At 39.3% G+C, this 121,896-nt stretch overlaps 6 protein-coding genes and 8 non-coding genes across 18 annotated transcripts; 7 read left to right on the top strand and 7 right to left on the bottom strand.

The window, feature by feature from the left end:
* The first annotated feature begins 7,640 nt into the window (after positions 1 to 7,640).
* Positions 7,641 to 15,745, top strand: LOC134328743 (serine/threonine-protein kinase pim-1-like). 4 transcript variants are annotated; one of them, XR_010014749.1, is made up of 14 exons: positions 7,641 to 7,684; positions 10,871 to 10,983; positions 12,152 to 12,203; positions 12,408 to 12,505; positions 12,732 to 12,967; positions 13,048 to 13,146; positions 13,315 to 13,377; positions 13,500 to 13,594; positions 13,783 to 13,833; positions 14,003 to 14,375; positions 14,475 to 14,651; positions 14,761 to 14,873; positions 15,315 to 15,412; positions 15,512 to 15,745. XR_010014749.1 is itself a non-coding variant. In XM_063009938.1 (12 exons), the coding sequence occupies exons 1-11, from the start codon at positions 11,629 to 11,631 to the stop codon at positions 14,865 to 14,867; spliced, it is 1,581 nt and encodes a 526-aa protein (XP_062866008.1). In that variant the 5' UTR covers positions 11,499 to 11,628; the 3' UTR covers positions 14,868 to 14,873; positions 15,150 to 15,308. The 4 variants fall into 4 exon arrangements, 1 of the variants encoding a protein (XP_062866008.1); XR_010014750.1 differs by having other exon boundaries at positions 10,871 to 11,001; XR_010014748.1 differs by lacking the exons at positions 7,641 to 7,684; positions 10,871 to 10,983 and adding an exon at positions 11,499 to 11,858.
* A 2,323-nt stretch (positions 15,746 to 18,068) lies between these two features.
* LOC134329747 (5S ribosomal RNA) lies at positions 18,069 to 18,187 on the top strand. Its single transcript, XR_010014965.1, has one exon. It is a non-coding gene; the product is annotated as a 5S ribosomal RNA (ribosomal RNA).
* Positions 18,188 to 19,458: 1,271 nt separating this feature from the next.
* On the top strand, positions 19,459 to 19,531 carry trnam-cau (transfer RNA methionine (anticodon CAU)). The gene has a single exon. It is a non-coding gene; the product is annotated as a tRNA-Met (tRNA).
* Positions 19,532 to 20,345: 814 nt separating this feature from the next.
* trnam-cau (transfer RNA methionine (anticodon CAU)) lies at positions 20,346 to 20,419 on the bottom strand. The gene has a single exon. It is a non-coding gene; the product is annotated as a tRNA-Met (tRNA).
* A 4,231-nt stretch (positions 20,420 to 24,650) lies between these two features.
* On the top strand, positions 24,651 to 24,769 carry LOC134329734 (5S ribosomal RNA). The gene has a single exon (XR_010014955.1). It is a non-coding gene; the product is annotated as a 5S ribosomal RNA (ribosomal RNA).
* Positions 24,770 to 25,662: 893 nt separating this feature from the next.
* trnan-guu (transfer RNA asparagine (anticodon GUU)) lies at positions 25,663 to 25,736 on the top strand. Its single transcript has one exon. It is a non-coding gene; the product is annotated as a tRNA-Asn (tRNA).
* Positions 25,737 to 25,931: 195 nt separating this feature from the next.
* On the bottom strand, positions 25,932 to 26,004 carry trnak-cuu (transfer RNA lysine (anticodon CUU)). The gene has a single exon. It is a non-coding gene; the product is annotated as a tRNA-Lys (tRNA).
* Positions 26,005 to 26,691: 687 nt separating this feature from the next.
* trnai-aau (transfer RNA isoleucine (anticodon AAU)) lies at positions 26,692 to 26,765 on the top strand. The gene has a single exon. It is a non-coding gene; the product is annotated as a tRNA-Ile (tRNA).
* A 4,880-nt stretch (positions 26,766 to 31,645) lies between these two features.
* Positions 31,646 to 31,719, bottom strand: trnan-guu (transfer RNA asparagine (anticodon GUU)). Its single transcript has one exon. It is a non-coding gene; the product is annotated as a tRNA-Asn (tRNA).
* A 3,734-nt stretch (positions 31,720 to 35,453) lies between these two features.
* Positions 35,454 to 35,850, bottom strand: LOC134329007 (histone H2B-like). Its single transcript, XM_063010248.1, has one exon. It carries the CDS (start codon positions 35,848 to 35,850, stop codon positions 35,476 to 35,478), a length of 375 nt encoding a protein of 124 aa, XP_062866318.1. The 3' UTR covers positions 35,454 to 35,475.
* Positions 35,851 to 36,579: 729 nt separating this feature from the next.
* LOC134329098 (histone H4) lies at positions 36,580 to 37,542 on the bottom strand. The gene is made up of 2 exons (XM_063010344.1): positions 37,533 to 37,542; positions 36,580 to 36,896 (listed from the first exon to the last, which is right to left on the bottom strand). The coding sequence occupies exon 2, from the start codon at positions 36,889 to 36,891 to the stop codon at positions 36,580 to 36,582; it is 312 nt and encodes a 103-aa protein (XP_062866414.1). The 5' UTR covers positions 36,892 to 36,896; positions 37,533 to 37,542.
* Positions 37,543 to 41,066: 3,524 nt separating this feature from the next.
* On the bottom strand, positions 41,067 to 41,483 carry LOC134329081 (histone H3). Its single transcript, XM_063010327.1, has one exon. It carries the CDS (start codon positions 41,475 to 41,477, stop codon positions 41,067 to 41,069), a length of 411 nt encoding a protein of 136 aa, XP_062866397.1. The 5' UTR covers positions 41,478 to 41,483.
* Positions 41,484 to 42,162: 679 nt separating this feature from the next.
* Positions 42,163 to 64,303, bottom strand: LOC134328356 (histone H2A-like). Its single transcript, XM_063009460.1, has 3 exons — positions 64,237 to 64,303; positions 43,402 to 43,633; positions 42,163 to 42,535 (listed from the first exon to the last, which is right to left on the bottom strand). Exons 1-3 carry the CDS (start codon positions 64,301 to 64,303, stop codon positions 42,163 to 42,165), a joined length of 672 nt encoding a protein of 223 aa, XP_062865530.1.
* A 44,078-nt stretch (positions 64,304 to 108,381) lies between these two features.
* LOC134328772 (serine/threonine-protein kinase pim-1-like) lies at positions 108,382 to 111,534 on the top strand. 2 transcript variants are annotated; one of them, XM_063009992.1, is made up of 12 exons: positions 108,382 to 108,584; positions 108,663 to 108,761; positions 108,920 to 108,982; positions 109,105 to 109,199; positions 109,386 to 109,436; positions 109,589 to 109,952; positions 110,052 to 110,228; positions 110,336 to 110,448; positions 110,686 to 110,719; positions 111,012 to 111,109; positions 111,209 to 111,328; positions 111,436 to 111,534. In XM_063009992.1, exons 1-8 carry the CDS (start codon positions 108,413 to 108,415, stop codon positions 110,440 to 110,442), a joined length of 1,128 nt encoding a protein of 375 aa, XP_062866062.1. In that variant the 5' UTR covers positions 108,382 to 108,412; the 3' UTR covers positions 110,443 to 110,448; positions 110,686 to 110,719; positions 111,012 to 111,109; positions 111,209 to 111,328; positions 111,436 to 111,534. The 2 variants fall into 2 exon arrangements, with proteins under 2 accessions (XP_062866062.1, XP_062866061.1); XM_063009991.1 differs by having other exon boundaries at positions 110,800 to 111,109.
* The last annotated feature ends 10,362 nt before the right edge of the window (positions 111,535 to 121,896 follow it).

Below are 121,896 nucleotides of genomic sequence, written 5' to 3'. Positions count from 1 at the left end.
TTAATAGTGAAGTGAATGACCAGTTACTGTGTGTAAGCTGAGTATTTATGTTTGATCGCAAGTTGTGGAAAACTATATTATTATATATATATATTATTATTTTATATATATATTAATGTACAGTATATAAGCTGAGTTTATGTTATTTGATCTCAAGTTATGGATAAATGTATTATTATATATGATATTTTATATATATATATTATTTTTATATATTAAATATATTATTAGTGTGTTTAATATAAACTGTGTTTAGTGTTGTAATGTGTTTAGATAACTGAATGTAATTAATCTTGGTTCTGTGCATAGATCATTATAAAGTGATGCGGCTGTGAACAGTACAGAAAGTGTCCTGTGTCTTTTCCTTTTTATAAATTTCTATAATCCCCTCTCTCAGGGGCGTAACATTTTGGAGGCACCGCTGGGATGAGTGCGACGGAGATCAGCCATCTAAGGAGAATTGTTGAACTCAGCCGTCATTCAGCCCCTCAACTTACCTAGGACCGTGTGTGCAAGCAGTAAGAGAACGAACAGTGGAGTTCTGAGTCAGAGACAGGACGCTGGTCATCTGAGTTAACTGGAGGTAACAGGAGAGCCATAGCTACTGCTCTTTCAAAACGGGCTACCACTATACTTCATTACTGTGTACATTGCAACTAGTGAAATGGATTCCTCAGAGCTAGAGAGATTACAGCTGGAGATATTAGAACATTTATGTCAGCTATCCAGAGAGAATCTGGTGGAATTGTGTGACATTTTAACAATTGCAGGACCAAATTTCGAACATGTGGCAGGCAAAAGCAGGATGTTTATTGTTACACTAATTAATAACTATTTGCACAGACAGGAGCTAGAGGAGCTAGAGGACCAAGGAATGTCAACTTTGCTTAGTCTAAAGGACAAAATTCTAGAACTGAACGCAGAGGGTGAGGTGCAAGCAGTGAAGCCTGTTGACCAGCCTGACATGCTTTCTCCTGGTGAGCCACAAAGTGTAGAACAAAAAGAGCAGACTTTAGAGCACAAGCTCATAAAACAGATTGAAGAAATGCAGTTTCAGCTTTCATCTATTCAGAAACAGACTAAGAATGTAAGGGAAATCAAAGGGCTTCAGAAAACCGCTACCTCTAGCATGCCACTTCAAAACACTGTCCAGCATCAAACACTCCCACTCTGGCCCAAGGAGTTCAAAATATCAGGTCAAATTGGAGAACCAGGACAGAAAGACCGGCTAACTTTTTCAAGCTTAGCTCGCCAAATCGAACATGGTTTAAACAAGGGTTTTCCTGAAATGGAGATTGTGGATGCAGTGATCAGGGCCATTGCTCCCGGCATGCAATTACGCAGTTACTTAGAAGGAGAAGCTAATCTAACCCTACCTACACTCCGTAGAATCCTCCGTTCTCACTACCAAGAAAGAAGTGCAACAGAGTTATATAAGCAGTTAACATCGGAGGCCCAAGGCATTAAAGAGACCCCACAAGCTTTCCTAATCCGTGCTTTAGACCTGAGACAAAAGATTTTGTTTGCTTCACAGGAGTCTGAGTCAGGCCTAAAATATGACCCAGGGTTAGTGCAGAACCTGTTTCTCCATACTGTTTTGACTGGTCTTCAAAATGACAATATTAAGCATGATCTTCAGCCCTACTTAGAACAGAGTGATATTTCTGATGAGTTACTGCTGGAAAAATTAAACACAGCATGTTCCTATGAAACAGAAAGGAATAATAAAAGAAAGATGATAGTGCCACAGCGACCTGTTGCTGTCCATTCTACACACTCAGAAGTCACACCTGCGGAAAATAAAGAAAAAGTGAGTCAAACAAAACAGTGTAAGATGCATCCAGATGTACTTTCTGATCTGAAGGAAGTAAAATCAGGTATGGCTTTGCTAAAAGAGCTTAGAGCAGAGGTGTCTCAAATTAAGGAGTCTATGCAACAACCCTTTTACTCTCCCCAGCTGCACTCGACTCAGATTGAAGGACCAAGTCAAAAACCACAAAGTCCACCACAACCATATTACCCAACCACGTTCCCAGGGCGGCAAGGAGAAATGGCTCAGCACCACATGAAAGCAATAAGGCCGTATCCGTTCGCTCCACAGTACTTTGTCCCACCACCACGACGCAGGAGAGGGTGTTTTCAATGTCAGCAACAAGGGACTGAAGCAAATTGCATGCACTGTTTCAGGTGTGGTAGCGATGAACATTTTATGGCTGGCTGCAGAGCTAAAGGGCAAAGACAAGTAAAGCAGGGATCTTTAAACGAGGAGCGGTCGCTTCCACGGGGTGGGGAGTGGCCAACCACATCGTAATGCCCCAAAGGTGCATCTCCTGTGGAAGAAAAAGAGAAGCAAAGGAGCTGAGACAATGTGCGCAGTGCAAACAAGTGCTATACTGCTCCAAAGCATGCCAAGCAAACCACTGGGGTATTCATAAGCAACAATGTGCTTTATCTTCCTGCATGACGACCCACACAAAGTTTCAAAAGAAAAAGAAAGTAGTTGAAATGGCTCCATTAATAGGCACTAAATGTCTGGTAGACTGCTATATTCAAGATCAGATGGTAAGGGCACTGTGGGATTCAGGATCTCAAGTAACCATCATGGATGAGCAATGGAAAATCACACACTTACCAGATGTCAAATTAAAGGCTCTGTCTGAAATTTTGGATGCAGAAGACACTCTGAATGTAGTGGCCGCGAATGGAGAGAGTATGCCTTACACCGGTTGGGTAGAAGTGACTTTTAAGTTGGCCTCTGAGACAACATGCACCACAGAGGTAGTTGTTCCTGCCCTTGTGATGAAAGGTGGCACACTAGCTCAACCGATTATAGGTTCCAATGTGATAGCACTTATTGTGGGCATTGAAATGGAACAGACTGGCCAGAAAGATAAAGAACAGATAGTTCAAAGTATTAGAGCAGCTTTTCCAGACCTCCCTATGAACAATGCACAAGCCCTGGTGGAACAGGTGAGCGCTAAACAAATAATGGAGTATGATGTCAAGACAACAAAAGAAGTTGTCAGAATACCAAAACGCACATCCCTTCAGGTTGAGTGTCGTGTACAAATGAAACCAGTACAGGAAGACACTACATTACTGTTCGAACCCACTGTCAATACAGGATGGCCTGATGGACTTGAATTTTCAGAGACACTAGTGGACCTAGGAAAGAATACAAAGCCATTCATCACTGTAAGTGTGTGTAATTGCACTGATCATGACATCATGTTGGCTGGAAGGATGGTTGTTGGAACTGTGCAACCAATTCAAACAGTTTATTCAGCCACTGTGATAGAGGGTTGTCGTCCATCAGTCCAGGCCACAGTAAGCCATGTAGGAGTGGAGGAAGACCAAGCTGCCGGTGAGGGGTGGGATCCCCCAGTCGACCTAAGTCATCTTGATGTGCCAGAGAGAAAAGTGGTGCAGAAAATGCTGAGAGAAGAGTCCAGTTCGTTTGCAAAATCCGACAACGACATTGGCTGCATTAATAAACTACAGCTTGGCATAACACTAAAAGACACTGAACCTGTCGCAAAGGCTTACCTCAGTGTGCCAAAGTCCTTGTATAAGGAAATGAAAGACTATTTGCATGACCTTATTGCACAGGGCTGGGTGACGAAATCAAATTCCCCTTATGCATCCCCTGTGGTCTGTGTACGAAAAAAAGATGGAACACTTCGCTTGTGTATCGACTACCGACAATTAAACAAAAAGACCATTCCTGACCGACAGCCCATTCCTAGGGTGCAAGATGTTATGGACGGCCTTGGAGGCAACTCATGGTTTTCTTTATTGGATCAGGGGAAGGCCTACCACCAGGGGTTCATGACCAGAGAAAGTCAGCCAATGACTGCTTTTGTTACCCCTTGGGGCCTATATGAATGGATCAGGATCCCATTTGGCCTCATGAATGCACCAGCTGCCTTCCAGAGGTGCATGGAGGAATGTCTGGAGGGGCTGAGAGATGAGATATGTATCCCATATTTGGATGATACAATTGTGTTCAGTAAGTCTTTTGAGGATCACGTTAACAATGTGAGGGTAGTGCTGCGGCGACTGAGACAGTACGGTATTAAGTTGAAGCCAAGTAAATGTGAACTCTTCAAACAAGAGGTCCGTTATTTAGGACGTATTGTGTCAGCTGAGGGCAGTAGAATAGATCCAGTGGATACTGTGGCAGTGAGAGCACTGAAGGAGAGAAAACCTAAAACTGTGGGAGAATTGAGAGCAATAATGGGCTTGTTAGGTTATTACCGGCAGTACATTAAGGACTTTTCTCGCATTGCTGGACCCCTGTACAACCTTCTGAAAGTCACCTCTGAAGTAAAAGAAGAGGAGCGTCATTGTGGGAGGACTAAACGGCAACACGGGAAAAGCAAGGGAGCAAATTCTCATCGGCCAATAACATGGACTACTGCACATCAAAACGTACTGGAGAAGCTGATTGATTGTTTAACCAAGCCACCTGTCCTAGGATTTCCAGATTTCAGTAAATCATTCATTCTACACACTGACGCATCAAATCAGGGTCTGGGTGCAGTGTTGTACCAGGAGCAGGAGGGAAAACTCCGTGTGATCGCTTATGCTTCTCGGACACTCACAGAGCCGGAAAATAATTATTACCTTCATTCAGGGAAGCTAGAGTTTCTTGCTCTGAAGTGGGCAGTGTGTGAAAGGTTCCGGGATTATCTGATTGGCTCATCCTGCACTGTGTACACGGACAACAACCCGCTTACCTATGTGTTGTCGACAGCAAAGTTAAATGCAGCAGGACACCGGTGGGTGGCGGAATTAGCAGATTTTCATTTGGTCATCAAGTATCGTCCGGGTCGAGAAAACATTGATGCAGATAGCTTATCTCGGATGCCTGTGGATGTGGAGGATATGATGAGAGAGTGTACAGAGGAACTTTCCCCTAATGCAGTGCAAGCAGCGATTGCATCAGTAGAAGCTCTGGATTCCAATGCCGCCTGGTCCATGGCTATATCTGTCCAGTGTGCCGACATGTGTGAACCAGCACGAGAGCCCCTGTCAAACGGAGAAATATACAGAGCTCAAAGAGATGATGTCTGTATTCGGCCAGTTCTGGAGTACAAGGACTCAAACACTCGTCCTACTGGTCACAAGTTAGGAAAGCTGGGAATCCAAAGCAAACGCCTGCTTCGCGAATGGGAACGACTTGTTTTCGACGAAAAGGGCATTTTATACCGTAAGACAGCTACGAGAAAACAGTTGGTCCTGCCACAAAAATATAAGGAGATGGTTCTGAAAGAATTGCACGATGGAATGGGTCATCAAGGAGTGGACCGCACAGTGTCACTAATTAGAGACAGGTTCTTCTGGCCTAATTTGAAAAGGGATGTTGAGCACTATGTTTCCTATTCATGTGTGTGTTTGAAACAGAAGAAGCCAAGTAGGGAAACTAGAGCCCCTCTCACAAACATCATTACTTCGCAACCCTTTGAACTGGTGTCAATTGACTTCCTTCACTTGGATAGATGCTCAGGTGGTTACGAGTATATTTTGGTAGTAGTTGACCATTTCACACGTTTCGCACAGGCATACGCTACAACGTCAAAATCGGCCAAGACTGTAGCTGATAAGATATTTGGTGACTACGCATTGAAGTTTGGATTTCCTATGCGGATCCACCATGATCAGGGAGGTGAATTTGAAAATCAACTTTTTGCTCAACTGAAAAGAAATTGCGGTGTGATTGGCTCTAGGACGACCCCGTACCACCCTCAAGGGAACGGTCAGGTGGAGCGTTTTAATAGAACCCTGCTCCAGATGTTGAAGACGCTGACGGAAAGAGAGAAATCGAATTGGAAGGATTCGTTGAATAAACTTGTTTATGCTTACAACTGTACTCGCAGTGAGGTCACTGGGTTTTCTCCTTTTTACCTTCTCTATGGTCGGCCCCCAAGACTGCCCATTGACCTTTTATTTCGTCTGACCCCTGAAAATGGGACAAGTGATCATCAAGAATATGTAAAGAGATGGAAATCTGGAATGCAGGAGGCTTATAAGATTGCAAGTGAGAACGCCAAGAAGTCTGCCGAGAGAGGAAAAAGAAATTACGATAAGAAAATTCGGAGTTCTTTGTTGCAAGAAGGTGATCGCGTTCTTGTAAGAAATATGACACCAAGAGGCGGGACAGGCAAACTTCGAAATCATTGGGAGGAAAATATCCACAAAGTTGTACGACAGGTGAATAAAGACATTCCGATCTATGAGGTTGTTCCAGAGCAAGGAAAAGGGAGAGGAAGCAGAATCCTCCATCGTAATCTCTTGTTACCATGTGACTACTTACCCTTGGAGATCCAACTCAAGACAGCAAACACAAAGGGCAAAAGTCAAGCACGAAGGACTACTACGGAAAGAGAGGAAATCGAATCAGATGCTGACAGTGATAAGGATGACTATGGATATTGCTATGTACCTGTAACACAGCCTCATTATAGTCACAACACTGGATGTGATAGTCAGCCTACAACCCATGAGTCAACAGTGAGTGCTGATAATCAAGTTACTGGGTTGGGAAATGTGCCCCAGTCAAGTGAGGTTCGGGATAGAGACTGTGCTTTGGGTCAGGACATTGAGTCAGAGATGGCTGCTGACGAGGAACAACCAGTTCAGCAGGAAAGTACCTCGGAAGAAGACACCTCACTGCCTCTGTGCACTACCACAAATAAAGATGATGAGGAAGCGGAGTTGGAGCATGGGCATCAGCGACCGCAGAGAGAAAGGCGAGCACCAAAGGTATTCACCTATGACCAACTCGGTAATCCAGCTTGCTATTATGCATCTTTTTCAGAAAGTGATACTCGACCACACCCACACCACTGGCCTCAGAATGGGGCGTATACGATGAGACCCTGTATGGACCCTACTCAGTGTTACTTTCCCCCATGGCATTATCAGTCAGTACCCCTGTATAGTTTCTAAGGCAAGGACATCTAAAGTGATAATAACAGAGGAAAAAAATATTGGGACGATGTTGAACAAACAGTACTTTCGGACTCATACCCACATACGATTGCAAAACACTTTTGACTGTTGGATTAACAGAAATTTTGTGCAAACGTGCATCACCAAAATATTTAAGGACTGTTGAACTTGTAGACTGTTGTCACGTACAAAACACTGCAACATTCATGGACTGTGGACAAACAGAATGTTATGCTCACATACCTGTAGGATATGGACATAAAAGAGAAAAACAAAAGACGCTTCATACTAGTGGACTCTAATGAATGCTGATGGAAATATATATATATATATATTTTTTTTTTTGTTATTTGCAGTAGGGATTTATCTAACAGAGAAAAAAAGGGACAATTTATTTAAAAGGACTTTAACATTGAATATGTATGTACCTAACGGTTGGTCTAGACATTAATGTTCAAACATATTGTTTGAGATGTCGGGACGACATCTATGTTGATGGGGAGTGTGTGGTGCACTTAAGGGAACAACATAAAAGAAAAATAGAATGCCATCTGTTTACTCTGTAATTGATTGGTGAGCCTGTGCATCGATCAGTGCGAGGGCTGAGGGGAGGGAAAATTAGAGGGCACCCGTTGCACCTGTATCATTATAAAGTGATGCGGCTGTGAACAGTACAGAAAGTGTCCTGTGTCTTTTCCTTTTTATAAATTTCTATAATCCCCTCTCTCAGGTATGAATAAATTGCATAAGCAATAAGTATAATATTTAAAGAGATAACCGCTTGTGAAGTTTAGTATAATTTGTTTGATGATAAATTGTTTTAGTCAGTGTTTATAAACGGCAGGTAGCCGGCTATGCTAATTAGCACCGCGCTCCGGTTTAAGTTTATGCTAAGCTAGCGACTTCGGTTACAAGAAGTTGTGTGTTCAGTTGAAAGAGATATATTTGTTATATTTACAATTCTATTTGTTGTTGTTTTATATTTTTATGAAACAAATTAATAGTGAAGTGAATGACCAGTTACTGTGTGTAAGCTGAGTATTTATGTTTGATCGCAAGTTGTGGAAAACTATATTATTATATATATATATTATTATTTTATATATATATTAATGTACAGTATATAAGCTGAGTTTATGTTATTTGATCTCAAGTTATGGATAAATGTATTATTATATATGATATTTTATATATATATATTATTTTTATATATTAAATATATTATTAGTGTGTTTAATATAAACTGTGTTTAGTGTTGTAATGTGTTTAGATAACTGAATGTAATTAATCTTGGTTCTGTGCATAGATCATTATAAAGTGATGCGGCTGTGAACAGTACAGAAAGTGTCCTGTGTCTTTTCCTTTTTATAAATTTCTATAATCCCCTCTCTCAGGGGCGTAACATTAGCAATCTTCTTATAGCCCAGGCCATCTTTGTGGAGAGCAACAATTCTATTTCTCACATCCTCAGAGAGTTCTTTGCCATGAGGTGCCATGTTGAATATCCAGTGGCCAGTATGAGAGAATTGTACCCAAAACACCAAATTTAACAGCCCTGCTCCCCATTTACACCTGGGACCTTGACACATGACACCAGGGAGGGACAACGACACATTTGGGCACAATTTGGACATGTTCACTGTGGGGTGTACTCACTTATGTTGCCAGCTATTTAGACATTAATGGCTGTGTGTTGAGTTATTTTCAGAAGACAGTAAATCTACACTGCTATACAAGCTGTACACTGACTACTCTAAGTTATATCCAAGTTTCATGTCTATAGTGTTGTCCCATGAAAAGATATAATAAAATATTTGCAGAAATGTGAGGGGTGTACTCACTTTTGTGATACACTGTAACTCAACACACAGCCATTAATGTCTAAATAGCTGGCAACATAAGTGAGTACACCCCACAGTGAACATGTCCAAATTGTGCCCAAAGTGTCAATATTTTGTGTGACCACCATTATTATCCAGCACTGCCTTAACCCTCCTGGGCATGGAATTCACCAAAGCTGCACAGGTTGCTCCTGGAATCCTCTTCCACTCCTCCATGATGACATCACGGAGCTGGTGGATGTTAGACACATTGAACTCCTCCACCTTCCACTTGAGGATGCGCCACAGGTGCTCAATTGGGTTTAGTCCATCACCTTTACCTTCAGCTTCCTCAGCAAGGCAGTTGTCATCTTGGAGGTTGTGTTTGGGGTCGTTATCCTGTTGGAAAACTGCCATGAGGCCCAGTTTTCGAAGGAAGGGGATCATGCTCTGTTTCAGAATGTCACAGTACATGTTGGAATTTATGTTTCCCTCAATGAACCGCAGCTCCCCAGTGCCAGCAACACTCATGCAGCCCAAGACCATGATGCTACCACCACCATGCTTGACTGTAGGCAAGATACAGTTGTCTTGGTACTTCTCACCAGGGCACCGCCACACATGCTGGACACCATCTGAGCCAAACATTTACATTTACATTTTCAGCATTTAGCAGACGCTTTTATCCAAAGCGACTTACAGTACTGTGACACTATACAATCTAAGCAATTGAGGGTTAAGGGCCTTGCTCAAGGGCCCAACAGCAACCTGGCAGTGGTGAGGTTTGAACCGGCAACCTTCGGATTACTGGACCAGCACCTTAACCACTAGGCTACTGCTGCCCAAACAAGTTTATCTTGGTCTCGTCAGACCACAGGGCATTCCAGTAATCCATGTTCTTGGACTGCTTGTTTTCAGCAAACTTTTTGCTGGCTTTCTTGTGCATCAGCTTCCTTCTGGGATGACGACCATGCAGACCGAGTAGATGCAGTGTGCGGTGTATGGTCTGAGCACTGACAGGCTGACCTCCCACGTCTTCAACCTCTGCAGCAATGCTGGCAGCACTCATGTGTCTATTTTTTAAAGCCAACCTCTGGATATGACGCCGAACCCGTGGACTCAACTTCTTTGGTCGACCCTGGTGAAACCTGTCCTGGAAAACCGCTGTATGACCTTGGCCACCATGCTGTAGCTCAGTTTCAGGGTGTTAGCAATCTTCTTATAGCCCAGGCCATCTTTGGGGAGAGCAACAATTCTATTTCTCACATCCTCAGAGAGTTCTTTGCCATGAGGTGCCATGTTGAATATCCAGTGGCCAGTATGAGAGAATTGTATCCAAAACACCAAATTTAACAGCCCTGCTCCCCATTTATTTTGTAAAGTTGCTTTGAGACAATGTCTATTGTAAAAAGCGCTGTATAAATAAAGTTGACTTGACTTGAATTTACACCTGGGACCTTGACACATGACACCAGGGAGGGACAATGACACATTTGGGCACAATTTGGACATGTTCACTGTGGGGTGTACTCACTTATGTTGCCAGCTATTTAGACATTAATGGCTGTGTGTTGAGTTATTTTCAGAAGACAGTAAATCTACACTGCTATACAAGCTGTACACTGACTACTCTAAGTTATATCCAAGTTTCATGTCTATAGTGTTGTCCCATGAAAAGATATAATGAAATATTTGCAGAAATGTGAGGGGTGTACTCACTTTTGTGATACACTGTATATATACACACACACACATGCACACAGAATACACACTCTTGTACACATGCACAGACACTCGCTCACACACGCACATGCACAACACGACCAACACAGTTGTTCGCTGGACAACTTAAATACATATAACTACTGTATTGTACTACTGTGACTGTATTACTTGCATCTTTGCACAATATTGCAATTTGCACAAGTTTGTGCATTTTTGCATCTTACTCCTGTTATAGCTCTGCTGCTACAACAAACCCTATACTGCTAACTGCATATAAGAAATGTCATCTTCCTGACCTACCACTTACTTACTTAGTACCATGTAGTGACCAATACTTATGTCTAGTCTCGTCTCCCTTAATTACTTTTTAGTACAACCTCTGGCAAACAAAATGGATGAGCGGAGACGTGGTTGAACTGTAACAGCGCGGTGGAGCTGGATGTTCGAAGCATGTTCAGAGCGGACAGAGTGGCAGTAAACTCCGGTAGGAATCGAGGAGGAGGTCTGTGCATTCATGTAAATAAATCAAGGTTTACAGACTCAACTGTAACTAAAAGTCATTGATCTGCCAATCTAGAGGATCTGATGATTAGGTCTGATCACCTTTCTTTGTTCCAGGTGTGTGTGTGTGTGTGTGTGTGTGCCGCTCAGCAAACGTGTGAAAACAAAGAGTTAAAGTGTGGCCAGATGGAGCCATCTCCTCTCTGCCGCCTTCATAACACTGATTGGAGCATTTGAAAAAGTTAAAAAGTGTTTCTTCAGCAGCTGTTTCTAATCATTCATTATTTATTCTTTGACTAAAAATAATTGGTGTAAATGTATTTGATACACATGTTGTGCAAGGTTACAGTAATTATCACTAACAGCACAAATAAAAGAAATAATAAACACTGTAAAATCAAAGAGGGACATTTTTTAATAAATTAGGTGTGTGTGGGCGGGGGGGGGGTAAAATCATTTGAGTAAAATATTGAAAAATAAACAAATGGTGAAATTTAAATGTACACCATCACCTGCAGCGCTGCAGCACTGAGACCTTCTGCCTTTGTGACATCATTGTGATGACACTGAGTGTTCTATGAGAGCTCAGTTTAGTTGAACCTTCAGTGTTTGTACATCATTTCTCACGATGGCTGCTGAACAGGAGAGACATGCTACCGACCGTCCTTCTCTAATGCGACGCTTTTTGACCAGTCTACGTCTGTGCTGGCCGTTCGGTCGAGTTCGTCCTCAGATGTCTTTTCAGGACGTCTGTGGTGGCGAGATCGAACCGGAGGGCAGCGTGGATGCAGAGAACCAGATAGTTATGGAGGGATACTTGTTGAAGAGGGCCAGTAATGTATTTAAAACATGGAACAGGTGTGTAGAGAGCTAGAACACATGATGAGCAATCATTTAGGTAGAAATGAATGGCTAATTAAACACCTCTAACCATCATAGCAATCGTTTCCTAAACATTGTACATGTTACTGACTCAGACTGATCAATGGCTTGTTAAATCAGAATACACGACGATTCAACTCTGAATGATTTAATGTGAAGCTCATTTATATCATTGTATTAGTTACAGGTGAAACCCTGCAGAACCATTTCAGTACTATGCAGTTGTTTTCTTTCTGTGATTTCTTTTTGTTTCTGTTTCTTTCCTTCAGGCGCTGGTTCCTGATTCAGGACAACCACCTTATGTACAAGAAGAAATCCAGGGTTAGTCACGTGTCCTTTGTCTAAAGTAAAATCAGTAGCAATGGTGGCCTTCATCAAAATCAACATGAAAAGGAGAAACTGCTCCTGAACAGTCAGTTTTAAGCACTCGTTTACTAAAGTTTGAGTTGTTTTGCTTGTGCTTTGATTTAAAACTGGAATATTAGAGGTAACGAAATGTTTGAGAAACCTTTTGTGCCCCAGCAGAATAGCATGGTGGTCATAGCCGATTTACGCCAGTGCACGGCCAAACACTACAGGAGCATCGGACGCCGTTGCTGCTTCCAGGTGGTTTCACCTACAAAGTAAGTCCAGTGTACCATCAGGCATGAAAATTCATTTTCTTTCTTTTATTACGACACGCTGAAGGGCGTGGCTGTGCAACAGTTCTGCCAAAGAAAGATGAATTGAAAAAGGAACATTTTACTCTCTTTATAATAGAAATGACATGAAAACCAGAGCACTCTGTTGTGCTGTAGATTCGTGCCATGTTCAGGGTGTGTATGTGTGTGTGTGTGTGTGTGTGTGTAGGATCTGGGTATTGCAGGCTGATTCAGAGGAAAATAGAGAGGCTTGGATCAGAACCATTCAGAACATGGTTGCTAACACCGATGGTGACAGAACAGACGACTCCATCACTTCCCGATCAGATGAGGTGGTGGATTTGAGCCCAAAACAGGAAGGATCCAGTAGCTCCTCTAAATCACGTGGATCACAACACACACAGAGAGACTCGCTACGTCCACGATCCGCTTCTGGAACTTCAGGTGGGTTTGAAAGATTCACTCTGTGACTGTTTGAAAGTCAATGTAAAACGCTGATTTTAACACAAAACACGTCTTTTAAGTTGAGAGTGTTGAAGCTACAGTTGGAGGGACCTCACACATTGAAGAGAGCCCGGAGGAACTGAGCACCAGCACTTCCTCCAGCGACTCCATCCACACAGGTCAGCCAGAGCTTTACTGAACCATTCAATGATATCGTGAACTGGTAGGATTTAATGATAAAACATTTGTAACGTATGACTCTGTAAAGCTGTAGACACGTGTTGTACATCTGATGTGTTAGAGATCATTGACTAACAGCGATTAAATAACATTTGTGTGAACAACAGCTGGTGATGAGAGTACGACTACAGGAAAGCACTCGGTCCAGAGAGGCAGAGCTCCATCTGAAGGTCTGTCCAGCCTCACAACTTTCATAGAACAAATATTTTCTAGAGCTTAAATCATACTGCTCACGAGTTTTACTGAGAACACTGCAGTTTCTATCAGATTAACAACACGCCCCGCTTTACAGAGTGCTTCAATAGTCGGTACAGAGTGGGAAAGCTTCTGGGGAAAGGAGGCTGCGGTTCTGTGTTTGCAGGACTTCGTGAGGCCGATGGAAAACAGGTGAGATATTTACTCAGCTCTGCTCAGAGTGACACGAGAATTGTCGATCATTACAATGACTACACATGTCATCAAACTTGCAGTTAAAAAGCCAACGGCCCTTTTGGTTATTGTTGGCCGAGCTGTAAAGTACGTTCCCGTAATATTCGTTCCTGATTTGAATCGTTTTGTTTTGCATGTTTTAATAGGTTGCTATTAAGGTTGTGCTGAAGAGTGGCTGTGACAGATTCATCACCATTGTAAGTGACATTTGTTTCACTTGTGAAATATTGCAAAGATGCATCAACCATATAAAAAAACCTTATCTTATAAACGACATGATGCATTAAAATGCAAAATAGCATCTAATGTAACCGTCACTCTGCCTATTCCAACCCCATGCTAACCATGGGTCTGCTCAAATATTAGCTTGGCGAGAAGAACGCTCTCCCTGTAGAGGTGGCGTTGATGGTGATGGTGTCCGAGCCACCTCGCTGTAAGTACGTCCTGGAGCTCCTGGAATGGTTCGACATGCCCGAGTGCTACGTCTTGATCCTGGAGCGACCCGCCCGCTGCATGGACCTCTACGAATACCGAAGGAACGGCTCACTTCCCGAATGTCTGACTCAGATGATCATGTGGCAGGTGGTTCTCGCCGCCTGTCACTGCCGTAATCGCGGGGTTCTCCATCGGGATATCAAGGAGCAGAACCTTCTGGTCAGTTTCCACACCTTAGAGGTCAAGCTCATAGACTTTGGCTGTGGGGACTTGCTGAAGTCGACCCCCTACAGACGTTTTGCAGGTAATTGTACATTGGCGTTCTGTAGCTATGACACACAGATGACAGCGATCGCATAGGAAAGCCGTGTGTGTGAGACCCGTTTCTCTCACTTTTATTCAGGCACCATGCTATACGCCCCACCTGAATGGATCGAGGAAGGTAAGTATCACGGTTGCGCTGCAACGGTGTGGAGCCTGGGTGTCCTTTTGTTTGTTCTAGTGTGTGGAGAGCTGCCATTCTGGAATGAGAGGGAGATCGCTGCTGGACACCTGATCTTCAAAGCTGGTGTGTCTAAGGGTAAGAGAAATCAGAAACATAAGAAACACGTCTCTTTTCATTTTTTTTTTAAATGATGTTAAATAGTTTCTATTACAATGTTGTAACGACCCCATCACTGCACGCACAGCCTGCCGTCATCTGATCAGACGCTGCCTGGCGAAGGATCCAAATAAGAGACCCAGCCTCGAGATGATCCTGGAGCACCACTGGTTTCCAGAGATCCTTAGAAACTAAGTCCAGGTCAGTCAGAACACATAAGGATAGACCTAAATGGATATAGCTAAGAGTCTTTGTAAGCATATAGGCCAGATCACATGTTGCAATGAATCATCGTTACATTTTGCTAATAACATTAAAGACACCAGTTTAGTAATTGGTGTGTAAAGAACTTCTAACCAAATAAAATCATACATTTTTATAGCTATAACAACAATTCCTCATCCTATCGGAGACTAAGCAACGACTAAATGTGTATGAACAAAACCGTCCACTGTTTGCTTTCATGTTATGTCAAAGTAATCTGAGAGGATGATCACCCGAAAAACACAACAGGAGTGATCTGGAGATCAGCAACATTTTGTGGATCAGCTTGATGAGTCAGTCGACTCAGATAATTATTAGCTTAACATCCCCTTAACACATGATGGAAATCAATCTCACATTATGTTTTCACCACCACAGCACAGGTCTGCTACAAGAACACATCCAGAGGTTTCTGGCTGAGGTTCAGATCACCTCTATTCCTCAGCACTGTGTACATACCACGCTGGATCAGAAAGGTGAGTGCTGGAGAAAGTGGCTTTGGCAGTTAGGAGTTTAACATCATTTAACATCAATGATTGATATGGGTGTGTGTGTTCTGGGTAATTGTCTTGTAGAAAGCCCCATCAATGAACAAGTCTAACCTACAACCAACCAGAAGCAACCAGATCAGATTTGGGCCCAAGCACCCTGATACCCAGCAGAAGATGAAACGTCCTTGAGTGACCACAACCATCTACGGTTGGTGTCTGGGAATGGATCCTGCAGACGTTTAACACATGTGTATTGTGCCTTGATTGCAGTTGATGGTCATTTAACGGTCAGTATATTGAATAAAACTGTTTGATAAAAACGTGTGTATTGTCTTTACCCACTTTATGACTTGCACAACACAGGAGAGCACATTTTATAAAGAGTTGATGCAGAAATGTAGATGAATCCTGAACAAGTTTGGAATGACCTTTTCTTGCAGTTGTAGTTTTGTACAGCTGAGAATGTATGGATATAAACAAATGATCAAAATGACCCTTGACACATCAAAATGACAATTAGACACATTTTGTCCAGCAACATTCGAGGGAACAAGACTTCACCTAAATCACTAAAGTAAACCTGACCCTAACCTGGTCTAATGTCATGTAACAAAAAACTTTTCACTAAACTGATTTTGTTCATTAAAACATGATACATATGACATGTTCTGACATTCCAACAACAAATATTTAAAACACAACATAAAGGCACTGATCTCCTAAACTCTAGTCCAGTGGTCATCAACAGGAACACTTTTCGTGTGTTTAATCCAAGACTGTGCAACTCCCCAGCACATCACTGTTGTTTAGAACTCTTCCACTGGCACTACTTATGTCTGTCCAAAGACCTCTCATTGTTCTGTACAGGCTAAACAACAGAAACAGAAATGAACACCCAACTGTTCACATAAGTGATTAAACAACGTGAACAGAAATGAACACCCAACTGTTCACATAAGTGATTAAACAACGTGAACAGAAATAAACACCCAACTGTTCACATAAGTGATTAAACAACGTGAACAGAAATGAACACCCAACTGTTCACATAAGTGATTAAACAACGTGAACAGAAATGAACAGGCAACTGTTCACATAAGTGATTAAACAACGTGAACAGAAATGAACACCCAACTGTTCACATAAGTGATTAAACAACGTGAACAGAAATAAACACCCAACTGTTCACATAAGTGATTAAACAACGTGAACAGAAATGAACACCCAACTGTTCACATCAGTGATAAAATAGGGCAGTGATAGCTCAGTGTTTAAGGTACTGGATTAGTAAACAGAAGGTTGCCGGTTCAAGCCCCGCCTCCACCAAGTGGCCCCTGCTGGATCCCTGAGCAAGACCCTTAACCCTTAACCCTCAATTGCTCATCGTGTTCAGATCATTGTGTAAGTCGCTTTGGATAAAAGCGTCTGTTAAATGCTGAAAATGTAAATAAAATATTACAGACGGAAATCTTCATCAATGACTAACTAATAAGAAATGATTCACGTTCCACCAAGCAAAGCACTGCATATGCTAACTTTTAGCCATAGTTTGAATATTTCATACTGAGAATTTCTTTTAAATATTCTTCTGTTGGACCTCTTTGGCTTCTTGGCTCACAAGAGCCAAGGTGTTACTCATTTGAGAGTCGTTGCCCCACCCTGCCAGGTGTGAACTGGGGTTAAACTGACTAGGAGGGCTTTATGGGTGCTTTATGGGTGGCTGACCAATTGGTGTGAAGTCTCTTTGTTTCAGGGATGAAGCAGTGTTTGTCTAAAGGTGACTAAAGGTGTTGCTGGGTCTGAAATGCACCAGGGTCAGGGATGGACTGGTCATCGGGAGGGTCGGGATCGAGTTTCCCGGTGGGTCGAAAAAGCGTAAAGGAGGTGCAGAATAAAGCCCGTGATGAAAAATAAAAAACAGAAAAAGCTGCAAGCAGATGCAGGAAAGTGCAGGAAACTGGACAACCTGTTTGGCAGTGAGGAACTACAGCACAGGCAAAGAGCAAAGAAGGTGAGTTAGAGTTCAGAGCCTCTGCTTCGTTAGTAACGCCGTTTAGGAAGAGACTGTGGGCCCATCTCAAATGTCGCCTATGCCCTACTTAGGGTACTTCCTAACAGTACAAACCATTTCTTTCAGCAGTCACTGAATGATTAATAAGTAGTTATCTAAGCTACTGTTGGATATCAGGGACTTTAAACCAGCTGTTTTAAGGACGATTTTTGCAAAAGTTCTATGATGTCATGTCCAACATAGTGCACTACATAGGGCGGTGGATAAAATTTGAGATGGTACCATTAGTCTCTGCTCTTCAGAGAAAGTAAACACTATCTTGTCCTAGGTTGAAGTGCAAAAGCATGAACACCACCGTCTATAAATACATGAACTGCGAGCTTGATTAGTTTATAAAGGCTCCCCCGTCCCAAGTGTTCTCGTAAGATGTTGCAGGCATGAAATGAGCAGTTGAGGTGAAAAGGGGTTCAGCAGCTGTGTGGTGTGTGTTGTTCTTGTTGTGTTTTGCCACTATCGAATGCATTTTAAAACGGGGCGTTTTGAATAAAAGAAAAATAAAGACTAAACCTCGCGAAGTGAAAGGCTGAACGATGGACGACTAGAAAAGTGAAGCTATTTGTAGGGTCTCTTGCTTACAACCATACCACCCTGAGAACGCCCGATCTCGTCCGATCTCGGAAGCTAAGCAGGGTCAGGACTGGTTAGTACTTGGATGGGAGACCGCCTGGGAATACCAGGTGCTGGAAGCTTCTCCTCACACATCTTTACTTCAACCTCCTGCCAAAGGAGCCGAACATTTTCTTTTTTCTTCATCATCATCAAAGCAATACGTGAAGAAAAAGGCCAGCTGACACTTTCATTCTGAGTAAAACACTTATCCATCCTGCCTGTATGATATTGGAAAAAACTGACATTGTGATTTTTCTTTTCCCTGCGATATACAGTATATTGCAATATAAAAAGAAAGTGCAAAAATTTTCACCACATTATTAATAATATCTTACTCTAAATAAAGGGCTCATCTGTGAAAAAGGGTGGTGCCTACAAGGGATACAAAAGATTATGACAAGCTACATCTTTGTACTGGGTTGAAACTGAGCGTTAAACTAAGAAAGCTTCAATATCACATAAGGGAATTAACAGGATTGACAAAATTGGTCATTTATTATTTTATATCAAAACCTCTTCAAGTAGTACACCTAATACACCTGTTCAAAATCCGAGATGCCTTAGTTACTAAGCTCACTACTGAGGCATCTTAATATTTCAATGTTATTTTTACTTAAGAACGAGTGAGAATCGGAAGCGTCCCTAGTGATGAAGGCAATCCCAGAATTCATTGCGGCATATCTTCTCTCACAGAAAAATAAACATGGCTGACGGTGCGGACAGGAAGTTATTTTTTAAACGTAAATAAATAATTATTGATTTTTAACGAGTGTTTTTATTTGCAAGTTTGGGCTTGTCAGCAAATGAAACAGTTTTCTGTACATGAATCGAGATGTTATATTGACATGTTAGTGCCGTCCCACCTCATTCCATTGTTTTTAATGGCAAGATGCTAAATGCTAAACGTGAAACCTGATGGAATCGCTAACTAGCTCACTAGGTTTTTGAACACACTTGTAGATATGTCATGGAAAATGAGAAGGTGTGAATTTTAGTTCAAGCAGCAAAAAAGTTGTAGCATGATATATCGTGCACCCCTATTTGATTCTCATCCAGTTGATGCTTACATTTAGGTCATGAGTTCGATCCTCACATGGGGCAAGGACCTTGATGTACCAGTTTAGTTACTGTGCCTGATCTAAGCCCAGTTAGCAGACTGGTTTCATGTCATTTAGTGACTTTCATCAGCACTGTAAATAGAACAGGTAGTGACCATACACTTACAGTCAGAAGGGTGTAAGTTTGATTCTCAACCAGTTTTTGATGCTTACATTTAGATTCTGCTTTTCAATATTGTGCCTAAACTACAACTACAAAAACTGCCAGATTCAGTCTAGCCCTGTTGCTGTCAGCCTCGTTAGCGCAGTAGGTAGCGCGTCAGTCTCATAATCTGAAGGTCGTGAGTTCGATCCTCACACGGGGCAAGGCCTCATTTAGTCACTGTGCCTAATCCAAGCCCAGTTAGCAGACTGGTTTTATGTCATTTAGTGACTTTCATCATAAATAGAACAGGTAGTAAACATTCATTTACAGTCAGAAGGGTGTGAGTTTGATTCTCATCCAGTTTTTGATGCTTAGATTTAGATTCTGATCTAAGCCCAGTTTGCAGATGGGTTTCATGTTAAAGATAACTTTCCCCGTGATAAAATCATAGCAGTAGTGCACGGTCTCTGGTGCCTTATTGCTTTACTATCTAATTTGTTTATGGTTACAGCACCTTTTCATGTAGAGTTGTAGAAATTTAGTTTTTACAGGATCCAGTGAAATTTTCTATATTAGTAATTTAAGTGGCTTGTCTTATCTAAGTGCAGCGTTTCATAAGAATGTCAGATTTTGGGGTTAAAATGTCTCCGTCAGCAAACTGGCTAAATGAAAACTTTCTAGATTAGCAGTGATTAGACGTGCTGAGGCATAGTTATGGTAACAAACCGCAAATTAAAGAAACAGTGGCCACATTTCATGTCAGTCACGCTGACCTGTTTGAATGAGGAATGATGTACCAGCGTGTACTGTGTGATCGACGTAGTGTGCACCCCTGATCTAGACTCTCTATCAGAATGAATACTGCCAACCTGAAAGCAGTTTGCTTATTATTCACCGTAAAAAAAAGATTCTGATGTTAAAGCATTGGTTTTGTACTTCATTTCTCCGCCCGTCAGACTTGGCTCTCCTGTCATGCCCCTCACTTTGAAAAACACTGGATTAGGCACAGTAACTAAACTGATCCCTCAACTGCCTTGGCCCGTGTGAGGATCAAACTCACAACCTTCAGATTATGAGACTGATGCGCTTACCTACTGCGCTAACGAGGCTGACAGCAACACGTCTAGACTGAATCTGACAGTTTTTGTAGTTGTAGTTTGGGCACAATGTTGAAGAGCAGAATCTGAATGTGAGCATCACGAACTGGATGAGAATCAAACTCACACCCTTCTGACTGTAAGTGTATGGTCACTACCTGTTCTATTTACAGTGAGACATCTGATGATAATATTGAAAAGCAGAATCTAAATGTAAGCATCAAGAACTGGATGATAATCAAACTAGGGCTGGGCGATTTTCACGATTAATTTGGTTCATTTGCATGAACGTTTTCACACGATGTTAGAAATGAGACAATCACGATTGTTTACATACTTTATATTTTAATTAAAATACCAACATGTCACGAGGCAGAAAGTGACCAGACGCTCATGGAATTTAAATCAGGGAAAGTTTAATATTAAAAGGGCAAAACAGTGTACAAAATCAGGTTTAATCTAAAACCAGATAGACTAAAACAGTTAAAAGAAGTCAACAAGTGTCGGTAACGGTTAGATTAAGAAAAAAAAGAGCACAAACAGAAGAGTTTAATTAAGATTCACTGAATCAAACACAGCCGAACTGAATCAAAATTCCGGAGCTGATGAGCGTGATCAAGATTGGCTGACCGGGACATGTGATAGTCACGTGACAGCCCGTGGGAGCATGGGAATTGTAGTCCATATTGTTAGAAGCAGAACGTGCCCCCTCCATCCACCCCCCAGTCACAAGAGGACGAAACCAAAGCTGAGCTGAGTGATTACTTGATGCTAGTGTTGTGCAATACTGCAAAATTTGGTATCGATCCGATACCAAGTAAATACAGGGCCAGTATCGCCGATATCAATCCGATACTGATACTTTTTAATAATTAAGGTAGATGCATCATTAAATTGCTAGATCTGAATGAATTTTCATGACCTTTATGTGTATATTCGTAATACATTTTTTTCTAAGTAGCTGCTCTCAGAAGGGTTGTAAATAAATTCAGTTGTTTAAAGCGTTCCAATTTCTTGTTTCTGGTGCTTTACTCTCTCACAACGTTACCATCATGGAGTATCACCACTCATAGTTGTGTTGTGTGTAGTGACCGAATATACGTATGTTTCCTTGTTGATTTAAAATAAAAAAATGATGCTATTCTTTTTACATTTATAAGCACAAAGTCAAAAGAAAAGAGCTCTCATTCACCAAAACACGGAATAAGAGCCTCACTACATGCTCTGATTCATTTGCCTAGGGTGCGCAAAGTGCATAAGGTGCATCTATACTTATAGTTTACACTATTATTTCCATAAAATCTAAAAACTAAAATAAAAAGAAAAACTAAAGTATTGATCCCATCACACTAGTATCGATCCGATACCAATACCAACGTTGGTATCGATAATATCGAGAAATAAGGAGCACAAACACGATCGGCAAAACGAGACACAAACAGAAGAGTTTAATAGGCTCTATGCACGCAAGCTCTGTGATGCGTTTCCGTTTAGTGTTAGTCGGGCAGTCTAGCTTCCGGTTTGTTCTAAACACCGGCAAGTTTCTAAACACAACGTGTCGTATAGCGGCGAATATATAGAGTTTGAGTTCTAAAATTAGTAAGAAGGTTTTGCCTTTTCAAAAACAAGATCGGGGTGGATCGGAACATTCTCAGGGTTCATGTTGAACGCTGCATCCTGCGGGTAAAAGAGCATAAGTTGTACGACACAGTGATCGCTATGTCCATTTCTGGGAGCATAAATCAGCTGTTTACTGTATCGTGAGGTTGGACCAGTTGTCAATGGATGGAGCTAAACATTCGTTTTTGTCTGCAATTTTTTTAAAGAACGTGCACATTTAAATATTGTAAATATATATTATAGTTTATACTCTTTCTGTTTTTAAACAAAAGCATAAAAAGCCAACAAAAGCCTCTTCATTATGTAAACATACCTTTTATATGTAAACTTTCTATCTACATTATTTTATCAGTTCTACAATTACAGACTGTAGTTCATTTGTTTCTTTCTATACTGTGTTAGACTCCTTTCTGTTCTTGATGACCAGCACCACCACAGAGCAGGTATTATTTAGGTGGTGGATGATTCTCAGCACTGCAGTGACGCTGACATAGTGGTGGTGTGTTAGTGTGTGTTGTGCTGGTATGAGTGGATCAGACACAGCAGTGCTGCTGGAGTTTTTAAATACCATGTCCTATACTCACTGTCCACTCTATTAGACACTCCTACCTAGTTGTTCCACCTTGTAGATGTAAAGTCAGAGACGATCGCTCATCTATTGCTGCTTTTTTTAGTTGGTCATCTTCTAGACCTTCATCAGTGGTCACAGGACACTGCCCACGGGGCGCTGTTGGTTGGATATTTTTGGTTGGTGGACGATTCTCAGTCCAGCACTGACTGAGGTGTTTAAAAACTCCAGCAGCACTGCTGTATCTGATCCACTCAAACCAGCACAACACACACTAACATACCACCACCATGTCAGTGTCACTGCAGTGCTGAGAATGATCCACCACCTAAGTAATACCTGCTTTGTGGAAGTCCTGACCATTAAAGAACAGAGTGAAAGGGGCTAACAAAGCATGTAGAGAACCAGATAGACTACAGTCAGTAATTGTTGAACTACAAAGTGCTTCTACATTGAGTGTGTAAAACAGTTTTTGCTGTTTCTCACGTTTTGTGAATCTGGCAGTTGTTTAGCATTCATTTCATGATGAATAGACCACTTGAATGGTGTTAAAAAGACTTGAAATAAAATCTTTTTACATTTAACTTAAAATGGATTTTTTTTTTATATGGATTTGCTACCCCATTGCTGCCAGCTTGACACTGATAAATTCTGTAATGACTTTAAGTCTTGATAACCTGCTATAATAAACATACGAATAAAAAAATATTAAAGTTCCTCCTCGCATTTACAACAAATATGTTTTTTTGGAGAAAGACATGTTAATACTGTAACATCTAATTAATCAATTGACAGGAAAATGTATGATGGTCTGACATAACATTTGATAATGAATAAAAGATAACTTATTGATATATTGGCAAACAAAACTTTTTTACACTTTATCAAAAGATTGAGGGTAAATTGCTAATATATTCATTCAGATATGTTAAGTTTGTTTTATGTTTTATTAGGATTTTAACATCATGTTTTACACTTTGGTTACATTCACGACAGAAACGCTATTTACTCATTACACAAGATTCATCAGTTCAAGTTTTAATATCAAACAGTCATGGACAATTTAGTATCTCCAATTTACCTCACTTGCACATCTATGGACTGTGGGAGGAAACCGAAGCATCCGGAGGAAATCCACACAGATACAGGGAGAACATGCAAACTCCACATAGAAAGAACCCCGACCGCTCCACCTGGGAATTGAACACACACACATACATTACATATATATATACTGGTCGGTTAGCTCAGTTGGTTAGAGTGTGATGCTAATGACGCCAATGTCGTGGGTTTGATCCCCGTATGGGCCACACACCCCTTAATGATTAATGGTAGCATGGCTGAGAGAGAGTCAGGTGAGCATGTTCTGTGTTTCAGGACTTTCTAACCTGAGTAATTTGATCTCTGAAAGTGAGAATATCACCCTGTTTTTCTGGCTTCATTTCACCTAATGAACGTGGCATGACCTTTATAAATGCTTACAATCAATTTTGAAAATGGCAAAAATAAATAAATAAAAACAGAACTGCTGTGTAATTTAGTGAATTCTTGCACTGCACATGGCAGAAGACTAAAAGAAATGTAGACCGTGTAGAATAAAAGTATTAGGAAAGTATGAGGTTAAAAGCATCAGCTTTTATTTATTCTTAAATCATAACAGTTGACCAGATAAAACCTGAAATATCAGTGGAATAAGAATCAGTGTAAATGTAAGAAACTCTGCGTCTGTTTTATTGGCATTTTATTGAGCAAAACTCATGAGAGTTTAACAAGACGTGGCGCTTTTAAAGATGTGAATCTTTCCTTCTGACATTATTATTTCATTATTATTTATTATTTTTTTAATTAATATTAACATAAAGAGTAAAACCCTAACAAGACCACTATTTATCAATAAACACAATTCATTAGCTGTCCTTTTAAGATGTGTGTTTACATAAACAACACCTGACATATAATGAACCTAAACAATGTTAAGGTTTTAATCACTTACCTATTTTTAGAAAGGCTAAACGAAGGACGTCTATAAGAAGGATCTTGTTTACAGCGTCTCTCTCTTACAGCCACACCACCCTGAGAACATCCGATCTCGTCCGATCTCGGAAGCTAAACAGGGTCGGGCCTGGTTAGTACTTGGATGGGAGACCGCCTGGGAATACCAGGTGCTGGAAGCTTTTATCCACACACACCCACCTTCACTCCAAACCTCCTGTTACACACTGACCCAGCGGCTTTTTCTTCATCAAAGCTACACAATGACACAAAGATCAGCTCAAACTTTCATTCTTACTACAGTAAAACACATTCAACTGACTTTTAAAGTGAAGTTCAACATGTTGTACAGACATCGTCTCCATCTAGTGCTGCTAGAAATAAATTACAGCTTGTTGCTTGGGTACAGATTTTATAATATATAAAAATTAAAGAGTGTTTATGGCTCTTTTGTCCAAAGTGTTTTTGTAACGTGTTGTAGACCTGCAATGGCGACTGTTTTTGGTATACAGGAAAGAAAAGGCCGAATGCAGGTGAAAAAGTGCTATATGGCAACCCAGCACTGTATAAATATTGGACAGAACACATGATGGGTTATTTTACCTTGTTGGGTTGTGCAGTTTAACCATTGTGCTGAGCTGTGAGGTTCTTTTTACCATGGGTCAACTATGTAACTTTACTTTATTTAAATGAAAGGTTTACATTGCTGTGTTCAGGATTTCCTCTTTAGTGATATTTAATGTTAATATCTGTTCTGATCTAAATGCTGCTGCCTTTGACCTTTAAAACTGAGTAATTTCTGAGATCATTAAAATAAGTGAAATGTTTATTTTGTAATTTGGTTTTATATTATTTGTACAAACATTTGTTTTATGCAACTTTAAACCTGTAATAATAGATGAAAAATTTAAATGTGTCTTTATTTGCTTTAATTAAGCTAAAGTTTTTAACAGGGACAAAAATGACAGTTTGTGTAGCAGGTCTGGACACGTAAGTAAAATGTTATACTGTTTATTAGCATGAAGTAAACATTAGCAAGTCATGTGACACCGTCATGTGTAAGAGCTATGCGCGTGTCTCTGTGGCGCAATCGGTTAGCGCGTTCGGCTGTTAACCGAAAGGTTGGTGGTTCGAGTCCACCCAGGGACGAGTGTCTTTTATTGCACAACCTGCCTGTTGATCAAACGGATATGAGACACAACAACAATGTGTAGTCCAACAGAATAGTGGAAATAAGTAACTGAAAACATCCAGTAAACAACAGTCCTACAAGCACAAATATCCACCTGATAAGTCACTGGAGACCGGCTGTTTTGGTTTCTGTAGATGTTAAATGAAGATACTCGCCCAACGTGGGGCTCGAACCCACGACCCTGAGATTAAGAGTCTCATGCTCTACCGACTGAGCTAGCCGGGCTTATGCAGCAGGTCAGAACAGACAGCTCATCGGTCAGACCATCAGAGAGATGTAGGTTTAATTCACTAACATCACGACCAGATTAAGAACTAATTTACAGTTTACAAACAAACACAATTCAGAATAAACAACAGAAACAGACACAGACTTACTGTCACTTTTAAACTACTGTACTACACAATTACTGAACCCGCTCCATTATGCTTTACACCTCAGTGTATATTATCTGGAAACAGATGCTCTTCATATAGAAATATACTTTACATTTGCTTGTAAATTAAAATATCAATTCAGGTTGTTTTTAGTTCAATTGAAAAAATATTAACAGTAGCTCAACGTCCTAAAACCCAGAATCTACATGTATAAATCCTACATTCATTCCACAAAGTTCACAAACTACATGATTTAATGAGTGAAAACTTGATGTTTGGAGCCTCTCTGGTGTGCAGGCTGGTACTGTGTATCAGCACTACTTACTGTGTGCAGGACCTGAGTCGTATCTGCTCCACTCACTGGTTGGTGACATTAAACTCAGTCAAGAACTTTAAGAAATATATAGTTTAGATAATTCACACATATAAGAACCCACAAAACCTGTTAGATGTGTATTAAGAAAGTCTGTTTCAGCTGTTGAATTGGGTCAGTGTAGAATTATGTACAAGGATCTAAAGAGAGAATAGATGTACTGGCCGGTTAGCTCAGTTGGTTAGAGCGTGGTGCTAATAACGCCAAGGTCGCGGGTTCGATCCCCGTACGGGCCACACCCACCTTTGGACTTAAACTAATAAACAAGTAATCCTTCTCTAACTAGCAGGTCCTATTAACCTGGACTTCAAACATTGTCTCTGACAGTGTGAGATTTTTTTTTACTGCCCCTCTCATTCAGGTCAGAAACATGCCATTATCTCAATTTACCAAACTTAATGACTCTTCTGTAAATGGTTTAATGTGCACACTGCTGCTACTGGCTTGTTTTTCTTTTCTACAATGTAAGTTCAGACCTTCAGGTTCATGTTATTTGAGATCTCTACATAGATTTCTTCCTCACGTACAGAAAGACGCAGTTCAGTTTGAGAAGCACAGCGTGAGAGCGAGTGAGTCTGCGCGTTCAAATGAATCAAACGAGTCGATTCCTTAATCCGGTTCTTTAAGTTAAACGACAGGAATAGACTCGAAAGAGTCGACTCACTAATTTGATTGTACTCAGCAATGAGCAGTTGGAAGCTAAGGGAGTCGATTCTTTTTGATAAAGTCAACATTTCATGTTATACACACTACTTAAAAGAGTCGGATCACTATCGTTAGCTGTCCTTTAAAAATACAAAAACAAACCATCTCATCTAACAAAATAGAATAAAATAATGTATAACAGTTTAATGATGCACCATACATACAGTGAAGCAAAAATAACATTCAAAGCTCAACAACATAAAAATACATCAAATCACCTAAATATTACCTACATAACACATACAGCAAAAACATGTGAACGTGAAAGCATGTGTATGTGTGTGTGTGTGTATGTGTGTGTGTGTGTGTGTGCATGCTTATGAATATTAATAGAATAGATACGTATAGATACAAGAAGTGATATAAACACACATTAACTCCTCGGCAATAGAGAGATACAGATGTGCTAGTGGAGATTTATTAATGCTTAAGCTGCTAAGCATTAACCATCATAAGAAGAACAAGAAGCTGCTGTGTTTGTACTGTAGATCCTCATCTGTAAGTAAAATATGTATTTAATTATAACCCTTATATTTCATTATAACTACATTCTAATTCATAATAAAACTAGAGTTCATAATAAAACATCACTGTGAGGATTTGAGGAGCTTTAACTCCACTTTTATTTAAACACACAAACTATTAGCTGCTCCGCTAACTGTTAGCATCACACATGATTCAGTACTGATGAACCGATTCATTTGAACCGATTTACCAAAATGAATCGATTGATTAGAACCGAGTTTCTTCATGATTAAATCTCACATTTTTATATAAACACGTGATATTTTTAAACTTTGTTTATAGTTGAACTTTGTTTACAGTTGAACTTTGTTTACAGTTGAACTTTGTTTATAGTTGAACTTTGTTTACAGTTGAACTTTGTTTACAGTTGAACTTTGTTTACAGGTGAACTTTGTTTATACTGGAACTTTGTTTATAGTAGAACTTAGTTTAACTTTGTTTACAGGTGGTTTTGTAGACTTTTGTAGTCACAGTCAGCTGAAAAGTGTAAGCGAGCGTCTTTAATTGTGTACTTAATTATCACTGCGCCATCTACACTAAATGTTTTACTGTGTGTCTAAACCATGTATTACGGTACCTGGGGGGTATTCCAGAAAGCGGGTTTAACAAACTTCTAACTTAAACCTGAACTCCGAGTTGACTTATCTCACCGTGTCATAGCCGGAGTTTTCTGTTCCAGTAAAGCGGTTCAGGGTTAGATTACTCAATTCTGAGTAGATTAAACCCGGCAGAAGCGCGTTCACGGTTAACTATAAACAGGCATTCTCAATGGAGTGGTGATAAATGGTTGCATGTGCAGATCATGAAAATGTTTTAATGTTATATACACTGTATATATATATATAACATTCCATCCATAATGTTATAATTAATGTTATAACAAGCCTTTTTATTAATATTGTGATTATTGTGATTAATAATGTTGCAGCTGCCCCTTGTGGCAACTGTCCCCACTCTCCCCGAATTGACTGACTGTGACAAAAACGGAAAGGTTTGCGAATAAATCCATCCGGAAATGACTAAACTAAGTTTAGTGACTCGTTCCTGACTAAGATCTCTTCGAATAATTAGCGCGTCGGGATCCACTGGATCCTGGAGTAAAGAACACGCCGGGTTTACATGAGGAAAGTGCGAGTAACCCCGGGTTAGGTTTAAGTTAACCTGCCAGCGAGCAGGTTAGCTTCAGAGCGTAAGTTGCTATAGTAACTGACACAGGCTCTCTTTAATCTCGGTTTCTGGAACGGAAAACCCCGAGTTTTCCTTAATTCTGAGTTAACTTACCCGGTTTAATCACTTAACCTGCTTTCTGGAATACCCCCCAGGTACCGTAATACATGGTTTAGACGCGTAGTAAAACATTTAGTGTAGATGGCGCAGTGATAATTAAGTACACAATTAAAGACGCTCGCTTACACTTTTCAGCTGACTGTGACTACAAAAGTCTACAAAACCACCTGTAAACAAAGTTCAACTGTAAACAAAGTTCACCTGTAAACAAAGTTCAACTGTAAACAAGGTTCAACTGTAAACAAAGTTCAACAGTAAACAAAGTTCACCTGTAAACAAAGTTCACCTGTAAACAAAGTTCAACTGTAAACAAAGTTCAACTGTAAACAAAGTTCAACTGTAAACAAGGTTCAACTGTAAACAAAGTTCAACAGTAAACAAAGTTCACCTGTAAACAAAGTTCACCTGTAAACACAGTTCCAGTATAAACAAAGTTCAACTATAAACAAAGTTTAAAAATATCACGTGTTTATATAAAAATGTGAGATTTAATCATGAAGAAACTCAATCAGTTCCTCTCAATTCATTCATTTAGATGGATCGGTTCAAATGAATCGGTTCATCAGTACTGAATCATGTGTGATGCTAACAGGTAGCGGAGCAGCTAATAGTTTGTGTGTTTAAATGAAAGTGGAGTTAAATCTCAAATCCTCACAGTGATGTTTTATTATGAACTCTAGTTTCATCAGGAATTAGAATGTAGTTATAATGAAATATAAGGGTTATAATTAAATACATATTTTACTTACAGATGAGGATCTACAGTACAAACACAGCAGCTTCTTGTTCTTATGATGATTAATGGCGGATGGCAGAATAACTTAGGACGCACCAGCGTCACCAACTGGACTGGAGTTGAACAGCAGCTCAGCAATAATAAATCTCCACTAGCACATCTGTATCTCTCCATTGCCGAGGAGTTAATGTGTGTTTATATCACTTCATGTATCTATACGTATCTATTCTATTAATATTCATAATAGAACTGTACTCAACTGTATTCATAAGCATGCACACACACACACATGCTTCCACGTTCACATGTTTTTGCTGTATGTGTTATTTAGGTAATATTTAGGTGATTTGATGTATTTTTATGTTGTTGAGCTTTGAATGTTATTTTTGCTTCACTGTATGTATGGTGCATCATTAAACTGTTATACATTATTTTATTCTATTTTGTTAGATGAGATGGTTTCTCTCTGTATTTTTAAATGACAGCTAACGATAGTGATCCGACTATTTTAAGTATTGTGTATAACATATAAAACGTTGACTTCATCAAAAAGAATTGTGCTCATTGCTGAGTACAATCAAATTAGTGAATCGACTCTTTCGAATTTGTTCCTGTCGTTTGACTTAAAGAACCGGATTAAGGAATCGACTCGTTTGATTCATTTGAACGCGCAGACTCACTCGCTCTCCCGCTGTGCGCTTCTCAAACTGAACTGCGTCTTTCTGTTCATGAGGAAGAAATCTATGTAGAGATCTCAAATAACATGAACCTGAAGGTCTGAACTTACATTGTAGAAAAGAAAAACAAGCCAGTAGCAGCAGTGTGCACATTAAACCATTTACAGAAGGGTCATTAAGTTTGGTAAATTGTAATAATGGCATGTTTCTGACCTGAATGAGAGGGGCAGTAAAAATATCTCACAGTGTCAGAGACAATGTTTGAAGTCCAGGTTAATAGGACCTGCTAGTTAGAGAAGGATCACTTGTTTATTAGTTTAAGTCCAAAAGTGGGTGTGGCCCGTACGGGGATCGAACCCACGACCTTGGAGTTATTAGCACCACGCTCTAATCAACTGAGCTAACCGGCCAGTACATCTATACTCTCTTTAGATCCTTGTACATAATTCTACACTGACCCAATTCAACAGCTGAAACAGACTTTCTTAATACACATCTAAGAGGTTTTGTGGGTTCTTATATGTGTGAACCATCTAAACTATATATTTCTTAAAGTTCTTGACTGAGTTTAATGTCACCAACCAGTGAGTGGAGCAGATACGACTCAGGTCCTGCACACAGTAAGTAGTGCTGATACACAGTACCAGCCTGCACACCAGAGGGGCTCCAAACATCAAGTTTTCACTCATTAAATCATGTTGAGCTACTGTTAATATTTTTACTAAAAACAACCTGAATTGATGTTTTAATTTACAAGCAAATGTAAAACATATTTATATATGAAGAGCATCTGTTTCCAGATAATATACACTGAGGTGTAAAGCATAATGGAGCGGGTTCAGTAATTGTGTAGTAGTTTAAAGGCGACAGTAAGTCTGTGTCTGTTTCTGTTACTTATTCTGAATTGTGTTTGTTTGTAAACTGTGAATTAGTTCTTAATCTGGTCATGATGTTCTTAATCTCAGGGTCGTGGGTTCGAGCCCCACGTTGGGCGAGTATCTTCATTTAACATCTACAGAAACCAGAACAGCCGGTCTCTGGTGACATATCAGGTGGATATTTGTGCTTGTAGGACTGTTGTTTACTGGATGTTTTCAGTTACTTATTTGCACTATTCTGTGGGACTACACATTGTTGTGTCTCATATCCGTTTGATCAACAGGCAGGTTGTGCAATAAAAGACACTCGTCCCTGGGTGGACTCGAACCACCAACCTTTCGGTTAACAGCCGAACGCGCTAACCGATTGCGCCACAGAGACACGCGCATAGCTCTTACACATGAGTGAACACACGAGTCACATGACTTGCTAATGTTTACTTCATGCTTATAAACAGTATAACATTTTATTTATACAGTGCTGGGTTGCCATATAGCACTTTTTCACCTACTTTCGGCCTTTTCTTTCCTGTATACCAAAAACAGTCGCCATTGCAGGTCTTCAACACGTTACAAAAACACTTGGGACAGAAGAGCCATAAACACTCTTTAATTTTTATATATTATAAAATCTGTACCCAAGCAACAAGCTGTAATTTATTTCTAGCAGCACTAGATGGAGACGATGTACAACATTTTGAACTTCACTTTAAAAGTCAGTTGAATGTGTTTTACTGTAGTAAGAATGAAAGTTTGAGCTGATCTTTGTGTCATTGTGTAGCTTTGATGAAGAAAAAGTCGCTGGGTCAGTGTGTAACAGGAGGTTTGGAGTGACGGTGTGTGTGTGTGTAGATAAAAGCTTCCAGCACCTGGTATTCCCAGGCGGTCTCCCATCCAAGTACTAACCAGGCCCGACTCCTATATTAAAAATAGTTTGACTTTATTATATTAAATTACATCTGAGTTTAATTGATTTATCCCTTATATGCACTTGTTATGGATTAATTGATCTTAACTATAAATAATATAAATAATACAAAAATAAAAGCAGTAACTATAAAACAAGGTTTGTAGGTTGTGAGGAACATTAATATGTGTTTATAAAAAATAGTTTGACATGATTCCTCAATATATTAAAAGACGTTAATGGATTTATTTCTCTGTAATAAGTGCAGATGAAATGTTTTCTACGTTTTTCTGTTTTATGACGCTCCATAACGCGTTAGCTGAAGTTGGCGCTTGATCAGAGGTTTCATTTTAATCTTTCTTTAAATAAATACATTTAATCTTAAAATTATTATAAAATAGTTTTTGTAGTATGTAGCCTACTTTCATCTGTGTAAGCATTCGTTAAATAAGTAGGTGTTAGGACAGTGGTAAAGTTAGTTTTATATTGGACATTCGACTTTCTTTCGGCTCATTCTCGGCTAATAAACATCCAAAATTTAATATACATTCATATTCTGTCTTTTCAATGCTTTAGCAATACTGTAAGTACTACAACAGTCACACTAATTAAGCTCTTTGAATAAAATAGAAAGAGAAAAAACAGATATAGAGATAAAGATTTTTTTTTATTGTTGTATGGTTATTCATAATTTATATATATACAGTGTATCACAAAAGTGAGTACACCCCTCACATTTCTGCAAATATTTCATTATATCTTTTCATGGGACAACACTATAGAAATAAAACTTGGATATAACTTAGAGTAGTCAGTGTACAACTTGTATAGCCGTGTAGATTTACTGTCTTCTGAAAATAACTCAACACACAGCCATTAATGTCTAAATAGCTGGCAACATAAGTGAGTACACCCCACAGTAAACATGTCCAAATTGTGCCCAAATGTGTCGTTGTCCCTCCCTGGTGTCATGTGTCAAGGTCCCAGGTGTAAATGGGGAGCAGGGCTGTTAAATTTGGTGTTTTGGGTACAATTTTCTCAACATGGCACCTCATGGCAAAGAACTCTCTGAGGATGTGAGAAATAGAATTGTTGCTCTCCACAAAGATGGCCTGGGCTATAAGAAGATTGCTAACACCCTGAAACTGAGCTACAGCATGGTGGCCAAGGTCATACAGCGGTTTTCCAGGACATGTTCCACTCGGAACAGGCTTCGCCAAGGTCGACCAAAGAAGTTGAGTCCACGTGTTCGGCGTCATATCCAGAGGTTGGCTTTAAAAAATAGACACATGAGTGCTGCCAGCATTGCTGCAGAGGTTGAAGACGTGGGAGGTCAGCCTGTCAGTGCTCAGACCATACGCCGCACACTGCATCAACTCGGTCTGCATGGTCGTCATCCCAGAAGGAAGCTGACGCACAAGAAAGCCAGAAAACAGTCCAAGAACATGGATTACTGGAATGCCCTGTGGTCTGACAAGACCAATATGAACTTGTTTGGCTCAGATGGTGTCCAGCATGTGTGGCGGCGCCCTGGTGAGAAGTACCAAGACAACCGTATCTTGACTGTAGGCAAGATACGGTTGTCTTGGTACTTCTCAACAAGAAGCCTGAAACATATATATATATATATTACATACATATAGTAGTACTTTATATTAGTAGTAGTGGGGTTTTTTTTCTCTGCTGTTGTATTTGTTCTTGTTTTAGGCCAGCAATCCTGTGATTATTTTATTCTTGCTCTTCTTCTTCTCTTATTATGACATTATCAGCATCATCACTAAACATGGACATATAGTCCAATGACAATTTGTTACACATGAGGCACAACAAAACAGATAGTTTAATATCTGCAAATGATACGTAAAGACTAAAAGCCATCAGTATAAGCTGCGCGGCATTGTGTCTAAATAAAACAATTGAACAACGCTTGCTCTATGTCAGAATGCATATAAATGGAGCCACTTAATGTTGTTTAATGATAATAGTTGACCATTACACTGTCAGCTTAATCAAAACTTAAATCCTAACAATAATAACGGGACGATGTTTTAAGTGAATCCAGAGCGGTAGAGAGAACAGAGTGGCGACACTCCCATAGGGAACCGTTGTACATTTTCATCCCATAGAGCCACATTCATTTCCACTACTTAGCAAACATTTTCAGTGATTTCATAACAAATCTTTAGTTATTTAATCCGCAGCAGATCATAAAATTAAATAAGAAATATTTAAGCACCACTTTTCAGTTTAAGCACCACAAACATGACATGAGGTAATATTTGTGATGGTCATCCTGATGACCTGTATGAATCTCATGAATAACTGATGACACTTGTACCTTAATTACTAAAATAATTAATATATTGCTCCTGCATTAAGGCATACATTAGCAGTGGTGGACAGTAACTAAGTAAATGTAACTAGTTGGGTGAGTTTTTACTTTAACTCCACCACATTTGGTGGTGAAATGTTTTACTTTTTTCTCCACTACATTCTGAACAATCTTTGATTCCTTTTGGTTTATGTGTGAATAAAAATATAACATTGTCAAAATAAAGGAAACGTGAAGCGATCGCACCAATCAGTGTTTTGTTCTTATGATAATTTTAATAAACATTAGTGTCAGATTAATGAATGACACTCGAGTCTTTTCACCTAAAAGTTGATTAATTAAGAGTCTTGTTACAGAAATGATCATGAAACATTAGAGCCATAATAAATCATGCTACTTTTACTTTCATACTTAAGTACATTTGAAGGTAAATACTTTAGTACTTTTACTCAAGTGGAGGTAAAGAGTATTTTTACTATTACTGGAGTAATATTTTACCTTGGATATCTCTACTTTAACTACATGGTTTGTGTACCTTGTCCACCACTTACATTAGACAAAATGAACTTGTGCATATTCATAATGAATTCATTCATGTATTACATTTAGGAATCAATTATTAATCACTCATGAAATAAGAGATGAATGAAGCTCTCATGTACCTGCACTATAATGTTTCTGGCTAACGCTCGCTCCGTGGCAGTCAGGGCCCAAAAACAGTAATATATTAATTAAAAAATAAAAGACAAAGAGTCAAGTATTACAAACATGGGAAACTATCTAGATAAAGGTGGTATAACATATTCAGATCTAATATTTAAAAAAAGAAAATTCTCTTAACTAGATAAGATGGGTGGCTCTTAAAAGAACCGTTGGTTTGCCAGAGCGACTAAGGCGCTTTACTTGGAGCTGGTGTACTTGGTGACGGCCTTGGTACCCTCGGACACGGCGTGCTTGGCCAGCTCACCGGGAAGCAGCAGGCGCACGGCGGTCTGGATCTCCCTGGAGGTAATGGTGGAGCGCTTGTTGTAGTGAGCCAGACGAGAGGACTCACCAGCGATACGCTCGAAAATGTCGTTGACGAAGGAGTTCATGATGCCCATAGCCTTGGAGGAGATCCCGGTATCAGGGTGGACCTGTTTCAGGACCTTGTACACGTAGATAGCGTAGCTCTCCTTCCTGGACTTTCTGCGCTTCTTACCTCCTTTGCCGGCGGTCTTGGGGACGGTTTTCTTGGAGCCCTTCTTGGGCGCGGCCTTCGCTGGTTCAGGCATGATGCTGCTGTTTCCTCTAGAGCAAACTGCAAGTGTATGTAGATGCTTTACACGCCCGCTTTATTAACCCTGCATGCTGAGTAAGCCAAGATGGAACACGTAACTCTGATTGGTCCAAGGTCCTGGGTTTCTATTGGACAGACAACATACCGTTCCACGCCCCCTTCTGCCCCATTCACTAGAATCTGTTCTTTGTTGTCTGTTCCCGCTTAATCTGAGGTCGATACATGTTTTAAAACCGAATTTAAAAGATTCAATAGCAATATTTTATTAAATTTTATATATAAATATATAGATAGGATAGATAGATATTTTTCTGTTTGTTTTTTAAGCGAGGCATTTGGGCACAATGTTTTACTGTATTTTACACAGAGATCGTGTTAATGATTGTAGTGTAATCTACAGTATGGCTGTACATTGGTAGTCTGCAAACACGCCGTATGAAAGCTAAACAAGATCGGATAGTAAACGTAATACTAAAACTATTAATGATAACGCCAGGTTTTTATGGCTACACAAAAAAATGCATCAGTAAATGTGTTATTATTTTTTACTTATAATGATGCTTTCAAGCTTTTGGGGCTAAACAAGTGATTTGCAAATCTACGCATCAGTGAACGTATTACTACTAATAACAATATTAATAATAAAAAAGGAGAACTTTATCTTTTGTAGAAAATATGTGTGGCTCTTAAAAGAGCCGTTGTGTTAGCATGGAGGTCTGAACGTTTAACCCCCGAATCCGTACAGGGTGCGTCCCTGGCGTTTCAGAGCGTACACCACGTCCATTGCGGTGACGGTCTTTCTCTTGGCGTGCTCGGTGTAGGTGACGGCATCACGGATGACGTTCTCAAGGAAAACCTTGAGCACACCGCGGGTCTCCTCGTAGATCAAGCCGGAAATACGCTTCACACCGCCACGGCGAGCCAAACGGCGGATGGCGGGTTTAGTAATACCTTGGATGTTATCACGGAGAACTTTGCGGTGACGCTTAGCGCCTCCTTTTCCAAGACCTTTGCCGCCTTTTCCTCTTCCGGACATCTTTACTACTCTCGTCGAGATGATGCGAGTCAATGCAGGACGAGCGTTCACAGCGAGCCTGTTATTTCTCTCTACCGGACCTAGTTGAAGACAATGGGGCGGAGTTAAGCAGCGACCGCCCACTGTGACCGCAGCTGCTCGGAGTAGGCCTCATCAGAGCGGTAGAGAGAACAGAGTGGCGACACTCCCATAGGGAACCGTTGGAAAGGGGGCGGGACATTTTTTCTGCGCAGCTTCCGGGTTGTGGAGCTCTGTATAGTTCCAAACATCCCATAGAGCCCCATTCATTTCCACTACTTATCAAACATTTTTAGCTGTTTGTTGCTTTGTTTTAAAAAAATTATGAATTTAATGTCATTAATATACTTAATACTGTTATTGTTTAGCATTTGCTCAGCACTAAATGTTACATGTTTATCTTAATTAATAGGTATAACCCAATTTAGCTTAGTCAGTTAAGCTTAATTAATGACACACGAGTCTTTTCACCTAAAATGAGTTGATTAATCAAGAGTCTTGTTACAGAAATGATCATAAAACATTAGAACCACAATAAATCATTATACTTTTACTTTCATACTTAAGTACATTTGAAGGTAAATTTAGTTTAGTACTTTAGTGGAGGTAAAGAGTATTTTTACTTTTACTACTACTTTTACTGGAGTAATATGTTACCTTGGATATCTCTACTTTAACTCAACTACATGGTTTGTGTACCTTGTCCACCACTTACATTAGACAAAATGAACTAGTGCATATATTCATAATGAATTCATTAATGTATTACATGTAGGAATCAATTATTAATCACTCATGAAATAAGAGATGAATGAATGCTTTTTCATGTACCTGCACTATAATGTTTTTGGTACGGTAATGTGTTTATCAATCTGTTCATTCAGTGCAGGTAAACCTTATGAATCCAGCACATGACTTAGTGTTTAGCCAAAATGATTATTATTATGAATCCTCAGGAAAGTGAAGGGAGATTAGTTTATGCAAAAAACAAAACATAAAAAACTTTAATGTCTATACTGTATATTGTCTCTACTACTTAATGATATCGCATTATGTAATGTATGCTAATATAATGTACTGTGTGTTAACAAGAACGACCTATTAACAAATCATTATAAACATCAATCTTCCACTTTATGGTTGCAGTAAGATGCAGTAAATGTAAACGCAGTTGAAAATACCCAGAAATTGTACAAATGTTTATTATTTGCCGTTTAATATTTCATTTACTGCTGACTGTCCCATTTGAGAACATGACAGCGCCGGGTTTGTTTGGAACTATTGAGGGTTACATGAACCACGTGACCGCGTAGCGGCGAGATCAAGGAGTGTCGCAACTCTCTCTATCTACGGCTCTGGGCCTCATGTAAAGCGCATAACTTAGTACCTCCACTGTTTTTCCCCCACAGTAAATCGGTCCACAATCGATGTGATGTATTCCACATGACATATTTTTCTGTAACTAATGTTCAATGTTAAGAATTTTTTTTTCTAAACATGTTGTGCCAAAAGAAAGAAAGACAAACAAAGAAACAACCCTGAACCCTATTACAATGTACTACTGTATAATCGCCATGTTTGTCGCATTTTTTAATATTGTACAATTAGGTGGGACAAATTGCCATTAGAGACATGACAATGTAGCCCAAAAAAAAAACATATTAGGAATACGGAAAGACAGTGTGGGAGAATACAGCAGTGTATGATCAACAACTCATATTAATTCATATCAGTACAGTTGTAGTGAATATTGAATTTTAAACACAAAGCTTTAGAAACCTTTCAGTGCTTGTGAAAGTAGCATTAGAGACACGTTATGATAAAAACAAAGATCTAAAACACCTGCAGCAGTGTAGGAGGAGGTGTAGGGTAAATAAAACATGATGGTAAAATTGTGTTGGAATGTGTAACATATAAATGGACAACGCCAGTGTTTGTTGCTAGCTTTTGCAGGTGTGTGTGTGTGTGTGTGAGAGAGAGAGAGTTTAAAAAAAAAAGTAAAATAGGTGGAAATTATCAGCATTTAGAAGACGCCTTTATCCAAAGCGACTTACATTACAGTATACAGTCTGAGCAGTTGAGGGTTAAGAGCCTTGCTCAAGGGCCCAACAGTGATAACGTAGCAGTGGTGGGGCTTGAACCAGTGACCCTCTGGTCACTGGCCTAGTACCTTAACCACTATGCTACAGCAGGCCCTGGATATGTGTCACCTGGACTGCTAGAGCCATAGATGTTTTGTTAAAGTGGGTGTTAGGGTCATGAATGAGTGAATAACTAAATAAATACATAAACAATGAATACATTAAACAAATAAATACATACAAAATATGTAAAGCAGTGTTTGGATTTGTCTGTGCTGAACAACACTGATGCAAGTCTTTATAAGTGACATCTGTGTTAAAAATGTGTTTGTATATTTCACTGTATTGTGAGAAATGGGACGTTATAAGTCATATTCTGCTAAAGCATAACGTTTCATAAACATATTTCAAAGTCAGACACATCTTGATTAAAGTGAAAGTGATCTTAGCTGTGTATCAATAAAATCCAAATAAGTGAAAGAAGACATTTTATGTTTCAGTGTTAGCTGTGTTAAAACCATTTCTGAGTTTTAAAAAGAATTATTTAAAAAAGTGCATCTTAATAAGTGAGATGTATCAGATAAAAAACTTAAAATAGACTTGAATCTGTTGTGTAAGTGTAGGAGCCATGTGTTGTTTTAGAAATAAGTCAGTGTGTGTGAACTCAAATTAATTAATGAATTTATTTATTTTTATTTTTTATGGGGGGTGGTGGACTGGGTTTTTTTTTATTTCCCTCTCAGTTTATGATTTAGGTGTGTGCGAGTGTATCCAGCTTCACCGTAATGTGTTCGCAAACAGAGCTGTAAGTGCAAAAGATAGAAACTGTGATTTCTTAACAAGACACGGGCGTCTATTTATTTACTGAAGTCAGAAGTAAAGCTGTTTAGGGTTTACAATTTAAATCCCCATTACGGTACTAAACACAGAGAGAAATACAAGAATGTGAACAATGCACAACATTCAGGTGTGAAGCTTTGCTAGCTCAAATACAAAAGCAACAAGGTCTTTTTATAGTGCTTTATGTACTTTCTGGAAATCACAAAGTTGCTCTTGACTGCTTCAAAGAACTGAAAAACAGCAAATGAAGTCATTAAGTTCCAAAAGTTATAGAAATAAGATTTTGTGTATTGTTAATGTGAAAACCTACACTTTTTATGCTCACCTGTTTTCGTGAAAGTAAATTAAGTAACCTAATTTGGGTTAGATACATGTTGGGGTTATATTAGTTTGGGTTAGATACATGTTGGGGTTATCATAGTTTAGGTTAGAAATAACTTGGGGTTATCCTAATTAGGGTTAGAAGGAGGTTGGGCTTAAATTGGACTCAACAGATATCATCTGTGCTGCCTAGGAACACAAGGTGCACCTGGAGCTGATGAACCACACCTGGGTCCTCATGCCTTCAGATCAGGTAGCGAGAACAATGAGTTCCAGCCTGAGTGTGAGTACCAGCCGGAGAACCTGCGAACGGAGACAAAAACCCGTCAGAAATGGGAGTCGGCGCTGCGGGACTCAGAGGACAAAGATTAGGGTTACACACACACAGTACAAAATACAGACTGTGTACACCGTGCAACACCAACGCCACTAAATTCTCCTAAAAATTTTTATATTACATGAAAATACATAAAAATATACATACATAAAAGAAAACACACACATACACACATAAACACACAGATTTAGTTCGTGTTTTCACATTTTGGCCACGAGATGGAAGAAACGCTCCACTAATCATCTATTGGTTCTTCATAACATTATAATTACAGTTACTACTACCATCTAGTTCTAAAATGCCTGTAATTACCCTGTGTTGAGTACCTAGAATAGTATTTTATTATTCTGAATAAATGTGTTTATAATTGTTGTAATAATGTAAAGTACATCTCTACACACACACAAACACTATTTCCTAATTTTTATAACTGATAAATATAACTAAATTATAACTTGGAACACGCACACACCAATAATAAATAAATAAAAAAAGTTATGAAAAGTGCCCATTTCAGTGGAAGCATGTAAGTGGCTCTTAAAAGAGCCTTTGGGGATAACTGGATGGAGTGGGTTTGTTTAAGCTCGCTCTCCGCGAATACGGCGGGCCAGCTGGATGTCCTTAGGCATGATGGTCACCCTCTTGGCATGGATGGCGCACAGGTTGGTGTCCTCGAACAGACCGACCAGGTAAGCCTCACTGGCCTCCTGCAGAGCCATGACGGCAGAACTCTGGAAGCGCAGATCGGTCTTAAAGTCCTGAGCGATCTCTCTAACCAGGCGCTGGAAGGGCAGCTTGCGGATGAGCAACTCAGTGGACTTCTGATAACGGCGGATTTCACGCAGAGCCACGGTACCTGGCCTGTAACGGTGAGGTTTCTTCACACCGCCAGTAGCCGGGGCGCTCTTGCGGGCAGCCTTAGTGGCGAGCTGCTTCCTCGGCGCTTTACCACCGGTGGACTTACGAGCGGTCTGCTTGGTTCTTGCCATCGCGTCTGGAACTCTGCACTTCACCAACTGTAGGACAGAATATGTTAGCCCGCCCAACACGCTCTATTTAAGTACCAGAGCCGCTGTGCGTCTTGATGATGCACTTTTCTCATTGGACGAACGTGCTTACGTCAAATGTCGCTGACTGGTCGGTGTTCCGCCGCTGCCTCGTTTCAGAAAACATAATATTTCCTCTATGCTGTTGGCGGGATTTATAATACTTTCCTTTGTTTCTTTGTGCTTTTAAAACACAGCCTACAATCGCATTTAAAGTATATACATTTTAAAAAAACATAATATTGATTATTTCGTTCATTTTGCTTATTATTAGTTATTATTAGCATTATTATTATTTTTGTTTCATGTGTATTACACAAACACGTTTGTTGCACCACTCTTAATTGTCTGTATTGTTGGTTTTGCTTCTGCAAGTGATATAAAACTTCACTTATGTATACATATAATGTATGTATATAGAGACATATGTAAAGATAGAGAAAAAATAAATCGTACATATTGAATTATTAGTTTTACCATGTCATAAATCATGTGAGTTTTATGCCGTGTGATTCTATGAAACGATATTATATCTGTTTTATTTACACATTATCTGGGGAAATTGCACTTCTTCTGTGGAAATGGGTGGCTCTTAAAAGAGCCTTTTGGTTAGAACACGAGAGCGAGTTTACTTGGCCTTGGCTGCTTTCTCGGTCTTCTTGGGTAACAGAACAGCCTGGATGTTAGGCAGCACACCGCCCTGAGCGATGGTTACACCTCCAAGCAGTCTGTTCAACTCCTCGTCGTTACGCACGGCCAACTGCAGATGACGAGGGATGATACGAGACTTCTTGTTATCTCTGGCGGCGTTACCAGCCAACTCGAGGATCTCAGCGGTCAGATACTCCAGCACGGCAGCCAAGTAGACAGGAGCACCAGCTCCCACACGGTGGGCGTAATTACCCTTACGTAGCAGTCTGTGAACACGACCCACGGGGAACTGAAGGCCGGCACGGGATGAACGAGTCTTGGCTTTAGCCCTAGCCTTACCACCGGTCTTCCTTTTTTAAATAATTTTATTTAACAAAATTCAATCACATTACAAATGCTCAGGAATGGAGATCCAGAGTTTTGGACCAGATATACTAAAAGCTCTGTCACCCATAGAACGAAGCCTGGAAGGGGGGACAACAAGTACGTTTTCATCTGATGACTGAGGTGAACGAGTAGGTGAGTATGGATGAAGTAAATCAGTGAGATATGTAAGTGCTTGGCCACCGGTCTTCCCTCGTCCACTCATTTTGATGATCAGATGCGTTCGTCGAACAAAACTGAAGTAAACTGAGAAAGAGCTCGAAACGGTGTAATATAGGCAAACTGGCTCTCTCCTATTGGCTTAGAGCGAAGGCACAGCTGAGTCAATCATAAACGCGCCGTCATGTCTCAGGGAAACACATACACGCCCCCTCACATACTGCCCCCCCCCCCCCTCCCCCCCTCCCCCCCTCTCTTCTCCTCCGTTCTCCCGCCCGTGTAATGTATGATACACAAAAGATTATCTTTACATCAATTACATTATATTATGTTACAATAACATTTACACTAACAATTACATTATGTAAGGAGCTCATATACGTGAGTGCACATACATATACACATTTATACGGACAGTTTTAAAGGGATGTGTGACAAAATCATTATTACACATAAAACAGGACCAGACATACTTAGTGTTTTTAACTCCTTGCTTATTACACTCTCCACATAATATGTATGTATGGTTGCATGTATGAATAGTTGTATGTTTGCATGCATGCTTATATGTATGTATGTGTTTAGGAAACGCGACGCTTTATGGGAGGATATAGGTGGCTCTTAAAAGAGCCGTTTTAAGAAAACGAAGTTAATAAAACAGGAACATGTTCACTTCTTCTTGGGTGCAGCTTTTTTGGCCTTGGCCGCTTTGGGCTTAGCGGTCTTGGGTTTGGCTGCCTTGGCTTTTTTAGGACTCTTGGCTGCCTTCTTGGGGCTCTTGGTGGCTTTCTTAGCGGCAGCAGCGGGTTTCTTGACCTTCTTGGGGGAATTCTTAGCGGCGGGTTTCTTGGCTGTTACCTTCTTGGGCTTCTTTGCAGCGGCGGGTTTCTTTGCGGCCTTTTTCACTTTAGGAGCGGCGGCTTTTTTGGCCGCGGGCTTCTTCGCCTCGGTCTGCTTCTTGTTGAGCTTGAAAGAGCCTGAGGCGCCGGTGCCCTTGGTCTGCACCAGGATGTTCTTGGTCACCAGGCTTTTGACGGCGAGTTTGACGCGGGAGTTGTTCTTCTCCACGTCGTATCCACCTGCAGACAGAGCTTTCTTCAGGGCGGCCAGGGACACGCCGCTCCTCTCCTTGGAAGCGGAAACAGCTTTGACGATCAGCTCGCCGACACTGGGACCCGCTTTCTTGGGTTTGGCCGCGGTCTTCTTTTTAGGAGCCTTGGCGGGGGCCGAGCTGGCCGGTGCTGGAGCTTCTTCTACCATCGTTGTTGGAGCTAAACCGGCGCTAAGAAAGAGCGAGTGAAGCGCTGTGCTCTGTTGTACAGAGACTCCTCCCTCTTTCGAGAGGGGGCGGGGCTTTATAGCACACATGAGAACTGTGTAGACTCAGCTCGGCCAGTGCAGCGTCTGTGTGCTTCCGTGACACATGCGCACTTGTGTTTTCTCATGGCAAATAGTGATTAAAATACAAGTCCTGATATAAAATGCGAGGTAATAAAGTGCACGTCGGCCGAACATAAGCTCTCTCGTTCATGTAAAAGCCCGCAAAGGGAACCTAACGATGCTCTGTTTCCTTGTGTTCTGCTAAAACAGCACACCGCTCCTGATGCGTAAAGCGACGCAGCGCACATTTCACATCTTATTACACGTAAAAATATGCCGAGGAAACCCGATCTTCTTGTAGACACAGGCTGAAAAGTGCAAACCAGACCTTGGTGTTTTCCACATGCATTCATAAGCGGATGTGAGCTTCATTTTCTACTAGAAAAATAGGCTGTTTAGTGCGAAGTAAAACACAGCTACCAAGCAGGACTAGGTCGAGTCCAGGGTGCTTAACTGTCATGTAGCTGAAAGACCAAATGGAAAAAAAAAAAATAATAAACATACAAATTTAGAATAATGATGAAGATAATAAGAAGAATATTACAATACACTGACATTTATTTCTGTTAGTTCTACACATTTGTGCTGTAAGATCTACAGAACATCCCCGTGTCAGCTTTAATTTCACATATACTGACACATTTCTAAAACAACACATGGATCTCTCTCTCTCTCTCTCACACACACACACACACACACACACACAAACCTGCAAAAGCTAGAAACAAACACAAGCGTTGTCCATGTATATATTACACATTTCTAAACACTATTGAACTCTCACGTTTTATTTACCTTCAATAAAAACTCCTACACCACTGCAGGTGTTTTAGTTGTACATTTTTTCCCCTATCTTGTATCTAATTCTACTTTCACAAGCACTGAAAGGTTTCTAAAGCATTTTGTTTGTTTTATTCCAATTTTACTTTAATAATTTTACTAATTTGGACTAATTTTAGATCATACACTGCTCTATTCTCCCACACTGCCTCATCACCTAGTATGGGTTATTTTAAGGGTTACATTGTCATGTCTCTAATGGCTCTTTGTCCCACCTAATTGTACAATATTAAAAAATTTGACAATTATGGCGATTATAGTACATTGTAATAGGGTAAAGGGTTGCATAGAAGCCCTGTTGAATTTCTTTTTTTAACATGTTTAAAACTGCAAAATAATTAAAATTAAACTTTAGTTACAGAAAAAATCATGTGTAATACATCAAATCGATTGTGGACCGATTCTGCATTGACTCGTTTCACCTCGAAGAGAGCAGTGACCATCTCAGAAATAAACAAATAAATAAAAGCAAACCAAGACTGGACATAGGGACAGGGGCGTAACTACCGGAGGGACAGGTGTACTGGGGCCCATGGCGGGTGGGGGCCCTCCACGACATGAACTAAACCCCCCACCGCACTGCCCCCCATTGGCTGCTCTTGTCCGGTCGTTATTATTATATTACGATATTTCCGTTTAGTAAAATCGTTAAGAAAAATATTACATATATTAATTATTAATTAATTAATTCTGATCAGTTTACATCATACAGCATATATACATATATGTGTGTGTGTGTGTGTGTGTGTGTGTGTGAAATTTGTTGAGGGGGCCCAAAAACTTTTTTTGCACTGGGGCCCATGAGCTCCTAGTTACGCCACTGCATAGGGACCCCCCTTCCTCCCTCCTCCAGAAGAAATGAAGTGAAAATACAAGCCTAAATGTCTTTATTTTTATTTAAGCAGCAAGTATATTCAGGGATAAGTTAAAGCCACAAAATAACAAACAAAAATTGTTTCAACTGGTGTAAGAAAAAAAAACTAAACTACCAAAACTAATATATATACAATGTTTAAAAATTCAATGTCTCTCTCTCTACTGTTACCAGGAGAAAACGTCATGAATAAAAAAAACAGGGCTTTACCCCTGTTGGGGTTTTGAAAGGCTACCATCACCATCATACCATCATAAATACTGTTGGGGTTTTGAAAGGCTACCATCACCATCATACCATCATAAATACTGTTGGGGTTTTGAAAGGTATCAACCGTGGCAATTCAACTCTTCACTTGGGTGATTTCTTTATTAAAATTGTTATGATAAACCGTTCTCAGCTGAGAGGCACTTGGTGTACTAGGTCAGCATGTACAGGATAGGATGAGGGGAGTCAGATAACATTGTGTAAGATAATGAATTGACAACAGACCAGAGGAAGTCCGTATATGGCGTAAACAAGTACAGGAGAAGCACTCTGGAACTGGCAGCGGGCCCATGGAAGAGGTGACGAGAAGTAATGGACTGAAACAAAGAAATGGACAAATGGACTGTGAGTGTGGTTAAGAATATTTAAACTCCTGCCTGGAAGTTTCGGGGCTGCTCTTCTCAACTTTTCCTGATGCTTGTGTGTCAATGGTGGTTGGAGATTCATCGTATTGAATAAATGAGTAACTGTTAATTGGGGATCTGAGCCTTTCCTTTCATAAAAGAACACGGCACCCCCTACTCTGCTTTTAGGTTTAATTAAAATAATAATAAAAAAATGACATAAATAAGTTAAACTTTCAACTACCAGAGAAAATACACAACACAACAAACAAATTTTGGCGGTTTGTCTGGTTGGCGGCGCAGGAGGGAAGAGATGACTCCCGCTCAGCCAAAACAAAGAGTCTTTATGGTAACAACTTTTTCCACTCCATCAATCACCAGGAGCCACATCATAGACTAAAGTGGATCCTCTTAACTCCAGTGACCTGTCATTCAAAACAGAGACAACACAGTAGAAGGGTGGAGAAAAAAAAGAAACATCATACACAATACACTTCCTACAACCCTACCTCTGTCCGTAACACATCTCAAAGAATTTTTTCCAACATGGTCACAAAATCTCATATTACCATATCATATTATTTTATCTTACAATTCTCCAAAAGTGTCACAAGAGGGCGACATCACAAAGCTGCTTTAACATGGTCATAAGATCTCATATTAACATATCATACTACTTTTCTTAAATTCTCCAAAAGTGCCACAAGAGGGCGACATCACAAGAATTTTATTAACATGGTCAAAAGATCTCATATTGATAATAATAACATTTTATTTGTGAACGCCTTTCAAGGTACCCAAGGTCGCTGTACAAAAATACAAAATACAATACAAAAGATAGAATAAGCAAAAATACAGGTAGAATAAGACAAAGTAACAATAGAGTATAACAAAATACAAGTAGGATAGAAAACATAAAAACAGCAATTTAGAACAAGTCTAAAACCTAACTATCTAAAAGCGAGCTGAAAAAGGTGAGTTTATAGAAGCTTTTTAAAAGTTGAAAGCGTTGTACATGCTCGGAGCTGCTCAGGAATGGAGATCCAGAGTTTTGGACCAGATATACTAAAAGCTCTGTCACCCATAGAACGAAGCCTGGAAGGGGGGACAACAAGTAGGTTTTCATCTGATGACTGAGGTGAACGAGTAGGTGAGTATGGATGAAGTAAATCAGTGAGATATGTAAGTGCTTGGCCATGCAAGGCTTTAAAAACCAACAAAAGAACCTTATATTGAATGTGGTATTGGATGGGTAGCCAGTGGAGCTGTTTAAATGAAGGAGTTATGTGATCACATGATCCTGTATGTGTTAGGACCCTGAATTTTGTACATGCTGTAGCCTCTTAAGCCTGGAGGAAGAGAGCCCATGAAAAACAGCATTACAATAGTCCAGTCGGGAAGTGATTAGTGCATGAATGAGAGTTTCAGTTACAGAGTAGGAAAGAAAGGAGCGCAGTCTAGAGATGTTCTTAAGGTGAAAATCAGCAGTTTTAGCAACATTTTTTATATGAGATTCAAAAGAAAGAGTGGAGTCTAGAATGTCACCAAGATTGCGGACCTGAGACGGACCTGAGGGAAGAATTGGTAAAATCTGGGAATTTTACAATATCATATTACTTTTTATTAACAATTCTTCAAAAGTGCCACCAGAGGGCGACATCACAAGCATTTTTTTTTTAACATAGGTTACAAGATCTCGTTTTACTATAACGTTACGACCCCTTTTGATGGTATAGGGGTATTGATGGGGTCAGTATCTAAAAAAATTAACCTTTTGTGAAGTACCAGAGTAGCAGAGAGCAAACAGACCCAGACACAAACTTTGGATTGTACTGACTTTTTACTGGAAAAAATGAGAAAAACAATTCACAGAACAGATATTTATGGTACAATCTATAAATAAAATATATACAATATAAATTTACAAAATAAAGAAAAAAAAATGAGGCTCTGGGCTTAGGTGGTGCTAAAGCAAAGAAAATAATAAAACATAACAAATTCCCTAACAAACAAAAGACAAAACAAAACCTAGCTACACTAGGATTACCTGTCTTAACAAAAATACATGTACAACTTAATGTATTTAGACAGATGGCTTCCTACGTGTAGCAATATATATGGGCGCGCCCTTACTTACCTGCCCAGACCCTGAAATACAGCCACCTGACTGTACGTAGTGACGGTACATTTAATTTAGCTGAAACACTGAGCAGGAGGCACAGACACATACACACACAAATACAAGGGTTAGACTTCCTTTACAATTTCTAGTGTCGGCATGAGGAAACACAAAACAATCCAAATGTACTTCAGCTAAATTAACACAAAGTTACAAAAAAACCTGAAAATTCTCACCACCGGTGATAATCGGCACTTGCACAATATACAACAAAACAAGTGACTTGATTGTCACCACGTCAATGGAGATTGCTACCAGGATGAGTATTTGTTTTCGACTGAAAATCTTTTTCGACTAATCCTCACGTCGCTTATATGACTTAAACATTTTGTCACTTCCCACCTCAGCGTTGTCCTGCTTTGCGGATCATCAGGCATGACAATCTCTAAAAGCGGCTCATGCATTTGGACAGAGAGAGTGTTAAACACCATGGAGCATAAACATTTAACAATAAAATAAGCCCATATGTGCACAAAGATTCTTTTTTTTTACCAAGATTTTATACTGTATTATCATTTCATATTGATATTGACAATTCTCCAAAAGTGCCACAAGAGGGCGACATCACAAGCACTTTTAACATGGTCACAAGATTTTATATTTCCATATCATATTACTTTGTTTTATTAACATTTCTCCAAAGATGCCACAAGAGGGCGACATCACAAGGATTTTATTAACATGAGCACGAGACTGAGCTCCACGTGGACCAAACCATGAAGGTGCTTGTGATCCATAATCCCATTGCTGAGAAGAAGTTGGTAGACGTGTCTATTCTAATAGAGGACAACCATGTACTGAACGCAGACATCCCAAGTCTCCTGCATATACATAGCGGCTCCCTGATGCCCGCAAGTCAGATAAAATCTCCTGGAATCTAGAACGAGCGGCCAAGAGCGACACAAACGCGCACGCAGGCGACACAGACTTTATTCCCCGATCGCGTATTAAATCCGTTATCTGATATACAATCTAGCGCACTGTGTAGGGAACATAAATAAAGTGTCTAATATACTGTCTAGTGCACTATGTAGGGAACATAAATCCGTGATCTGATATACAATTTAGTGCACTGTGTAGGGAACATAAATCAAGTGTCTAATATACTGTCTAGTGTACTATGTAGGGAACCTAAATCCGTTAACTAATACGCCACCTGAAGCATTATGTAAGAAACATAAGTCTATTATCTAGTGCACTACGTAGGGAACATAAATTCATATTTAAAATACTATCTAGTGCACTATGTAGGGAACATAAATATATTATCTTTCACACTATCTAGTGCACTACATAGGGAACATAAATTCATATTTAAAATGCTATCTAGTGCACTATGTAGGGAACATAAATCTATTATCTTTTACACTATCTAGTGCACTACGTAGGGAACATAAATTCATATTTAAAATACTATCTAGTGCACTATGTAGGGAACGTAAATCTATTATCTTTCACAATATCTAGTGCACTACGTAGGGAACATAAATTCATATTTAAAATACTATCTAGTGCACTATGTAGGGAACGTAAATCTATTATCTTTCACACTATCTAGTGCACTACGTAGGGAACATAAATTAATATTTAAAATAATATCTAGTGCACTATTTAGGGAACATAAATCCGTTATCTGATATACAATTTAGTGCACTATGTAGGGAACCTAAAACCGTTAACTAATACGCCATCTAAAGCATTATGTATGTCTATTATCTAGTACACTATCTAGTGCACTAAGTATGGAACATAAATTATTTTCTAATATACAATCTAGTGCACTATGTAGGGAACATACATCTTTTATCTTTCACACTATCTAGTGCACTACGTAGGGAACATAAATTCATATTTAAAATGCTATCTAGTGCACTATGTAGGGAACATAAATCTATTATCTTTCACACTATCTAGTGCACTACGTAGGGAACATAAATTCATATTTAAAATACTATCTAGTGCACTATGTAGGGAACGTAAATCTATTATCTTTCACACTATCTAGTGCACTACGTAGGGAACATAAATTCATATTTAAAATACTATCTAGTGCACTATGTAGGGAACGTAAATCTATTATCTTTCACACTATCTAGTGCACTACGTAGGGAACATAAATTCATATTTAAAATACTATCTAGTGCACTATGTAGGGAACATAAATCCGTTATCTGATATACAATTTAGTGCACTGTGTAGGGAACCTAAATCCGTTAACTAATACGCCACCTTAAGCATTATGTATGTCTATTATCTAGTACACTATCTAGTGCACTAAGTATGGAACATAAATTCTTTTCTAATATACAATCTAGTGCACTATGTAGGGAACATGCATCTTTTATCTTTCACACTATCTAGTGCACTATGTAGTACACATTTATGTGTTTGTGACACGAACAGTTAGCTTAGTAGCTCAGTTAGCAGCTCCTTTTTTAATTTTTTTGAGCTTGGGGGGTCGGGGTCGAGGTCCGGGGGTACCTCCCTGAAATGAGCTTTAGCAACTTGGGATATCTGTGAACAGATGTGGACACCGAGCCCGGGCATGCATGCTGGTAATGAGATTGATCTATGGCCTCAACCTTGAGTATCCTGTGAATCTGAAATATACAGTATATTTGAAGTATTCCAGAAACTTAATCCGGAACTCGATGGAGGAAAAGCTGTACAAGAGGGTTTACAGTCTCAAGAGGAAGTTAATGGAGTAAAAGTATTTCTACGGTAACATGTTGATCTTTTTGTTTATTTATTGATTTATTAAAATTTTAACATCATGTTTACACTTTGTTTACATTCATAACAGAATCAGTAGTTACTCGTTACACAAGATTCATCAGTTCACAAGTTTAATATCAAACACAGTCACAGACTGAAATGAATTTGAATTGTTTAATAAACTATACAAAGTACAGAGGATCTTTTGTGCTTAATTTCTTTATTTTATTAAAGACATGATTAATTCTACAATATAAATACTGAACCTGTGTAGGACAATATCTTTAAGTAAAGCTAAACTTTCCTGAATAAGTAATGGATAATTAGTCATATAGATTAATTAATAGATATAATTATTAAACAGATTAATTTTATCTACTAGCAACTGAAGAATAAATATTATACACACTTTTTCTAAGTAATTATTTGTATGTAGGCTATGAGTTATGCATGGATGCTCTTTGTATGAAACACTGTCATTACCTGTCTGTCCGATGCTGCGGGTCAGAGGAGAAGTGTGTAGCAGCGGTTTGGCCTGGCGCTCAGCACTGCATGAGTGCTAACCGGAGGAGGAGGAGGGAGGGGCAAGGCGGGAGCTTGTGCGCGCCGCGGATCAGATCGGGGCAGAATAAATGCCCCTCAGATATCTAAACACTTTTGAGGGGAATTGATAATGACAGAGAGGGTCATTTTTATTTTTAAATATTGATGAATGTAGAAAAAAATTGGGCTCCAGCAGAAAGGGCACTTTTCTCATCCAGGGCAAAAGGGCAGGTGCTTGAGCACCACTAGGGGTCTATTTGTGCACGTGCCTGGTGCAGGTACATGAAATAGCTTCATTCATGTCTTATTTCATGAGTGATTAATAATTGATTCCTAAATGTAATACATGAATGAATTCATTATGAATATGCACAAGTTCATTTTGTCTAATGTAAGTGGTGGACAAGGTACACAAACCATGCAGTTCAGTTAAAGTAGAGATATCCAAGGTAAATTATTACTCCAGTAAAAGTACAGTAGTAGTAAAAGTAAAAATACCCTTTACTTCCACTTGAGTAAAACTACGGAAGTATCTACCTTCAAATGTACTTAAGTATGAAAGTAAAAGTAGCATGATTTATTATGGCTCTAATGTTTTATTATCATTTCTGTAACAAGACTCTTGATTAATCAACTAATTTTAGGTGAAAAGACTCGTGTGTCATTCATTAAGCTTAGCTGACTAAGCTAAATTCGGTTATACCTATTAATTAAGATAAACATGTAACATTTAGTGTTGAGCAAATGCTAAACAATAACAGTATTAAGTATATTAATGACATCAAATTCATTGTTTTTTTTTTTTAAAACAAAGCAACATGCAGCTGAAAATGCTTGATAAGTAGTGGAAATGAATGGGGATGTTTGGAACTACAGTACACAGAGCTCAGCAACCCGGAAGCTGCGCAGAAAACTGTCCCGCCCCCGTTACAATGGTTCCCTCTGGGAGTGTTGCCACTCTGTTCTCTCCACCGCTCTGTCCCCAGTCAGTCCACCAAGTCAAGTCAAGTCAAGTCAACTTTATTTATATAGCGCTTTTTACAATATACATTGTCTCAAAGCAACTTTACAAAATCCAGGACCAACAGATACAAAAACCCCTGTTGAGCAAGCCGAGGGCGACTGTGGCAAGGAAAAAACTCCCTGAAAATTACAGGAAGAAACCTTGAGAGGAACCAGACTCAGCAGGGCCCATCCTTCTTGGGTGGCCTGGAGGATACTTTAAATAAATACACGATTTACACAAATCATACAAACACAGAATTAAATGATCTAAAAGTCATAACTGGTAATAAATAGATAAATAAACAATTAAATAATAATAGAGTTGTTATCCGCTCTAGTCTTCAATAAAGTCTGTAGTGATTTCTTGTCGTTGCAATTACTCCAGACCCGTCACATCTGACAGGAGCAGCATCGTTGTCACGGCAGTCTCGACTTTAATCCTTAACCTCGGCGGGTAAACAGGTTTCCATCAGAATGCCCTCGTGGTAAAACAACAGAGAATGTAGTTAATAATGTACAATGCTAGTTGACAAACAGTTTTACAGAGAGTTTTAGACTCCGGCAGCCCTAATTATTACAGCATAACTAAAAGGGAGAGCAAGCAGGTAACAAGGTCATGAAGGCTTTCACAGGACATCAGCGCCCATCTCCCCACCGTCATCAAACCTGAGTGATCGGACAAGAGAGGCAGGACGACAGCAACCCAACATCCCTGATCACCACAAGTTTCTATGACCAAGAACCCCCAAGCTCTGCGCCTTTGTCTATACTAATCAAAAGCCTGAGAAAATAAATATGTTTTCTGTCTAGACTTAAACATTGAGACTGTGTCCGAATCCCGAACAGAGGCAGGAAGATTATTCCAAAGTTGTGGAGCTTTGTAAGAAAACGCTCTTCCACCAGCCGTGATCTTTTTAATTCTAGGAACTATAAGTAACCCTGCATCTTGTGAACGAAGTGGACGCGCTGGGCTGTAGTAATTAATAAACTCACTCAGATACTGTGGAGACAGACCATGTAGCGCTTTATAAGTTAGTAAAAGTATTTTGCAATCAATGCGAAATTTAACTGGCAGCCAGTGTAGAGACGATAGAACAGGAGTAATATGGTAAAATTTTTTAGTTCTAGTTAGCACTCGAGCTGCTGCATTTTGAACTAACTGGAGTTTGTTTAAGGATCTACCAGAGCATCCTGTTAGAAGAGCATTACAATAATCTAACCGAGAAGTTATAAACGCATGGATCAGTTTTTCGGCGTCATTAACAGATAGTATATTTCTTATTTTAGAAATGTTACGCAAATGATAGAAAGCAACTCTAGTAATATTATTAACGTGTGTATCAAATGAGAGATCTGAATCTATTGTGACACCTAAGTTTTTTACATCTGGGCTGGGAGTAACAGAGAACGTGTTTAAGTTTAGCACCAGGTTAGACAACTTGTCTCTTGCAGCTTTAGAGCCAACAAGTAAAACCTCAGTTTTATCTGAATTAAGTAAAAGAAAATTACACGACATCCAGTTTTTTATGTCGTTTACACAATCTTCTATCTTACTGATTGTGTCAGTATCATTTGGTTTGGCTGATATATACAGCTGTGTGTCATCTGCATAGCAGTGAAAGTTTATGCCATGTTTATGAATAATTTCACCTAGTGGAAGCATATAGAGTGTAAATAATAGCGGTCCCAGTACCGACCCCTGTGGAACACCATACTTTACTTTTGTAGTTTCCGAGCATTTATTATTTACATAAACGAATTGAGAGCGGTCAGTCAAATATGATTTGAACCAAGAGAGTGCGAGTCCTTTAACACCTACTGTATTTTCTAGCCTCTCCAGTAAAATGTTATGATCGACTAAGATCTAATAGAACAAGAAAAGAGACACATCCATTATCAGAAGACATTAACAACTCGTTAACTACTCTAATTAATGCGGTTTCGGTACTATGGTTGGGTCTAAATCCTGATTTAAATTTTTCATGAATACAATTTTCATTCAAATAAGAACATAGCCGTTTGGAAACGACTTTTTCTAATATATTTGAGACAAAAGGAAGGTTTGAAATTGGCCTATAATTAGATAAAACATGTTGATCAAGATTAGGTTTTTTAATCAGGGGTTTAATAACAGCACTTTTAAACAATTTAGGTACATATCCAAGGCTAAGGGATGCATTGATTAATGTAAGCAGGGGCTCTACAATAGCTGGGAGTAAATCTTTAAGTAAACGAGTTGGAACAGGATCGAGTATACACGATGATGACTTCGATGATTTAATCAACACAGTTAGTTCATTTTGGGAGATGCAATTGAGAAAAACTGTAATCTCAATTAATCGCAAACTAATAACTAAGCAAAATTTTAACAGTTATGCACATTTTTTTATTGCAAAAACATGTTTACCAATAAAAACATAAAATTATGATTCAATTATTCAATCTAATTCAATCTATTTTTAGAAAGCCAGCCAATGCCTATATAGAGTTGTTAACAGCTATCCATCTTTCAGCCAGTTATTTAAAAATGTCTGTTCACATTAACTGGTAAAAGTGAGGATCTTTTCCTGTTCATAACCCTGACACTGAAAACAGGCACTCATAATATGAACCATTTCTAGATGCAACACCAGTGGTGTAACTGGGAGCTCATGGACCCCAGTGCCCCAACAAATTGCATATGCTGATAGCTGATCAGAATGAATTAAAGGTACTCAATCAGAAGTTACCCTTTAAGTTCAAATTCCTGCCTCTGGTATTTTTAATGCACAGTTTCAGTTATTTTAATTTTACTTTTCAAAAATATTGTAATACAATAATAACAACCTGGCAAGTGCAGCCAATGGGGAGGGTCCGGGGGGGGGGGGTGGTTTGTCAGTGAGGTGAGTGGTTGAGTTCATGTAGTGGAGGCCCCCCTGCCATTGGCCCTGGTGCGCCTTTTGTATCTGCTGTAGTTTTTCCTGCCCTTGTAATTCACACAATAACTATTTTTCCTTAAAAAGGGGGCTATTCTAAGAAAAAGAAAGTTGTTTTCTAATGTCTCACCTGTCATGTAATGTGAATTACAAATATATTGTCTGGCCCTTTAAGAATGTTAAGTGTACTATGCTATGTGTTTTATCTCTTCATGGTAATGACATACAGAGAGTTTAAGCCACATACATCTGCAACTGTCATTTAATTTCAGGTCAAAAGACTTTAACAGTGCACAAGCACCTGCCTGATATACTTCTAATTAGGGCTGTCATGCGATTAAAAGTTCTAATCAAGATTAATCACGATTAAAGAACCAAATTAACTAATAACTAAGCAAAATCTGAACAGTTATGCACATTTTTTATTGCAAGAACATGTTTACCAATAAAGACATTCATAAAGTTATGATTAAATGATTAAATCTAAATTATCTTTTTAGAAAGCAAGCCAATGCCTATAGAGTTGTTAACAGCTACCCATCTTTTAGCCAGTTATTTAAAATGTCTGTTCACATTATCTGACAAAAGTGAGGATCTTTACCTGTTCATAACCCTGCCACTGAAAACAGGTGCTCATAATATGAACCATTTTAAGATGTAACACCAGTGGTGTAACTACTAGCTAATGGGCCCCAGTGCAAAAAAACAAATCTTGGGCCCCTCAACAAATTGCATATGCTGATCAGAATGAATTAAGTCACTCAGAGATTACACTTTAAGTCCAAATTCCTGCCTTTTTAATGTACAGTTTTAGTTATTTTAATTGTACTTGTCATGGAAAAAATATGGTGAGATGATAAATAAAAACAAAGATTATTGTTGGTTGGATTGAAGAATTTAATGGCACGATCATGGGTTCCTCCAGCAGTCTCTCTGGACAAGAACCCCCAACAGATGCAATTGCTATCTCTTATACTTCTCTGTTCACATGACATTGGGTGTGGGCTTTGAAGCCCATATTTTGTCTTTGAAGTCCCCACCCTGTTAACAATTACCCCCATTTGCTTTACATTTTATTGCTTAACAACAGTTGCTTATCTCTGTGCTCTAAACTCCCAGTCTCTGCTCCAGCACAATATAACACATGATTTAAGACACAAAACAGCATATTACTAAACTTTAAGTAATATTAAGCATAAAATCTTATTTCTTCCATAACACTCCCCCCTTTTTGTCATTTTTGACAATCAAATCTTGAAAATAAAATAAAAAACAAATGCTGATTTGTGATAGTGAGTATTGCCCCAAAATAAACATAAATGAGATCAGTGTGGAGACCCCGCATATGCGGAGACCGGCCCCTCTTAACCTCCTTCCACCAGATGTGGGCAACTGGAACAAAATAATAAAACAAATAAAGCCTGAGAAAAGCATGGGGTTACTCTGTAAAATATTTTCATATATGTCAGGAATAAGACATAATAAACATAAGTTATTACAGCTGCAAAAAATGCTTTTACTGTAATACGTCATTAATATGTCCATATTGTCAGCAACATGCTGTTACTTTAGTACTCAGAGCAGTTATAATCATTTAGGAATGAAAACAGATCTAGCCAGCTAGGATGTCATCCAGTTGATGTTGAATAGCAGTTAGAGGTTGCAATTGCTGTTGAACCAGTTGGCGGGTTTGACTGTGTATCATCCGCTGTCCTAATGAACCCACAAAGCTCTTCCTTCAACTTTCACCACAGCCTGAGCAGTTAGCAACACTTAAAATGGTCCTGTTTACTTCTCCTTGTTCCACCCGGTTCATCTGAAATCCTTCACCACTATTCAGTAACCGGGTTTCAGGTTATGTAGAAGTTCCTCAGCTGATTTGGGTAAAGCATCCATCAACTGTCTGTGAACAGAATTTAGAACAGAAGTGACAGCAACCAAGTATTAAATCTTTTTGCCTGTGTCCAATTAGAATTGTCCATCAGAATTATTTGATCCCATGTCTGTGTAGGGGGTTCATCCAAATAGAATTTCAAAAGGCCTAAAGCCATGTTTTGGTGTTTATCTCATCCTCATCTGCATTAGAATTATTGAAATGGCCTTTGTCCACTGCTTGTTAGTTTTAGCATTTAGTCTAGTTAGTTTGTTTTTTACGGTGCCAATAGCTGGGTGATAGGCACAATGTTGTCTCAGTTCAGAAGCCTTTGTTGCATTTGGCAATTTTTTTTTCTTTAAATTTGCATAGATTGTTTGTGTTTCCCCCCTTTTTGACACATGGTCCTACACATGGGTCAATTTGGTATAGTACGGTAAAATAATTAAGGAAGGCATGGTTTGCCCACTGGACATCACCAAACATCAGTAGACACACAGTCCGAACCTTCTAAACGTCTTTCTCCTAGTAAGTAAGTAAGTAAATTTTATTTATAAAGCACTCTTAAAACAACTTACGTTGACCAAAGTGCTGTACATCGAATAAGCATACATAACACAACATTATATTAAAAAAGTAAGAACCAAATAAAAATACAGAGTAAGAGACAAAATAAAACAAATACAAATAGACTAAACAATTAAAATTAACACAGCTCCTCACTGTTCAAATGCCAGCTTATAAAGGTATGTTTTTAGGAAAACATGTTGGAAAGCACAGAATTTAACGTTAGTTAAATCAAAGTCTGGTGTGATCTGGACCTGTAAACAAATAGTATCGTTAGTAAGCAGTGGAAGGTGTGCAGCTGCTTTGTCAGCAGTGTCAACTCTGGCACTGTCCTGTGAAATTGGAACAAAACATTAGAATATGCACAATTTACAAACAGCTATCTGTTTGGGCAGCAGAATTGCACCCACAATTTGTGCAACAAGGTAATGGTGGGCGGTTATCAAATTTAAATTAGTCAAAAAAAAACCTCTCCCATCAAATACAACCAAATTGTTCAATTCCATATGTAAAGGTTAAGTTCATAAACATGTAGGCAGTTTTGCTTTTAGCTAGTCTACACGCTGTTATCAAAGCATGAAGCAGAAATTGAATAGGAGGGACAATGATACAAAAGTATCATGTGCTAAAATTTCAGCTAAGCCCACTTGTTTCCTGTCTGTTGCAGAATCCGTGGAAGCAAATCTATCCACAAACAGCTCCAATTCAGTATTCTAATCAGCCCTAGAAAAAATAAGATTAGAATAATACAGTCATATGGTTCACCATCTCCTGCAATTAGTAAATAAAGTGGTTGGATTAAGCACCTTACAGCATTTGATAATAATGTTCATTTTAAGGTAGTACACTGTAGTATTCATTCCATCACTGTTAAGCTGATAAGTGAGAAGTTTTCCTTTCAGTTATAAACAAAAAACATAATTTGGCACAGGGTTAGATAAGTGTAACCCTCAAGATCACATAGTATAAATACAGACATTTCTGTAACAGACAAAGACAAAAAGAAAGTCCTGCGAAAACAAGATGAAGCTTATACAAAAATCAAGCTATCAAATTATCACCATGAAATTGTACAAGGACAAAAACCATCTTCCACCTTTCTTGAACAACCATTTGTCAGAGTCAGTGTTTGAGTCAGTCAAACCCAAGTCAGATGTATTTTGTATGTCTTAACAAATACTTTTCAGCTTCAGGTGTCCTTTGAATATGACTATGGGCTTTTAGGTTCTGTCTGTGAGCCACATTGTATAACAGAGCCCTAAGAACATAAAAATAAAATTATGGCATCAAAAAGTTTTACCCCGAGAAAAAAAAAAAATTAATCATCCAAAAAAACCCGTTAAACCTAAATGCAACTCAAAATTAACTTTCCTTGTGCACAGGAATGTTAAAGACCTTAGCAAAAAACCATTTGCTATCTTTTATGATACCTGACTGAGGATGGTTCACAGATTCTCCAGGGATAACAACAAACTTTACTGCCTGTTTATTGCACTCAGGGATAAGTATCAGGTTCCCCTGGGGTAGTATACCTTTTTAAATTGAAACAACGTTAGCATTTAGCAATGAATGGAGAATTATCTGTAATAAAATTTTGGTTTGATTTGCACCAGTGCAGCCCCTTTTTTAAAAATTAACATAACATTTCTCTTGTATTCATAAATAATGGTATTTCCATTAATTTGAGGTGAATGTCACCTGGTGACAGTGCTGTACATATTTTGTGGGTGGCGGCCATTTCGGGATCCACTAACCTGCGCTCAACACGCACACAGTAAGATAATTTCATTATTGAAACCCTGCAATCAAGGTGATATTAAATGTTTGGGTCATTAGTAGGTTTCTAAAGATGTCCATCAGCCATAGTTAAAATCCAAATAATCATTTCCCTATCTCTTTCCACTTTGGTGTAGTCAAAGGATGTGGTTAGTGGAATTAGAGTCATTAACTCAAAACAAACCAAACACAAAAACTGGCCAAACTTATTTCAAAAACGGTCAAAAACAATTATCCATGCATCACTTAAATTTTACTGAAGAAGCAGTACTGACTTCCAATCAGAAAAAATCTACATCAAAAAATTATATGTACACTGGTCAATAAACCAGGAGCACTCAAAAACTTAATCTGGTCCTTTATGCAAATAAGCAGTACAATGCAACACGTTGAAGTCTAATCAGACCAGCTAAAATCTTTCCCTTGCCAAAACAACTAAGTGATTATATGTTTATGTCAAAGCATCAGCTACCAACTTTTATTCATAACAGTAAAGTGGACAATTTTGGCAAAATTTTTACAGCTCTAGCAGGGATCAGGGATCATTTACAGAAATAGTAATACCTCCAAGCATTGTTTCCAATTTAATTCCAGGGGCATACATAAGACCACACCTCATAAGATTTATAGGGCAAATTGCAGAAATTAGGAACTGATGCTTAGACTCTCTATTATTATACACATATGTAAATAGAAAAACATTCAGTATAAGTATGTCTTGTAGCACTAATAGTTAAACATCAAGCTATGTTTTCTGAATACCTTAGTGGGTAGCTCCTAAGTCTACAAAAATTCTGAAATCCCTATACTGCACTATTAGCTATAAATACCTAGGTGTATGTCTCATATTTGTATAATTGCAATAAAGTTTTGTGTCTGTAGGTGTATGGCTACTCATCTGCTGTTGGTCAGGTTGGCCCTCCCCTGGACTCCAGCCCTCAGTTGTTGTAACCAGACTTATTTTATGAGCAGTTCTTGGCAAAATGTCCAGTTTATCCACACTTGAAACAGGCCTTGTTGTCAGCAGGCTTCTGTGTGTTTACTCTGCACTGTTTTGCACTGTGACCTGTCCTTCCACAGGTATAACACATAGCATTAGAGAATGATGATTTTCCTTGACTAGGCATCTTCCTCTGCTCCTGTTGCTTAGTTCAGTTAGCTTAGCCACACCCTGCATCAGGATAGGGCTTGCAGTATCCAGTGCTTTCTTTTTTCTTTTTTGTCTTCTTTTAAGCATGTACCGCACACACCTTAATAAGGGACAGTTTTTCCCACGTGATGCAGGTGTTCGTCACAATGCTCAGTTTCAGTTCATTCAGGAAGTGTTGTTGTGGACCTTTTTCAGTCTTTCAGGATGATTCTGCACAGTCCCTTTGTCATTCAGTGTGCAAACTGCTATCTTTACTGGAAACACAGTTCTTATTCTTTCCAGAAGTCCTCTGACCACATCTCTATACGCTCCATCATCGTCATACCCCAGTCTACGTCACTCATCCTCTTGAGATTATTCTGGGAATACCTTCCCTCAGGCTGGTTAGATGTGTCATTTCATTCTTGATATCAGCAATAGTCCATAGACTGTTAATCAAAATCACATTTGCTGGACCAGAAAACTTCATCTCCAGCAATTGAAGAATCACATTCACCTTTCCCGTTTTGTCTGCCTCCACTGGTGAGTTTGTCATCTGTTTCCAGAACTACAGGTCAGAACATGTTGCTTGTGATGACAACAGCCCTTTTGATCTCTGAATGGTAACGGGAGGTAAAATTTGGGCAGTGGTTTCTTCTGTGGCACCTCAGGATAGAATGCTGGGTGTGCTGACACCATGGCTTCTGTATCTCCTCCCTCTGCCGTTGGTTCTTCTTCTTTGTCATTCTCCTTCTGGCAGGGCAGGAGTCCAGATGAGGTTTAACCTGTAACTTTTACTTAACACACAACTTGGTTAAGTTTGTTCCTACACTTTCTCTGTTCCTTCTTCTCATTTTTACTTCTCTTTATACCATCTTCTCTCTTCCCTACTTGCACATTCCTTCTATTCTAACTTACTTTTAACTATTTTAGTTGTCTTTTACTAAAACCACCTTTTTTCTTAAAACCCTCTCTTCTCTACCCACATTGCAAAATGTAAAACAGCATTTTTTTTGCCATAGTTTCCAAAATAACAACAAACTTTCCCCTTACTTTTACCCATTGTACTGCTTAAGTTCACCTGGACAGATTATTTAAAAAAAATTTTAAACAAGTACAACACAAACAATACCTTACTCCCCCTTCTTACTTCAACAAACACATATGTTACCACATACAACACATACACACACACACACACATATATATATATATATATATATATATATATATACAGTGTATCACAAAAGTGAGTACACCCCTCACATTTCTGCAAATATTTCATTATATCTTTTCATGGGACAACACTATAGACATGAAACTTGGATATAACTTAGAGTAGTCAGTGTACAGCTTGTATAGCAGTGTAGATTTACTGTCTTCTGAAAATAACTCAACACACAGCCATTAATGTCTAAATGGCTGGCAACATAAGTGAGTACACCCCACAGTGAACATGTCCAAATTGTGCCCAAAGTGTCAATATTTTGTGTGACCACCATTATTATCCGGCACTGCCTTAACCCTCCTGGGCATGGAATTCACCAGAGCTGCACAGGTTGCTACTGGAATCCTCTTCCACTCCTCCATGATGACATCACGGAGCTGGTGGATGTTAGACACCTTGAACTCCTCCACCTTCCACTTGAGTATGCGCCACAGGTGCTCAATTGGGTTTAGTCCATCACCTTTACCTTTAGCTTCCTCAGCAAGGCAGTTGTCATCTTGGAGGTTGTGTTTGGGGTCGTTATCCTGCTGGAAAACTGCCATGAGGCCCAGTTTTCGAAGGGAGGGGATCATGCTCTGTTTCAGAATGTCACAGTACATGTTGGAATTCATGTTTCCCTCAATGAACTGCAGCTCCCCAGTGCCAGCAACACTCATGCAGCCCAAGACCATGATGCTACCACCACCATGCTTGACTGTAGGCAAGATACAGTTGTCTTGGTACTTCTCACCAGGGCGCCGCCACACATGCTGGACACCATCTGAGCCAAACAAGTTTATCTTGGTCTCGTCAGACCACAGGGCATTCCAGTAATCCATGTTCTTGGACTGCTTGTTTTCAGCAAACTGTTTGCTGGCTTTCTTGTGCGTCAGCTTCCTTCTGGGTCAGCTTCCTTCTGGGATGACGACCATGCAGACCGAGTTGATGCAGTGTGCGGCGTATGGTCTGAGCACTGACAGGCTGACCTCCCACGTCTTCAACCTCTGCAGCAATACTGGCAGCACTCATGTGTCTATTTTTTAAAGCCAACCTCTGGATATGACGCCGAACACGTGGACTCAACTTCTTTGGTCGACCCTGGCGAAGCCTGTTCCGAGTGGAACCTGTCCTGGAAAACCGCTGTATTACCTTGGCCACCATGCTGTAGCTCAGTTTCAGGGTGTTAGCAATCTTCTTATAGCCCAGGCCATCTTTGTGGAGAGCAACAATTCTATTTCTCACATCCTCAGAGAGTTCTTTGCCATGAGGTGCCATGTTGAATATCCAGTGGCCAGTATGAGAGAATTGTACCCAAAACACCAAATTTAACAGCCCTGCTCCCCATTTACACCTGGTACCTTGACACATGACACCAGGGAGGGACAACGACACATTTGGGCACAATTTGGACATGTTCACTGTGGGGTGTACTCACTTATGTTGCCAGCTATTTAGACATTAATGGCTGTGTGTTGAGTTATTTTCAGAAGACAGTAAATCTACACTGCTATACAAGCAGCTCACTGACTACTCTAAATTATATCCAAGTTTCATGTCTATAGTGTTGTCCCATGAAAAGATATAATGAAATATTTGCAGAAACGTGAGGGGTGTACTCACTTTTGTGATACACTGTATATATATATATATATATTTAAATATATATATATATATATATATATATATATACACCTAATTAATGTGTGCCATATGTGGTTCTGTGTTGAGAAACAAAGGTGGTACTTAGAAGTTTTGGTTTGATAATGGGTGGTACTTGGTCTAAAAAGTTTGAGAACCACTGATGTAGGGGGTTATAGTATTTAAAGACAGGTGAGTTGGCTTACAGGGGTTCCCAGTAAAGGATCCAGTGTTGTGAGTCCTGGCACTGACTAACCTGGCATCATGCGTAGCGTTGTGCTTCTACGTAGCGTGGTGGCCTGTGTCAGTTGGATTTCTGCCATAATTGTGCTATATTTATAGCAAAATATGTTCTGGTTGGATTATCCTGGTTGCAGTTTTTGCAGCTGACGAACCACGTTGCTGCTATTACTTAGTGTGGGTGGTGCTGTGTGTGTGCTAGTGGTGGGTGGATCGATCCAAATATTGATAGTATCGATACCAATGTTGGTATTGGAATCGGATCAATGGGATTGATACTTTAGTTTCAGTTTTTTCTTCACTACATTCAGCACATTTCTCCCATTTCACCAGAAAGTAAATACCATGTCTGTACAGACGCAGCTTCCCTCACATTTTACATGCTCACCTCGCTCCTCCCCTCCTGCTCTGCTGGGTTTACTGTGGTACCATCACGTTGTATATGTTGTTAAAATCCTAACACACATCAGTACATTGGTAGGCATTGGAAGATTCTAAGTTTTTGAATACTTTGCTTTGCAGATACAGAAATAGGGGTGATTTTGTGGAAATAATAGTGTAAACTATACGTACGTATAAAACGGACGCACCTTACGCACTTTGCGCAACCCTATGCAAATGAATCGGAGCATGTGCTGTGAGGCTCTCATTCTGTGTTTTGGTGTGTTTTGTTTCTTTTGACTTTGTGCTTATAAATGTAAACAAAATAGCATTAAGAGTTAAGGGCCTTGCTCAAGGACCCAGCAGTGGCTGCATGGCAGAGCTGGGATTCGAACTCTAAACCTTTCAGTTGGTAGCCCTCAGTGCCGGCTGTGAGTCTCGCTATTCTTGGGGGACTCTTGGGGACTTGGTCCAATCGCGTTTCAGCTTTCCCCCAAGAATGCCAACAACCGGCCAATCACGATCCTCATCTTTCCCCCAAGAATCGAAGGAGGCGTGACGTAGTGACGTATGTTTTCTGCGCCTATCACGGATTTCGATGACGTCACGGTTTCCATGGTAAATAGCGACGCGCATTGCTGCAGCTCCAGTACTAGATTTGCGTCTTGGTGCGATGTCTAACGCTTTTCTTCTGCGATATCACGAGAATAAAACGCTTTTCATCACACTTCTCCTTGCAAGCATTTGATCTTCTTCGGTAAGTTTATATTTATTTCATATTTTAAAGTTCGTTCGAGTTCATAAGTTGATGCTAACGTTCATTTGCCAGGTCAGTTTATGTTTATTCCTTGAAATGTAACCTCGTGTCAGCCTAAACTTACTTCTAACGATATTTACTGATACTGTTCTTGAATGTCCTTTTGCTTCTCGATGTTTTATAGGGGAATAAATAAAATAAGCTTGCTTGCTTGGTGCACAATTAACTAAAGACATGTGAACAAAACAAGGCTGTAGAAAAGTTATTTCAAATGGTTTAATGCCTTGTTCTAAAGGAAATTACAGTATTATCCACAGTCTGTAATGTAATTCCTCTAAAAGCTCATTCACACCAAGTTAGAAAATGTATTTTTAAAGACGCATTCCTGTTATTGTACGATAAAATACCATAGTTATATTTCAGTTTTTTATAATGGTTTAAAACACCATAGTTATATTTCAGGGTTTTTTTTATAATGGTTAAAAATACCAAAGTTATATTTCAGTTTTTTATAATGGTTTAAAATACCATAGTTATATTTCAGGTTTTTTTTTATAATGGTTTAAAATACCATAGTTGTATTTCAGTTTTTTTTATAATGGTTAAAAATACCAAAGTTATATTTCAGTTTTTTATAATGGTTTAAAATACCATAGTTATATTTCAGGTTTTTTTTTATAATGGTTTAAAATACCATAGTTGTATTTCAGTTTTTTTTATAATGGTTTAAAATACCATAGTTATGTTTCAGGTAAATTGCCATTATTAACATATATAAGCTTGTTTCAGGGCTTTATTACTGCAGTTTAAGATGTTACAATTGGTCTTATTGTGCTGCTTGGGGCTTAAGTTAAAAAATAGAAAAATACTTAAATTATCAGTATTGTCATTATTAACATGTATAAGCTTTATTACAGCAGATGGTTGGTCTGATAATGTTATTGTACTGCTTTTGGGGCTTTTTTTTGAAAAAATACATCAATAATTTTAATTATTATTATTATCATTATAGAAAATGGAGCCTAAATTTAGGAAGAGGACTGATGGAAGTCTGAACCTCTGTGACTCCATGGCTGCCTTAGCAGTCAAAGAACAGAATAGAAAGAAGAGATGGTCCAGTGCTATTTCACCTGAGAGGGTCCGGAACTCTGCTAAAGAGGCAGTCCTGCGGTCAGGTGGAGATACAGAGAACGATATCCATGTTTTGGGTCAGCATGAGCTTCAGTTTGGGGTTTTCCGTGGACAGACCTTCAAGTGGGTGGCAGAAAATGCTCTTGGCTATGCTGGATACCTTGTTGCTGCCATGACAAAGGAATCTTCTGGTGGAAACTATGATTCCAGAAACCATGCCGAAAACAAGAGGGCTTTCCGGACCTATATAGAGCACTTTTCCGAGGGCCGATATGCTGTTCGGATCAAGCTGGAGAACATGGCCACGCAACCCGCTGCCCAGCCCTCCACCAGCTACAAAGCTGCCGCCCAGCCCTCCACCAGCTACAAAGCTGCCGCCCAGCTCTCCACCAGCTCTCAAGCCACCGCCCAGCCCTCCACAACTTCCAGGCCTTCTCCTGTTTCCTCCCTGCGTTCACTGCTGGTTGGGAAAAGTAGCAGCGTGACAAATGTTGAGAAAAGGGTGAAGAGGCTTCTTTCCCCGGCCAAGTTCAAACCTTGTAAGTATGCAGTGATGACGAGAACTTTATTAAATTACAGTTTGTCATTATTTAAATATCACGCATATAAACTTTTTTTTTTTTTTTTTTGCTTTTTGTGTTAGCTGTTCCAGCTGCATCCTCTGCTTTGGTTGAGACCACCCATGTTGCTGACAGTGAGTTGGTGATGGTAGCGGACCAGGTGGAATCAGAACGTAAGTTTTAGATTTTAATTACATATCTGTTGTATAAGGGCTCAATGCATTGTTAATGTTAACAATTTCAGCCATACATGGTTACATGTGCGTACACTTTTTAATAGCTTTATTTAGATTTGCAAGAACGATTACAACAGTATTTAACCTTCCGTTTTCTCTCTTTCTCCCACTTTTGTTTCTATATTTTAGAAAGCGGAATTTGTCTTTATGCTGGCTGGAAACCTGCTCTTCCCTTGGTAGATCAGAAGTGGATCTCCAATGCCCTATTCAAGTGGTCACGCTTTAGGCAACCGGAGCTGGACCATGCCAGAGTGGACAGGATGTGGTGGTACCCCCCGCAACCATCACTTTCTCCAGGTGGTATGCCACAGATGGACAAGTACTTTGGACACGCCTTGTTCCTCTGGATGCCGAGGAAGCTTTGGCATGTGCAGCTGTTTTGTCCTCATCCAGACTGCGGCAAGGAGGAGCTCACATCTGCTGGAATGCACCAGAGGATCAGGCAGGTGGTCGGTGTCTGCAGCTCATATTTTATGGCAGCAGAATATCTTGCCTGCAAGAGCTGCAAGAGGAAGGTCATCAGCTGGAGCCACAACATCGTCTCTCAGCTAGACATTGGTCATCGCGTCCAGTTTCCCTGCCTCCTTACCTCCAGACTGGGATGCGACATCCAGGTAGTGCGCCAGATGCGGCAGAGGGGTTTGGGGAACAGCAGCAGTCAGATCCAAAAGCAGCTGGAGGAGCAGCACTCGGAGGCCTGGCTGCAGAAACAGATCCAGTTTCTCACTGACTGCAGAGCATTCACGAGGGCTGCATCATCTGGACTGATCGCGCCTGTTGCTGTGGGAGAGCTACCAGGGTTGCTTCCGGTCCCGAAGCATCGCTGGCTGATGCAGGTCTACGCTCAAGACGTCCTGAGCAGATTGGAGGAAATAAAGGCCTCCATCACCTCCCACTTTGGCAGAGTTCTGAAAATGGACTCCACCAAAAAGATTGTGAGGAAGATGGCAGGACACAGTCGCTCCACAGCATCCTGGGCCACTAATGTCGGAAATGAGCATGGTCAGATCGTTATGTCTGTGCTCACAGCATCCGAGGGCTATGGCTTGGGCAGGATGATTGAAGGCATTGTCAAGCGCTACCAGGATGCTGGCGTGTCGCCCCCTGAGGTTTTGTACGTCGACCGGGACTGCTGTGGCTCAAGTCATCTCCGGAACATGTTTTGGGCGTGGCGGGACATGGCGATCCGTCTTGACATCTGGCACTTTATGAGGAGAATTGCTGTTGGCTGCACCACCGATTCTCATACCCTCTATGCTGGCTTCATGAGCCGTCTGAGCCACTGCATTTTCGTGTGGGACGAGAGTGATCTGCAAGCTCTCAAAGAAGCTAAGCGCTCTGAACTGGAGGCCAGACTGATACGTCCCACAGAGGCAGACGTCATGCGCCACATCACCAGGTCTGAAATGGCACTGCACTGCAAGAGGGCCACCCGGAGCTGCAGGGAGATCGAGGCACTCATAACGGAGTTGATTCAGGCCTATGATGGTGAGAAGGGACACAACACCCTTGGCGTGCCTCTCATCAACTCTGCAAGAATGGCTGAGATCTGGAAGTCACAGAGAAAGCACATCGCCTGCATCCAGGACCCTCCAGGTGTACAGCTGTACATGCAGACTGGAACCATAGTGAAGTGTGGGCACAGGCTGCCAACCTACAGGTGTGCGAGAGGATCCACTTCACTGGAGTCCTTTCATCTGCACATGAACAGGTTCATTCCTGGTAAGTATGAATTTATAAATGCATGCATAATTTGAGACAAGTCTTCATTTTTTTTAAACAATTAATACCAGAATCACAATTAGTATTCATTATGTGTTTCAGGAACCCTGGCAGGTGACACCTTTTTCCAGGCGTATCTGTTGGATGGCCTCGCCCGGTGGAATGAAGACAGGAGCACGGCAGCAGCAGGAAGTGGGGGGCCACACTCCTACAGTGGTCTTCTTCGACATGCAGCTAACCAGTTGGCTCAGGAGGTGCTGGGGAGGAACCTGGTAGATTATACAGTGCCAAGGAAATATACAGGTAGGCTTGGATTAAATATAGTAATGGGAATACAAGATCATTCAGGTTTGACACCTGTTAAGAACTTATAGATGTAGATGATGATTTTTTTTCTTTTTTTCAACAGGAGAACTTATTGGGCTGGAATACCTCTATGGGCAGACTGGCAATGTTCTGGAGGACTATAAATTGACCATCTCAACACTTGAGACTGAGAATGTCACTGTGGCTGAGGACGAGGGCTTTGTGGAGACACAGGACTTTGAGGACTTCACTGTTCCTACCTTTGATGCATCTGGGGTGTCCTTACTTCCACCTGCTTCTGCAACACCACGTGTTGCCCCTTCTGCTGCTGGTGACACCAGAGGAGGTTTGTCTGCTACTCCTCCAATCTCTGATCTCCAGTCTTTTTCTGCTACTGCTGCTGCTCCACCTGTCCCTGGTCCTTCTGCTGCTGTAGAGGTGACTCCCACAGCTTCTCTATTAAGCATCTCTCCTGAATCGCCTGCCTCCTCACTTGCTCACAGCTGTAAGTATTTAACACTGCATCATCAGACTCATGTTATGAATTAAAAATAAAATGTGCCATGTATTATGTTTCAATTTTTCAATCTCCCCCTTTGTTTAGCTGCAGATCCACGTAAGCAAGAATCGACATCCAGTGATCTGGCTTCTGCTTCCGCAGCTTCTTCTGGTCTCGATGTAGGACTTTATATTCTGATTTTCTTTATTTGTGAATTATACTGACATGCTCTATGGTCATTTTAAATGCTCCTCTTATTTATACTACATGTCATTTTTATTAGCTTCAAAAAGGTGCACTTTGTAGCAATTCTTCTGTTTTTGTCTAACTACTTGTTTATTCATTTAGGACTCTGTTGGGCCAGATCACGTTGTGGGGTATGCGGCAGTTCAAGAGTTGGCAGTCTATTTAGTCAGCTTGAAAGACCACAGCCTTGCATTGTCACGGGAAGAGTCAGACCATGTCATCGCCCTCTGGCAGGCTCTGGGTGACTATGACAAGGGTCGCACAGTGTATTCTCCACGTCATCAGGTCACGTTGAACAAGGGGCGTTTCAGAGCGACTAAGAAAATTGTAGCTTCAGGTGTGGAGTCAACAAGACGGTAAGTTTATGTGCACAACTGTATATATTTATATACTGTGTGTATATTTGTGTGTGTGAGTGTATGTGTATATATATATATATATATATATATATATATAAATATAATTATTATTTTTTCTCTCTCTTTGTAGGTGTTTTCTCGGATCAAACAGCCCAGCACAGTGGCCAGACTGCAACAGGGTTGTGGAAGCCATTTTTGTGAAACTTTGCATGGATTTTCCACACCCGAAGCGTGTCGAGGGGGTAAGGCTTGGAAGATGGACCCTCATCAATCGTGCTTACAAGCACATTAGAGAGTGCATTCTTAGTAATGCGCATGTGATGCAGGAGACCACCATTCAGCTGCCTGAAGTTAATACGGCCACACTGTCAGAGTGGTGAGTCAAGCGATTATCAAATGTAATGAATTGTTGGAATTACTTTATTGAAATTCTAACTGATGTGTTTGTGTGTCTTCGTAGGTACTGTCGGCGCAGCCGCTCTCAGGAGGCTGGTGTGCTTCAGCAGGGCATAACGCCTTCAGAAGCATCAGTGTCTGGTCCTGTGACTCAGCACGCCACGCTCCATAAGGAGAGTCTCACCACCTCCGAGTCAATGAGTAACCCTCATGTCTTTGTTCTCCCTCCAGATACTGCTGGCATGGCAAAGACCAAAAAGCGATTAAACTTTGACTCCAGCCTACCATCGTCTGCCCCTCCTCAGAAACACTTTCCTCCAACTCTCCAGGGCTCACCAGTCTCCACAAGCATCGCTTCTCTTCCACTGTTGCAACCTCAAGGCCAGGTTTATCTTTTACCTGAACCATGTCCGGACAGCCATGGACCAGCTGCTCCATCTAGACTACAGCATATTCTGCCTGCTGCAGTCAATCCGGCTACAGCTGGACCCTCTCAGGTCATGTCGTCAGCAACCCCGGGGCCAGATGTTCCTTACAATACACAGTGGTACCGCAAAAGGAAGCTGCAGAGAGAGAAGACTGGCATACACACCCGTAAGTATGTTCGCCACACTGACATTATCAGGTGCAAAAAATGCCAGAAAGAGAGGAAACCGCCTACACATCACCAGTACTATGGGAACTGGTACTGTGAGGAAACAGCCACGGTGTCACTGGCTGAATGGAAGGCCACATTGTCTGCACGTGGCTATGGTAAGAAGAAAGACACTCAGTGAAATCCTGCACTCGGACAACTACATATATTTTCTGTATTTTTTCTGGTTTTATTTACTGATTTATTTAATTGTATTCATTATACCTGTACATCTAAACACAACACGACACTTTTTTTTACAGTTATATACATACATGCAGTACTATATATTTCATATACAGTAAGTATTATATGGTAAGAATTTTGTACACAGTCATTTTAAACAAATTGATTTTTTTTTTTTTTTTCCTATTTGAATTACTTATTGTCTATACAAATTATTTATATTATATTATAAAATATTATATACATAATTGCTTCTTAAATTGGAATTATAGTGTTTTTGAATTTGGCATTTTTTTAAATTTTAAGGTTTGTCCCCAAATTGTATGCACTTGCAATAACTTAAGTTTTTAAATAACTATCTTTATGGTTTTTTTTTTTATTATTATTTTATTTATTTTATTTTTCCAAAATGAAGCAACTGCTCAATGGCAAACCAAAACCAAATCCCTGTGGTGTAACTGGTGAACACATTCCCTCTCTGAGTGAAAGCTCCAAGTTCGAGACTTGGCAGGGATATCTGGTTTGCCTAAGAGATGGTTGTTTTACTTCAAAAGTCAGACTACAATATAATAAAGCTTTGTGGAAATTAAATGCCCCACAAGAAACGTAACCCCCATTACAGTAAAGAGCTTAAGGCAGCCATCCATATGTATGCTAATATCTATAGATGGGTATGTGCCAGCAATTCACAAGTGATCAGATCACAATATGCTGGAATTGACTGTTTAGCAAATGAAAAGACACACATAATAGGCTGTTCATTCAGATGTGATGTTCATAAGGAATTTATTTATTTATGTTTGTCCTTTACAGCAGGTTAAATCATAAAGGATACATAAACATGTGAATGTCTCATTATTATTATTATTATTATAATTATCAAAGAAATTATATTCATGCAAATGAATTGGATTAATATTTAATTTATTTATTTTACTTAATAAGCTGGAATAGACCATTCAGTCAGGTGTGATGTTTATATGGCCTTAATTCACTTTTATCCTTTACAGCAGGTTAAATAATGCATATATTCAAGTCAAATTTTTTATTACAAAAATGTTAAGTGTAAATGAATAAACTAAACAAACAATGGACCACTCAGTCAGGTGTGATGTTCATAATGCTTTTATTTATTCACTTTTGTCCTTTACAGCAGGTTAAATCATAGAAACGGTTACATAAACATGTGAATATGTTTTTGTAGTATTATAAAAGAAATTCTATTAATGTAACTTAATTGGATTGAAATCTAATGTATTTATTTTACATAATAAGCGTGAATAGACCATAATATCTGTAGATGGGTATGTGCCAGCAATTCACAAGTGATCAGATGAACACAATATGCTGGAATTGACTGTTTAGCAAATGAAAAGACACGCATAATAGGCTGGAATCGACTGTTCATTCAGGTCTGATGTTCATATGGAATTTATTCATTTACTTTTGTCCTTTACAGCAGGTTAACATGTAAATAAAGTTGTTTTTTGTTATTATAACACTTTTTTAATGTAAATGAATTAATTAAGTTAAATGTATTTATTTTAAAGTGTGGAAACGCTTTATAAAAGTAAATAAAAACGCTTTATAGAGCTAAATAAAAACGCTTTATAAAAGTAAACAAAAACGCTTTATAAAGCTAAATAAAAACGCTTTACAAAAGTAAAAAAACGCTTTATAAAGCTAAATAAAAACGCTTTACAAAAGTAAATAAAAACGCTTTATAGAGCTAAATAAAAACGCTTTATAAAAGTAAATAAAAACGCTTTATAAAGCTAAATAAAAACGCTTTACAAAAGTAAAAAAACGCTTTATAAAGCTAAATAAAAACGCTTTACAAAAGTAAATAAAAACGCTTTATAAAAGTAAATAAAAACGCTTTATAGAGCTAAATAAAAACGCTTTATAAAAATGATAAAACGGCAATTGTAAACACATGTACAATTGTTCATTCGCGATTTACATATCAAGAGATCTTTACTGTCAGTTACGATGCACTTTCGGATTATTTAGTCTAAAAGTGAAGAAGTACAAAATCGCCCAAAGCGGGGTTCGAACCGATGTCTTTGAAAAGCATTTCTGCAACCCATACCTCGACATATGCGCGCTGGCCTTAGCGCAAAGCTCTACCCACTAGGCTACCACTGTAGTAACCAACAGTATTTACTGCACATATTTAACACACAATAACTGTTATATAATTACAGTAACTTAACATTTATCAGGAAGGTAAAATAGATACAACATGTGGCATGTACAAATGTTATGACACATTTAGATGTGTTTCTCTCTAATATGTTCAGTTTAGTAAATAATCAGCAATAGTGCATTAAAATGTGCAGGAAATGCCATGATACAATTAGTTTCCTGTAGATTGCATTGTTGGTAATTATTTTTACTTGTTCAAACATAAGATTTGATCAGAGGTGCACAAGTTTTAACAGAAGACTGTGTGAGAGGACAGCAGGTATTTTCTGACAAGTCGAAACAGAATCAGAGTTTGGGTGGCTGATAGTTTTAGTGCAGCATTCACATGCAGACAAATAGTTTTAATTTAACACGATCGTATTTCTGTGCTTTAAATTAATAGTAACGCATTAGACAGTTTAATCTTATCATTCACACAGAACAGAAATATAATTTTGATTACTGTCGGAATCTGTATGTCTAACTTAAAAAAAAAAAAAAATCTTGTGTAGATTCCCATTGTACTCGCGATTTTGAAGTCATAAAGTGAGAGATTTGGAGGAGCAGTTGAAGGCGACATTAAACACGGTTCGGTTAAAGTGAAAGTGGGATCATTTGGAGGGAAACTTGAAGGTGTTTTCGAGATAATCGCTGTGAGTATCTGAATGTAAAACTGTAATATGTGAATGTTATAAATCTGTATTTCATGGAGAAATGTTTACCATAACGTTTTTATTATCTGATATGTTTTGTGTATATGAACTGTCATCGTTATTTACACCCTGTACACACCGGGTATTTTTTTTTTACACTTTTTTCTCTTTTGTGTTTTCCTCACATTTACATGAACTCGCAAACACACGCTTAATAAAAACAGGATGAAGATTTTTTAAAACTGCTTCCTTGTTTTTGTCTGTTATACTAAAAGGTAACTTTACACCGATGTTGTGACGTCAGCACGTTCGTGTTTACAAACTAATACAAACACAATCAATAATAAATTTAAAATAATAAGTTATTCGTTTATTATACACAATAATAAACATGTATGGGAGCATTGCATCAAGAGTTCAGACTTTGCTGGAGAAAGGTTGAAATTTGCTTCTTCAAATGAATATTTTTACTGCTCCTGATATTGTGTCCACTCTGTAGGCTATAATAAAATAAACCCATGATTTTAGTTCTGTCATGGGAAAAGAAAGTGCTACCTCCCTCAATTATGAAACCTCTTTGGTCAAGTATTGTGTTCTGAATTCAAGGAAAGATTAGACACTAGGATTCGATTAAACATAACAAAGTTTATTCAAACTTACGTACAAGCAATTGGTAAAAGTATTCGTCTTAGGTAAAAATGTCGTCTTAGGGGCCAGTGATAGCTGGAAGGTACTGGACTAGTAAAAAGAAGGTTGCCGGTTCAAGCCCTGCCACCACCAAGTTGCCACTGTTGGGTCCCTGAGCAAGGCCCTTAACCCTTAATTGCTCATTGTGTAAGTCACTTTGGATAAAAGCGTATGCTAAAAAATGTAAATATGCTGATCCCAGGGTTCTTGCATGCAGAGAAGCTCTGCTGAAGTCCATTAATCAAGGGCATGTGCAGCCTTTTATTAAGAGAAGGAGGAGGAAGTGAGTGGTGTCTTCATCTTGACCACTCAGAGCTGTGTCTTGATCTTGTTGATTTCAAAGTTCATAAAGAGGAACAGGGAAGCATCTGTGCTGTGGTTACTCCATCTTGGTGTCCTCAACTGTCAACTGCTGTCTGTAAAACAACACCTGCATGCAAAACCACTTCAAAACCAACTACACCTATACATTCAGTTAGGGCTGCAACTATCAATTATTCGAGTATTCTATCGATTATTCCAGCGATTAATCGAGTAATCGGATAAGAAATACTTTTGCTTTAATTAAGAGCAAAAATAAATACATGTAAGATTAAATAAGACATGTTTCTTAAAACAAACTGTACATTTGTATTCCTTGCATACAGGGCATTTTTAAAATGCAAAAACAAATACATAAAAAATAAATCAATTTACTTTTAAAATGTAAACAGGCAACCTGAAACTAAGTCATAAATAATAATAAACAAAAATACATGAACATAAACCTCGAATTTGTGCAACTTTCAGAACTAAAAGTTTCAGCTACAGCTCACACAGAACATAAAGCTTTAATATTATGTTGGAAGGTTTTGTGGTGTTTGTAGGAGGTTAAAAAAGAATCTATCAGGATTGTGTCTTTAGATGAGGTAGATTTGGTGTTTGTGTGTGTGTGTGTGTTTGCCTAAGTCTTCATAAAAGCCTGTGGTGGTTGAAATGAAGTAAAGTCAGCGTATCAACACGACGCTCTGATGGTGTGGATGTTGTACTGAGTTTTAGTGTTATCAGCTTAAAATGATCTCAAACTTTCTGTGGTTTTCTCTGTCCAGTGTCCTCCTGTTCGCTATTTTCTCTCTATATTTTGCAGTCCGCGCTATCGTTTCAGCCCCACATTCAGTTGTTCCTCTAAGCTCAGAGGACAGGGTCTAACACACACACATAGTTGTTAACGGTCATTAGGTTATTTTGAGTTCATCTACACACACATACATACACATACAGTCTCTTGTTGTAAGGCACAAAAATCTTTACCATATAAGGAAAACATTCTATGGTATTCCAAAAGCTAGAATACAAATGTTAGCATTCATTTCAATCCAACATAAGCTAAGCTAACACTTAGTTTTAACTAAACTAGCTGCTAGTTAAGCAAATTGTCTGATTGCTGTGTCATGTCCTTGGTGGTGTTTCTCTGAGAACTGAAACTTGTAGGTACCATTGTGCTTTTTATATAGTTTATTTATGTTTTATGTTTTTACATAGTTTTATTTATGTTATTTAGGTTTTACCTGTACCCCAGTGTGATAGAGGGTACTAGACCAGATTCACCTGAACCCAGCTGTGTCTCCATGAAGAGCGACCAGTCAATGGATCTTTCACTTAAATTTAAAGATGGGGGATGTTTTACTGATTTGAGGTCAGTATAATCTCATACTCTAGTGCAGTGGTTCTCAAACTTTTTAGACCGAGTACCACCCATTATCAAACCAAAAGTTCCAAGTACCACCTATGTTTCTCATCACAGAACCACATTATTTAGGCACACATTATTTAGGTGTGTATGTGTATATATTAGTGATGGGAATTATGGCTTCTTGAAGGGAGTCGGATCTTTTGGCTCGGTTCCTTTTAAAGAGCCGTTCAAAAAAATGGCTCTTCATTCTTTGGGAGACGCTACTAGGTAAACTATAGGACACCCCCGATATTAATATAAAATTTTGCTACCTTGCCTTAAATGTATTCCTAATTCAAACAACACTTAAATGAGAAAAAAAGATTTATTTCAAAAGGAAAAAAAACTACAGGGAAGAGACGTACTGTGGTTGCATTGCATTAAGTTTCAGAAAAATCCTCTTTTTGTACTGAGATGTGACTGTGTTTGTTTCTGCTTTAAAACATAAGCACAATGAAATAACCAGATTTAACAGAATTAAACAAGTTTATAGTTTATTTCTCAATTATTTATCATTATACTACTAGCTCTCTCTCTGTGTATGAGTAAGCATGCGTGCGAGTGTGTGTTTATGTGTGTGGTGTTAGTGTATGTGAATGTAAGTTTGTGTATGAGTGTGTGTGTGTGTGTGTTGCTCGCTCTCCATGATACTGAAAGTGTTTTCGGATTTGAATATTGACAATAAACAGCTTTTATTACGAGTAACGATTAATTCCCTCTACTGATGCGATGCTGAATGGGTTGATTACAGCCAGTAAGAACTGTGCAGAAATAAAAGACTCGGTTCCTTTTGTTCATTTCAAAGATCCGTTCAACAGAATCAGATCGTTCGCGAACGACCCATCACTAGTATATCTGCAGTTAGCACTGAGCATCTGAGTGAGAGGGGAGCGCCTGTTTAGCGGAGCAGCCTTGTGATGTCAGGAACGAGATCAGTGAGCTTCAAACGCAGATCTGCTCTGACAAAAGCGAGAGAGCTACTGATAACTTTACTGATAATGTTTTGGAAATTTCTAGATGGAAACCGCGAACGTGAAGTATAGACTAGATGTTGGAACATGCTAGTGCTCAATTCTGTTCTGTGTTGCTGCTGGTTAAGCTACTAATCACTGTGTCATGTTCTTGGTGGTGTTTATCTGAACTGAAATTTTCAGGTGCCCAAATGCTTTTTTATATTGTTTATTGTTTATTGTTTGGTTTTACTTACCTAGTGTGATGGAGGGTGTGAGACCAGATTTACCTGAACCCAGCTGTGTCTCCATGAAGAGTGACTGGTCAATGGATCCTCCACTTAAATTTAAAGATGGAGGATGTTTTACTAATCTAAGGTCAGTTTAAACTCATGGTGTGTTCAGAACCCCCAGCTCTGAACACTTTTAGAATTCACTGATGTGAAAATGTATAAGTAATCAGTAAATTGGGTTTTGACTGTGGGAGTTTCAGTATGGGCTGATGATTACTGATCAGAACTAAGCAGGGGCGGCTCGTTCATTAGGGCGATTGGGCGACGCAACACCAAAGGGCAGAAGAAAAGAAATTTTTCTATCACATTCAACCAGTGCAAAACTATCTGTCTTGCCTCAGAATATCGTAGTCCAATCAGCGTCGAAGTTGTGTTCCATACAGTACTGTAAATTGTGTATTTCTCCAGTTGTATATCTTGTATTGTATCTCCAAATTGTTTAATTGTACTTCTTTATTCATTGCACATCAGCCCCAATGCCCATCTTTATTCTGGATCTGCTGCACCTAAAATAAAAAAATAAAATGCTATCTGATGAAATTGTTAGTGTGAAGGCTTTACTTACTTACTTACTTTTTATGATTAATGGTAAAGCTGCTCTCTCAAAGTTATTTGTGAGGGCAAACTGACAGATGACTTAAGATGTTAATTATTTAAGCTTTAATTTACCCATTGAACAGGTCACCTTGGCCATCATCGCAACAATTGCCCCCCTGAGAGATTTGGCAGGAACCGCCACTGGAACTAAGTAAAGTAAAAAAAAAAAAAAAAAAAAAAAAAAAAACCATTACCGATTTGAGGTCAGTATAATCTCATACTCTAGTGCAGTGGTTCTCAAACTTTTTAGACCGAGTACCACCCATTATCAAACCAAAAGTTCCAAGTACCACCTATGTTTCTCATCACAGAACCACATTATTTAGGCACACATTATTTAGGTGTGTATGTGTATATATTAGTGATGGGAATTATGGCTTCTTGAAGGGAGTCGGATCTTTTGGCTCGGTTCCTTTTAAAGAGCCGTTCAAAAAAATGGCTCTTCATTCTTTGGGAGACGCTACTAGGTAAACTATAGGACACCCCCGATATTAATATAAAATTTTGCTACCTTGCCTTAAATGTATTCCTAATTCAAACAACACTTAAATGAGAAAAAAAGATTTATTTCAAAAGGAAAAAAAACTACAGGGAAGAGACGTACTGTGGTTGCATTGCATTAAGTTTCAGAAAAATCCTCTTTTTGTACTGAGATGTGACTGTGTTTGTTTCTGCTTTAAAACATAAGCACAATGAAATAACCAGATTTAACAGAATTAAACAAGTTTATAGTTTATTTCTCAATTATTTATCATTATACTACTAGCTCTCTCTCTGTGTATGAGTAAGCATGCGTGCGAGTGTGTGTTTATGTGTGTGGTGTTAGTGTATGTGAATGTAAGTTTGTGTATGAGTGTGTGTGTGTGTGTGTTGCTCGCTCTCCATGATACTGAAAGTGTTTTCGGATTTGAATATTGACAATAAACAGCTTTTATTACGAGTAACGATTAATTCCCTCTACTGATGCGATGCTGAATGGGTTGATTACAGCCAGTAAGAACTGTGCAGAAATAAAAGACTCGGTTCCTTTTGTTCATTTCAAAGATCCGTTCAACAGAATCAGATCGTTCGCGAACGACCCATCACTAGTATATCTGCAGTTAGCACTGAGCATCTGAGTGAGAGGGGAGCGCCTGTTTAGCGGAGCAGCCTTGTGATGTCAGGAACGAGATCAGTGAGCTTCAAACGCAGATCTGCTCTGACAAAAGCGAGAGAGCTACTGATAACTTTACTGATAATGTTTTGGAAATTTCTAGATGGAAACCGCGAACGTGAAGTATAGACTGGATGTTGGAACATGCTAGTGCTCAATTCTGTTCTGTGTTGCTGCTGGTTAAGCTACTAATCACTGTGTCATGTTCTTGGTGGTGTTTATCTGAACTGAAATTTTCAGGTGCCCAAATGCTTTTTTATATTGTTTATTGTTTATTGTTTGGTTTTACTTACCTAGTGTGATGGAGGGTGTGAGACCAGATTTACCTGAACCCAGCTGTGTCTCCATGAAGAGTGACTGGTCAATGGATCCTCCACTTAAATTTAAAGATGGAGGATGTTTTACTAATCTAAGGTCAGTTTAAACTCATGGTGTGTTCAGAACCCCCAGCTCTGAACACTTTTAGAATTCACTGATGTGAAAATGTATAAGTAATCAGTAAATTGGGTTTTGACTGTGGGAGTTTCAGTATGGGCTGATGATTACTGATCAGAACTAAGCAGGGGCGGCTCGTTCATTAGGGCGATTGGGCGACGCAACACCAAAGGGCAGAAGAAAAGAAATTTTTCTATCACATTCAACCAGTGCAAAACTATCTGTCTTGCCTCAGAATATCGTAGTCCAATCTTTATTCTGGATCTGCTGCACCTAAAATAAAAAAATAAAATGCTATCTGATGAAATTGTTAGTGTGAAGGCTTTACTTACTTACTTACTTTTTATGATTAATGGTAAAGCTGCTCTCTCAAAGTTATTTGTGAGGGCAAACTGACAGATGACTTAAGATGTTAATTATTTAAGCTTTAATTTACCCATTGAACGGGTCACCTTGGCCATCATCGCAACAATTGCCCCCCTGAGAGATTTGGCAGGAACCGCCACTGGAACTAAGTAAAGTAAAAAAAAAAAAATAATAAATAAAAAAAAAGTTAAAATGACTAAAATGAGGAAGAGCTAAAACCTCTAATTATTGTTTATTAGCGAAGAGTAACTGGTTAATGAACCAAACCACTTCAGAGACTAGCTGAGATTAAATTCAAATTCAAGTCAAGTTCAAAATAAGAGATGATTTTAATGTTAACATTTATATTAATAATTGTAATAAAATATTGATGATTTATTTTACAACGTAAAATCAGATGAGCAGTGGTTGAGTACTGATGTTAAACAAACAAGCATGGTCAAGCATCGCTAATTTAGCAGAAATTAAAATTCAGACTTTTTTTAAATAAAAGATTAACTAAACTAGATGCTAGTTAAGCTAGCTGTTTGTTAACTTGTTCTTGTTTTTGGAGGTGAGCCTTTATGCTTTTTGTGCATTTTTGACACAGTGATAAACTGCTAATTGTTTATTACATTTTTACCCCTGAATTAGCCGACTAGGCATCTGTGTTGAATTAAAACTTGTGTTTTGATGTGTTGTGTTGGGATGTTTGGTTTGACTTGTACCCCAGTGTGATGAAGGGTACAGGACCAGATCCCAGCTTTGTCTCTGTGAAGAGGAATCGGTCAGTGGATCCTCCAACTTACAGTAAGGATGGACAATGTACTACTGATCCAAGGTAAGTTTAATCTCATGTATAAACCCATTAAACTCACTCAGCTGGTTATTTTATTCATTAAAAATATACAAATCAGCTAGGAAATGTTTTAATAACTGGATGATAAAACACGCTAGTGTTCAGTAATGTTCTGTATATTTATTGGTATTGTATAATAAAGACTGAAAAGCTGCTTATTTGTCTTTTTATTTACAGACCAAAAAAGAAGAAATTAAATTATACTTACAGAGATCAGATGGAATTATTATTTAAGGTTTGTATGTATGTGTGTTTAATAATAATGATGATGCTGGTCTAGGTTGCCATTGGTTAAATAAAAACTGTAAGGGATTTTATGTTGATTTTGGATTTATACCTCATTAGATGTTGTTCTGCTTTTTATGGATTTGAATGTTCTTTATTTATATTATTTATATTTATATAATTATTATATTTCATATGGAGTTATAGAGACTACTACATCATTATTTATATGGTCACATCACTCATCTTTCTTAATTACCTCATGGCACTTCTTGTGATGATCTGTTCCTCTAAATTCCTCAACAGGAACTGGAGCTTAAAGTCATCAACATGTTAAAGAGTGAGCTAAACAAGTTCAAAAAGCTACTGAATGAAGATTACCCAGCATGCTCTGAGCAAGAGATGAAGGATGTGGAAGATCTGAGTAGTTTCAGAGAGGGGGCGCTAAAAATCACAATGAATGTTCTACAGATAATGAACCAGACAGACGTTGCTAACACCCTGCAGAGGAGTAAGAGATCTAAATACTTAAATTATTATCTTCTTAATAATTGTTCTTATTAAACATTAGATTAAAATTCTTCCATATACATTTGGTTCTAAAATAACCTAGGCTTTTGGTCATTAGATTCTTATGTTTTATGAGCACCAGGTACTTGATATTAGATGATAATTTTAACTATGAAATTGGTCACTACATCTCTACAAATAAGCCAATTATGATTACAGACATTTATATTTAAAAATAATTTATTAATAAGTCTATTATTTATTAAAATAAATTATATACTGTGTTTATTGATCATGCAGTAAAATATTGATCATCGTCTTCTGTTTATTAGAACTGTTAGGCCCTGTATGTCAGAAAAAACTCAAATCCAGTCTGAGAGAGAAATGTAAAAGAATCAGTGAAGGAATTTCCCAGCATGGAAGCTCAGCACTTCTGAATGAGATCTACGCAGAGCTCTACATCACAGAGGGTTGGAGTGGAGAAGTCAATAATGAACATGAGGTCAGACAGATTGAAGCAGCATCCAGAAGACCAACAGCACAGGAGAAACCCATCAAATGCACTGACCTCTTTAAAGACACGTCCATCAGAACTGTGCTGACTAAAGGAATCGCTGGAATTGGAAAAACAGTCTCGGTGCAGAAGTTCATTCTGGACTGGGCTGAAGTAAATCAAGACGTCATTGTCATATTTCCACTTCCTTTTAGAGAGCTGAACTTGATGAAGCAGGTAAATCTCAGTTTGATGGAACTTCTTCATCAGTTTTTCCCAGAAGTGAAAGGTCTGCCATCATTAGACTGTGATGTTAATAAAGTTTTGTTCATCTTTGATGGTCTGGATGAGTGTCGACTTCCTCTAGATTTTCAAAATAATGAGCAATTGTGTAACATAACAAAGTCAGTAAAAATAGATGTGCTGCTGACAAACCTCATCAAGGGTAACCTGCTTCCCTCTGCTCACCTCTGGATCACCACTCGACCAGGAGCAGCCAATCAGATCCCTCCTGAGTGTGTAGACCAGGTAACAGAGGTACGAGGGTTCAGTGACCCTCAGAAAGAGGAGTACTTCAGGAAGAGAATCAGTGATGAGAACCTGGCTTTTAAAATCATCAAACACATTAAGTCATCAAGAAGCCTCTACATCATGTGTCACATTCCAGTGTTCTGCTGGATCTCAGCCTCTGTTCTTGAGAGAATTCTGGATGGAGCTGAGGGGAAAGAGATCCCCAAAACTCTGACTCAAATGTTCACTTACTTTATGATCTTTCAGATAAAACACAAGGAACAAAAGTATCATGGGAAATCTGACCCTGATCTACACCAGACCAGTGAGATGATACTGGCACTGGGAAAACTGGCCTTCCAACAGCTGGAGAAAGGAAACCTGATCTTCTATAGTGAAGACCTGAGAAAATGTGGAATTAATGTCAAAAACACATCAGTGTACTCAGGAGTCTGCACCCAAATCTTCAAAAAAGAGGCTGGACTGCACCTGGGTCAGGTCTTCAGCTTTGTGCACCTAAGTGTTCAGGAGTTTCTGGCTGCTTTATATGTACTTCTCACCTTAATAAAAAAAAACAGAAATGTGAAGGTGATGCAAAACACTGGATTCTTTAAAATTTTTAGAAAGTCAATGTCTGACTTTCTGAAGAGTGCAGTGGACAAGGCCTTACAGAGTAAGAATGGACACCTGGATCTTTTCCTCCGCTTCCTCCTTGGTCTCTCACTGGAGTCCAATCAGACTCTCTTACAAGGCCTACTGCCACAAACAGGAAGTAGCTCTTACAACAAAGAAGAAACAGTCAGGTACATCAAGGAGAAGATCAGCAAGAATCCCTCTCCAGAGAAGTCCATCAATCTGTTCCACTGTCTGAATGAACTGAACGATGATTCTCTAGTGCAGGAAGTCCAACAATACCTGAACAGAAGAGGATCTCTTCATCACACTGGACTCCATCTGTCTCCTGCTCAGTGGTCGGCTCTGGTGTTTGTGTTGCTAAACTCAGATCAGGAGCTGGATGAGTTGGATTTGAGTAAATATTATCCATCACATGAAGGTCTTCTGAAGATGCTGCCAGTGGTGAAAGTTTCTAAAAGAGCTGAGTGAGTCATTTATTAATAAATGTTTGATTCAAGGGTTCATCACTTAAACACACATGATTGGACCTATGAAGCTGAGAATGTGCAGAACTAAAGTGTTAAAGTTTGATCTCAAAATGTGTCTGAAATTTACATGTAATGTAATAATGTTAATGATGTAAATAATAATGTGAACTATTTCTGCACCACCTACTAACTTGCACTTTTACTGAGTAAAAATTGGATGTTAAATGGTGAAAATCAACCACAAAGCTCCAAAAATTTTCAGGAGAATGAATTTTACTAATGATCAGATCATTTTGCTGTACAACATTTTGATGAATCAGACGTGGAATAAACAGAGCTCAGTTTACATAAACATGACGTGTAAATTACATGTTTAGACTCGTGCACTAGTTTCATACAGAATGTAGAATTTCACCTGAAAGCAGGAGCAGAAGTATTTGTACCTCTAACCCTGAATGTTAGTGACAGCAGTTTCTACGTAGAGCTTCCTGATAATTATTAGTTCCCAGTCGTGCAGAAATACAGCAGTGAGAGTGAAACCTTTACAGAGTAAAATAGTGAGTAATTATGGAATGTACATTTAATTTAGAGAAAATGATTGAACCACTTCATACTGCTCAGGACCATGGGGGATCCAGTGCTACTCGAAAACACTTGCAAAAAAGTAGAAACACACCCTGGTGACGCGCGCGCACACACACACACACACACACATACACACACACACACACACAGTCACTCTAATCTTTGTTTTAGGATGGAAAAAATATTCATTCATTTATAATCAGTGGGTAACATTATATAATGTAATGTATTTAATAATTCTCAGTCGCTACAGCTATAGTTAGCGCTGCCGCTCTTTTGGATTGTGTAAAATAGTGAAGCTCCACCCCTTTGTAAATTAGTACAGTAGAACAGTCCTGCTATTGGTTGATTTATTAATTCAACTGCTTTCACTTTTATCTGTAATGTAGTCTGATCTGATTATTTCTCTCCAGGTTGTGTCTGTGTAAGCTAACAGAGGAAAGTTGTGAAGTTCTGTCCTCAGTTCTCAGTTTAAACTCCTCCAGTCTGAAACATCTGAACCTGAGTAACAATAAACTGAAGGATTCAGGAGTGAAGCTGCTCTCTGCTGGACTGGAGAATCCACACTGTAAACTGGAGATACTGGAGTAAGATCTTCACTTTAACTAAGTTTTATACACATTTTTTCATTTACACTAATCACTTCATCCAGTGTAAACAAATAAACCATCTCAGGGCAACAGAGAGAGAGAGAGAAAGAGAGAGATAATGTTAAAATGATTACTGATTCTGAATCATCAGCTGCTTTCATTTTCATCTGCAAAGCAGTCTGGGTAATATTATCAGATCTGCTACTTGGATTCTACCTACTGCTGCAGGGTGACGTCTTTCATTTCTCTGTTTGATCTGATTATTTCTTTCCAGGTTGGATGGTTGTAATCTAACAGAGAAAAGTTGTGAAGTTCTGTCCTCAGTTCTCAGTTTAAACTCCTCCAGTCTGAAACATCTGGACCTGAGTTGCAATAAACTGAAGGATTCAGGAGTGAAGCTGCTCTCTGCTGGACTGGAGAATCCACACTGTAAACTGGAAATACTGGGGTAAGATCTTCACTTTCATGTAGATACAGAAGATCTGTTTTACTCTAAAGCATTATTTTGATAAAAAACAGAACCTTGGCCGTGATTTCTTACACCCTGGAGTGATGCTGTTTTTAAGTGCACATCTGGCAGTAAGTTCCTGCGAGGTGAAACTCGTTCACCTGATTTACTGTTATAATTAACATACAAATTGTAAATTATTATTTGATATCTGCACTTGACCCACACCATTTAAATGATGCACATACGCAAATATAATATATCTACATATATACAATTTCCCTATATAAAATATATGCCCATATCTGTGCAAACTACATATAAAACCAATTAGAAATTGGAGCAATTTTATATATTGACATGCATGAGTGGCCCATAGAAATATGTATGCTCATTTACGTATGTGTTATACATTTCTTTTGACAGTCTATAATTTTTATGGAAGGTTTATTTTAACAGAGAGAGACAGAATATCAACCAAAAATACGTGACTTAGTACTTGGTGGAGAAACCCCTCAGACGTTTCTTGAAGTTGGTCACCAGGTTTGTGCACATCTCAGGGGGGATTTTGGCCCACTACTCTTTACATAATCTCTTCAAATCCTGAAGGTTTCGAGGCTGTCGCTTGGAAACTCGAAGTTTGAGCTCCCTCCACAGATTTTCTAGGGGATTAAGGTCTGGAGACTGGCTAGGCCACTCTAGGATCTTAATGTGCTTCTTCTTAAGCCAGTCCTTTGTTGCCTTGGCCATATGTTTTGAGTTACCGTATTTTCCGCACCATAAGGCACACCGGGTTATAAGGCGCAGTCTCAATTACGGGGTCTATTTCTGTACTTAACCCATACATAAGGCGCACCGTATTATAAGGCGCTAAAACATACAGTCTACAAAAAAGTATACCTACCGGAGGCGTGGCGGAGGTAAGCGTACGTACTGTACGTATTACGTAATGTTCTCTGATTGGTTTATCGCTGCCAGCGTACGTAGTGTACGTATTACGTCCCTGTGTCAGCGGGAAATGGTCCGATAGTCAATCAAGCGGAGCGCTTACCCAAGTCGCACAACAACATTTTTACAGATTTTGGAACTCAGTGCACACATAAGGCGCACCGGATTATTAGGCGCACGGCAGATTTTTGAGATAATTTAAGGCTTTTAGGTGCGCCTTATAGTGCGGAAAATACGGTATGTTCTATGGTACATGGCCCCATTCATCAGCCCCTTAATGCGCTGAAGTCTTCCTGTACCCTTAGCAGAGAAACAGCCCCAAAGCAGAATGTTTTCACCTCCATGTTTGACAGTGGGGATGGTGTTCTTGGGGTCATATCCAGCATTTCTCTGCCTCAAAACACGGCGAGTGGAGTTGATGCCAAAGAGCTCAATTTTGGTCTCATCTGACCATATCACATTCTCCCAAGCTTTCTCTGAATCATTCAGGTGTTCATTGGCAAACTTCAGACGGGCCTGTACATGAGCCTTCTTGAGCAGAGGGACTTTGCAGGCACTGCAGGATCTCAATCCATTACGGCGAAGTGTGTTACTAATGGTTTTCTTGGTGACTGTGCTCCCAGCTCTCTTGAGATCATTGACAAGCTTCTCCCGTGTAATTCTGGGCTGACCTCACCTTTCTCAGAATCATTCTTACCCCACGAGGTGAGATCTTGCATGGAGCTCCAGAGTGAGGGCGATTAACTGTGATCTTGTATTTCTTCCATTTTCGAATTATCGCACCAACAGTGGTCTTTTTCTCACCAAGCTTCTTGCTGATGGTCTTGTAGCCCATTCCAGCCTTGTGCAGGTCTACAATCTTGTCCCTGACGTCCTTAGATAGCTCTTTGGTCTTGCCCATGGTGGTCGAGAGATTTGAATAGAAGAAACTGATTCTGTGACAGGAGTCTTTTATACAGGGACAGGAATAATTTGTGTGCCTCATGTGCACATAACCAGTCTGTGGGGGTCAGAATTCTTGCTGGTTGGTAAGGAGTTCAAATACTTATTTCTCTTAATCAAATACAAATTAATTTATAACCTTTATATAATTTTTTTTTCAGGATTTTTTGTTGATATTGTGTCTCTCTTTTAAAATAAACCTTCCATAAAAATTATAGACTGTTCAAGTCTTTGTAACGGGGTAAACTTACAAAATCAGCAGGGGATCAAATAATTATTTTCCCAGCTGTATATGTAACATATACATAAAAAATCGAGCAGATTTTGAAGAGCTTGTTGAGTTTAGTTTACAAGACAAATCATACGTTTAATGCAGTGTGGCAACTCTTGATTTTGTTTAAATCCCAAGATTGTACTAAATATCCCAAGCAACTGTAAACAACAAAATTGTAAAGAAATTCACAAGAAAAATTCCAGAGTTACCTGACATAGAAAAAGCAGGATCATTATCAGTATGAATTACAAATTGTAATATTTAAAAAAATATTCATGTCTTTCAAACTCGAAGTGTGTCTTGTCTAATGAAATGTGTTGGGTGTATTTTTAAATATACTTTTAAGTATGTGTTGCATGGTTTGAGGTTTACACTAAAAATAAGTTGTTTTCATATACAACCCCAAAACAGAAAGTTGGGACAGCATGGAAAATGCAAATAATAAAAAAAAAACACAGTTTCTTACATTTAATTTTATTTTCACTATGAAATAAAACAAAAAAACATCACTATGAAACAAAACGATAAAAACACTACTATAAAATAAAACAATAAAAATAACACTACAAAATAAAACAATATAAACACCACTGTTAAATAAGATAGGTAGATACTTTATTAATCCTGAAGGAAATTGAGGCCTCAGTAGCAAATTACATAAATCAAAGTTAAAAAGTAAGTAATAGTACACTCTACAGAGATTCACATTATACAAAAAAAAAAAATCTGTATAACCACAACACTCGACAACACACAACAACAGGACCTGAGGGTACAGATGGAACATGTGGTACATATGGAGGTGTTATTACATTGCGAGGCTAGTATAGATTATAAGTCACAGTTGTAAGATATCAATTATGAAGTAAATTATAAAATGAATTTAAAGTGAATTATAAAGTATAAAGTGAACCACAGTGCAAATATAAGAAATGTAAGAGATAGTAAGAAAATGTGCAGATTTATGTACATAAGGTGTGGATGTGCCTGTCTGTGCATGTGCACATGAGTGCCCACAAATGTGAACACACCTGTGCTCACCCACATACATTGATTATTGTACATGTACATGTGCCACAATTCTGTTACATTCAGTCCTCAGTTCCTCCCCTGCATAGAGTTAAAGAACCTAATGGCTCCGGGAACAAAGGATTTCCTGAGTCTGTCTGAGTAGCTCTGTGACAGTAGTCTGCCACTAAACACACTTCTCTGTTGCTGAAAAGTTGTGTGCAGTTGATGGTTTCGATTGTCCATGATGGAAAGCACTTTGTTCAGAGTCCTTTTCTCTGTTACAGTTACAAGTGAATCCAGCTCTGTTCCGACCACCTTTCCAGCTTTCCGGAACAAAACAATAAAACAATTTACACAACACTATGAAATAAAACAACAAAAACACCACTATGAAATAAAACAATAAAGACACCACTGTGAAATAAAACAATAAAGACACCACTATGAAATAAAACAAAGACACCACTATGAAATAAAACAATAAAAACATCACTATGAAATAAAACAATAAAAACATCACTATGAAATAAAACAATAAAAACCCCACTATGAAATAAAACAATAAAAACATCACTATGAAATAAAACAATAAAAACACCACTATGAAATAAAACAATAAAAACACCACTATGAAATAAAACAATAAAAACACCACTAAATAAAACAATAAAAACATCACTTTGAAATAAAACAATAACAACACCACTATTAAACAAAACAATTTAAACACCACTGTGAAATAAAACAATTTAAACACCACTGTTAAATAAAACAATAAAACATCACTATGGAATAAAACAATTAAAACACCACTATGAAATAAAACAATAAAAACATCACTATGAAATGAAACAATAAAAACACCAGTATGAAATAAAACCCGACTATGTAATAAAACAATACAAACACCACTATGAAATAAAAACAATAGACACCACTATGAAATAAAACAATAAAAACATCACTATGAAATAAAACAATAAAAACACCAGTATGAAATAAAACCCCACTATGTAATAAAACAATACAAACACCACTATGAAATAAAAACAATAAAGACACCACTGTGAAATAAAACCATAAAAACATCACTATGAAATAAAACAATAAAAACACCACTATAAAATTAAAACAATAGACACCACTGAAATAAAACCATAAAAACACCACTATAAAAAATAAAGACAACACTATGAAATAAAACAGTAAAAATACCACTATGAAATAAAAACAGTAAAGACACCACTATGAAATAAAACAATAAAAACACCACTATAAAATAAAAACATTAAAAACACCACTATAAAATAAAAACAATGAAGACACCACTATGAAATAAAACAATAAAAACACTACTATAAAATAAAAACAATAAAACTCCACCACTATGAAATAAAACAATAAAAACAGCACTATTAAATAAAACGATAAAAACACCATTCTAAACTAAAACAATAAAACATCACCATGAAATAAAACAATAAAAACATCACTATCAAATAAAACAATAAAAAAACATCACTATGAAATAAAACATCACTATAAAATATAACAATAAAAACACCACTATGAAATAAAATGATAAAAAGTCATTAAATAAAACAATAAAAACATCACTATGAAAGAAAAACAATAAAGTCACCATTATGAAATACAACACCACTATAAAATAAAAACAATAAAAACATCACTATCAAATAAAACGATAAAAACACTACTGTAAAATGAAACAATTTAAACACCACTATGACGTAAAAAATTACAAACACCACTATGAAATAAAACCCCACTATGTAATAAAACAATACAAACACCACTATGAAATAAAAACAATAAAGACGCCACTATGAAATAAAACCATAAAAACACCACAATGAAATAAACCAATAAAAACACCACTATTAAATAAAAACAATAGACACCACTATAAAATAAAATGATAAAAACACCACTATGAAATAAAACAATAAAAACACCACTATAAAATTAAAACAATAAAGACACCACTGAAATAAAACCATAAAACACCACAATGAAATAAACCAATTAAAACACCACTATAAAAAAATAAAGACACCACTATGAAATAAAACGGTAAAAACACCACTATAAAATAAAAAACAATTAAGACACCACTATGAAATAAAACGATGAAAATACTACTATAAAATAAAAACAATAAAAACACCACTGTGAAATAAAACAATAAAAACAACACTATAAAATAAAAACAATAAAAACACCACTATAAAATAAAAACAATAACGACACCACTATGAAATAAAACAATAAAAACACCACTATAAAATAAAAACAATGAAACTCCACCACTATGAAATAAAACAATAAATACAGCACTATTAAATAAAACGATAAAAACACCACTATAAAATAAAACAATAAAACATCATCATGAAATAAAACAATAAAAACATCACTATCAAATAAAACAATAAAAAAACATCACTATGAAATAAAACACCACTATAAAATATAACAATAAAAACATCACTGTGAAATAAAACAATAAAAACACCATTATAAAATTAAAACAATAAAGACACCACTATGAAATAAAACGATAAAAACACCACTATAAAATAAAAACAATAAAGACACCACTATGAAATAAAACAATAAAAACACTACTATGAAATAAAACAATAAAACACCATTATAAAATTAAAACAATAAAGACACCACTATGAAATAAAACGATAAAAACACCACTATAAAATAAAAACAATAAAGACACCACTATGAAATAAAACAATAAAAACACTACTATGAAATAAACAATAAAAACACCACTATAAAATAAAAACAATAAAAACACCACTATGAAATAAAACAATAAAAACACCATTATAAAATAAAAGCAATAAAAACACACTGTGAAATAAAACAATAAAAACACCACTATAAAATTAAAACAATAAAGACACCACTATGAAATAAAACACCACTTTGAAATAAAACAATAAAACACCACTATAAAATTAAAACAATGAAGACACCACTATAAAATAAAATGATAAAAACACCACTATAAAATAAAACAATAAAAGCATCACTGTAAAATAAAACAATAAAAACATCATTATAAAGTAAAACAATAAAAACAAAGTCATGAAATAAAACAATAAAAACATCACTATGAAAGAAAAACAATAAAGTCACTACTGTGAAATAAAACAATTAAAACACCACTATGAAGACGTCTCACAAGTATTCAGACTACGGTCTGATTATGAAGCATCATTAGTTAAACTAGAATTGAAATCCCAGTTTTGGTGTTGGGAGGGTTTTTGGTTTTGAATGTGTAGATGTCATAGTGTGTTGCTAAATGATCTACTAGCTAACAAAGATCTACTGAAGATTTGATCTCTGATCCCTAAAACCTTTAAAATGTGGAATCCACTTTAAGACTGAAATCACATTTTACACTCCTGTAGAATGATTGCTGATTCAGCATCATCAATTCAGCTGCTTCCCCTTTCGTCTGCATTGCAGTCTGGGTAAAATCTGCTACTTGGATTCCACCTACTGGTGCAGGGTGACGTTTTTTATTTCTCTGTCTGATTATTTCTCTCCAGGTTGGTGTGGTGTAATCTAACAGAGAAAAGTTGTGAAGTTCTGTCCTCAGTTCTCAGTTTAAACTCCTCCAGTCTGAAACATCTGAACATGGGTAAGAATGAACTGAAGGATTCAGGAGTGAAGCTGCTCTCTGCTGGACTGGAGAATCCACACTGTAAACTGGAGATACTGAGGTAAGATCTTCACTTTCACACTGTAGATACAGAAGATCATTCATACAGAAGCTGTTATTGATGTGTGTAGGAGTTTGATATTTTACTCATTTTCCCCACACAAGATAAAACACTTTATCATTAATATAATAGAATAGTTTTACATGGTTTCTCAGTGATGTTGTCTGGTTGTGGATCTGAATGGAGATGGAGGAGGAGGTGGGAGAAGATGATTGATGATTTTTATTAAATGATTTTCTTCTGCAGGTTAAATAACTGCAGTATTACAGATGAAGGATTTACTGCTCTGGCTTCAGCTCTGAAATCAAATCCATCATCACGTCTGAGAGAACTGTATCTGATCCACAATCATCCAGGAGAATCAGGAGTAAAACTGCTCAAAGATCTACAGGTGGATCTACATCATAACCTAGAGGAACTAAGGTAACTTACTGTTGCTTCATACAAACACACCACACATTACACACACATTCACACAATAAACACACATTCACACATTCAGGGAACAATGAATCAAGTAAAATGTTCTATCATTGTTCCACATGGTGTGTGTGTGTGTGTGTGTGTGTGCTGGTGTTTATACTGGTTCTGATGGTGTCAACTCTGATAGGTGACTGAAACTTCTGATCATGTCTGATCTCTTCTACAGCTTCTGATTCTAATACATTTTAAATTGTAAGAAGATGAAGAGCAGTGAAGATAAACACCATCTACTCTTCACAATGGGATTCTACATTGTGATTCGACATGGTAGAGGTGCCTGAGGTGGGGGTTACATACAGTGAGGAAAATAAGTATTTGATACACTGCTGTTTGCAAGTTGTCCCACCTACAAAGAATGGAGAGGCCTGTAATTTTTATCGTAGGTACACTTCAACTGTGAGAGACAGAATAAAAAAAAAATCCAGAAAATCACATTGTATGATTTTTAAATAATTAATTTGCATTTTATTGCATGAAATAAGTATTTGATAATCACCTACCAACCAGCAAGAATTCTGGCTCTCACAGACATGTTAGTTTTTCTTTAAGAAGCTCCTCCTATTCTGCACACATTACCTATATTTATTGCACCTGTTTGAACTCGTAACCTGTATAAAAGTTCACCAATGACCATCTGGATGATCCAGAGGAGGCATGGGAGAAGGTCATGTGGTCAGATGAGACCAAAATAGAGCTTTTTGGTATCAACTCCACTCGCCGTGTTTGGAGGAAGAAGGATGAGTACAACCCATCCCACTAGTGAAGCATGGGGGTGGAAACATCATACTTTGGGTGCTTTTCTGCAAAAGGGTCAGGACAACTGCACCGTTTTAAAAGGAGGATGGATGGGGTCATGTGTAGCGAGATTTTGGCCAACAACCTCCTTCCCTCAGTAAGAGCATTGAAGATGGGTCGTGGCTGGGTCTTCCAGCATGATAATGACCTGAAACACACAGCCAGGGCAACTAAGGAGTGGCTCCATAAGAAACATTTCAAGATCCTGGAGTGGCCTAGCCAGTCTCCAGACCTGAACCCAATAGAAAATTTTGGAGGAAGCTGAAACTCAGTGTTGCCCAGCGACATCCCCGAAACCTGAAAGATCTGGAGAAGATCTGTATGGAGGAGTGGGCCAAAATCCCTGCTGCAGTGTGTGCAAACTTGGTCAAGAACTACAGGAAACGTCTGACCTCTGTAAAGGTTTCTGTACCAAATATTAAGTTCTGTTTTTCCATTGTATCAAATACTTATTTTATGAAATAAAATGCAAATTAATTATTTAAAAATCATACAATGTGATTATCTGGATTTTTTTTTAGATTCTGTCTCTTACAGTTGAAGTGTACCTACGATAAAAATTACAGGCCTCTACATTCTTTGTAGGTGGGAAAACTTGCAAAATCGGCTGTGTATCAAATACTTATTTTCCTCACTGTAATCTTTTTATATACAAAATTACAAATTACTTTAATTTACTGTACATTCTACCCAACTAACTGATAAAACTAATAAACTACAAGATTAAAATATTAAGAAACAAAGTCATGATTCTTATTAATGTTCAATATAGAAAATGATAATAATGTAAATATTTGATAAAAGGGACAGTAAGTGTAGCAGTTTTGTTAATGACTAATTGATATTTTGAATAAACATTGTGCTTATGTTATCATTAATGACTGAAACTACTCAATCATTATTTTTTGGGGCTATATTTTGTGTGGAACTTGTGTTCTTAATTACTTTTTATGTTCCTGCTGTAAAAAAGTATTTACCTCATTTTCCAATTTTTTTGACTTTTGCATGTCCAACTAGCATCAGACCACAAAACAAACATTAATATTAAAGACCAAATAAACACAAAATATTCTTTAAAAACCTCTTCATATTGATCATATAACAATAATTACTATTAGCATTGATTGCATACAAACAAACATCTGTAACAACAGCACAAATGCTTGCAGGTAATCTACACGCTCCGCCATCATGTTAATACTTTTGTTAAGCAACGAGTTTAACCCTAATCACTGTGTGTTAACAATGACAATAGCTGCATCCGAAATCACATACTTCCATACTCAATAGTACGTGAAAGCAGTACATGAGGGCAGTTAATATGTCTGAGTTAGGGATGTCCCGATCCAATCTCAAAGATCGGAATCGGGGCCGATCAAGGCATTTTTTTAACTGATTGGTATCGGCTTTACTAATGCCGATCCTAATCCCGATCCTTTGTTTTACGTCAGCATGTCCGCATGTGTGGAAATACTTTAATTTGAAAAGTAAAACAAGAGCTGTGTCCGGAATCGCATACTTCCATACACAATAGTACGTGAAATGAGTATGCGAGAGCGGTTAGTATGTCTGAATACATAGTATACACAAAAAGGTACGCGAGAAGTACCCGGATGACCTACTTATTGGGCAGCCATGTTTGAGTATGCAAGCGATGCACACTTACGGTCCGCTAATGTATCCCATAATGCAACTGGAGCTGCGTAGGCATTAAAAGCGGAATAAGAAACAAGAAAGATAGCGGACAACGGAGTCCTCTGTTCACAGGTGTAAGTAAGATAAATAAAATAAAAATTTTTAAGACGAATAATTAACAAAAAGACAATAAATATCCAAAATATTGGCAAGTGGGGATTGTAATGAGTCTGTAACTATGGTGATATTACATCATCACGTCATCACTTGGCGTTGGTAAGATGGAGGATGTAGAATGTGGCGGTATTGTGTGCATACTGCATACTTCTGTACTGAAAGTATGTACTTTTTTACCGGCCGAGTGGTGCGTACTTCCTCCAATCTAGTACCTACTCTGTGAGTATGCGATTCCAGATGCAGCTTATGTCTGCAATGCGACCCAACTAGCAAAAAATTTATGGCCCAGTTCTGGGCCATATCTGGCATGCCGGAACTTTTTGTGTCGGCCCACATCCAGCAGTCGGATGTGGCCCGGTGTCAAAATGAATGACGGTTAGATTGTGGGCCGTATACGGCTGCCCAGATCCCAGCCATGACTGCCAGCAAAAAGCCAGCACTTAACCACCTGCTAGCCAGAACAACCATTATCGGGCCAATAATGGCCCAGTTCTGGCCTTCAGTAGATTTTTAAAAGGCTTTTTTACAGCCATATATAACCTTTAATGGTCACTGGGACTACTACAATTGTTCTTGCTCTTTATTAATAAGTACAACTATTGCTAATAATGTCTTAATTAGAAGACAAAGGTGAAGAATAAGAATAATAGTAACAAAAATGTACACACATTAAACATGTTTTTACATCTCTTGTAAGCACTTATCTATGAAAATACATTGTAAAATATATATACTTTATTATAATTAAAAGTGAAAATGTCTTAAATAGTACTACAGAGTACAGTTAAACCAGTACCAAAAAAAAAAAACAAATGTACACCAAAATTTTTGAAAAAAAAGTATTTTTATTTATTACAAGTTAATAATAAAAAAATATGTTTTGTCTATAGCTATAATCTCCTGCCTCACACTGGTCTTCAATTCTGAAATGAAACCAAAAACAGAAATGAGAAACGTTGAATGTTAAAGAAAAAAATGCCACAAGCATTATCCAGAACAGTGCTTTAGCAAAAGAAATAGTGTCTTCAGTAGGCTGAAGAACATAAGCACAAACTTAAGTTTGCCTACAAACTAGGGCCACTGTAAAAAAAAAAAAAAATATATATATATATATATATATATATATATATATATATATATATATATATATTTCTAAGTATTAAAAATAACGTTCTATAAGTTTAAATTTTGAGAATAAAGTTGAAATGATTCTAAGAATAAAGTCAAAAATATTTCGAGAATAAAGGCAAAATTATTATGAGAATGAAGTTGAAATATTATGGCCAAAGAGTGGTTGTTTGTATTGTACACTTCCACCCACATGACATTATGACTAAACCCGTCAATGCAACCATTTATAGCGATGCTGAACAGCTTTAGTTTATCGTACAAGTCCATAAGGCTCGATTAAAATACTGGTGACGACGCAGACACCAAGCACACCAGTGGCGCATGTTCTAAATAAACACAGTTTATTGCAAAGCTGTTTCATTGTCCTTTTACTAATAACAAACTGGTGCTGATGTGCAGGAGATCGTGAACATCCCTCATTTTAACACAAGAAAGTTGTAATATTTTGACTTTAATCTCGAAATAATATTGACTTTATTCTTGAAATAATATCAACTTTATTCTCGAAATCAAAACTTTTTTTAAAGAAAATTTTCTTTAAAGTGGCCCTAATACTATTGTACAGTATTTTATGTCCATATCATGCACCCCTATTTTTCAGTCACTTGACATGCGGTGTTTAAGATATTTAATTTACTTACATTGGTATGAGATCAGTTCAGATGATTAAACAGGAAGTTGAAGCTGCATATGAAAGAAGGACAGGTATAAAAAGTACAGAAGGTAAAATAGGTGTATTATCAAATGATATAATTACAAATTACTGTTTAAAAAGATACACAGTGGCATCAGGCAATCTACCTCATGTTTGACATCTGTACTATATTTGATCATTTAATTGATAATGAAGTCACTTACTTCAGGGAAGTGAAAATTTTGATGACATCTATGGTAGGGGTATATGATAAAATGACACCTCAGTGTATATAAATATTCTTTTAGTGCTCATTTTGTACAGTATACTGTATATGTTCCAGTATATATAAATATGTAAAATATTCTGTCTTCTACCCTGCCAAAACAAAGTCTTTTAAAACTTTTAAATTATGAATATTAATTAAAAAAAAACCTACCCAAGATTATATCTTTCAGTTTGGTCGATTTAAATGGAATTTTTTCATTTGCACCTGTCCAGTTAATTTTTTTTGCCAGGTCATTTGTTACTGTTTTTTGCATAATTCTCCAAACAGTTTCCTTCACAGTCATACCTCCAGAAAAACCAAAACACTCAATCTGTAAAAGAAAAAAAAACATTTTTTTATTTCAAGAAACTGAAATTAAGAATGCATAAATTTGACAAGTTTTTAAGATCGCTGAATATAATCCTAATTATCCCTAATTAACCCAAATGTAATCCATACTGCACATTCACTGCGCTATACTGCACACAGAAATGTGTGATTGTCTGTTACTGCACCGCAGTCAGTATACATACTGTAACCAAACGTATTTGGACACTTTACACCACACACTACACACACACACACACACTTTGACAAACACCCAGGACACAAAAGCAACAGTCTAATGGCACTTTAGCAACCATTTTAACATTATTAGCTGCATATTATAATTATTTCTTATAATGCAAAACATTTTACAGCTTTTATAGAAATATAAACAAATGCAATGTTTTACATTTTCTAATGTTGTGCTCACTAATAAAAGTCAAGAAGTTTTAAGTAAAAAAAAAAAGTTATCTGTTTTGTTGTTGTCGCAGAATCTCTAATACAGTTAAAATTTCCCTCCCGATTACTGTTAGTAAAAAATAATTTACAGTTAATTATTTCAGTTTCTAAACACACACACACACAAATTGTAAAACTACAAAGTGCTTCTATATGGTAAGTGGAGCTGATAAAATGGACAGTGAGTGTAGAAACAAGGAGGTGGTTTTAACGTTATGGCTGATCAGTGTATATATACTGTATATATACAGTATATTTATACAGTGTATCACAAAAGTGAGTACACCCCTCACATTTCTGCAAATATTTCATTATATCTTTTCATGAGACAACACTATAGACATGAAACTTGGATATAACTTAGAGTAGTCAGTGTACAGCTTGTATAGCAGTGTAGATTTACTGTCTTCTGAAAATAACTCAACACACAGCCATTAATGTCTAAATAGCTGGCAACATAAGTGAGTACACCCCACAGTGAACATGTCCAAATTGTGCCCAAATATGTCGTTGTCCCTCCCTGGTGTCATGTGTCAAGGTCCCAGGTGTAAATGGGGAGCAGGGCTGTTAAATTTGGTGTTTTGGGTACAATTCTCTCATACTGGCCACTGGATATTCAACATGGCACCTCATGGCAAAGAACTCTCTGAGGATGTGAGAAATAAAATTGTTGCTCTCCACAAAGATGGCCTGGGCTATAAGAAGATTGCTAACACCCTGAAACTGAGCTACAGCATGGTGGCCAAGGTCATACAGCGGTTTTCCAGGACAGGTTCCACTCGGAACAGACTTCACCAGGGTCGACCAAAGAAGTTGAGTCCACGTGTTCGGCGTCATATCCAGAGGTTGGCTTTAAAAAATAGACACATGAGTGCTGCCAGCATTGCTGCAGAGGTTGAAGACGTGGGAGGTCAGCCTGTCAGTGCTCAGACCATACGCCGCACACTGCATCAACTCGGTCTGCATGGTCGTCATCCCAGAAGGAAGCTGACGCACAAGAAAGCCTGCAAACAGTTTGCTGAAGACAAGCAGTCCAAGAACATGGATTACTGGAATGCCCTGTGGTCTGACGAGACCAAGATAAACTTGTTTGGCTTAGATGGTGTCCAGCATGTGTGGCGGCGCCCTGGTGAGAAGTACCAAGACAACTGTATCTTGCCTACCGTCAAGCATTGTGGTGGTAGCATCATGGTCTTGGGCTGCATGAGTGTTGTCGGCACTGGGGAGCTGCGGTTCATTGAGGGAAACATGAATTCCAACATGTACTGTGACATTCTGAAACAGAGCATGATCCCCTCCCTTCGAAAACTGGGCCTCATGGCAGTTTTCCAACAGGATAACGACCCCAAACACAACCTCCAAGATGACAACTGCCTTGCTGAGGAAGCTGAAGGTAAAGGTGATGGACTAAACCCAATTGAGCACCTGTGGCACATCCTCAAGTGGAACGTGGAGGAGTTCAAGGTGTCTAACATCCACCAGCTCCGTGATGTCATCATGGAGGAGTGGAAGAGGATTCCAGTAGCAACCTGTGCAGCTCTGGTGAATTCCATGCCCAGGAGGGTTAAGCCAGTGCTGGATAATAATGGTGGTCACACAAAATATTGACATTTTGGGCACAATTTGGACATGTTCACTGTGGGGTGTACTCACTTATGTTGCCAGACATTTAGACATTAATGGCTGTGTGTTGAGTTATTTTCAGAAGACAGTAAATCTACACTGTTATACAAGTTGTACACTGACTACTCTAACTTATATCCAAGTTTCATGTCTATAGTGTTGTCCCATGAAAAGATATAATGAAATATTTGCAGAAATGTGAGGGGTGTACTCACTTTTGTGATACACTGTATGTATATATATATATTTACATTACATTTTCAGCACTTAGCAGACTCCCCGGCAACCTTCAGATTACTAATCCAGTACCTTAACCACTAGGCTACCACTGCTCTCTCTCTCTAGCTCTCTCTCTCTCTCTCTCTCTCTCTCTCTTTCCCTAATATATATACATATATATAATTTATTAGATATTGTGAGTATGTGACACTTACCTGCACATACTGGACTTGGTTGTTCCTGAACGGTTTGCTGGTGAATGACTGGAGATATTAAAACTGAAGTGACAGGCCTATTCATGTCTGGTGGAGTCACCTGTGGTGCCTCTGCAAAGTGAGGCCTGGCTGTTTTGGCAGGAGGTTTTTATGCTTTCTTTTCACCTTCACTTTCACTGTCAGACTCAAGAAATCTTCTATTTATCCTACAAATTAAGGTTTATTATTTATTAAGTACATATTTTCAGTATTCACGTATAATTGAACTTACATAGTAGACAGAAACATTTGCATATATACAAACATACACATTGCTTGGAAAAACAACCGGTCCAAAATTACCAAGTAATTTTCCATATTACTAGGTGTCCTGTAGCACTTCAATCCACCAAACTCCCTTCCAGTCATTACCTGCAAGAATTGTGTGCCATGTGTATATCTACAATATATCCATTGCAAAGCAATTAGCCAAGAGAATGTTGTCAATTTCCACACGGAATTCAGGATATGAATTATATGTGCATGGTACCTCAAGAACAGCACCACATGTATGTGCTACAGGCCTGTGACTAAGACCTGAAATTTGTTGAAAGTTACTTCAATTTTGTCTTTGCACATTACATTGGAGCCTGTGCAAAATCGCAGAAAGGTTTCAAGTCTTTGCTGGTCTACACTTCTCACATAGCGCAGCAAGTGATTTAGGACCAATTGCTCATGCTGGTTCAGAAACTCTTTGGATGGTTTTAGAATCTGTGCTACTTTCCTGTTTGTGGCCTGCTTTGTCTCATACAGTTTCAGTATGCTTTCTTTATTTGTCAGATTACAATGCATGGCTCTCATAACACTGCTGAAGCAATCAATTACAAATTTGGGCTCTTGTAATAAAACTTTGTGTGCCATTGTCAGAATGGCAATTTGCAAGTTGTCCTCTGGAGGTAGGATATGAGATCCCATTCTTGTGAAGAGGTCTAGTAAGTCCTCTTTGTCAGTTTCATCTATTTGGCCCTGTAATGCCTTCTCAACACATGCTCGCTCTGCAGATGATAAGTATTTCACAAATGATGACATCAAGAGGGCTTCATCCACTGAGTCAATTCCCTGAGTACATGCTAGGACAAACAGTGGTGATAGTCTGACTGGAATAATGCCATGGTCCACATAACCTTTAGCCCATAGTCTACCAACAGCTTGCCATTCTTTCTCTGAATAATCCGGTCGGAGTCTGGGCACTCGTTCCTCCTCTCCTTCACACTGTTCCAGGAACTCCTCCCAAAACGCTGTGTAGGCCTCCCTTGACACACCGTCATCATCTAATGCTCTCTCACAGACAAACTCAAATCGTAGGGTTACATCTAAAACCTTAGCATTACTAAAAATATCTAACATATCCTGAATTATATTTACTCGTCTTATCTTAACTTTCTGGACCTCTCTCACATGTTCGTATGTGGCTGCCACTGGATGTGCTGACAATGCTACAGAAAGAGGTTGATTATTCTGGACTGCCTCCTGCAAGACAAATGGTATATTAGACTTAATGTAAAATTACAAAAAATATCAGTGCATATATGTGGCAAAACAAAACCAGTTTGCCCATGCAAATTTTGCAGACTGTGTTCTCCAACCATTTGTTATTCTTACTCACAAATGACTGTAAAATATTATGAAAGCTTATACAGGTACTGTACCGAATAAACTGGCATTAAGGAAAAAAAAATTTTTAATTTAAACACAGACTGCTTTAATACCAACATTATAAATTAAAACACTTCACAGAATTTGTCTGAGATGCAAGATGACAAGATACATACCTCATTTTGTGAATACCATAAAATTGTAGAAAGATCACTTCTGTTGTCTTCACATACATCACTTCTGTTGTCTTCACAAACATTGCCAAACTGGATCTCTGGGTCTTCAAATGATGTGTGAAGATCCAGAGTTACTGTGCCAGTATTCCCAACAGGCGAGCTAGTTAAAAACTGGACAAATAAATAAGGAAAGGAAAAAAACTTAGATTATGCAAATCTTAAGTCTAAAATGACATTAAACTATCCTCAGTTGGCAAACTACTGAGGGACGAAATAACTGTATAAGAAAGTATAAAACCGAAATGACCCTTGGTTGCAGTAGTAGCAAATGCTAAGTGGGTAGCAAGAAGCTCACAGCAACAAGGTCCTGGGTTTGATCCCCAGGTGGGGCGGTCCAGGTCCTTTCTGTGTGGAGTTTGCATGTTCTCCCCATGTCCATGTGGGTTTACCTCCGGTTTCCTCCCACCATCCAAAGACATGCAAGTGAGGTAAATTGGAGACACAAAATTGTCTGTGACTGTGTTCGATAAAACCTTGCGTGAACTGATGAACCTTGTGTAATGAGTGACTGCCTGTCCTGTCATGAATGTGAGCATGGTGTAGAACATGACGTTAAAATCATAATAAACAAATAAACAAACAAAAAGAGGTAAAATAAAGGTAAAAATAATAAAAAAAAATACACATAGAAGTATAACTCCATAACATTCAAACTTGAGTAAAGATAATTTAGTAAGTTTTGCTATCTACTACACAACTCTGCCTACTAGAAATTGTACTGCAGTTACTTGTTAATTAGCAGATGGTAAGGTCTTTCAGTTCATCTTACCATACTCATCTCTTCAGGTGCAAATTCACCAGTCACAAGATCTGAAGACATACTTCCAGTATTGCTGTCATCATGATTTCCTTGCGTTGTCTTATCTGTCTTCTTTTTCCTTCTTGATTTTCGCTGTGCTGTAGAAAGCTATTTAAGAATGCAAATAACTAAGCCTCTTTTATTTTATTCCATAACTTATAGTAACCAAGCAAATGCTTAAACACCAAACACCTAATGTCCAAATATAGTCGGTGAATTCTACTACTTTAAGATGAACACATTGCTGACATAGGCATTTAATTGTAATTACAGTTTTTTTCAACTGCTTACACACTAAATATTTGCTTGTCACACAACTTTCTAAACATGTCCTTCAAACACCATAACCCCACACCAAATCTGCAAAACCATACACTAATTCTCAGTGTCTGGCTCAGTTTTCAATTTCCTAAAACACATTTTGCAAAACTCCACACACAATTTTCTACCTAATACACAAAAATCAAACAGGAAGTAACTTGATTTCCTTTTTCAAACACAACCTATCAAAATGCCACACTAAATCACCAGTGCTTCACTCTCACTCCTCACATGTGCAAACACTCATTACTTTATTGAACACCAACAAATCATTGGCTTTCATGGTCACATGTCAAGATGTCTGTTTTGAACAATGATTGACAACGCAGAGAGAGCCAGGAGGGTTGGAGGTAAAGGCAGACCACAAGGAGTTCGGGTTTGAGCCCGGAGGAGAGATGAAGCCTAGACACACACCCAACCCTTACCCTCCCCCCAACACACACACACACATACACAATAAATTTTTGTGGTAAAAAACAAAATTATTTGTTTGAAATCAGCTTTTTCATAGATGTGTTTGATTTCTGTCCAACTACATGTGGTGGTTGGATTTTTCTTCTTCTTATGTGCTGTACAAATATTGTATTCAGAGCAGCAAATGATTTGGAAAAAAATAATATTTTTGGTTTCATTACTGCTTCTGTGTGTTGTAAGAATATTTCACCTTCTCTCTGCACGTTTGTATGAAAAATAAACATAGAATCCCATGAAAGACAGAAGTGCTTTAGGTTTTAAACAACAGTGTGTACATGATGCATCCAAAATGTCATATTATGACAAAAGTGTTTGCAATTTGAGGTCAATGCTTGCTTTTGAGATGTGTTTATGACATTTTGAATGTTGTGTGTCATTTTGCTGGAGATTTGAGGCATTTTGCATTTTGTGTGAGCAATTGTGGGTTTTGTGTGTAGAGTTTTGAAAAATAGACACAGAGTTTTGAAAATGTGTGTAAACAGTTGTTAAAAACTGTATTACTGATAAACACGATGGAGTAGCGTAGTTGTTGAGTTTCCTCAGTTGATTGACAGAATACCTTAACATCGTGCGCGTGTGGAGACCAGCTGTAGCTGCTACTCTTGGAAGCAATGCACAGGACCAGACCACAAGGCAGGGCACACCAGAAAATTTAAGTCCAGGTAAAAAGTTCCTATTGTGAAATGCTGACAGACAGCAGAAAACGAGAGCCACTGTAGCGTCCTCAAAGAGAATTATGAAGATAGAGCTGCAGAAGTCGAATGTACCAGCGCCCGCATCTTTTAAAAAAGACCCAACAAACTCCATAGTCATCAATCAACAGGAGCGGTAGTGATTACAAGAGTGTATAAAAAGATGAAAATGACAGAAAAACACGAAAAAAATACAATAAAATACGGTAAAAATACGGTAATGGTAGCGGCAGCCAAATGCACCAGCGTCCACCGTCACCATGACGACCCATGTGTGAAAAAATACAGCAGTTTTTTTTTCTTTGAGCAGGCAGTCTAGCTCTGAGGATCCTGAGGAAAGACTCTCTTGCAATAAAACTGAGTAACCGTCCATCTAAGAGAGAGCTAGAAGACAAGAACATTCTACCCATGATGACTGACCCGAATGTGTGTAATGTTCTCTAGGTATTGTTCACGTGTACATCTGACATTTCATACATGCTTATAGCTCTTCTAAACTCGACATGACATTTAAACTATTTCATATGTATAGGTTATATATAGCCATTTAGTTCTGTATTTGTAGTATGTTTATGTGCTTAGGTGTGTGTGTACACACTTAAAATGTGTATTATACTTGTTATTCTTTATGAATTGTATATGATTTTACGAACGCTGCATCCGCAAAGCTCCTCAGCACTGTGGATGATCCGTCACATCCATCACGTGGACGCTTTACTTTCCTGCCATCTGGGAGAAGGTACCGCAGCATCCACATAAACACGACTAGACTGTGCAGCAGCTTCATACCACAAGTCGTCAGATTCCTGAGCTCAGGTCTAAACTGATGATCTAAACACACACACATGTTGCACTCTGACACACACACACACATACACAGGCACGTGCACAGACATTTTTGGGGGCAGGTGCTCAAGCCAAAAAAAAAGGGCACACATGGCCAAAATTATTAATAAAATAAAAAATAAAAAAACACACACAGTAGGATATTTAACTTATATATTTATTTTTGTTAACACAACCAATACACATCTAATCAAATAACTCAAATAATCAAATTGCATAAATAAATGAAAAACAGGCAAAAACAAGGCTATATTGACTAAAGGTGACTTTTCATACACTGCGTTTTGGCCAGGATGCTGTAATTATAAAATATTGTATGTTTGTATCTATTTTCAACACTTTTCAACATGCTCAGATTCTGACACAATCATATATATATATATATGACTGTATTACTTGCATCTTTGCACAAGTTTGTGCATTTTTGCATCTTACTGCTAGCTCTGCTGCTACAACAAACCCTATACTGCTAACTGCATATAAGAAATGTCATCTTCCTGACCTACCACTTACTTACTTAGTACCATGTAGTGACCAATACTTGTGTCTAGTCTCGTCTCCCTTAATTACTTTTTAGTACAACCTCTGGCAAACAAAATGGATGAGCTGTGACTGTGACCACAACACGTGGGTGAATGGCGGAGTGTAACATCATGATTCAGACGTGGTTAAACTGTAACAGTGCGGTGGAGCTGGATGTTCGAAGCATGTTCAGAGCGGACAGAGTGGCAGTAAACTCCGGTAGGAATCGAGGAGGAGGTCTGTGCATTCATGTAAATAAATCAAGGTTTACAGACTCAACTGTAACTAAAAGTCATTGATCTGCCAATCTAGAGGATCTGATGATTAGGTCTGATCACCTTTCTTTGTTCCAGGTGTGTGTGTGTGCCGCTCAGCAAACGTGTGGAAACAAAGAGAGTTAAAGTGTGGCCAGATGGAGCCATCTCCTCTCTGCTGCCTTTATAACACTGATTGGAGCATTTGAAAAAGTTAAAAAGTGTTTCTTCAGCAGCTGTTTCTAATCATTCATTATTTATTCTTTGACTAAAAATAATTGGTGTAAATGTATTTGATATACATGTTGTGCAAGGTTACAGTAATTATCACTAACAGCACAAATAAAAGAAATAATAAACACTGTAAAATCAAAGAGGGACATTTTTTAATAAATTAGGTGTGTGTGTGTGGGGGGGGTAAAATCATTTAAGTAAAATATTGAAAAATAAACAAATGGTGAAATTTAAATGTACACCATCACCACTGTTATGCTGCAGCACTGAGACCTTCTGCCTTTGTGACATCATTGTGATGACACTGAGTGTTCTATGAGAGCTCAGTTTAGTTGAACCTTCAGTGTTTGTACATCATTTCTCACGATGGCTGCTGAACAGGAGAGACGTGCTACCGACCGTCCTTCTCTAATGCGACGCTTTTTGACCAGTCTACGTCTGTGCTGGCCGTTCGGTCGAGTTCGTCCTCAGATGTCTTTTCAGGACGTCTGTGGTGGCGAGATCGAACCGGAGGGCAGCGTGGACGCAGAGAACCAGATATTTATGGAGGGATACTTGTTGAAGAGGGCCAGTAATGTATTTAAAACATGGAACAGGTGTGTAGTGAGCTAGAACACATGATGAGCAATCATTTAGGTAGAAATGAATGGCTAATTAAACACCTCTAACCATCATAGCAATCGTTTCCTAAACATTGTACATGTTACTGACTCAGACTGATCAACGGCATGTTAAATCAGAATACACGACGATTCAACTCTGAATGATTTAATGTGAAGCTCATTTATATCATTGTATTAGTTACAGGTGAAACCCTGCAGAACCATTTCAGTACTATGCACTTGTTTCCTTTCTGTGATTTCTTTTTGTTTCTGTTTCTTTCCTTCAGGCGCTGGTTCCTGATTCAGGACAACCACCTTATGTACAAGAAGAAATCCAGGGTTAGTCACGTGTCCTTTGTCTAAAGTAAAATCAGTAGCAATGGTGGCCTTCATCAAAATCAACATGAAAAGGAGAAACTGCTCCTGAACAGTCAGTTTTAAGCACTCGTTTGCTAAAGTTTGAGTTGTTTTGCTTGTGCTTTGATTTAAAACTGGAATATTAGAGGTAACGAAATGTTTGAGAAACCTTTTGTGCCCCAGCAGAATAGCATGGTGGACATAGCCGATTTACGCCAGTGCACGGCCAAACACTACAGGAGCATCGGACGCCGTTGCTGCTTCCAGGTGGTTTCACCTACAAAGTAAGTCCAGTGTACCATCAGGCATTCATTTTCTTTCTTTTATTACGACACACTGAAGGGCGTGGCTGTGCAACAGTTCTGCCAAAGAAAGATGAATTGAAAAAGGAACATTTTACTCTCTTTATAATAGAAATGACATGAAAACCAGAGCACTCTGTTGTGCTGTAGATTCGTGCCATGTTCAGGGTGTGTGTATGTGTGTGTGCGTGTGTATGATCTGGGTATTGCAGGCTGATTCAGAGGAGAATAGAGAGGCTTGGATCAGAACCATTCAGAACATGGTTGCTAACACCGATGGTGACAGAACAGACGACTCCATCACTTCCCAATCAGATGAGGTGGTGGATTTGAGCCCAGAACAGGAAGGATCCAGTAGCTCCTCTAAATCACGTGGATCACAACACACACAAAGAGACTCGCTACGTCCACGATCCGCTTCTGGAACTTCAGGTGGGTTTAAAAGATTCACTCTGTGACTGTTTGAAAGTCGATATAAAACTGATTCTAACACAAAACACGTCTTTTAAGTCGAGAGCGTTGAAGCTACAGTTGGAGGGACCTCACACATTGAAGAGAGCCCGGAGGAACTGAGCACCAGCACTTCCTCCAGTGACTCCATCCACACAGGTCAGCCAGAGCTTTACTGAACCATTCAATGATATTGTGAACTGGTAGGATTTAATGATAAAACATTTGTAACGTATGACTCTAGACACTTGTTGTACATCTGATGTGTTAGAGATCATTGACTAACAGCGATTAAATAACATTTGTGTGAACAACAGCTGGTGATGAGAGCACGACTACAGGAAAGCACTCGGTCCAGAGAGGCAGAGCTCCATCCAAAGGTCTGTCCAGCCTCACAACTTTCATAGAACAAATATTTTCTAGAGCTTAAATCATACTGCTCACGAGTTTTACTGAGAACACTGGAGTTTCTATCAGATTAACAACACGCCCCGCTTTACAGAGTGCTTCAATAGCCGGTACAGAGTGGGAAAGCTTCTGGGGAAAGGAGGCTGCGGTTCTGTGTTTGCAGGACTTCGTGAGGCCGATGGAAAACAGGTGAGATATTTACTCAGCTCTGCTCAGAGCGACACGAGAATTGTCGATCATTACAACGACTACACGTCATCAAACTTGCAGTTAAAAAGCGATCGGCCCTTTTGGTTATTGTTGGCCGAGCTGTAAAGTACGTTCCCGTAATATTCGTTCCTGATTTGAATCGTTTTGTTTTGCATGTTTTAATAGGTTGCTATTAAGGTTGTGCTGAAGAGTGGCTGTGACAGATTCATCACCATTGTAAGTTACATTTGTTTCACTTGTGAAATATTGCAAAGATGCATCAACCATATAAAAAAAACCTTATCTTATAAACGACATGATGCATTAAAATGCAAAATAGCATCTAATGTAACCGTCACCCATGCTAACCATGTCTGCTCAAATATTAGCCTGGCGAGAAGAACGCTCTCCCTGTAGAGGTGGCGTTGATGCTGATGGTGTCCGAGCCACCTCGCTGTAAATACGTCCTGGAGCTCCTGGAATGGTTCGACATGCCCGAGTGCTACGTCTTGATCCTGGAGCGACCCGCCCGCTGCATGAACCTCTACGAATACCGCAGGAACAGCTCACTTCCCGAATGCCTGGCTCAGGTGATCATGTGGCAGGTGGTTCTCGCCGCCTGTCACTGCCGTAATCTCCATCAGGATATCAAGGAGCAGAACCTTCTGGTCAGTTTCCACACCTTAGAGGTCAAGCTCATAGACTTTGGCTGTGGGGACTTGCTGAAGTTGACCCCCTACAGACGTTTTGCAGGTAATTGTACCTCGGCGTTCAGTAGCTATGACACACAGATGACAGCGATGGCATAGGAAAGCCGTGTGTGTGAGACCTGTTTCTCTCACGTTTATTCAGGCACCATGCTATATGCCCCACCTGAATGGATCGAGGAAGGTAAGTATCACGGTTGCGCTGCAACGGTGTGGAGCCTGGGCGTCCTTTTGTTTGTTCTAGTGTGTGGAGAGCTGCCATTCTGGAATGAGAGGGAGATCGCTGCTGGACACCTGATCTTCAAAGCTGGTGTGTCTAAGGGTAAGAAAATGCAGAAACATAAGAAACACGTCTCTTTTCGTTTTTTTTAAATAATGTTAAATAGTTTCTATTACAATGTTGTAACGACCCCATCACTGCACGCACAGCCTGCCGTCATCTGATCAGACGCTGCCTGGCGAAGGATCCGAATAAGAGACCCAGCCTCGAGATGATCCTGGAGCACCACTGGTTTCCAGAGATCCTTAGGAACTAAGTCCAGGTCAGTCAGAACACATAAGGATAGACCTAAATGGATATAGCTAAGAGTCTGTGTTAGCATATAGGCCAGATCACATGTTGCAATGAATCATCGTTACATTTTGCTAATAACATTAAAGACACCAGTTTAGTAATTGGTGTGTAAAGAACTTTTAACCAAATAAAATCATACATTTTTACAGCTATAACAACAATTCCTCATGTCAAACTGTTTTTTTTTTTTTTCTTTACTTTACAGGCACCTGCACGGGTTTGTAGCAGACAAATCATGGGTGAGCATATCGGAGACTAAGCAATGACTAAATGTGTATGAACAAAACCGTCCACTGATTGCTTTTATGCTATGTCAAAGTTATCTGAGAGCATGATCACCAGAAAAACACAACAGGAGTGATTTGGAGATCAGCAACATTTTGTGGATCAGCTTGATGAGTCAGTCGACTGAATAAAACTGAAGTTTTTCAAGCTGCTTTTCATCCGTTTCCCCCCTCAGATAATTATTAGCTTAACATCCCTTTAACACATAAGGGAAATCAATCTCACATTATGTTTTCACCACCACAGCACAGGTCTGCTACAAGAACACATCCAGAGGTTTCTGGCTGAGGTTCAGATCATCTCCATTCCTCAGCACCGTGTACATACCACGCCAAATCAGAAAGGTGAGTGCTGGAGAAAGTGGCTTAGGCAGTTAAGAGTTTAACATCATTTAACATCAATGATTGATATGGGTGTGTGTGTTCTGGGTAATTGTCTTGTAGAAAGCCCCATCAATAAACGAGTCTAACCTACTGGAAGAAGCAACCAGATCAGATTTGGGCCCAAGCACCCTGATACCTGGCAGAAGATGAAACGTCCCTGAGTCACCACAACAATCTACGGTTGGTGTCTGGGAATGGATCCTGCAGACGTTTAACACATGTGTATTGTGCCTTGATTGCAGTTGATGATCATTTAACGGTCAGCACATTGTTTTGTGTCCCTACAGATCAATGACCACGTCTGTCGTCCTGAAAGCACTTTGACCTTCTCTGTGGTGGTGTATGAGACAAGAGATGAAACAAAACCAATAAAATATTGAATAAAACTGTTTGTACTGGCGTGTGTATTTTCTTTACCCACTTTATGACTTGCACAACACAGGAGAGCACATTTTATAAAGAATTGATGCAGAAATGTAGATGAATCCTAAACAAGTTTGGAATGACCTTTTCTTGCAGCTGTAGTTTTGTACAGCTGAGAATGTATGTATATGAAAAGAAATGATCAAAAAGACCCTTGACACATCAAAATGACAATTAGACACATTTTGTCCAGCAACATTCGAGGGAACAAGACTTCACCTAAATCACTAAAGTAAACCTGACCTTAGACCTTAGCAGAGGGTCTAATCTCATGTAACAAAAAGCTTTTCACTAAACTGATTTTGTTCATTAAAACATGTTACATATTACATGTTCTGACATTCCAACAACAAATATTTAAAACACAACATAAAGGCACTGATCTCCTAAACTCTAGTCCAGTGGTCATCAACAGGAACACTTTTCATGTGTTTAATCCAAGACTGTGCAACTCCCCAGCACATCACTGTTGTTTAGAACTCTCCACTGGCACTACTTATGTCTGTCCAAAGATCTCTCATTGTTCTGTACACGCTAAACAACAGAAACAGAAATGAACACCCAACTGTTCACATAAGTCATTAAACAACGTGAACAGAAATGAACAGGCAACTGTTCACATAAGTGATCAAATATTATAGACGGAAATCTTCATCAACGACTAACTAATAAGAAATGATTCACGTTCCACCAAGCAAAGCACTGCATATGCTAACTTTTAGCCATAGTTTGAATATTTCATACTGAGAATTCCTTTTAAATATTCTTCTGTTGGACCTCTTTGGCTTCTTGGCTCACAAGAGCCAAGGTGTTACTCATTTGAGAGTCGTTGCCCCACCCTGCCAGGTGTGAACTGGGGTTAAACTGACTAGGAGTGTTTTATGTGTGGCTGACCAATTGGTGTGAAGTCTCTTGTCCCTTTGGTGAAGCAGTGTTTATCTAAAGGTGTTGCTGGGTCTGAAATGCACCAGGGTCAGGGATGGACTGGTCATCGGGAGGGTCGGGAGTTTTCCCGGTGGGCCGCTCTGTTTGTGGGCCGCTGAGGGAGTGAAAATACACTGTGTTTTAAATATTCCTGAATAATAATCCTGAAGTGTGCATTGGCCCACCACAGTATCCTCACTGCATGTCCATTGGCCAATCACAGAAATGTCCCTCCCCCAGGATAAACCGTAATCACAAGCACCAGTACAAAAACTATGAATGAGTGCGAGATGGAGAAAAGGGTCGAGGTGCAGAAAAAGCCCGTGATGGAAAAAAAAAAAGCTGCAAGCAGATGCAGGAAAGTGCAGGAAACTTGACAACTGTTAGGATGAATCTTTTGGTTCAAAAAGGTCCTGAAGAAAGCAGTCGGGAAGTCCAGAAAGTACTCTTTAAAACACTTTATTAAGTGTAAAAATAATCTGTGAATATATATCAGAGCTAAGCCGATCGGCGCTCCTTACTCCTGCAGTCTAGACACACAACCACGTAAGCAAGCAAGAAGAACTTCTCTCAGCCCGCCGTCCTTTTTTAAACTAGTCTAGGCTCCTCCTCCGCCGCTGCTATTGGAGCCAATGAAATGTGCTAAAGAGGCCCAGGCTCCGCCCTCTGCCAAGAGACTATGGCAGCCGCCATTTTGAATAGACCATGTGGCGGCCATGCGGCATGCATGTCGTAAAGCTTGGAAAATGCCGTAAAACTTCCCATATTAAATGTACGTCTTTGTTCTGAAAAACCTAACAATCCCCCCTTGAAAGCATCTTAATGCTTTCACAATAACTTTTAACTATAGGTTAGGTGTTTCTAGATCCCAGGAGATAAGGATAGCCGTCAGCAACCCCCCAATTTAACCCCTTCTGACTACATGGCCACTGGGCTGAATTTTATACAATAAAACGTTTCTAAAAAATAAAAAGGCTACCAGTTAAACTAAAGGAACCGTACCTATCGCAACAGCTCCTAACCCTAAAACAAACAAACAAACAAACAAACAAACAAAAATAATAAAAACAGGAAATCAAAAATAAAGTAATTTAAAAAATAGGAAATCAAACACGAGAAAAATAAAATAAACACAATGGGTGCGTGGCTTCTACAGGAAGTCCGTTCAGGTTGTCCTCCACCAGACGGAGCTGCAGATATTCAGAAGGGGCCCATAGCTCCTGTGTCTCTGCATGACTCCTAATGTCTTATGGATTCTCCCCTGTCGGTCTTACCTGTTTCCACAGCAGCACAAACATTTCCTAAAAATAGCAGAGTACCAAACATATATACATTGTAAACAATCCTGAACTAACCCCTTGCGTTTTGTAGCTAAACTATGTGTGTTGCACTTAACTAGTGTTTTCAAAGATGGTCTATGTGTCTGCGAACTATATGTTTATGTTTTTGTCTCCTAGTCTAACTAAATTCTCCCCCCTCGTCTTGTTCCGCTCCGTTGATTCCGCTGGACTCTTCTTCCACATAGTCGGTTTTGTCGGGCTTTTCTGCTGTGGGTTGTTCCCTGTAGGCAGGTCCAGTTAGTGGCACTTCTGTCCCTTGGAGTGGGTCTTCCAGTCCCCTCAGTGTCTGCCTCTGCCAGTCCTTCCAAGTCTCCTTCCTTCATCACGGTGTGTGATTAGTAGTGCTGGTCCTCTCTCCTCATCTTGTCTGGTCGGTTTTACCTTTAATTAAGCAGAGTTAGTAGCACTTATACTGCTCGAAGTGGGTCTTCCGGCCCACCTTCAAGGGTATCCTCCTCATCATCATCTACATGATATCTCGACAAATCGGCCAACACCATCTGGATAACTGGTGGATCCTGCCCCCCTCTGCTTCCTCTACTCACTATATCTATTACAAATCTTCCCATTAACACCCTGATACACGGGACACAACAACCACATACCACTAAAATTGCCGTTCCCACGCATGCTGACATCACCAAACTTGCAATAACTCCCTCCCATGGTCCAAATATCCCTTCTAGCCATTTAATCCATTCATTGTTTATCCCTGAATTTTCCTTCCATTCTCGTGACAAAGCCCTCAATCCTTCCAAAGCTCGTGTCACACTACCATCGGGTGCAGTATTATTAGGGATGAAGGTGCAACACGATGACCCCACAATCTGGCAAACTCCACCTTTTTCTGCTAACAACATGTCTAATGCCATTCTATTCTGTAAGGTCATAAGTGAAGTCTGGTCTAGCTGGTCTCTCAGTCCCTCAATGGCCTGAACACTGAAATTAACAAATCTCTGCTGATTGTAATAGAGATAGTTTATCCAGTCTACATTCTTATTGATAGTCACCCACCAAAAGAGTGCACTTTCAAACCCTGCAGCAATCTGGTTCCTAGCCTTAAATTCATCTGGGACCCCCCTTGGGACCCCTATACCATCAATCCACACGGTCTTGTCAAAGGATCCGCCAGGTTTGACCTCTCGGGTGTCTCTTCGATGGCTGTGGTGATTGGTCAGGACGTCCCCGGCATCCTCCACTCCGTGCTGCTTGTAAATTCTGAAAGGCATAATCAGAAAGACCAACGCACACTCCCCAGACCAATTCCCATGCAATCTTCGCCGGATTCTCATATCTCCACACAACCATACTAAATCCGCCCTACTGAATTTTTGTGCATTCAGCTGGCTGCCTGTATAATTCCCATCACTATCCAGGATAATGGTTTCCTTACACCAACCTTCTGAAAAATTTCCCCTGTTTATCGGTCCTGGTTTGTTGCTCCTGAAACAGGTGTAATTGCCTTTATAGGCTTTGATGTTAGTTGGGGTTGGTTCCTGAGTTACTGGGTGGGTCATGGATAAGTCCCCACACCCTACTGGCGCAATCTCATTGAACAATGAGATTAGGCATGTCCAATTACCTGAAATTACTGGATGAGTGGCCAAATTAGGTTTTGCAGCTGCACATACAAAACAATCTTTAACATCTATGCTCTTTACTGTAAATCTGACCCATTCTAACCACATGTTAGGCTCCTCATCTCCAGTTTCCACCGCCAACTGATCGCGCCAGGTCATTGTTCCTGTTGGTGCTATGGCAACCGGCTGTGGCCTCTGACTACCTTCCCTTAGTTCCTCTATCTTGCCAGTTATATTGTTCGTAACTATGGTTGTCTTCGGTTTTACACACACTATGCCCAATGGGTCCTCGCCTTGTATATCTACTCCTAAGGTAAAATAGTAATTAAGTTGGGGACCCCACCCAAAGCTAGATAGCTTGGGTATGGTTAGGAGAACTGTCTTTCCTCGCAACTGAAGTTTTGTGCCGAGATAGGCTCGGGGCTTGTTGTCCAAATCTAATGCATGCCCCCTTGATAAACGGACCGTTGGGTCATAATGAATTTTATAATTTTGGTTCGAATGAGTGAACACTGATCCCCAAGTGGGACAGTAGGGTTCTGGTGAGGGATAGGAGGCGCAGCCATAAATATGATGACCCCTCCACCTATTTTCTTTACCACAATCCACTACTCTGCACACATCAAACACCACATTGGTGGATCGGTTGTAATCTATCTCAATCTCGAAGCACTTGGTGGGGATTCTATGGTTTTGTTCAAGGGATCTTTTTGGTCTCGACCCCGGAGCAGTTATACTCGCAAAGTCGCACAATTCAAAAAGTCCCAGCAGGTGACACAGTCCTCTGAAAATTAAACACCTCATGGTTATTACTGGGCTACTCCCGTATCTAAGGTCAAATCTTAATTTGTGTTATACTCCCCACCTTGGTTTGCCTACCTCTTTTCCCCTTCTCCGTACCAGTCTGTCCCACCGTAAGCAGAATCAGGAATCACTCTCAAGGATGGGTGCCTGCAGATCCTGTCCAGTCCCTGCGAGGGTTCTGGTCGGAGGTTCAGCACGGACGCAGTGGCTCAGATGATACCAGGTGTTACCTTTCTTCCCTCTCACTCTGACTGCATGTGAAGTGGCTTCAGTCACTTCCCAAGGTCCGGTCCATCTCGGCTGATCCCACTTCCTTTTGTGCACCTTGATCCTGACCCACTGTCCTGGTTCCACCTCAGATAGCAATGGTACTCGTTCCTCTCCTTTCGGTTTCTGGGGAGAGATACTGACAACAAACTTAGTTAAGGCTTCCATGTAATTGTCCAACTCTTCGTCCCACAGATCTAACATTTTGCCTACTGCTCTATCTCGTGGCGGACCTGACATGGGTCGACCAGTCAGCAGCTGGTGAGGTGAGTAATGAGAGTCCCCCCTAGGGGAGTTCCTCATGGACATGAGCACTAATGGCAATGCTTCAACCCAAGTCATCTTGGATTTATAGCAGGCTTTGGCCAATTTGGTCTTGATTGTTTGATTGGCTCTTTCTACAATACCCTGCGAACTCGGATGATACACTGAGCCAAATTTATGGGTTATTCCCAGGGCTTTTTCCACTTCTTGTAGTTGCCTGTTGCTGAAGTGGGTTCCATTATCCGACCTGATTGTGGTAGGTACACCATACCTCGGAATCAATTCGGTCTTAAGCCATTTCACTACAGTTTTGGCATCTTCACGCCTGGCAGGTATGGCTTCCACCCACCTTGTGTATCTGTCGATCATTACCAGTAGGTAACGATAACCCTTCACCACTCTGTCTGTACCCATGTCAGTGTAATCAATACAAATTTCCTTAAAAGGTGCGTCTGGTACTGGAAAGTTTCCGATAGGTAATCTGTAGGTCGGTTTCGGATTATTTTCCTGGCACGCCCCGCATTCCCTCACATGCAACTGAACCATGTCTGCTAGCTTTGGGTGCCACCAATTGGCCCTAAGGTGGTGCAGCATGGTTTTTGTCCCTACATGGGTGGGACCATGGGCTTCGATTAAGAGTAGCTTTAGTACCGCTCCTGGTGCCACTATCTTACCTTCGTGATTCCTCCAGATTCCGTCTACCTCTTTCGCCCCTTTCTGTAACCAACTATTCTTTTCATACGCTCCTGCCCTCTCTTGCATCTGTCTAAGATGAGTGTCTGTAAGTTCCGGCAGACTCAGTGTCGTCAGTGCTACCAGCTGTCTTACATAACCCCCAGCTGCTTTAGCCGCTAAGTCGGCTGCATTGTTTCCCTGGGCTACCTTGGTTTTCAAATTGGAATGTCCCTTACACTTTATTATGGCTACATGCTTTGGTAGGTGTACTGCTGTTAACAGTTCCTGTAAATCAGTCATGTGTTTAATAGGGGTGCCCTGTGAGGTGACTAGGCCACGTCGGAGCCACTGAGGTCCATCTACATGTATGGCTGAGTGTGCATATGCTGAATCAGTGTAGATGTTAACCCTTTTACCAGCTGACAGCTTCAGTGCCTTAGTTACAGCAGTGATTTCTGCCAGTTGGGCGGAAGCAGGTTGTGGTATGATTCCATCCTCTAAGGTCTCAAACTGTCCCTGTTTTTCTCTTACCACCGCATATGAGGCTACCAACCCCTCGTTGCTCTTGTAGCAGCATCCGTCGCAGTACAGGTCCATGTCCCTTTCTCCTAGGGGTTCGGTGCTCAATTCCTCTCTAACCCTTAGCGCTTTACTAGCTACTAATTCACAGATGTGTAACTCATCTTCGTCTACTCTACCAGGAAGTGTGCTAGTCATATTAACAGTTTTTGCAGGTGCAAAGGTGATACTTGGCTGAAGAAGGGTGTCACTAATCTTTGAACGCCTAGCATTAGATAGTGTAAACGCAGCTGAGGTCAAGAATGCTACCACCCCATGCGATGTGTTGATTACCAAAGGATGACACATTACAATGTGGGCTGTTTTATCCACTGCTGTGGCTAATGCTGCCAAATGTTTAGTACATTGTGGTTGTCCCTGTACTACGGGATCCAATTTTGAGCTATGGTATTGGAGAATTTGTCTTTCCCCATTGCTCCCCCCTCTCTGAAAAAGAACAGCATTTACAATGCCCTCTTTTTCAGAGACATCCAGATAAAAAGGTTTAGTGTAGTCAGGGGACTGCAGATGCTCTGCAAGTGCGAGTGCTTGTTTTACTTCTACAAAACTGGCTTCCAGGCTGGTACTCCACTCAATTAGAGCAGTGAGGTTACGTTGACCCAATCTGGTCACTTCAGCCCTCAGTGGTGAGGTTAAGCCTGTGTAATTTGGGATGTAATTTCTACTATAGCCTGTCAGACCTAAAAAAGATAGCATCTGGCTGACTGTTTTAGGTTTAGGGAAGGCTCGGATCATTTGTACAGCTTTCATAGTCAATGTGTGTCCCTTTGGAGAAATGCAATGACCTAAGAAGGTGACAACGGGTCGACAAACTTGTAATTTGGATTTGTTGACTTTATATCCTGCTTGTGCTAGCCTACAAAGGACCGTCTGGGTGTCTGTCAGGCAGGTGCGTGAGTCAGTGCAGGCAATAAGTAGGTCGTCTACATACTGAATTAGTGCTGTGTCAGTGTCTAGCAATTGGTCAGTCAGCAGCTGGGAAAGATCTTGTTTCAGACACTTGTTAAAAATACCGGGACTGTCCTTGTAACCTTGTGGTAATCTAGTGTAGGTGTATTGTTGTCCCCGATATGTGAAAGCAAAAATGTTTGCTAAATGTGATGGTACTGGTATGCAGAAGAAAGCGTTGGCTAAGTCAATAACTGTGAAGAACTTGTGTTCAGGGGTCAAGTTCTGTAGTGATCTGTAGGGGTCTGGGACAGGTATGCTTTCAGTGACAGTCACCTGATTGATCAGTCTCAAGTCATGTACCATCCTGTATTCGTCCTTGTCCGGTTTTTTAACTGGAAGTATGGGTGTGTTCCAATTTGATTGGGTTGGGACTAAGACACCAGTGTCCAATAGGCCTTGTATAGTGGGGGCAATGCCAGTCTCCGCCTCAGCAGAGAGTGGGTATTGCCTTTTATATACGACCTCCGCCTCAGGTTTCAGAGAAATAGGGGCAACATGATGTTTTACATGCCCTACGTCTATTTTGGAGGTGGTCCATAAAGAAGTAGGGACAGTCTTTAGCATCTGATCAGCCAGGTGATGATCTGTGTGTTCTCGTCCATGGTGACGTGGGAGGGAAACCTGTTCATAATGTACATTGTCCACACACTTACAGTCAATTTTCCAATACTTACTGTCCTGAGTTCGTGACAGATATGGAACGTCCGTCGGTGCATATGTCAAGGTCTGTGCAAGACATACCATAGGACCAAGCGATCTAGCTTCAGAACCTTTAGCCAACATCAAGGAGACATGTGGTGCCTGCGAGATGTCCGGATCCATTCTGAAGTATTCTTTCTGTTCCTGGTTTAGCTGCACCGCTGCTGCTACTCCCTCTGGTCCTAAGAAAATGGCTACACTACACAATTGGTTATTTAATCCTTCCATGTTTTGTTTCCATAAGTCATCATAAAGGTCATCAGGGTCTCTGGTGTAGTACAAGGTACAATGGTACGGGTCTTGTGGGGGAACCAAGCAGGCTTGTGCCATCAACTAGGGTTTCCACAAGTTAAATACATACATTAAATTGGATGTGGTACCTTGTTTGTCGGGTGCGGTCAATCTAGCCCAGTAGATGTCGCAGGACTGAGGCTTTGGCTCAGAAACAGGCTGCATTACACAAATTCTGGCCTCTGGAGGAAGCTCCTGGCCTGGTAAAACTAACTTTGTACCTTGTGGGGTACAATATACAGTGGCCGATAATTTGCACAATACATCTCTGCCCAACAGACAAATAGGACAATTTGGTGAGTATAAGAAAGAATGGGTTAATTTTAGCTGTCCAATTTCCAGAACCATTGGGGTGGTGAAGTATTGGGTCTGCGTTGTTCCCGAGTATCCAACGGTGGTGATTGTGTTTGACGTAAGCGGAGGAATCCAATTGGGCTTACCAGTGATGACCGAAGCTGTAGCTCCAGTGTCAATCAAAAAGTCAAATTGCTCACCACCTACACCACAGGTGACAATTGGTTCTGGGAATATGTCACGACCTGTGGTGGACACTGGGCAGCATCAGTAAGGGCCTCCAGAGTGTCCAGGGCCCTGGGGCTGGTAGGCAGGTACTAAGGGTTGATTTGGAATTTCGGGATATGTTTGTGGTGTATGTCCCTGGGTAAACCGCGACTGCGGTGTCCCCGCAGGCTGGCTGGGGTAGGGACAATATCTTGCCTGGTGGTTTGGTTCGCCACAGTTAAAACATCCAGTCCTATCTGCTCGTCTAAACTGAGAGTGTGGCCTCCGTGGACCTTCATACCTTCGCCTATTATGTGGGGTTGCCCATTGCTGCACAGGAGGGTTGGGACAATATTGTGGCTGGTACTGGTGCTGGTATTGGACAGGGGCAGATTGCTGTATGTACTGCTGTGGCCTCTGCGATGTTAACGGTTGGGCGGGAGTTGCGGTTTGGGCCTGCTGTACATTATTGTTAGTAAACGTCTCACTTATCACCAATTGCTTTTTTTTACTCTTGTTATCCATTTCTGCCAGTTCTAACTTAATCAGGCGTTGTTGCATATGTTGTAGCCCGTCCACCTGCTCTGACTCCTTTTTATTATGTTTGGTGATGCAATGCACCACAATGGCTGTCCACTCGTCCTCTGGTTTATTTAACAGTCCTACTACATCGTCTAGTTTGTCCTGTATAGCAGTTGGGAGTGCTTTGACAACTTGCGTCTTAAATAACAATGAGTTTACTGAATTGTGGTCATGTCGCTCTCCCGTGCACTGTCTCCAGGTTTTCTGAGCTCGCCTCAAGAATTCTCCTCCCTCTTCACCCTTATTCATGGTCATGCCCTCTAACGCCTGTAGGTTCTTTTGTGTGGGGTACATGCTGCGTAATGCGTCCCAGACATCTCCTCTATGGCGTGAAAAAGGGGTACGAGAGGATAGTGCGGTAGTTCCTAGCTGTGTTTCTATTCGCCCAAAGGGTTCTTTGTAATCCATCCTCAGCATTATGGCTCTAAGGTCGCCCATACATAAATTGTCAGCTGCGGTTACCTGTTCAAACTCCTCTATCCAAGGTTGGGCTCCTTTAATTAGGGGAGGTAAGCTATTCACTAACGATTGCATATCGCGGTGAGACCATGGGACAAAAATCTGACCTCCGGAGGCAGTTTCGATCAGTGGGAGTTGCAGGTGTTTCCCATTTCTTAGTCTGAGTCCGTCGTCAGGGTGATTGATGGGCTGTCGGTGCATTTTGTCTAACATATAATCGTCCTCTAGGTGTTCCGAGATTGCCGAATCAATGGGGTTCACAGGTGGTGGAGTAACGGTCATGGGAAGCGCCCTATAGTCTGTACTAGGGGATTTACGTGTTGCAGTGGGTATGGCTACAGGGTGAGTCCGTGTGACGGTCAATGTGGTGGGGTGACAGTCCTGCTGGTTTACCTGGGGGTATGTCATT

This window comes from Trichomycterus rosablanca, chromosome 15, assembly GCF_030014385.1.
Source record: "Trichomycterus rosablanca isolate fTriRos1 chromosome 15, fTriRos1.hap1, whole genome shotgun sequence".
Taxonomy (NCBI): Eukaryota; Metazoa; Chordata; class Actinopteri; order Siluriformes; family Trichomycteridae; genus Trichomycterus; species Trichomycterus rosablanca.
This window is presented reverse-complemented; position numbering and strand designations above follow the sequence as displayed.

Bases quoted from the DNA above. Each gene is read 5' to 3' on its own strand.
- LOC134328356 (XM_063009460.1), bottom strand. From the start codon at position 64,303: ATGGCAGAAATCCAACTGACACAGGCCACCACGCTACGTAGAAGCACA. The intron at 43,634-64,236 runs GTTAGTCAGTGC...CCGCTCCTAAAG, and splicing joins AACGCTACGCATGATGCCAG to TGAAAAAGGCCGCAAAGAAA. The intron at 42,536-43,401 runs GTGAACATGTTC...TATTTAAAAAAG, and splicing joins AAAGCTGCACCCAAGAAGAA to GAAGACCGGTGGTAAGGCTA.
- LOC134328772 (XM_063009992.1), top strand. From the start codon at position 108,413: ATGGTTGCTAACACCGATGGTGACAGAACAGACGACTCCATCACTTCC. The intron at 108,585-108,662 runs GTGGGTTTAAAA...ACGTCTTTTAAG, and splicing joins ATCCGCTTCTGGAACTTCAG to TCGAGAGCGTTGAAGCTACA. The intron at 110,229-110,335 runs GTAAGAAAATGC...CTGCACGCACAG, and splicing joins CAAAGCTGGTGTGTCTAAGG to CCTGCCGTCATCTGATCAGA.
- LOC134329098 (XM_063010344.1), bottom strand. From the start codon at position 36,891: ATGTCCGGAAGAGGAAAAGGCGGCAAAGGTCTTGGAAAAGGAGGCGCT.
- LOC134328743 (XM_063009938.1), top strand. From the start codon at position 11,629: ATGGCTGCTGAACAGGAGAGACATGCTACCGACCGTCCTTCTCTAATG. The intron at 12,204-12,407 runs GTTAGTCACGTG...GTGCCCCAGCAG, and splicing joins TGTACAAGAAGAAATCCAGG to AATAGCATGGTGGTCATAGC. The intron at 14,652-14,760 runs GTAAGAGAAATC...CTGCACGCACAG, and splicing joins CAAAGCTGGTGTGTCTAAGG to CCTGCCGTCATCTGATCAGA.
- LOC134329081 (XM_063010327.1), bottom strand. From the start codon at position 41,477: ATGGCAAGAACCAAGCAGACCGCTCGTAAGTCCACCGGTGGTAAAGCG.
- LOC134329007 (XM_063010248.1), bottom strand. From the start codon at position 35,850: ATGCCTGAACCAGCGAAGGCCGCGCCCAAGAAGGGCTCCAAGAAAACC.